The following is a 121,604-nucleotide window of genomic DNA, read 5'->3' as shown; positions in this document are numbered from 1 at the left end:
TTCGTTCACGGCCGTATCGCGTAAATGTTTGAGTTCTGGGCCTAGTTGCGCAGTCGTGCCTTACAAGTCTGAAAATGGTCTAGGACTGGTCTTAAGTATGATTAGCCGTGCATAGAACTAACGTGGTCTTTAGACTGGCCTGAGATATACGTAAGACATGGCAGAGCAACTTGACCGCTGAATCCGAAAAACGACTTACCTCATTTGTCTATAGCGACAGTTGAATATGAAAAACATTATGCAAATGAGTATTCCAACTACTGAAGCTATAGCTATAGGTATAAACGACGATGACGTCACGCGATTTACGTCCACATTTTCCATACTTGATATTTCTCTTCCGCTGGAGACTCAGATTATTCCTTAAAATATAGATATCAGATTATCACAATACGACGCTTTATAGATCCGTAGTGATTAGAATTTTCGAAAGTACGCCTACGTTTTTTTTCCACAGTTCTGTGTGAACCATTTGGAAATGAACAATTTCTAAATTCCTAATCTACAACTGTAGGGCCTGCATTACAGAACGAATTAAATTTTCATTAGTCATTACAACTGAATACTGATGAAACTTTAATTTCGTTCTGTGCACCGAGCCCATGATATTTCAAAAGAAAGCAATCCTTCACATACACGCGTTCTAACAGCTCACGAAATGAAACACTCAGTGTCGTCTGAGTTCTGAATACTGTAAGCGCATTGAATCCGTGATTAAGAATAATTAATCGTATATACGCAGTTCTACTGGTGAAGACTAACAACAGTTTCTCTTATCTCTCGCCAACCACCTGTAGATTAACCTTTTACTGATGCGTTTTACCAGCGTCAAAATCTATAACAAATTCATATCCGTGAATCGATTTGCAGTCAACCAATCTCTGCTGCGGTAAGAATACTCTACTGGTCTCTATCATTTCTAAAAACAATGTTTAAAAAACAGAGTTGAACGATCAAAGCTTCGTTTTATGTTTATATCCTTAACTGGTATCACGCTAAACCTAGTTTCTCATCATCAGAGTGTCCACGCGATTATCATGGTGTCTACTTCCATCGTTAGCTATATGCCACTGATGACCTGAACCCACCTGACGAATGTTTTTGATCGCTAAATAACTATAGCCGTTCCAGCAATCACGTGATATCATCGACTACTTTTTCAGCCAATCAGAAGAAAGACCGGTTATCGGGAGAGCTGATGATATTGTTTCAAACACTCAGCGGTAACAGAAAATGTTACAAGATGCTCTCTTTAGTCCAATTCCATTTTGAACTTGTCACTATATTCATAAATAAACATATATCCCAATAATCTCATCTCACACGCGCTCGCTTATTGACTTGATTGCAATAAGAACTTACTAATTGTCTACGTGTTCATTCGCTAATTAATCACGTCGTCAATATTTTGTAAGTAATATACGGCAAGTGATCATCGTTTGGCATGGCCGATAGCTGTGGTCTTTAAGCTTTCACGCATATATGCATGAACAAAAACATATACTCAAGCTCGAGTTTAAATTCGAGTGCAACTCTCATATTTCGCGGAACGCTTATCTAATAAATGAACTACTGAGAGTTATATTGAGTAAAGGATGGTTTACATTTTTTTAAAGTCCAACAAAATGCAAATATCACAAAGCTACTATTGGAAAGAAATAGTAAGCATTTTCAAAAAAGAAAAATAGAAATGTTTTTGTGTAAAAATAGAAATGTTTTTGTGTACATATCCGTGAAAAGGAAAATGATCGACTTGACTAATAACGTATTTAGATACAATGTATCCAAACACGTAGTTGTTATTCGCATTTGTAAACAATAAAACGTCTCGCCTGCTGGTACTGACGCAGCAATTCGATCAGCGCTGTCTTTTTAATAACCATCTAAATTACTGATGAATTAATCTCGCTATAAACTACGTAATATCATGAACGTGTAATCTAGTTTACGCGTTCAATAGTATAATATCGATGACGTCCACAGCAGCGAAACAGCTTTTATATTCGATTATGGACAAAGTTTGCATGTTTGCAATAAACAATCAATTTACCTTCGATGAAGTTGTTAATAATGTATATGATATACCGCGAATGCTACATATCCTGTCATAAATAAATTATTTTCCAAATTCGTTTTCATAAATCCTCATTTGGCGCAATCTCTTGTACAACTGTATGTGGACGCAGTCGGGTCAGTCTGCCGCGGGGCAAACTCGGACCTATATTCGAGATGCAGGACATTGCTCGACCCGTTATCATTATTATATCAAACAATGTTTGACCGGCTGTGAAATTCGGATGCCGAGATTTCTCAAAGAATTTACCATTTTGCGTGAAAAGAAACGACGCCCAACTACTCAGTATGACTATTCACCTTTAGATGTTAAACATCGACGCCGAATAACCGATAAGAATGAGTCTTTACAAATATAAACAATGCGTGAAGCGCTTAGTAAAAAAAAACTCGCGAACAAGAGGAAACAATTTGTCGAATGAGAAAGAAAAAACGTGGTAAATGCTGAATCCCTCGACTACAGAAACTACAGAACAATTGCGTGTAATGTTACAACAAAATGAGTTTTTCCTGAACAGAAGCAACGTTCAAAATAAACAAAATATTGATACACCGGTCACAATCCTCTCCTTAATCGTTGAATATAAAAACGTAAAGATCGGTCCCTGGCGAGAGAACGTGTCCGTGCACAAACCCAAATAATCAAACTAAAATGCCGAAATTCTGATTGAATATAATAATAATAATATAGATTTTATTTACCTTGATGAAAGTAATAACTCCAGATAGTACACAGTCCAATTCCTAACTCCAAATTCCTATCGTACACTACTGTTGGTAACCCGCCTTAACTCTGGTATTTCCACCCAAACCTCAAGTATCTCTAACGAGCGTCCCTGGTAAGTCTGCTTTCTCAAGACTGCGGGCCTCTTTTTATAGAAAAGATCGGCATTCCTAGAATGCCGACTCTCCCGTTCGACTTTTGGCAAGGAGCAGCAACCTAGCTGTCATGACGGTTTTGGACATGTAGAATTAGCCTTAATGATTCGCTAATCTAAAATTATTTGAGAAACTGATTTGCCAAAGTAACTTTTCTTTCCAACCCTCCTGTCATAACGCGCTTTGATTTACTCACTCCTTGCTTATCTTCGTTGAGAGAGCAGCTATTCTCTACGAGTTACCAACAGACATGTACACCAACAGAAACCTTAGAGAGCTAGTATTGATATTTGCCACAATTAAACTTCCATAAAACTTAAGCGATTATAAAGGTCTTGTCCTTAATTAACATCCAGGATACTTAATTTAGATATATTTTCAAAACTTAGTTTTCACCTAGATTATGGAACAAACTCATCGTTTCTTTTTCCAATCAACAATAGTAAACTTTTGATTCAGAAATACAATGTAATTAATTATCAAATCTAAAATCATCCTATACTTATTATACCAATTTTCATTTATAATTTAACTAACTCTATAATACTACAGGATAAAGCAAAACAACCATGTCTCCCTATACTTCCGGTTCTTCCTTTTATAGAAAGTAGTCGGGAGTATCAAGAAGTAACAGTGAGATCCCTGCACAAACCACACTATCAAAGCACCTCATCGTTCCGACCCAACCAATTACAGTTCCGTCTATCCTTAAGTTTTAAAAATAATTCTGAATGTTTGCCAGATATCGCAGCACAAGAACCGAGGAAGAATTATTTTTACCCCTGGCTGATTTATTGTCAGCGCTGGTAGATCAAAGCATCAAACAACAACTTGCACACATCGTTTGCTGTCTGATACCCATAAAGAAACCACCAACGTAAACAAAAACCATCATTACAAACATTTTTTAGTTACTACGGAATCTTGCTGCGGATCATCACTCCCTATCCAGTTTAAATTTCGTCCCGAAATTTTGAATTTAGACTGACTCATGAAAATCGCGCTGAAACTTCCCTAGACAGATCCTGAAAAAGAACATCAATCACAAAAAAAAAAACAATTCATGCAACGAGTAACTGTTTAAAAGTTCAACACAACAAACGCGTATTAAAGTTCAGGATATAGTTTATCATAAAACCGCATTTAAAGTTCTGGATACCCAATCGGAAAAAAGTTCATTCGAGACCGCTGTCCCCGCACACTAAACACTCGAAAGTTAAGCACAAAACAGTTCACAGTTTGAGTTTAGAATTTACCGCGAAGTGACGCAACAGCTACCAGACACAACAAGGTGCGTCATGGACGGACGAATGACGTCATCCACCGCAGTTCCTCGAAGCGCGTACTGCTACGTTGATAGTACGGCAAAACACATTTATGTTCAGCTGAATACTTGCTCGCTATTCATAGACGCTATAGTACTACGGTTACTATATCGGAGTCTTTTCTCCACAGTTAATATAGAAACGGAACAGTAATGTATTCGCATCTTACGGCTTGAGCGAACAACATTCCATCGAATGTTAATGTAACTACACGGGAGCCATCTTGAACACACTCGGCTTTACTCCGCTAAAATGTCTACGGAAATTATCACTCTTCTTCATTTTTCGTATCGCATTGGCCAGGTGTCTTTGTCCACCCTTCATCACTTAAGTTTGTGAGTATATAACTGGTCTTCGCGAGTGACAAACACCACTAACCATGGCCAGAATCGCATGACTAACATCGAGCATGAATCTATCCCGTTAAAACCAACGCCCAAAGTTCGCTGTTGTATGTCGTATATTCGCTCCGTTTCTTCGTTATTTGACGAATCGGTGAATTAATATCACCCATCTCGGCCAGAGCATACCAGTTGCTGGTTTTTCAAACTATCAGTTGCGTCGAATAGAGTCTCAGGATACCTCCCAACAAGTCCCCATCTCCATATGGTCACTATCAGGGGGGTACCCATCAACATCTATTGCGGTTGACAGAAGGCATTCTTCCATCTTAGTGCTATCGTATCTTCGGCGGTCTCATTCCAACACATCCGATACGGGTATCCTACAATTAATATCATAATAATACAGAGATTATTCAAACATATCATAACTCTTTCTTTTCTAACTGACAATTAATGACATCCATTCAGACTACAGATAATAAACCCTAGAGACTAGTGATATTTCAGCAAAAAAAAAAAACCAATATCACGACAATCAAGCTATTATTCACTTTTATTTATAGTTGTCTTTATCTCCTGTATTAGATTAAACCCAGATCAGGAGTTAACTCATTGGCAACAATGCGTTATATATACTTCAGTTTCACAATACTTATGTAATTATATTTCGATAACCTACTGAAGAGACGCTTACCGTATACAATTCATAATTTTCAATAGGACGTATGCATCTTGATCCAAACTCTAAATAATTCGATTATACTTACAAATTTCGTCTGACGTCTGAGGGTCTTCCACATGTGTGATAGACACCTCCGGTGGCCGAGGAAGCTGTCCTGACTTCGCCTCTGTTTTGAGTGATCGGTCAAGTGACCACCCATCTGTCCACGAATCACTACGACACGTATCTTCAAAGAGGGTGACGTGTCGTGACGTAGGGTTCGTGACTCGAAGCCTATGCCTTGATGGCATGACGCTAACAACTGACCTTGCGCTCATGAGATCACGCATTCTCAAATCATGTACAGGCTCAAAGGCTGCAATCGATGACTGAGACTTGTCAATTAACCACTTACGGTCTACGGTGACATCGCATGAAGGGGGAATAACAGTCATACGCGTGACTTTAACCGACGAAGATTTCCCCAAGATGACATCATTACTAAAGTAAATTATGTCGGCGCCTGGCAACAAGAGAGCCTTTTTAGCATAATCGATAACTGCCTGGTTTCGTTCCAGGAAATCAACTCCGAGAATGAAGTCCGAGGTGACTCCATCCACCACGTACATAGAATGTGACACGTCCAAATTTCCTAATACAAAATCTACGGAAATAACACCTTTTAAATAAAACTTAGTACCATCTACCCCACGGGCGGACTGAAATTGTCCCTCCTGCAAAGGGCCATTCGATATCTGAGGATGATTGATGAAGTAATTGTTTGACACTACAGAAATATCGGCACCCGTATCAATCAAAATGTTTAACGGTGTCCCTGAATGACTACCAGTCACTCGGTTGGCGGCAGTTGCCATGATTGACGGGGAATAAGCCTCCTGTCCAATAGTGTTGTTCTGACTGGAAAAGGACCCTATGTCGTTGGTTGACGTGTTACCTAAAGTCATCGTAACAGGTGGAAATTGTTCCTGACAGTGAACAGTTGGTTGACAATCGGAGTTCGAATCTCCTATCCCAACCTTTTCGTTGATTGGCATATTCGGTTTAGACGTGAGGACAACTTGACCTCTGTCCTGTTCATGGGACATTCCATCCCCAACTGGATGGTGAAAACTGCTGGCATTTGAGGTGACAGGAAAGTGCTGTCCTCTTTCAAACGAGTGACACAAATTCTCCGACATTGACTCCTGACTAGATATCTTTGACAAAATAGTTTCCATATTACTCTGATCATTAAGACATTCCGATCGTGAATTATTACTACTACTTGAATCTGATGACACAAGATCACATTGTATTGCTGATTCGGAGGTTGCTGGGTACCTATACTGATCAAAAGCGCCTTCGTGACAATCTAAATGAGACTTCCTATCTCTAAAAAGGTCATCTTCTGCCGAATCCGTCGGACCATTAACCCCTCTAGGGTGTGACCTATCAATACTAATATTGTCACCCGAGCACGCCATATCAGCACGTACCTCCTGCAATTTAACCGGATCGCTAAACGTAACCCTCCTGTGTCTTTTTATATGCTCGTAAGTAGCCGACAACTGGGAATTGTCCCTCCAGATGTCCTCAAAATTGGATCCCTGATCCATATAAAAATTTCCATCTAACGACAACTGAGAATTGTCCCTCCAGCTATCCCCAAAGTTACGATCTTGAATGTCATACGTCATCGGCACCCCATGAAGGAGTGTGATAATCAATAAACTTATCTAAATGTAAAGGTTCAGTGTCATCTAAGTAATCTGCATTACAGTTCCCCTCAGGTTCAAAATAATCGTCAACTGAATCAGCTAGCATGTCGCCCTGATCAAATGACATGTCAAATATATCATCCCTATCGTCCTCTAAATAATAATAATCATCATCATCATCATCATCAAAAATATAATCATCAATTACCGGACTGTCATCATCATAACTATGATAACCCGAATATGTGTCATCCCACCAATAATCACTCCTTATTAACGAGTCCGGCGAGGGCTCAGTTGACCATTCATTGCGCGACCCCACCCTTATCGGTCCATAGGATGAGGTCTCCGGTCGTTTCCCTGACCAAATGTTCGATTAACCCGTTGGGAATCATGCCCAAGATTCTGTGACCGAAAGTGACCCCTACTAGCATTTTGGGGACGGCGATTATCACGCTGAAATGCGTCCCGGTTTGGTGACCTTTGTTGGTCGTAACGCCACGTCGGGCAATTCCTGGCGTAATGACCAGGGGCGTGACATTGAAAGCACACCACCTGGCCATCCTGTGACCTTTGTAACGGGCGGCTTTCGCTATAAAATGTGGCTCTATCATTCTGCTGAGTACGGGTAGACTTCTGGATGTCCATAATTTGGCGGAACATGTCCCGTAATTCAGCCATAACGTCACCCATCGCTTTATTTGGTTCGGTCCCAATTTGCGATACCTTGGGAGACGACAGAGCTTTACGTTGTTCGATATGCTCCGCCATTCTGGCTGCCTCCCATGCATCCCTAAACGTCGTAGGACGCTGTGACAACAAATAGACAGAAATATCAGGGCGGGAGTTATTAATTAGTAACATCTTTTTCTGGTGGTCCGAAAATTTCAAACTCGAGGCCACACGATCAATCTCTTCCGCAAACCTATCGACCGGTTGTGTCTCCCCCTGTCGCATCGTCGTCAAAGCCGACTCCTTGACCAAAGCCCACGAGGTGGGGCTAAATTGCGCGCAAAACGCACGGACAATATTTTCCCAGGGAGTGACAACTTTGCCACCGGTCGCATCGGTTCCCTGATCAATTCGAAGATCATTAAATAAGATTAGGGCCGGGCCAGCCAAAAACCAATACAACTGTTTCTTTTTAGCGTCATCGTTCCAACCCCTTAGGTCGGCCAAACGGTCAAATCCTTTGAACCAATCAGTGACGCACTGGTCGTCTCGTCCCGTAAATTTAGGGAGCAAAGAGAAATTCATGAACGCCGTGGCTGTGTCCACCTGTTCGCGAAGGCCAGAGAGGGCCTGCAGAACAGTGTCGTTGCTTACAGCGGATCGTTCCCGTGAGCCACCCGCACCGTACGTCGTCTCCCCTCCAGTCGACATTGTATATCTTTAAACGAATACTAATCTAAAATAACATTTTTTTTTTTTAAATTGACAACCCAAAAGACAGATGTAGGTTCGATTCCCCATCCTGGCTGGACGGTTTTGGCAATTCACAAGGTGGAGGGTTCGAACCCCTCAATGGCTGTAGTGCAGCCCCATCGGTGTCGACCTGCATGGCGAGTGGGTTAGAATCCCACAGAGGTCCCCGACACTCCTCCGGTATTACACATGAGCGTGCAGTGGTGGGTTCGAATCCCACGACGGCTCTCGAAGTTCCTCCGGAATCTCAAATGGTCGTGCACTTCGCGGGTTCGGATCCCGCAATGTCTCAACAGGGACGACCGGAGTTGGCAGTGGGTTCGAATCCCACAATGGTTCCCGAAACTCGACCGGAATTTCAAACGGTTTGGTATTAGGTGGGTTCGACCCCCACAATTTCTTTTTGTATGCTGAGTTGGTTGTAGTGCGGCGCTTCTTAGAGAATGCGTTCCTCGCACCACAGTGGGAGCATACGAAGATATGTACCATTTGAACAAAACTAAACAATTAATGTAAAAAGTTTATCGTAAACCGAAGATTATTGATATCCCGGGTTTCGGCACCAATGATACACCGGTCACAATCCTCTCCTTAATCGTTGAATATAAAACGTAAAGATCGGTCCCTGGCGAGAGAACGTGTCCGTGCACAAACCCAAATAATCAAACTAAAATGCCGAAATTCTGATTGAATATAATAATAATAATATAGATTTTATTTACCTTGATGAAAGTAATAACTCCAGATAGTACACAGTCCAATTCCTAACTCCAAATTCCTATCGTACACTACTGTTGGTAACCCGCCTTAACTCTGGTATTTCCACCCAAACCTCAAGTATCTCTAACGAGCGTCCCTGGTAAGTCTGCTTTCTCAAGACTGCGGGCCTCTTTTTATAGAAAAGATCGGCATTCCTAGAATGCCGACTCTCCCGTTCGACTTTTGGCAAGGAGCAGCAACCTAGCTGTCATGACGGTTTTGGACATGTAGAATTAGCCTTAATGATTCGCTAATCTAAAATTATTTGAGAAACTGATTTGCCAAAGTAACTTTTCTTTCCAACCCTCCTGTCATAACGCGCTTTGATTTACTCACTCCTTGCTTATCTTCGTTGAGAGAGCAGCTATTCTCTACGAGTTACCAACAGACATGTACACCAACAGAAACCTTAGAGAGCTAGTATTGATATTTGCCACAATTAAACTTCCATAAAACTTAAGCGATTATAAAGGTCTTGTCCTTAATTAACATCCAGGATACTTAATTTAGATATATTTTCAAAACTTAGTTTTCACCTAGATTATGGAACAAACTCATCGTTTCTTTTTCCAATCAACAATAGTAAACTTTTGATTCAGAAATACAATGTAATTAATTATCAAATCTAAAATCATCCTATACTTATTATACCAATTTTCATTTATAATTTAACTAACTCTATAATACTACAGGATAAAGCAAAACAACCATGTCTCCCTATACTTCCGGTTCTTCCTTTTATAGAAAGTAGTCGGGAGTATCAAGAAGTAACAGTGAGATCCCTGCACAAACCACACTATCAAAGCACCTCATCGTTCCGACCCAACCAATTACAGTTCCGTCTATCCTTAAGTTTTAAAAATAATTCTGAATGTTTGCCAGATATCGCAGCACAAGAACCGAGGAAGAATTATTTTTACCCCTGGCTGATTTATTGTCAGCGCTGGTAGATCAAAGCATCAAACAACAACTTGCACACATCGTTTGCTGTCTGATACCCATAAAGAAACCACCAACGTAAACAAAAACCATCATTACAAACATTTTTTAGTTACTACGGAATCTTGCTGCGGATCAATATATATATGTGTAATTGCGGTACCAATGGTATGTAAGGGTTACCGAATAGACCGAGCCTGAGTAAAAGGCATTTTTGTGAAGCAGGACCATGCCGTTTCTGACTAACTACAAATATCTCTGCATTATTCCTGAAGATGACTATTAGGATATAGTCGAAACGTTGAATGAACTACTAAGCTCAAAGTAACATTTTCGGACAGTTTTTCGTTATCATTGTGGGATTCTCTCTTCATCGCTTCAACACGGATATAGTGTTTTATCAATCGTGTTCAAATATCTCTATTTATGGTCACGTGTTTGTATTTATCTTGTAATAACGAAATTCTCCTCTAATTTATTTGCTTAAAAGGTTTCGTGTGGTGGATTTTCATTTCTCATCTTATTTAAACATCGGTTCTTCGTCTATAACTCAACTCGGGTATTAATTATCATTATTAATTATTATCAATTATTGATATCAATCTTCTGCATAACGTGTCGTAACGCAACGTGTTCGATAGATACAATTGATCAATTCAATTAACAGATTAATGAAACGTGGACTAGATATGTATGATCGCAATGCTCAATGTTGAACCCCTTTCTGGACTGTACTTGGATTATACTACGTATCATTTAGATATCTAAATGTACGTGTACGTGTAATGTACATGTATAGTTGTACGGCTTAGAGGGGGAAGCTTAACACGAATGTCATAAAAATGGCTGTAATGATGTAAGAAATATGCCAAGCTTTTTACCGCCTATATTGAGCGTCAGGTGGTATAGTTTGAAGATGAAAAAAATACTAGGTCGTCCTTTTTGTAGCTCCTGCAGCCGACGAAAGCTTGGCACGCCCATGGCCTTGATAGTCTCATGGGCTTTAGGCCTGGAATGTCACATTTCTGGTTGACGGTTTTACCCTAACCTCATCTCCAGAATGTCACTAAACCTGAGTTACACCCCACATCTCCGCCTATTGAAGAAATGGCATATCGCACCGTTCAGTGCCTACAACCATGGAGTCGATGCTACAACTGTGTTTGTAAGAGAACACACGACATATAATCAAAAGGAAATAATATTTATTGCAGCATTTACGACAAAAAAGCTATTTTACATCATAATTAATTCATCTAGAAATATCACAAAGTAAAATTTGGAAAAAGATTTAGAAAACAAATTTACTACTATAGTATACTATTGGACCTATTACTTTATCTTCTTCCTTTCACCGTTTTCCACATAGCAGGAAAACAAGCAAAGTTAGAACCTGGTTGCGTAACATTTGTATTATGCATGAAAATACGCCGCTAAAAACAGCAACATTTATATAAATCTATATCAAAAATAATACATTTTAACGAAACGAGCAAAGCCCCTCCCTTTGTACTATTCCCCTTGTACGATATTTCTACTATTGAACCCTCAATCTGTGCATAAATCTTGACAATCCTCCCTCCTCCCAACTTCAAAATGGCCGTAATGACGTCCAATATGTTATATGAAGCCAGACAATATGTACTATGTAATTGAATTACCGGTACTTACTGGAGACACCACCGAAAACTACTTGAGAATAATTTCAGTAAACGGAAAAATTTAATCAACATCTACAAGAATTGATTTCAAAATACTAACATATTTCGGGTTTTCTATTCTGATACACCAACCACATATGAAATAACGTCTGTTGATATTTATCGTCGATTTCAACCTAAAAACAGGGTTCGGAGCGAACAGGAAAAAAATCTAACTGCAATGGACAGAAAGCCCTCCGACTTAAAGTGAGTGATCTTTTTTATTTTGGGACCAAAAAAGTTTTTACGAGATAGGCGAGTTTCGACTTATAAAATCCACCTTAGGAATATAGATTTCTTCGAAAAATCGAGACCATAAATTTTCAACCGATATAAGCGATTATACGACTTTCGCTGCTCCGCAAATGTTTACCTTAACATTGTTCAGAACGACGGAAAACAGGTGAGAAGAAACAAGTGGAGATCATTCCATTGCATAGATAGTAACCCCCATGAGAAAAGTAGGTAAATCGTTTATTACCCCCCCCCCCTCAACTCGTCACTCGTACTAATAAATAGCCCCATGCCATGCCAAGGGTGATTGATAGAAATGTCCATGCTACTTTTTCGGTGGGCAAGTTTTCCCGGCGAGTTTATCTTTCCATATATCCATCAGATTTTCAGGGCTTAGTCTGTGCGTCGTGATGTAATCTTTCGATTCGCACCAATTTCTCGATGAAGACAACAAATTAATGCGACGATCGTCAATATGTTTTACACCTTTCATTTTACTAACTACAACACCCGTTAACCAGACATCTTCGTTGTTCATTAGTTTTGTTTCTAGAGACGTTCTCCACAATTCGGGAATTATGTTCGCCGTAAAACCATACCCGGTACCGGAACAATAATCCGGGTAACGCGATAACGACCACATTTTCCGACTAACATAAAATTTACTTTTAGGATTTCTGTCAACGCCCGGTCGCCTCACCAAGTAACACAAGAAATATGCAGTTTGATTTGCGTGCGCATCTAACGCTGACGTATATTGCTCGGCGTCCAAATACATGTCATCGTCGACTTTGATGACGTACTTCACATTTCGGCAAAATTCATTAACCCATTTCACCATAGCTCCCGATTTCATTGTCAATTTATAATACATTTCAATCATATCTATCTCTACGATATCACCGTATGTATCCATTTCGATGGACACAAACTTTTCCCAAAGTTGATCGGGAGATAATCCCAGTAAGAAAACATACCGAATATCACTAGTCGATTTGGCCCATGTTGCACGAATCGCCAACCGTTGTTTATAGTTTTCCGAATGCGATATGATGACGACAACAGTTTTGGGGTTTCCCCGACACAATGTGGCATTGTTTCTAACGAATTTGATATCTTGCAAAGACCCGATGTAAAGTGACGGTGGTGACAGCTGCTTTTCTATTTTTCCCTTTTCTCTTTTCTTTATATCGATCATTCCGTAAATGATAAATGTGAAAACCAGACACGTGGCAAGAACAATCCATTTGAATCTAAAAATACAACAGTAAGAGTTTTTAGTGAAATAATACAAGTTTTCGAGTCGACGGAGTGACGTATAACTGAATATACTCATATTTGATATATTTCATCTGGCAGTGATGATGATGATGAAAATCTCAATACAGTCGACTCCCGGTTATCCACCACTATCAAGCGATTTTGGTGGATAATTGAGGGTGGCAGATAATGGAATTTAAGAGATTTTCATTTCTATTTTCTTCAAGACATTCGAAATTAACTCAAAACGTTTTCTATAAACACGTGAACTATTTTATTGAACTCCTCTTTTCGTAATAATTGAGACGTTTGCCCCACCATTTAAAACATTCATCAATATTGTACTCTGATTAGAGTTTAATACCAGGGACCGGTTGCATAGTCATGGCTTAGACTAAGACCAACTTAGTTCTATCACCAATCTAACAACTTAAGACCAGTCTTAAGATTTAAGACCACTTTTTGACTTAAGTCACGACTGTGCAACTGACCCCAGAAGTCTTACATAGATGTTCGCATCGGGGTTGAGTTTTGACAACATATGGTGATTTACAAACAACGGTTTCATCAGTGTTGACCAACTGTTGCCGGTGAGTGAATTCAATTTGTTCGTACTTGATTTCTACACGTGTTACATTATCGTTGACGGATTATCGAACGAAAATGAACTATTATTATCAGATTTATTCAGAAAATTGTGTGGCAGATGGACATGGAAATTGGAAGCTGAAAGGGTCGAAGAGTATCTACGTTTTTAAAAAGAATTTCAAACATCATCTGTTAATGGGTCAATAGTTATGTAATCTCTGTTAAATGTATACTGATCTGAATTTTTTGTGTCACTTGTTCACTGCCTTGTCATGATTTTCATGCTTGTGCCTGTCCAAGTGTGATAGTTTGGTGGAAGATTGTGTGCGTGTGTGATTTCCATGGGTGCCAGGGCCATGTTTTATGATTACAAGTTTTTAACTTTTCCTGGTATCCATCGACTTATATTACATAACCATATTATTATCTGTAATTTTGTAATGTAATTTAATTCGTAAATAAAGAATAAATAAATAAAAAAAGCATTGATCGATTCGGGGTTATGCTTTTACTCGGCAGATAGCCGGGAATTGTATGCATCATGAAACATCGAAAAGATTATTTTTTGAGAAAATGGAGATTGAGCTTTCTCAGCCTTCACGATAGTTAATTAATCACCAGTCTAAACTACATGTATCAACAATTACATCAAATTATTATCATATTTTGATAATATGTTCAATTCTCTCATTCTTACATTGCTGAAAATAAAAACATGCTTTCACAGAGGTGAGAGATATCCATCGTTATTTTTTCGGGGGGCAAATTTTCCCGGCGAGTTTATCTTTCCATATATCCATCAGATTTTCAGGGCTTAGTCTGTGCGTCGTAATGTAATCTTTCGATTCGCACCAATTTCTCGATGAAGACAACAAATTAATGCGACGATCGTCAATATGTTTTACACCTTTCATTTTACTAACTACAACACCCGTTAACCAGACATCTTCGTTGTTTATTAGTTTAGTTTCTAGAGCCGTTCTCCACAATTCGGGAATTATGTTCGCCGTAAAACCATACCCGGTACCGGAACAATAATCCGGGTAACGCGATAACGGCCACATTTTCCGACTTACATAAAATTTACTTTTAGGATTTCTGTCAACGCCTGGATTCCTCACTAAGTAACACAAGAAATATGTACTTTGATCTGCGTGCGCATCTAACGCTGACGTATATTGCTCGGCGTCCAAATACATGTCATCGTCGACTTTGATGACGTACTTCACATTTCGGCAAAATTCATTAACCCATTTCACCATAGCTCCCGATTTCATTGTCAATTTATAATACATTTCAATCATATTCATCTCTACGATATCACCGTATGTATCCATTTCGATGGACACAAACTTTTCCCAAAGTTGATCGGGAGATAATCCCAGCAAGAAAACATACCGAATATCACTAGTCGATTTGCCCCATGTTGCACGAATCGCCCGCCGTTGTTTATAGTTTTCTGAATGTGATATGATGACGACAACAGTTTTTGGGTTTCCCCGACATAATGTGATATTGTTTCTAACGAATTCGATACCTCGTAAAGACCCGATATGATTGGTCGAAGGTGGTTCCATCATTTTGGATACATTATTCCTTATCATCATTTTGGTTATATTCTGCAATCTCATATCTTTCTTTTCTCTTTTCTTTATATCGAATATTCCGTAAATGATAATTGTTAAAACCAGACACGTGGCAAGAAAAATCCATTTGAATCTAAAAATACAACAGTAACAGTTTTTAGTGAGATGAGTTTTCCTAGTCGACGGAGTGACGTAAAAGTGAATATTTGATTGACCTGGCAGTTAAATCTTTTACTCGTCAAACATTCATTTCTTACCCGTCAAAAATGAACTTCAAATTTATTTGTCAATTCTACCTAAGATACACTTCAAAAAATTGTATACATATGTGTGTGGGTGTTCTTGTTCAGAATACCCGACCACAATCAGACCTCTCGACGTATCACAGAGTTCACAATCCTTCCAAAAGAAAATAAGATAAAATCCCACTATTTACAGATTAAAAGAATTTATTTATTCAATCAAAAATATATAAAAGACACGACGTTTCGCTCTCACCCTAGAGATCATCGTCAGGTGTGGATTGTTCTTGCCACGTGTCTGGTTTTAACAATTATCATTTACGGAATATTCGATACGGTTGACACCTGACGATGATCTCTAGGGTGAGATCGAAACGTCGTGTCTTTTATATATTTTTGATCGAATAAATAAATTCTGGTTTTTAAATTCTTTTAATCTGTAAATAGTGGGATTTTATCTTATTATCCGTTCACCACGTTTGAGTGTGGTTATCGTTCTACTACCAAAAGAAATTCTGCCCAGACTCTTCAGTCCACTTCACTTAGTTACATGATTTGTTTTTACTCTGAACTGTTTAGAATTGCTGTGGTTTCCACGGTACCCCTTGATGTTTTATTGCTTGGTCTGTTTATCTTTAGTTTTGACACACTGCTTCTATTTTAGATCCTGTGAGTTAATATGCTTTGTAACTTGTTTTTCTGGTCATTCCACCTGATGATGGCTGTTAGTCAACAGCCGAAACGTTGTAGTTTCGTAATAATAAATTTGATAGTATAATTTCAAATTAGAAGTGTGGGATTTCTTCATTTATCTACAGTTTACTTGGATTATAGTGTTTATTCGACAACTATAATGTGTGTGGGTGTTCTTGTTCAGAATACCCGACCACAATCAGACCTCTCGACGTATCACAGAGTTCACAATCCTACCAAAAGAGATTCTGCCCAGACCGAGAAAATGCAACGTATGCAGCAACTTTTTAAAAAGTCATTAAACCAGTTTATGAAAAATAAAAATACTTCCATTCAAAGATAATTTCATATTTGACACCCGTTTAGGCTAACATACAATGATTAATTGTTTCTCCTAATCAGCCGGGACATTTTGGAAACTGCAGTAAAATTTGTAATTAGTTCATTTCTATAACTATCGGGTCGGTAATTGTTAGCTTGAAAATGTAGATAGGCGGCCGGCCGGGTCAACTTTAAAACTCATCAGAAATGAGAAACAGGTATCAGTTTTCTAGCCTTACTATTGCCAAAAACGCGTATACGTAGGCGGGATGTAAAAACAAAAGTGAAAACTGAACAAACTGCAAACTATTTATTCACCCCCCATAACTGAGGTGCAAACATACAAAATATAATAATAGTCAAAACCGGCTTGATCGTATGTAAATATAGGTTTATACATGAATAGACACAGAAACAAACTGCACTCAATTTCAGGACATGCATTTCCACAGTTATGAGTCATGACGTCCAATCGCCTCGAAGATTGTTTGAACGAACCGGAATTGAATTTCCCAACTTCGATTTAGCAAAACATTCCGTAATTTCGCCCGCCGATCACACGACTATATCTGTACTTTCGATTTCCGAATTCAAAATCAAACCCCTCATCTATTCCCGGCAGGTGTGGTGGGTTTGTTAGGGATAACAAATCAAAAATATAAGACCAAATCGACCAATCAAACGAGTCGATCTCTATTTCGATGTAAAAAAAAAGGCAGCCAACAAACAATAAGCGATTACATCCGCCTCACGCAATATATTAATATCGTATACATGCCACGCGGCAATATGTAACATTTGTCGTCAGAATAAAACATGTAAATACTAGTCTGAATACCAGTCGTTGTTACCGGTTCCCTACAACTGTTGTTTGTAGAACGACGGCTAGGTACTAGACTAATGTCAATACCAACAACAGGAATATGGATTGTACGTAACCTGCATCGACAGCTACAATACTTTCCTCTGCGATTGCATAGACGAAATATATCTAATCGCCACCTTTTACGGCCAAATTTGTATCAGAAAGAACTGTCGACTACTTTTTCAAATGATTAAGATTCAACTACTACTACTACTTTTATTTAGTCTACGATGAAACTAAAATCAGATATATATGTATATACATGTTCGTTAAAACCACAGGGAGTAGAAAACGACCAAAAAAATATAAAAATGGACAAAATGATCTTCACCCTTGTAATTAGCTATTCCCAAAATCTTGATGTATTAAATTAGGCAGCCAGGAAAATTCATCCAAATCAGTCGCTTGCCGTTTCAGACTGCTTGGAAGATTGTTTGAATGAACCGGAACCGAATTTCCAATTATGTACTTCGATTTAAAAAAGAAAATTCTGTAAATTAGACCGCCGAGCAAACAACTATATCTGTACTTCGATTTCCGATTTCCAAATCAAACCCCCTGTTTCGCTCCCGGCAGGTGTGGTGGGTCTGTAAGGGACACTCAATCAAAAAATCTAACGAAATTTACAAACCAAATAAACAACAGGGACAATCCCTATTTTAAGATCAAAAAACCACAGGGAGTCACGATTGATAATGGATGAGACCAATGATGGGGGTACCAGTATCCCTGCAACTGTATAAAAAATAACAGTTTTTTTATTATACAGGGATAGTGGACCTGGTCATTGATATTGGTTTTATTCATTCACTATCAATTGTGACAAGTCCCTGTGATTAAAACTACCTGCAAGTAATCATCTCAATCGTAGAAACTACGAACCTTGGATAATGCATGTTGCCCCAGTTCAAGAAGGCAATGTAACGGCGAAAGATTAAGCGTACGTTGATGTTCATGTTCAAGACGTTGTTCCACTATCCAATATTTTCTTGTCACAGCTTGTGTCTCGTAAACAGCTGGTATCTCATTAGTTTCCACGTGTAAGAAGTGTTCGTACGTGTATGTCTATGTGTGTAGGAACGCATTGCTCGCACAAAAAAAATTCATCGTCGGATTTTATTATCGTAGCGTCGTTCAATACAGCAACTAATCATGACACATTCCATACAGGTATACAATGTGTAGATGTTCACAAAAAAACCAGTCCTCCTTTTCGTGCATAATGGTTCTTGTTCAGGCGATTGTATACCGGGCGCTAATCGTGCACAACATGTCGTTATGAACGTTTCACACTCGCTATCGAATCCGGTTAATGCGCTGCGCTGTTACATACTGCATGTGGCAGCATCCAGTTGCGCGCACTGACTGAGATAAAGGCGGTGATGCTGTTGCATTCAGTTATCACAGTGCGCTGCATTCGCAGTCGCGCATTCGTTTAATATCGGGTTTGCACACGTCCGGTTTGTAGGAAAATCGTCTTGTATTCTTACCGGTTTATAACCCGGCGGTACTGATAAACAACATCACTGAGTCAAACCGACTTTCGACTAAGGCGGGAACTTACCGCCGGTAGGTAAGCTAACTCAGATCACCGCATTTCTTCTCACTAACCGGTTTGGGACACGATATAAACCGGTTTCTACGAACCGATTTCAAACAAATGCGCTTCTAAGACTGGTCGCCTGTCACCTGTATTCGCCAGTCAGGAATAGTGAAGAATGTAAAGACCGGCAACCAGTCTAGTGCGCCTGGAAATTAGACACCGGTAACCAGTCTACAACCAGTGCTGGCAATAAGCGGATGAGGGTACGAATCCCGCCCTGCTTACACTAGTGTGCGGGCAACATGAGAGGTTAGAAATACTACCAACGGATCCGCATGTAAAGCAAAAACGAACACACAAACAAACAAACTGCCATCGTGTCTGATAAAGACACCGATCGGACTTCTATTACAGCACTACGAACCAATCCTCGCTTGCCAGGGGTCCGGTATCACTCCCGAACTCGCTTCCACCAGCCCCCTGGCCTCACGAAGCGTGATTTCATTACTGGCGCTGTCGCGCGTGACGTCATATATCGATTTGCGAAATATTTCCTTGTTCGGTAAAACGTTCGCTGATTGGTCAATAACGGGAAAACCAACAGAAGTCTACTGACGGTTTGTTATAAGCGCTGTGATTGGTACGACCGGATTCTGGTCGGCTAGTAACGACTCCAACGACTCGTGAGGTCAAGGGGTTCGGGGAACAGCTTTAGCGTAGTGGGTTCGAATCCCTTGACGGGTGAAGATGCTACGAACCCCATGTTTTGATGAGTTCTTTGTTTTCAATATATCGGTTTCTGAAATGATTATCCGTAGGAAAACTCGAATTGCTAGACTATGATTCTACTTATTTTCTTATTCGTTGTTAGAAAAAATTAGGTAAACTGTGTTATTGCAGTTTTCCTTTTAAGAGGGAGAGGGGGATCGAAAAAAGAAGTTAGTTTAGATACATTATAATTACTGATTATTCCGTCTCAAGCCACTGAGTCAAAAATTAATTTGCGCGTCACAGGAGTAAACAAGATCGAAAGTTGACCTGATAGTAGCGAATGTAAAACTTTTCCAAACGCAATAACCTGAATGATAAGAAACGTATACAGATATGTGTAAGACTAACATAGCGAGACACGGAAATACAAAGGTAAGAATATTATTTTTCTCTGTATTCTTCACTAATTGAAATGAATCGAGTGATTGGTGCTGGTCGCGGCGGTCACGGTCTCTGAGTTGATGATTGACCAAACACGGGTAGGGAATAGATAGCTCTGAAGTGAAGTGAAGTGAAGGTCTCCAAATCTCTACTTCCCTAAACATGGAAATATGTTCAGAATATGGACTTTGGACTTAATTCGTATAGTCTGAGACAAGATTTAATTCTTGACATAATCGTTTTAGGCAACAAAATCTATTTTCCAATAACATATTTTCTTTTTCTTTTTAGAAATCAATTCAATATTTGTCGTCAGTGTTCCACATGAGGAAACCATGGACTAATAAGTGTTGATTCATATGTTTGTGTTTAGATATCAATGGAACTACCATCTCTCATGGGTGACTCCGGCATAAGTAAGTTTAAAATCAAACTGATAATGGCAGTTATCATTCAACATCGTCAAAGAAACATTGTTCAATAGTTCATATACTATGAAATCAGTCTCATTCATATGAAATATTTTTTCATTGCTTGTCTAAAACGAAATTAGTTCGGGTATTGTGATGGTCAGTAGATAAAGTGGGTTCAATGAAATACCATAGAAGATTTTTAGAACTGTTATGGGTAGAAAATTCACAAAATTGTGTGAACGGGCACTTGTATTGTGATGTTGGAGCTAAGATCAATTTCCAAAATAATGTTCTTTGATATTTTTACAATTTCAGGTGGGCCCGCTTGGTGGCAAAATGTTGTCACGTGGGTGAGCAACAATTCTGAAATCGTCGCCATCGTTTCGATAATCGCGTTAGTTTTAGTGGTGGCTTTATTCTGCATTCTCGTATTTTTAGTATGTAAAATACGCCGTATTCAGCGGGCATCCCTTTTACCGGTGACAAGCAGCGGCGGCGGCGGTACCCGTCGGGAAAAACCGTCGCCCGAATTCGTTTCGAAAAAATATCGCTCACATCGGGACAATCGGGGACTGACCACCTCGACCAGCGAGGACGAAACAACTCCGTTAGTCAGCTATCAGAATTATAACGGTTATACGGAACCGAAATATCAAACTGAAAGTTCACATTTCAACACAAACTCCGAATCCGCGGCAACAGGAAGTCGATTATCTCCGATTATAAGCGTCGTTTCGACGAGAATCAACCAACCGCCTCCGACACCACAACCGCCGCCAGTGTCGACGAAAATTGATTTATCGGATGACGAGGGTCCACCACCTATAGCGCCGGCTAGACGCAGGTCATCGGCAGCGAGAACCACGTTACCACCACCTGTAGCGCCCTCTATACCACCACCGACCGCTAAGTCGAGGGATACATCCCCTCTGCGGGAGTCGCCACCTATATCACCGACAGGAAGACCTTTAACTCCATCGGAAGCTACGCGCAGGCGCAGTTCAACGTTTAATCGCAATTCGCCGGCTGGCGTGTTCAATTCTCGAATACCGACAGCACCGGTCAGACGCAAGAGCGCGGCCACGAGACTAGCTAAAGATCTACCGCCACTCGGTTCAACGGGCGAAATGGCGGCTACTGAACAAAATTCCAGACCAAGATCGGTTTCGATAGCGGAAAATGAGCTACCGAACAATATCACGAGTATCGAACGAAATCGAACTCGTAGCGCGTCTACAACTGATATACCGCGACGGTATGAAACGACTGAAAGAGAAGAGGTTTGGTTATAACTCCGGTCACATAGTGGTTGTAACGGCCTTTCATTCACTCCCGTCCTCGCTTGCCAGGGGTCCGGTATCGCTCCCGAACTCGCTTTCACCAGCCCCCTGGCCTCACGAGACGCGATTTCATTACTGGCGCTTTTGCGTCATACATCGACACGCGACAATACTTCCGCGTTCACTACGTGTTCGCTGATTGGTCCATTTACCGGGAAATTCCATAGATGCCTAATGTCGTTTGTAACAAGCGCTGTGATTGGCCCGACCTGATTCTGGTCGGCTAGTGACGACTCCAACGACTCGTGAGGTCAAGGGGTTCGGAGAACGGCTTTAGCAGAGTGGGTTCGAATCCCTTGACGGGTGAAGATGATTCACTCCCGGTCCAAATTAGTCTGAATACCAGTCGTTGATGTTACCGGTTCCATACAACGGGTTGTTTGTGGAACGACGGCTAGGTACTAGGTCCAAATTTGACCAGTGGTCCCAGGGTAATTCCCCAGGCGTTTATCGTCGTTACGGGGGTCTTTCACAGTCAGATGGTGAGGATATTTTGACAAATTTAAAATAGAAATTTGAGATAAATGCGCAAAAAGCGATATACATTCATTTATTAGTGCAGTAGCAAGCTCATGTACTTGAACCACGACAACATGCGATAGGAAGGGAGTTATTGAAAATTAAAAACATTGCATTGTTTGGATTGTAACCTGATTTGATGACTGGCACCACTACACGAAAAAAGTAATCCTCAGAAAAAAATAGGTAATGACAGTTGCCGGAGATGCTCACGGACTCCGCTCCGCTATTTCAGAACGTGGACTGAAATTAATGAAATTGAAATTGGACTACCGTTATGGTTTGGTGGCTATCGTGCGGAGACGCCATCTATGGGCGAACTCTTTTATCAAATCGGAGAATCCGTTTGCCTCCAATCGTACTCCTTTTTTGGTCACGTGACTTTTTGGAGTCTCCGAAACCTCCTTTCTGTCGAGGTGGTGTGATTCGGATTTTGTGTGGAGCCAACCGGAGATTTCGGGCGGAGACTTCGGAGGTGATAAAAGAGTACTACGCCCTATGAGGCTTAACTCTCGCTACGGCGAACGCAAAATTAGTAGAAATGAATAGCCTAACTATCAAGTCAAATGACTTCCGACTTCAGTGACTCATTTCAATTATAATTTATTTCATTCTAGGATAAGTAACTTGTATTCAGAAATAAACAAAAATCTTTCCTAAAAGTTGGTTTGTTTTCATTTATCAGCGATAGTTTCTCACTCTTTACCCTCAGATCGACCTTACGACGCGACTCAACTGGTCGGCGACTGGTTTCCGGCGACTACTGCCGACCGTCGCTGATTCTAGTCGATCTGAGTCTATGAGCTACGACCGTTCGGCGACTCGTAGGAGTTGAACATCTTCTACTTTTATTAATGCAGTGTCAGTTCGGGAAGTGAAGAATACCGGTTCGTTTAATCCGTATCGACCATTTTCAAGGGTTTTATTGAAAATACATACTGTGAAAACCTATTTGATTGTACCTCCATTCATTAGTCTATATACTACGTCTTTCGTCGATTAATTTCGAACATTGCGTGCATTTATTTGGTCAGACATGACGCGCGCTACGGCACGTCTCATCATACATGCATTGTCGACACTCGTTCCACAGCAAGCATACAGGCATATAGCCTCAATACCGACTAGACGAGTTTCCTGACGGCGCTAATTGTCACGCATAAAACGGCTTCGATACGAGACTGAGGATGAAAAAGATATGGGGTTACATCGTGTTTAAAAGGTAAAATATATTGGATTATCAGATCAACTACGGTGCAATTCTGCTGAATAGGTTTGTTGTAACAGCGCTGATAAGTAATGATTGTAGTAAACATTCGTATGCTTAGTCTACATACAGCATGGTTCAGCTCAGCTATATGCCGTCAGCGATGACGTCAAATAGCGCCAATATAATCAATAGATAGTATTATTTGAATTTGATAAATCAGACAATTATTATCAATGGTAAATCATGAAACTAGTATCGAATAGGAATTTACTTTGACAGGCTTAATTAAGTTGTTCCCGAAACACAAGCTTCGCCATTTGTTTTAAAATCAGTTTTATAAAATCGTTGAAATGGCTTCGCGATTTGAAAACCTTGTACCTTAATCAAATAATTGTTATTTGTATGAATTGGATTTGCCGTATGTAATGTATGTTAAGCAAATAGACAGGCCTTCGCAGCTGGTGAATTTGAATACATATAAGTATAAGATTTTATTTTCGAAATGAAAAGCTTTAAAAGAGAATCTGTTCTAGCGAGTAATATGCATAGAATATGTCGGGAAAGTGGCAATCAAACTAGCGACATCTTCGAGGCACCTTTTGGCTATAGGGCAATGCCTGTCTGCTTAGGGTGCATTGAACATTCTTAGAACGTCTGTCATGTTGAAATGAAATAAGTAATGGAATGAATTCAATGAGTAGTTGGTATTATGTTTATCTTGATAAAAAAATTACTCCAATAACATGTATATCTCAATGTACTACGGTACCATATACACTGAATAACTGTGGCGATTAAAGATTTCCTTTAGGTTTTCGTGACCACCCGTTTCTTTCTAACGCCGGGGGGGGCTAAACCACGGCCATTGAGTCGTTTCATTTCGTCTATGTCCAACGCTTTGTTGAATACGAATTTGGATATAAATCGAATCTTTCAGAAACGTCTTAGATTTGACCGAATTGAGTGGTCGACTGAATAGCGAATTTAGTCCTTTCAAAATCAGCAGTGTGACGTATGACCAAAATGTTGTATCTAGTTAGCAGAAAATGGTTGAATCGAATTTAACCTTCTGATTATATTCTGATTATGTACGATTGAATTGATATATTTTTACACATGCCATTGTGATGCACGTACATTAACAGTAAAAAAATTATTTTGAATTCTGTTGTTGTTTTTTTTTTCAGGTTTAGATGGATCGTTCTAGCCGCTTGTCTGGTTTTACTATATCTTATTTATGGAATGCTCGGTGTAATACAGACTGAAGTGGAAATGACGGGGTCGCCGTCATTTCATATCGGGTCTTTGCGAGATATCAAATTCGTTAAAAACAATGCCACATTGTGTCGGGGAAACCCCAAAACTGTTGTCGTCATCATATCGCATTCGGAAAACTATAAACAACGGCGGGCGATTCGTGCAACATGGGCCAAATCGACTAGTGATATTCGGTATGTTTTCTTGCTGGGATTATCTCCCGATCAACTTTGGGAAAAGTTTGTGTCCATAGAAATGGATACATACGGTGATATCGTACAGATGAATATGATTGAAATGTATTATAAATTGACAATGAAATCGGGAGCTATGGTGAAATGGGTTTATGAATTTTGCCGAAATGTGAAGTACGTCATCAAAGTCGACGATGACATGTATTTGGACGCCGAGCAATATACGTCAGCGTTAGATGCGCACGCAGATCAAACTGCATATTTCTTGTGTTACTTGGTGAGGCGACCGGGCGTTGACAGAAATCCTAAAAGTAAATTTTATGTTAGTCGGAAAATGTGGCCGTTATCGCGTTACCCGGATTATTGTTCCGGTACCGGGTATGGTTTTACGGCGAACATAATTCCCGAATTGTGGAGAACGGCTCTAGAAACAAAACTAATGAACAACGAAGATGTCTGGTTAACGGGTGTTGTAGTTAGTAAAATGAAAGGTGTAAAACATATTGACGATCGTCGCATTAATTTGTTGTCTTCATCGAGAAATTGGTGCGAATCGAAAGATTACATCACGACGCACAGACTAAGCCCTGAAAATCTGATGGATATATGGAAAGATAAACTCTCCGGGAAAACTTGCCCCAGTTGGTTTATGCGTATTCTACAATCATGTTTTCCATTCTTGTTCTCGAATCTGTGAGATGATAGACGTAATATCATTCTGGACCAGAACCCATATCAGTTATAACTTCAAACTCTACCGGGTCCTGGTTTGATTTGTTTTATTTTTTTTGTCAGTTGTTTAACAATTCCTTTAAACGGTTCGTCTAATGGAATTTTGTATGAAGAATATATTTATTGTGAAGATGAGAAGGAGTAATTCCCGAGTTGAACGACCGTCCGCGTGTTGTTGTTTTCCCGCGATAATAAGTGTTTGTTTTAGTGAATGCGGCCAAGACATTTGATATAAACTGGTAATATTATTTCGTGGTCAGTATTGATCGATGTAATGATGGCATTTTACCTTCACAAAGAACTCTGTGATCGAATGTAAAACTTTCTATATTCGTGTGTGTCATTTTATAAGATGATGAATTTAACAACCACAATTGTTAAAACAATTTTTCTATGTATAATTACGAAGTTTATTACGGGCTTTACACGTTTTATCTTTGAGGTTTTAATGGCTAAGGAGTTTTGTTTGTGGACAGTACTAGGGGCTGCAGAATTAAAGAGATAGTCTTAACGTTCTCCGTCTCTATGAACGATCACAATATTTTCACTAATCTTTGCTCATTCATTTGGCGATTGAACTCATTTTGACCATTTTGATGCCAACATTACCTCGAAACAGCGTCTAGATTCTAGATGTGATCGGCCGGGTTGTTTTCAATGTTTTCCTGCATTCTGCGCCTCTCTTTTTTCGCTTGCTGTCGTCGCTTCTTCGCTACTTTCGAGTTGGTTAACTGCAATGGATGGCATGAGCTGACTTCAAAACACGATCTACGATAAACCAAAGATGAGGAGCTAAATATGACTTGTTTAGTTATACCTGCGTTTCAAGTTGATAAACTCGTCGTTGCAATAAATCTCTTTCTTTTTCTATAGTTGTCCGAACGTCTACAGATTGAATAAAATCATTGTATACGAATAATTCATACATCACTATTAGTAGAGCGCAGCGCATGGCCAAGTGATTTCCCCTGTTTGAAATCACCGTGTATGTGAAGCTATCATTCGTTTGACCATCGCGGCGCTGACTTGACAAACATGAACATCAAACTAGAAGAATAGCCACTCCCAAACACGGACAATATATAATAACGATTGAAAGCCATTAGACTATATACAAATATGGAAGGTTGAAATAAGAGATTATATTATTGAAATAAGAGAAGTCATGACCGTTCTAACTAGAAACCATCGTCAGGTGTGAAATGAATATCGTTTCGAATATTTGGAATGATGTGTATGTAGTGGGTCTAACTAAACATGGCGTGTATGCAAACCGTCAATTTGCGCGGCGCTGCCATGAAACAAGTTCAAATAGTTAGCCACCAGGGGCCTCACAACAGCGGAACTGTACCCAGCTTAGATTCTTTTGATTTTGAAGTGCAAAAATAAATCCATTCATTCATTCATTCATTCATTCATTCAGATGTGGACAAATCTTACTGATTCAATTCAACTTATTCAATTAAAACTTACAGCATTCATTGACGTATTCCGCATACATCGAGTTGTATTTTCTATTCAATCGGTCTTGTTCCAGTACGTATTGCTCTGTGACGTCACCTATAGCCTTTTCGACGTGCATATTCACGCAACATCTATCAGAAGATAGAACGATTATCAACGGTTTTAGATTTCAAAAATATCAACCAATTTTCTAATAGAACATTAATTCATGATATGCTGACCAATTACATTCGATTTAATTCAATTCAAAATTTATTGCATCCGTATAACGACAAAATTACATAGGACAGACACGGCAATAAAATATTAATACAAAGAGACACTGACAAATGATAACATAACATAAAAGGAGAGAGAAACATTTGAGCTATTTACAAAGAACACCACTCCCCGCCGGTCACTTTTTAAACTTGAAAATACAATCTACAATGCATATAATCTAATGTCTATTTCAACCCGACCCGAGAGCATTCCGGGCGGCCCAGCCCGCCCACCCCCGGCAGCACACACCCGATAAAGGTCCCAATGGGACCAGAAAGGACAAGCAGCCGACCCCAAACATCACCCAATCCATCCGAAACTGCACCGAGGACTATCCAAAAAGTCCTCACCGAAAGGGGTCCATGAGAGAATGGAGAATTTTGATAAAAGAGAAAAGAGAAAAAAAAAGCTGACCTGAATCTAGACGCTGGAATCACCACGTAAACAGTCTGTTCTCCGCTATCTCCCATTTCACGGATTTCTGTTCGAACTTTATAACGGTTTTCTATATCTACTGCCTCTTTAGCTAACATCAAGTCTGGGGTCATTGCTTTACAGGCCCGCTTCCGACGTTTCTTGCACTTTTTACTTTCGGGAACAGGTCGGTATTTGTCGACTGATTTGGCCGTCATTCTCGATTCACTTCCTGTGAAACATTATTCAGTTGTTGTAGAAGATTCAAAGTAAATTGAATAAGATATTTGTGAACTTCAAAAATGTTGTTGTGAGTCTGCTCCGAGATTATACTATGAACATATCAATTTTCCTACTCAGTACGTTCATACTGAGACTCTCTTTATTCGACCATATTTGTACTGTAAATATTCCCTCAACTGATTTGACCTGACACCGAGTAAAAGTATCAGAGAAATCGAAAGGATCATTGTAGGCCTAAAAGAGTCACCAACTTGTGTTTTGAGAGTCGCCAAACAATGAGGTAATCTGCTGTTTTAAAGGCACGCCTATTATGGTTTTCTAGTTTGTGGTTTTTGTTTAGTTTTAATGCAAGTATGGTGAATAACCTACCCTTGAACAAATACATCAAAGGATCTAAAGAATCTGTGCACGGAGAGTCAGGAAATGATGACGACGGACCTTCATCGCACTTTGGTTTTGATTTTTTTCGGCAGTCCGCCTGTTTCTTTCCGTCCGGATGTGCGCCGCAGGTCACGGAGCTTTCTTCATCCGAGTCTTCGCTCTTAGTCGATACCTGCTCGTGTTGGTTGTCATCGTTGAGTTGGTATGGTGGTGGTGGTGGTGGTGGTACTGGTGGTGGGGAGGAATCGAGGGTATCAAACATGCTCACTTCAACTGCTGGTAAAGTTGGTGTCGTGGACGCCGCGGCATCGGCCTTTTCGACTTCAGAATCTGCATCGGAACTACCGCAGTTTTCTAAAGCGCTCTTGTAAATGATATCATCGACGAAATCCGAAATGCGTCTATTTTCTTGCAATTCATCGATGATTTTTCTAGAATCGTCAGCGTCCGTCAAATTATTGAAATCTCCCTTTTGATTGTCGTCTACGTTTGAATGAACGTATTCGGTCGTTTCTAATCGATTACCGTTTCCTTTTCCGAGATGTTTTTCGAGAACACTCGGAGAAATATTATCACCGGTCATCATTTTCGTCTGGTTCAGAATCTCTTTCGAATTCAACGACTCTCAATAATTGGACTGTTGACATGGTGATTGCCAGACCAGCCACGGTCCATTCCTCGGTTAAACTGTGCGCATGAAAACCGGACTTCAACAATCATAAAAAGAATCTAGGCGCTATTTGTTTTTCTGAGACAGTTTTATTTACAATATATATCTTTTCTCGTAAAAATAGCAAATCTGTACAAGTAAATATAAAGTTAATGTATTTATATCCATTTTTAGAAACACTTCGTTTTTTACAATTGTATCGCAGGATTCTCAATTAACGCCAGAAATAATAGGCTCAGGACAGCTTCAAGAAATCATATCGATTTTTCAAATCTCTATTATTAAAAAGTATAGACCTTACCGAATATTATGTAACAAATTTTCTACGATTCCATATAATTAAGAATAGGGAATAGTTTAGTAACATGTATATAATACACGTTTTGCATAGCGCTGAATAGAATAGAACCATTCGTGAAAAATGTTGCACTTTTTGATTTTATCATTAAAGAAAGAATTAATACATCATAAATTCTTTTGATTAGTTATAAAAATATATAATACTGAATCCAACTCTTCAGTTAAAGTAATTGTTTTTGGTGGCAAGAGAAAATGTACGATACGCCAGCTTCGTAAAATAGGGACTCGAACCCGCAGTAGGATGTCACCACAAACGAGTGGGCGTTATTTCCGGGTGGTGCGAACTATAGTCTCCTGCAGCCAGCCGTGAAATAACGAATATATTATAATACGATCAAAACAGAATAATAACATCTAGAATTTATATAACTGAACGATAAACGAACGTAAAGAGACAATTTGTAACTAATCCATCAGACTGATTCATCCGGTAATCTGATGTCGTCAGTTATCATTTTACCGTTACGATTTTCTAGTTCCCGTCTCAATATCACTCCTTCTTCTCCACCTGCTCCTGCTCCTGCTCCTGAGCAGCCGATGTTAGAAACGTTATTGTTCGTTGTCATTCTATCTTTCGACTCAGAGGAACAAATTTCGTCGGGGTTCACGCCGCCGTCTTCGGGTTTCAAATCGTTCAGTTCGGCCGCGAAATCGCCCATTCCGTATTGCTGAGCGATTCGCAAACCTTCGTCGAATAAAGATTTTTGAATATAGTCTTTTGTTTTAGCGGGATTCCTCTTGGCAGGAGTTGGGTACATGTCGTCCCCGTGCGTACTGCGTGGTGATGACGAACCGCTCTGCGATGGCGATGCTGCAACGAAAAATATAGTTCTAAGTTACTGTTATATATGAAGAAGTCATTAAGTCAGTTAAAGATTATAGTTCCGAATTCTCATCAAATTGATAATAGAATGAACAGTCCATGCACTCAAACGTGGGGAAAAGATAAAAGAATTGCGTAAACGACTATGAATTATATTGTTCGATGTTAAATTCAGAATCTACAAGACGTAAAGTTTCACACTTTCTCTCTCTAGAGACCATTGTCAGGTGTCCCGTCTCTAGAGTCCGAAACATTTTTTATCTTTTCAATTTGTATATAGTGGTTGTTAATTCTACATCTGATTGAAATTAAGTTGAAATCATAAGTAATTTCAATATTCTATATATATGCTTACCTGTACCGTTTTCGCTACTCTCTACGCTCCTATTTTGTAAATGCAGTTGCGCCCTCTTTTGTCGATTAATCAAGGTCGTCTGTTCTGACGTCAGTTGTTTATATCGAGCCGACAAATCGTTCAATTCCGTTTGTATCGATTCGGTGAAATCAGCGTCGTCTTCGCTATCGTTCATTTTCGTTTTTAACTCTTCAATTTTTGGAATGATTTCGTTCAGTTCGTGATTAACTTCGATCAGTTGTTCCTTTAAAATTCAAATTCACATCTTTATTGTAGTTTAAACGAAGAACGCTTGAACCCGATACGAAATGTATTTAGATAACAAAATTTCCGAAGCTTTCATTTGATTTTTGAATCTGAAATGATTACCTCTGTTTTCTGAATTATTTTGCTGTTTGACAACATTTCAACATCGGTTAAATGTTTCTTATCCACGTGGTCCGACATCCTGTTAAATTGAAGAGAAAGAGTTGATTTTCATAGACAGACTTAAAATACGACCGGACGCACTACTAGAGGATTTTGAAGTTTCAACTAAAATGCTACGAGGTATTTTCAAAACAGCTGTTCACAGAATGCCTTAAAGCTCATTTGAGTCGGAACGTCAAAATCCTCAATACGTTACTTCGTAATTGTGGGTTTTTTCAGATAAAAAAAAGTTCATTATTTCAAAGCTTGGCACGGGGTAAGACACAGCTTTATAGGATATACTTATAGATATTTTCGTGTGTCATCTATCAAAAGCGATCACACCAGGCACCATGTATGTGCGTATACGTGTTATTTGTTCATTGTGGGATACTTTTACTGACATGTGAAAAATTGTGTTAAACATAAAAAGCGACGAATATCGTTAGTTATATCATTCAATGAAATAAAGTAGTTTTTTACATCTGGTGACATCGAACATCGATTATCGAACATCGATTAGCGATTTGCATCGTACAAATCGTTAAAAAAACAATTTACCTATCCAGAGAATCTAACCCTGGCCAGAAGTTTACGACAGATCCATAAAAAAAAACAGGAAGAAGAAAATGAAGTATTTGTTTGGAACCTCGGCCCAAACAGTAGTTCGATTTATTCAAATTAATTCTAAGTTTATTCGATGTACAATCGAAAATCATGACCCGCAGTTCTATGGTTAAGAGTTAGAGTAAAACTGTGAGTCATTTTCAATGTTTAAACTCTATAGAGTTAAATTCAGAACTGTGTTGGCGTTTCAACAGTTTGAAGAATGAGGCGATTTTTCAGCTCGATTGAAAACACTTACCTGGAATGACCTTTCGAATACTGGTAACCGCTCAGTTTAACGACCTGCCTGGCTAGCGGAAACAGTTCATCTCGTCGGGTCAGTAGAGCTGGGTGCCATTTACAAATCTGAGCAGCAGCTTCATTCACCGATACCTGTAAATATTTAATTCATGTTACACTTCCACAATTACGTGATAAAAGATAAAACCCACTATATACAAATCAAAGAGATTAAAACGAAATTCATCGAGAATTAAAATCAAAAGATTAACGACACTAAGTTTTGTCCTCTCTCTAGTCAAGAGACCATCATTAAGGGTGGAAGAAATATATATAGGGGAAAGCAACTTAATTGAGTGAGTGAGTCGGTAACGAGGCATTAGGTAAAATACTTTGAAAAAGAAGAAAATCACGAAGATTCTTAATCTTTCTTTTATTGGGATTGTGTCCCTGTATTGATTGATCCCATTTGTTCAGCTCATGTTCATCATTTTGGTGCTAATCACCCACCTGGGTCTAGTGGGGAGTTTTCAATTCTTTAACTCATTTCACTTCAGGACTAACCTCGTGTAAAGACATCGGTTTGTCTTTCTTTCTACTGGAATCGAAACGTCCGTAAATAGCCGAGTATTTGTATATGGCGTCCATTCTTGACGGCGCGTCAAACGACATGTCAATGACATTCTATACAATACAGAATTATTATATATTACAATACAATACCCCGTATCAATCCAGCTATTATCACAATAGTCGCACCAGGGGCCAGTTGCACAAGTCGTGACTTAAGTCAAAAAGTGGTCTTAAATCTTAAGACTGGTCTTAAGTTGTTAGATTGGCTATTGAACTAGGATGGTCTTAGACTGATCTTAAGTCTAAGTCATGACTATGCAACCGGCCCCAGGAACTATTTTCTACTTTATTCTGGTATTGAAAACCACAAAATAGGTCTTTTTCTCAATCAGCAGTGTATTCAGGAATACATGGAATACGGCCTCTAACCGCGCCGGCGTCCACTGATTGGTCAGTCATCAGACCGATATCGATTAACTTGCACGAACCGTTATTTTTGAATATATCTTACCTGTATTTCACGACTGATGTCCTTTTTCATGTTCATCGGTTTCTGTTCGACCGGAGGCAACGTTTTACAGAAAACCTCGGCCACCTGAGCTATAGAATCGATCTGATAGGAGGAGAGTTGAGCGTTAGGTACCGGTGAGCCACTATTCATATCACGATCGTGCGCATCGCTGGAAACCTTCAAAAAACAAAACGCACGAACATTTAGAAGAAAATCTTAATAAAAAGGTAGCCGATGTAGAGAGGAAATTTTTGCATTTATGAGACTGGACTGGGAATGTTTGATAGTGGGATTTATATAATAGAATCGTCCTATTGGTCAATCAAAGTATAAAGAACTGGTTTTCTTTCTAAAATCACTCGCAGCGTTTCGTGACGAGTATTTTTTTCGTTCTATTAATGGAAATGCATTCATTCACACTAAACCACGGAGATATTACCGATTGGCTTGTAAGCGTTTGTAGAAGGTACGGGTTGTTCCCTTGAACTGGTGACGTGGCGCTATGATCCGACGCGGTCGACGCGGCAGATGGGCTCCCGGCATTCAGACCAGGGGTCCATGTGTGCGCCGATATGGTGCCATGTTGTTGCGAGGATTGAGGGCTGGTCGTTCGCGGTTTACTGCTCGAATTAGGCTGGTATGTCGGTACACTGATCGGCTGTTGAAGGCTGGCAGCTAGGATGCTACTGACTGTAGGACCCCCGGGCGACGATTGAACCGGTTGCTGGAACGAGGCTGAAAATTAACCAAAATTATACATTACTATCTGCATATAAATTCCCCTTTTCTAACGGGAATTCAAACATACAGTTATATCGCAGTGAGAACTATGGACTGTAGATAAGAATTAACTGATAAATCATACCAGGATTCGCCACCCATTCCTGAAGAGATTTCTGCAGTCTTCTCACGTGAAGAGGTTTACTCGCCATTCCGACCAGAGCCATTATTTCTAAGAATTCTTCCTCCCCTGCTTCGACTAATTGTTTGACGTCATCACCTCCTAGAGAGTGAGAGAGAGAGTGTGTGTGTTAATGAAGAGATCCCACAATTTAGATTTTGTACGATAGAATTTAATAATATGAAACCACAGCATTTCGGCTGTTTACTAAACAGCCATTATCAGGTGGAGTATACGTCATGTAGTATTCAATCTGCGAATAAAATGTTTATCAAATCATTTCTGTCAATTCATTATTTCTAAGACCAACGATACGCTTTTAACCTAATCTTTTTCCATTGATTCCCTTCTTTTTACTTATTCGTTTATTTACATCAGGCCGTGGAGCTCCATGAACCTTCATGGAGTCGTAAATAGATAACTGAATAAGAGTGACATATCGGACTTAGAAAATAGAATTTTCAGAGTTTTATCGAGTTTGTTGTCAGTTCTGAAAAAGTAGATATAACCGACATTGCGAGGTTTGTGCAAAATGAATACCTTGACTAATAAAGGTGTCGTAATACTGAATAAGGTTGGCTTTCTGTAACACGCGGTAGAGTTGTAATTCAGAAGGATTCGTCGGCGTTGAACCCGATGACGGACTGCTAGCGTTATTCGCCATCGCATTCACCTGCAGAGAACAACAATATTCAAACTAATTACTAATCATCGGTTATCGTATGAAATACATCGTTATCCAAGATTAGTTTATACAATGCGTTCATGATGATGATGATGATGATGATGTATATTTCTCGGTGACAGCCTGAAAGAAACGACTATCGCACAATAGGATATCGCTTGCCGAATGCTGATTGCTGATCAAAATCCAAAATAGTTGCTTCCTAAATCACATTCTTGCTCGATTCGCCTTTAAAGACGCCGATCCAGCTATCGATTCCTTGTTGTATGCCCAGCATTCGGTTTCCTATACCAAACTCACAAGATATATATATACCATGATTTGAATACGTACCACCGAGCACAAACTTTTCATGAGCTCCATACAAAACGAATATATATACATAAAAAACAAGCAGGAACGGAACCGCGTTCAGAGTTCCAGTGTTTAGAGTCACCCTCGCTATAGATCCACTCGCGTTACACTTTGTCCGAGTTGTAGTTCGACGCTTAATAATAATAATCAAGTGGTATATTTCAAGTACTGACCCCTGGGTTACCCATCAGCACTTGGCCTTCTTTGCACGGGGTTGACACATGTTGACTACGTCTGTCCTCGCGATTAAAACGGGTTCTCGCGGGTTTAGCGCCGTTAATATTAAACTGTGCGGTGACCTTTCGTTGACTGGGTCGGAGATAGACCAACAGCCACCAGCGCACCGACATGTGTGTCACATTACATCTAAAATATCGCTGTGGCGCCGCACAGACAGATAATATCCGTTCATAGTTTCAATTCACTTTCACAATCACGTGCTGACGATACGTGCATATGAAATAACCGTAATAATTCGTGATATTATGATAAAAAAGCCGGGTCCATCTGTAAATTTCCAACATGCGTCGTGTTTGAATTATTCCTTGTATACCTGTAGTGCTTACTATCAAAAAGCATGTTCAAAATATCGGTGCTGGATAAACGAGTAAATATCAACAAACCTTACCTTTTTATTTAGATAATTAATTTGTAAAAACTTCGCTAGGATGTGTACGTATCAACTGTAGTTTCATACAGAACGTCCTCCACTCCTGTGCCGTATTAAAAGGCTTTGTGTGGTGTACGAAACCTACAAGCTCTCTCTCTGCGTATACAATATGCCCGTCCCCTACAACTATTGACAACTCGGCTAAGTGGGTGGGGGTCATGTCGTGTTGGAAACGTTCCAAACCGACACACACACACACAGCGTGACGTCAGCTTTATTGGCGATGATTGGACGGTGGGGTAACACACGTGAATTCAACTCGGTGGGTATATACGCGCCGTGGCAGCTGACGTTTAGACTAAACTTCCCCTGTAGGGTATACAGAACGAGATAGGATCGGCTTTTCCTGTTCGAGTGGGGAAAATTCTATTAATAGGTTTCCTAACACCACGCGCCGTTTTCACAAAGTGACAAGGAACAAGTGCGACGAATATACCGTATAAATGAGATGCACCTTTTCCAATATCTGTAACGTAATTAAATTGCTAATTACACGATAATTAATTTTAGATTTAACTCAAAAAGTTTATCAAACACGAATAAAACCTGGCTGTGTATGTTATATGACATTTGGCGGCAAATGCGACGTAGGCAGGAATAAGCCGAATAAGGATATTATCCTTCTGACATTTGGAAAAAAAACCTGCTGCGTTTATATATGTTTTTACGCGCATGTATTGATGACTGGTGGTGACGGCGGGAGCAGCATGTAGGGGTGTGTCCTCAAGTCGCTAGCTCCGGGAGGAAATCCGTATAGTTAAACGAGACTGAATTTAATACATACGTTAGTATGCGCGCTCTTCTTTTGTCGGCAGTAAATGGGCGTTGGCCGCGTTACGTTCTCTCGACGTGAGAGGAGTACGCCGAAAAAAAATTGAAAATGTTTCAAAAGAAAATTCAGACGCGCGTCGATCATACACGCGATAAAACCTATAGTTATTTCATATAGTTTTTATTTGAATAAGCTGATATTTCGGGGAGCTGTTATTTCTGGCACGTCTAAGCCTACATTAATGCGGGTGCATTTTGTTGTCGACTTTGTACCCGGTCGGGGTCGTGATCCTATTATTCTTGTGCAATGAATTTATGGGGTAAAAGTTTGATAACGAACATAACCGAAATATATCACCTGATATCAATCACTGATATATAGTAGATACACCACAGCATTTTTAGCATATATTGTGCGGCTCGATGGTGACTTTTAGTTCACCCTGAGTGTCGCAGTTTGCTGGGGTCGTGACACATTCAGTCTATATATACGAAGCTAATGGTTGTTGTATGTATTTGCATATATTATGAACCCCGGTCCAAAGGTAACTCGAATTACGTATAAACTGAGGCACGCGGGGGCTGTGAGTCTGTCGGTGCAGTTTTCCGGATTGTGACAGCCCGGTTAGACGCCACACTCGACGTACGAGGCTACTCCACCAATGATCCACGGGTGTCACATTGACGTCATATTGGCCGTCAATTAGCCAATTTCAATTAGCCATTTAAGCCTGTTGACGCGCTGTGACGTGCAATTTCTAATCCAGATATTCCTAACCTACGTTTTCCCACAGTCAAATGGTTACGACGGTCCCGCACCGACCCGGGGCCGATAGATCAATTATAAAATCGAATTTTATGACAACACTGATATTAAAGACGCGCAATGTCTCAGTGTGATGAAGATACATTTCTTTAAATGATTATATATCTATATTTATTTATATATATGCTAGTTTTTTTCTCAGTCACACAAACATTCCACACCCGCGCCACATAGATTCGTGGTGGTGGTTAAACCAGCATATATTTTTATGGTATCGTATTTTTTGTTAGTCACATTTTCAAGTGTCAGCAATTTCCGAGCCATTTGGGTCACAGCCACTGCGTGCGCGCAGATTGGATTGAAATAGACAAAAAGCTCCCCACCCTTGCCTATGGGGGCGAGGCTTCAGATCGATGAAGCTTTAATGTCAGGTTTGTCATGTGCGGTTTGAAGCTGTTGCATATAATGTGACAGTACAGAGAGTCAGTAGACAGGGGGATCAGCCACGTATATACTGGTGTATGAACATATATACATGTGGTGACGATGTGAAACGATTGAAATTTATTTCATCCCACATATTGCCTTGGGGATGATGGTGGTGATGAAATACATATAAACATCACCAGCCATTTTTAAATTTTAATGTCGAAATTGAAACATCTCCGATTACACCGTCTTCATTTTATTTCAAAAGAGATCACATACGTACAATACGACGCCATTTTAGTTTCTAAATACATATCTTTTTAAACATTTTATATTTGATATATTTCAAATGGCTTCATATTCTATTCTCTGAAATACGTATCCGTATTTCTAATCTAAAGATTTTAGCTTTTTATAAAGACATATTCCGTTCGAACATTCAGTCAGCTCTGACGCGTTATCTTTCGGTATAGCTTTCATTTCGTCACGTGACCCTGTCAATGCGATCCTCGAAATATTCTATACACGCACGTCTTTTTTCTAAAGTTCATATCTAACTCGTGAATTTCTCGTCCCTCTGTTCAGTTCTTTTTCCAACTTCATATTTCAGACTCTAATATGTATATATAACATCATGAAAAACCGGAGATCCAACCTCAACCTATCCCTTGGGGATGGCATCTCAAGAATGTGAAAGGTCTCGTCTCAGCTCCCAGATATCAATAAATATACGCCATTCACACGCTTATAGTGTCGTAAATTAAATGTTGCTCTCTCTCTCTCCCAACTCAAGACGCGTCGAATGGAACGGAACGAAAAACATCCTCAGTCCATTTCTATGTGCCGGTTAGTCGAACGAGTTTCTGGTGAAACCTATATCATTGATTCATGAAAATAAGTACGATACGTGAAAAAAAAAACACAGATTAACCGGCCAAGTATCGGGGCAGGCCAATATCGGGGGATAGGGTTTAGAGTGCCATTTATTAATCCTCTCATTTTGAACCCCACACTCCACTATATTGTGTAGAAGCCGGAAACATGTCAAGTATTGTAGAGGGGTCACAGAAACTATTCCTAACTGTGGCATTTCGGTTTCTCTCTCTCTCTTGCTCTTGAATACATGTGGTCTCAGCAGCACCTGTAGAGAGTGACGACACGATTACCTATCAGCGCGACGGAGTTGTGGTGAGTCTGAAGCCGAGCGTTCCGGAAGAATCGTCTGGTCATATGCCCGGGTCACTGATCGATCGGCTGCCAAGACGCGTTCTTCAATCCTTGTTATTAGAAAAAGGGTCGAAGATTGATATCGATTCTGATATTCGATCATTAGATGATCGACTTTTGCGATAAATAAACAACCAATCTCAAACTAAATCTCAGTGACACAAGTACATATATAATGTATACATAATTGAAAATCTTCAAGTTAATTTCATGACACACATTACGTCATGCGAAATTGCAAGCTTATGCGATCCTGCTGCGGGTGTCCTTCTACTGGAAACAGCCCGGAGGTTCATAAAACGCCGGGGCACATTAAGTAAATGAGTGAATAAATAATATAGCTGAAAGAAGTACCGGTACATAAAATCCTAGGCCTGATGACTATTTTTCCTTTATTTCTTCTAGAAAGGTAAAAAAGCATACGTACGTTCTTGCCAAATATAATGCGTCGGTGGGGATTGTAAAAACCCTTACGCGGCTGTTGCTCTATGTAATACTCGTGTAATATTGCTGATTATATTAGTCTGTCTGGTGAACAGCGCCCACCCCTACAACCACAAACATCAGGGTATCTTAATTGTGAACATTATCTAGAATTAGTCGCATTATGTTACAATGTTGTATGGAGGGGACGCGCACATATACAACTAGACGCGGATTTTTTCCTGTACACGTTTGTTCGGTATACTGTCACACACGTCATAAACAAACCTGTGTTTTTATATCCGGGTTGAAAACAATGTTGTCCTTTACCCGAGGATAATCATCAAAAATATCCGGGATTTTGTTTTACTATTGAGGTGTACATCTCACAGGTGGAAATTCCACATAATTACATTATATATACGCGTACCTACTATTTCTTAACAGTCTCATACGCGGTAGTAATTAATCCCCAGGTAAATATCCCTCCAGGCAAAAATGCCCCGGCCAAAAAAATCCCTTCAAGTTGACTTTCCTTCCTAGTATGAAATAGATCGAGGCTCTCATCGAGCTGAAGTCAAAATCCCTCCAAGTTGAATTCCTTTTCTATGACTTAGAGGATGATTAAGCTGAAGTCAAAAATCGGCCTAATGAAAATCTATGAATAAAAATTCAAGTTTAAAAAGATTTCTTAGCTCTAAATAGCCGTCAACAAAAAAGAACTGGATTTGGAAAGGGTTTCCCCCAGAAAGGGATATTTGGGAGATTTTACCGGTTTCCTTCGATACAGTCGTATATGTAATACTGCATCAATTTCCTTCGAATGCAGTCTTATATACAGGCCTAACAACTCAAATCATCAAATCATGGACTCTTCGTTTTGGACGACTGATCAAATGCAACAAGTGTTGTTGCATTGGTATATTTGGTTAATATCCACGTCGAGAAGGCGGGGTGCTGCCTCGCTCGTAAGAACCCGCCCGGGGAGGTCGAATATTCCGACGGCAAGTTTTTGTTCCGGGTCGGTAGTAAATAGATCTATTCGTACAGTCAAACAATACAATAGCCTTTCTTTATGTGTGACCTGAATTCTTTGAATACCCTCCAGTGGGGATTCCGGGGTCGGGGTTATATTCGCCAACGGTGTTGTGTCGTATTAGTACACACATTGGACGTCGATTCTTTACAATGGGTTACATGGACTCCGGGATCCGATTAGGTCTATAATTCGTTTATAACCGCAACATCGACATCGTTACAATGCATTGAATTCTCACGGCTCGAGTCAACCTCGCTTGCCCGCCGCGGCGGGGGGAATTCAAACTCTGGCAAGCGAGGTTGGCATGGGTCGGAGTTTTGCGCGACGTTTCCTTCGGCCGGGATTCGAACTTGATGGCTCGCGACCTTGCCGCCGTCAGTGATGACGTCATTCCTGTGCGCACGCGTCATAGTGGCCGTTATTATCGTAACCTACATTGCCAGTTGATTGCAGTGGACACTGCGAACCTGGGTGGTTATTTTAAATACAAATGAAATCCTCTTGATTCGTGTGGATCTGTGTCCATTTGTAGTAATGGAATTGATTATGATAACCAAAAAGAACCAGAGAAAAATTTTACAACATTTTATCCTTTTATTTTCCCGAATAAATAATTCACGGATTCACACGAAAACTACTGACACTAATACATTCAATAAAACCACCCCACGAATGAGTTGTTATTTTTTCTTTCCCTTTTTCTTCTTTCCACCACCTCCTATCAATTCCTGGGCGTCAATCCCTTGGGCTTGGGCTAATTTCTTTTTCAAATCTAATAATGTCATCACAGCTGAATCGACGGAACTTTTCTCGGCTTTCTCAGTCTTCAGTTGACGCACTAAATCACCCTAGAAAATACAAATACATTTTCTGTTTTGACATAAAATTGAAATAGGAAAGATCCCGATAATCAGTCCATTAAAATAGATACCGGTAGTTCGTCCCAAGTTAGTTATGTCTCGATTGCAAAATATAGCAAATGAAGTGGTTTGAAACAGTTCTTCAAATAGTACCTGTGCTGCCACCTGTTTAGTGAGATCATCAACTACAGCCTGGTCTACAGGGAGACCGTTAGCCGACGCTGGGGTCGAGTTCGGAGGAGAATTCTCATTCGCCGGTTTCGTTTTGCCGCTTTGTGTTTCTGGTGCTGATTTTTTGCTCTGATTTCCTTTCTTTTTCTTGCCGTCTGTACCTGCACTAGCGGCACCTGAACCCTGAGCTGCTGTTAGTTTTGATTTCAGATCTAACAGAATGGCGACCGCTGCAGTTATTTGACCCTTGTCAACTTTATCAGCTTTCAATTTTCGAACGACGTCGCCCTAGAAATGAATTATAATCTTTTCTAAATGATTTAGCAAAATCTTGTTTCAGACCCCACAGTTTGGCTGGGTTTTCAGCACGCATTCCCCATATGCCATTTCACTGGGCCAGTCAACAAAAATGTACACCAGGCTTTATAATAGTAATTCACTTTCGATTCAGTGCTTTTGATGCCCTTCACAATGGACCAAGCATAATCAAAATCTACTACACACCTGTGCTGCCACCTGTTCAGTTAGTTTAGTAACTAAACTCTGATCTATAACAGTACTAGAAGCCGTTGAGGTCGCCGGAGCACTGCCCGCGTATTTCAATTTCAATTCAGCAATAAACTCGGGTGAGATCTTCTGGAACAACGGGCTCGGCTGAAAATATAATAAACAATATTCACTTTAGATGCTATACTCAGTTTTATATGAAAGTGGTTAACTTTTAACTGTTGTAGATTAGAAAATATTCAGTAAATCAAAATGTCGCGAAACTAGACCATATTGAAGAGTCAAGACTTAGATGTTAGACCATCTAAGTTCATCTAGGGGCAATAGCTTATCTCGCGCGTTAAGAATTTTAAGGGCGACTACTTTTATTTGACTTCATGGTTCCCACAGTTATATGAATTCAAAATTCCCAAGTATTTCATGGGTGATTTTTCAATGTTCCCAAATGCAAATGAACAGATATCGTGGATCAACAGTCAACACTTTAGCAGTGACTGGTTAAAAAAAGGTGATTTTCAAGGGAAACTGCTGAAGAAAGTTACCCTTGGCAATTGCAATATGTGAAATGTAAAGAATTTCCCAAATATTTCCCTGATTTGAGGAAAATTTTTCAAATTCCCAAATATTTCCAAACCGGGAATTATTATTTCAAAATTCCCAAGTTTTTCCCAATTTCCCTGTTCTGTGGGAACCATGTGACTTGCTTTTTAACTGACTATTGTCCGACAACGTTGTTTTCCCTGACTCTGCTAAGAATACATTGAATTAACACAGTCAAATACATAGATCGAAACTGTTTGATTTTATGTGCAATCTCGCTACCTTAACTTTAAAGTTTCTTTTAACAAAATTCCCTGAGTTTTTCAAAGAAAAGAAAATTCCCTGTTTTCCAGTAGCACAACTACTGAGCCCTGCTGTAACAATATTCTGAAGGCGAACAAAGAATAAAATCTTACTTTTCCAATTTTATGACCTTTCTTTAAGAGACAAGTGAACTGATCGGGAATCAGTGAGTTCGGAGCGTTCAGTTGAGTCTGGATGGTTTTACTGATGGCGGGCATATACGGCTGAACTAACGTCATCAGTAGACACGTTATATTAGCACCAACACCAATTACTGTACCAGCTCTACATCTGTGAGTGTGAAAATATAATAAACAATCATTACACATCGATGTTAAAACTGCAGTTATAAGTTAAAATGAATATGACTATATTAGATATGGTTCATACTACTCGGCCATTACGGAATTGAAAAGTTTTGAGGAGTATTCAAGAATTGAAAATGTCAAAATTTGAGGTGGTTACTCCAATCATTATACTAATTAGACGACATTCTTGGACTTGAACTATGTACTTATTATTATAAGAAATCTCAATCAGCTACATGTGATTTATAATACACACTAGTTTTTTTTATTTAACCCGCTAAGCGCCACACAGGGCATAAGCAGGTTTGATGTTTCTTTTTGCCAATGGGGGAGAGACCAGAGAAGAACCTTCGACCAAGAAACTCTGTCGCCACCAGGGTTTGAACCCATAAACCCTGGATTGTCGAGAGACCGGTGACCGGCGGCTTAAACCACACGGCCACTGCGCCTCTCATAACACACACTGGTCCTCCTACAGCTCTACACTATAGTAATAGAGTTATAGTAAGATATATGTTAAGTAGTTTCAGTAATTTCAAGTGGTCAAATCTGAACTCACAACCGTAAAATTGGGTCTCGTTTCTTGAAGCTTTCTCGAGTAAAATCGAACAAATACCCGTTAAAAACTTACTTGTCAGTATCAGATCCTTTCATCAGCACCCACGGTTTATTAGCCTGTATATACTGATTCCCGTAGCGTGAAATAGTGAGCATATTTCTGATGCCGTCTCTCAATCTGAAATATTCGTTCGTACAAACATTCGTTACAAAAAAATTTAGGAAAGTTATGTTTACTCAAATCTTCAGCTCACTTCCATCTCTTACCGTACTTGTTCCATGTTAGTAATGAAAGAGTTCAGTTCTCTGTTGATAGCGGCCAACAGTTCCTTATCTTCCTGCGTCAGTACAATCTCCGGAATCACTCCTTTGAAATTGTTATCGACGAACATCAAAGACCTGAATGCAACCAGAATAATCAGATCTAATATTTCTTGAATTAACTCACAAATTCCTTGTTTCACTTATACTACGGGATAAAATATCCTCAGATATCATTTACTGGTACTTTCACCATCAAAACATGATAAACATCAAAAGTTATTGGCATCAACCTCTCAGGAACAAGTACCAGAACCAAGGATTTGGTGATGTGAAACACACTGACATTCAGGATGGCAGGAGTAGAAGAAGGGCTACCGATGATAGACAGAGAAGACAGGTAGGCATGTATAAGCTATGACCATCTAACATTCCTTGAATTTTTGCGTGTGCTCTCTAGATCTATTACTGACCTGTTGATAAAATTGCCGAGATTATTCAACAATTCGCTGTTGTTTTTCAGTAGGAAATCATCCCAGGAGAACGCGCTGTCCTGAGACTCCGGTCGCACATACAACAAATAGAACCTCCAAATATCCGCCGGTATTCCGGTGTCTTTAGCGTGACTACCGAATACACCAACTCCACGACTTTTAGAAAATTTACCATCTTCGTAATTTAAATATTCTGCAATTAATAAAACGAAATTCTACAGATTCACAACTAATTGACAGGGTTCATCAGATTTTGTTATTCCAGCATTTGAAGAGTATTCACAAGAAAAGATGTCAACGAGGTTCACTATGAGTTCACTATCAGTGCCTTGTTGATTAAGGGGCCATGAAAAATAGATATTTGACTTATTGTAGTCACTAACTAAAATACATGGACAAATTCAAAAGAGAATTTAGGTAATTTGTAAATAAATTTTTTCAATTTAGATCAGCTTTCATGAAATAAAGTACTATCAACTCAGACTGATTACATCCGTTGACTTTCAAGAGTTTCAAGGGATAATTTCTCAAATTTAGATGAGATTTGAGGTACGTATGAATATTTCTTTAATTTAGAGGAGTTTTCACGGAATCAAGGACCCTTACTGATTCAACAATACAACGTTCAATATACCTGTAGCGCATAAATGATTGACGACAGTGTAACCATCGCGAGTTCCAATCTGCGACGATGGAAATATTACGCTATGAAACGGTACGTTGTCTTTAGCCATGAATTGAAATAGTTCCACATTTTCCGGATTCTTCCACCATTCGATCCACTCTTCTCCCATATAGTTTGCAGTGATTGATAGATATCCGATTGGAGCATCGAACCACACGTAGAACACCTACAATCATCAAATTACAAATATAAATATCATTTCAAATATTATTAATATTATCATTAGCATTACTATTATTATCATTACCATTAATCTTCTTTTTTTTTTCTCTAGGGGGCCTGAACGTCCTAGTGATTGTACAGCCTTTAAGGCTCTGTTCAGGTCCCTCATCATCAATCTACTTATTTGTTATAAATCTTATTTGTAATTATAATTGATGATGAAATAAATTACATTACATTACTTTTAAGGTATAGTTCCCACAGTTATACAAATTCTTTTCCCCCCAGTTTTTCCCAAGTATTTCATCAGTGATTTTTCAATTTTCCCAAATGGAAAATGGGGTGGGGCCTTCATAAACGTGAACAGATACCACCATACTACTATACTCAACATTTTAGCAGTGACTGGATGAATGTGATTATCAAGAAAAATCGCTGAAGAAAGTTGCCCTTAGCAAATGTAATACATGAAATTTAAATGCATTATCCAAATGTTTCCCTGATTGGAGGAAAATCTCTCAAATTCTAAAACGTTTCCAAACTGGGAATATTAGTTCAAAATTCACAGTTTTTCTCAATTTCTCTGTACTGTGAGAAACCATGTTTAAGTGAACGGACAAACCTTATCAGTAAATCCTTGCAGTGGACACTGTGTTCCCCATTTCAGATCTCTAGTAATACATCGTGGCTTTAACCCGTCTCGTATCCACGACTTCGTTATCAGTTTAGCGTTCGCCGTCCACAAACCTTCGCTCCACGACTTCTCCAGATAATCAGAAAGTTCGGGTTCGAGCTGAAATAGGACAAATAACAGATAGAGAACAATCTGATTCCAGGTAAGTGGCCATCCTGAGATAACTTTGAAATCGGTAACAGGAGGAATTGAAAATGTACCTTGGGAAGATCTAGGAATAGATGCTCAGTGGATTTAGTGATTGGTTTTTCATTGCACACTTTACACCTCGGTTCACGTAGTTCAACAGCGTTTATCAGTTTCCCACATTTATCGCATTGATCTCCGCGAGCGTCTTCATACGAGCAAAACGGGCAGATTCCTTCCACAAATCGATCGGCAAGATATCTACAAAACAGTCGGTAACTACTAGTAATATACATAAGTAGTGTACTAGTATTGTATTCCTAAAATTGTATACTAGTAGTATACATAATTCAGATCAAAGATTAATGATTCTGAATGAATGAATTACCTATCACACTTTTCACATTTCAACTGCTGGATTTCATCTTTCAATATGTAACCTTTACCGTGCAATTTCCAGAAGATGTCTTGCGCAATTCTGTAACGAGAGAGCAGCAGCTCATCAATGAAATACGGCTTTCAACAACCAGCATTAATAAATATACTGGGTCCAGTTCCACAGTTCTGAGTTAAGATTTTACCCTGGGTTAAAACATTGAAAATGAACTAACTTAACCTCAGAGTTAACTCTAACTCACAACTGTGGAACTGGGTCCAGGAGACTATGGAACCAATCAATTCTCTCAAACGTGCAAAGCAAATTCAAAGGCGGTTAGAGTTAATTCAAGATGATCAACTTAAGGTTAAATGGAGTTAACTGTAACAAGAAGACAATTTGAAACATACTGGTTTGTATATCACCCCTAGGTTCTATTTGCTTAATTAGCAACTTTATCCCATAATTTTGTGTTAACTCAGTATTCCCAAAGATGACTATTAGGATAAAGTCAAAATGTTGAATAAAACATCAGCTCAATGACACATTTCAGACTCTATTTTCAATCTTTACAGTGGTAATTTACATCAAGACAATACCGAATGAACACATACTTGGTTTGCCATTCGGTCGTTGTGCGTCCGAAATGATCGAAATCACAATTAAACCAGTCGTAGATTTCCGTGTGTATTTTGTTGTATTTATCGCAAATTTGTTGCGGAGTTAAACCTTCCTCGACGGCCTTCGTTTCAGTCGCAGTTCCATATTCATCCGTACCGCTGATATACAGCGTGTTATAATTACGCATTCGACAATATCTGAAAATAGCAAATCACGGAAAATGATAATAACTCGATTTCAAATTTTAAATGTTTCTTTATATTCAAGAATAAAAGAAATTTGAAAATATATTACCTCGAAAAAACATCTCCGCTTAGAACACAACCGATTATATTACCTAAATGCGGAACATTATTTACATACGGCAGGGCACTAGTTATCAATATATTCCTCTGACCTTTCATTGGTTTCCTGAATAAGAAAAAAACATCACATCAATATTCATAGGTTTACTATATGAACCTGTTAAATACGCATAGATTCAAACTAGATCGCATCGAGACTCTGACTCGACCCATTTTTCAGGTACCAGCAGTGCACATCACTACACTGGGTAAATTAATATTTGCAGTGAAGATTAATTTTCACTGAAATTTTGATTTTCAGGCTTTCAAAATGAAATATCAGCAAACAACTCATCGAATAGTCATAAGTTCCATTTTTCTACTGAGGATGTCGTAGCGCACTAGCGAACCTGACGGATCCTCACTTGCCACAGCAGCATTGATGGTACCTCATTACAATAACTCATACTTAGGATGTTTGACTTGGATAGGAGATTTCAGCAGTTTCTCATCGAGCCAAGCTTTCTCAGCATTCTCTATCTCTTCAGCTGTAACTGTAGGTAACGCCGGAACATCCTGTTGTTGCGTCGCTGACGAGCTCGTCTTCGAATCTGATTTGTTTGATTTGTTGGAAGGTTTACTTGATGCTATCGGTATTATACCATCATTTAATACAGGCACGGGCTGGGCCAGCAAAAATTCCTGAAATTAGGCGATTTCCATTTGAGAAAAACTTCTAATCGAAAAAGGCCTTCGAGTATCTTTTTATTCAGGATTTATATCTCATAATTTTTTTGCAACTTTAGTATTCTGAAGATGACTATAAAGATTTAGTCAAATCAAATATCAGCTAAAGGAAATATTTCCGACCTGTTTTACTTATATAACCTTCATGAAATCTTACAATTGAGGCAATGTAAGGCCTCGCGTAATTACCTTGCAGGATTTAAGACCCTCTTCACCGGTCACACGTAATGCAGCGTCCTGAAATGATTTCTGGCCATGAAGACTCGAAAACCAGGCAGCGACTTTAGGAAACTCACTGGCAGCACCTGTCATTTATAAAGAGAACAGTATATGTGTAAGGCTAAGTGTAAACACCACAATATTGCTTATTATTTTCTGACAGAGTTTCAGGATTTTCCCTAACAATCTCAGATTTAGAAAAATGTGTATGGAAAAAACTTTCATCAATTGTGAGATTCTAATTTATATCTACAAATAGAAGTATTCTAGGATATAAACATTTTGTGTTTACCTTTAAAAGGTGATTTCTCACAGAATAATGGATAAACAGAACTCCACACAACTATATCAGCAGCACTTAATGTGTCCTGGAACAACAAACACATAAATCTTGTATAATTTCCTATAAAATCAGTTAGAATATACAGTACAACACGTTCAATTTATCAAAGTATTATCACACACACCTTCACCAAGCAAGTGCCTTTTAATGACTTTTCCAAGTATTTCAAACACGATTTCACTTTCGTTTCTAAAGACGAGTCGTTCTTTCCGTGACCGATCGCTTGAATCAGGTAAGCAATGACACAAGGCTGAAAATAACAAATGAATAAAAACAAACTTGACAATTGGACACTTTTATCATATTTCAATATGCGCATTATCATTTCCAGATTACAAAATCTCAACCGGCCGCTTCTATCAGTTAACAGATTATGCTAATGTGGAATAAGTAGAGCAAATTGCGGTCGAAACAAACGCGACAGAAAAAATCCCGAATCAGTAGAAACCACCAATCAAAACCAGCTTTAAAATAGTTGTAACTATTTTACCTGTAATTTTGTGGCTTGCCATTCTAACCAGGAATCAATTTGCAAATCATCGAAATCTTTATTTGCTTGTTTTAACAAGTATCTGAAATATAAATATGGGATTAAATAGAGTTCACACCCTCACTCTCTCTTATTCTGAGTCAGTCTACAGCCTCTATTTAAGCATTAGCCTAGTTAAGCTTACCTGATGGCAGCATTCACTGAAAACACATATTCATTTTGACTAATCTCTAATACTGGTAACTGGCCTTTACGCAGATACGGGACAATGTTCGCTGAAAATGAAACACGATAAACGAAGATAATTTAAACAGAATACACACAGACTAAGAGAATGGTTCCACATGTTACTCACTGTTTCGCTTTGTTTCACGAATATCGACGGCTATCTCACTGATACTGACTCCTATATATACAGGTAATGAGTAGATATTGTTTTGATCGCTGTAAATGATCATTTTGACGGCAAAATCCGCGATAAATCGACGACAACTTGACGGAAGACTTCCGCGTTGCGGCTTATTTCAGACTCGAGCGGATTGCATCGAGTATGTGTCAGACTGCAGCCGACTGCGTTTAACCTACCGAATACCTGCGCCGATGTCGTCAATCGTCATTCGCTAATCGTCAATCGTCAATCGCTTTTCATCAATCGATTCGATTGACGATGTCTGCACCGGTATTTAACCAATTCAATTCAATGAGATCCCTGGTTCTAACGGATTGCAACGAATACGGATTTCACTATTTTACTTCCGGGTTGGGTTTAATTTATCGAACTGTCAAAATAAGTATTCGTTTTGTGCGCCGTATAATATAGTTACAGTTTTTGTCTGACATTTTTGTAAGCTTTCAACAACATGTCAACAAGAGAGACAAATGCGTCGTCTTTTGAGAATGTTCATCTTCCAGCAGGTGTGAATAAAGTCATTCCATTATTATTATTAAATTAATCACTAATCAGAAAAATTACACTGTTTTGTAATCAATCATTGCACCATATACGGTACTGCATTACTGCCTATATAACATGTAGGAAATATGATGTACGGTAAAAGTGCAGATCCGCACCTCTCTTCACTACTTTAACTCAGTGTAGAGCTGTAGGAGGACCAGTGTGTGTTATGAGAGGCGCAGTGGCAGAGTGGTTTAAGCCGCCGGTCACTGGTCTCCCGACAATCCAGGGTTTATGGGTTCAAACCCGGGTGGCGACAGAGTTTCTTGGTCGGAGGTTCTTCTCTGGTCTCTCCCCCATTGGGAAAAAGAAACATCGAACCCACTTATAAGGCCCTGCGTCGCGCTTAGTGGGTTGAGGGTATTAAAAATAAGAAAAAAATTACAGTAGCATAAGGCCTTTTTACCGATCTAGACTTATGACTTATGTGGGATGTGCAGTATACAGGAGGTAGTGATGGTCACTCCGGTCTTTTTGAAGACATGTCTGACAGAATCAGCATAATCAGACAAATCTAGAAAAAAAATCAGGGAAAAATTGAAGGAATTTGATAAATTTTGCGAAACACCTGCAATTTGCACGCGTTATTGACGGCGCGTTTCTTTATCAACACTGTAGGCCTAACATTCTTATCTAGAAAATTCTTTGGGATTTAACCAGGGAATTTTCTGTGATAACATGGAAAAATCAGGGAAAACTTAGGGAATTCGTAAATCGATGGTGGATTTGACCCCTTGAATCCGCCACTGACAACTAATTTCATTGTTGCGATTATCGGTAGGAATTCATCGTGACGATTCGGGCGAGGATCAAACGAATCATTACTCGTTGATGACGACGACGACGAGTCCGACGTGTTTAAAATCACCGACGACCAGAATAAAATTCCCGAAGCGAATGATGATGGACGAGAAAGAGAGCGAAGAAATGACGGAGATTTTCCGCAAGCGTTCGTCGACTCAACAACAGAACGAGATCAGCGAACCGTATTACATGCCTCAATATCCGATCGAAGAGATCGAACATTGTCGACATCAGATTCAACGACAAATCAGCAAAAAGTAAGAACGCTACATTTATAACGAGTTTTAGAAAAGCATTTAATCCGTGAATCTTACAGATCAGGGAATTCTGGACTTTTTACGAGTCGCAAAAAAACTCTCAACGGCCCCCGCTGCAGAGATCTTATGATTTAATCAGATAATGTTTTGGTCAATGGTCAGGTGAATATCAGTGAGATGATTATTGGGGAACTTTTGTTCAGGAACCCTGATCTGTAAGAATCCTGATGAAAAATTTATACAACAATGAAAACAAATTTTCACAATTGAACGCAGGAAATTCTAAAGTTTTCTGAGACCACTATACATCGAAGCTTTTTTATATTCTAATCGTGTTGGATTCAATTTTCAACGACCAAAATTGCTTTTTACTCGACTTTAGATTTTTCTCACTGTGATAAATAAAGCGATGAAAATAATCTAGTCTCCTATTGTACCTCTGTTTAAACATCCACCCCCGGCAGGGATTCGAACCTGATGGCATCGAGATTGCCACGGTACGAAACCCTGCCACACTAGAGTGCGCAGCTACACGCGCAGCTTAGATGATGTCATTATCAGCCAATCAGATATCCCATTTTATTTGAGCACGGGTTTTACCATTTAAAGTTCTTCCGTGAAATTGATCTCAACGATTATACAACGAGCAATCTGATTGGTGCCGCAAGTTTTCGCGCGGCAAAGCTGCGCATGTACCTGCGCACCCGGTCTACTGTGGCAGGGGTTCGTGCCGTGGCTGAGTGTAGCGATGCCATCAGGTTCGAATCCCTGCCGTGGGAGGATGCTGTTTAAATAGACAATGCTAATGAATTCTCCTTGTCTAAGATATGCTAGTTCTCTCAACAAACTCATCATTTCACATGTGTTTTGATGAAAATTAACTGCTTTGTTTTTTCGATAATGATATTAATCATGATATTAATATAATAGTAATGATAATACGGCACTGATGACTTCTGTGATTTTCTTTGTTGTTTTAGCCCTATACAAACTAACTTTTATTCATCCGATGTTTCGCGAAGGTTTGGTGAAATTTTAACTTTCTTCTGAAATTATCGAATGCGGCATCTCCTATTAATTATATAATCATAAACATCATTTCTAATAGAAATAAACCCGTGGCTGTGGTGTTTCGGGTAGAAACCTTCAAAATAGACGGTAAAACTTGCACGAGTTGGAAAATTTGGTAGGCCTACTGGCAAAATACATCTGTCTTAGAAAAATTCCGACTTAATTCGGCATAATTCGGATTAAGGGATATTTACTAAAAAAAAACGACTTACAGGAAATAGAAATACAAATTGAACAAACTCTGCACCAAGAAAGTTTTAGCCATCGGATCATAGGTCTACCTATGTCATACTTGTCATAGGTCTGAGGTATTTTTCGTTTGAAACAATAGAGTTTTTAATGTAGTTTCCATTTTTTCATACTTTTAGAGATGAAGTAGTTATCCAACAAGTATCCAATTTATAAAATCAAGCTTAGAGAGAGATTTTTTATAGGAAAATGAACTGTTCCAGACCTAGAAATTACGTTTGACCAGTCCGAATTTCTGCCTAAATGCAAGTTATACTGTACAATCAATGGGTTTATAATCAAAGGTTTGCTGATAGGTCTATATGGTGTGGGGGCGTGTTTATTAATGCATGGTGTTGGAATATATCATATCACAATCTAATCTAATCATTCTAATTAATATAAACCTGTAATCCTAGTTTCATGTACCTATGTAAATTGAATTCATAGATATTGATCGAAAATTGTTTTTGGTACATGAAGCTAAGTGATCAGGTGTCTGATTTACCAAAGACCTCAACCTTTCCATGTACGCGCATGGACCTCCCATATCTTTAGAAGAGGGCCTCTAATGTCCAAACGGACTTTGGATAATGGCGCGGATTCCGTCTCGTGAAGGGCCTTTTTTGGCTTTACGGAATTTACCATTTTTTCTAATAACTGCCCTTTAAATGAAACCGTCCACCCCGTCCCTCTAGTCCCTGTTACTGTCTTAAGTAGAAGAGATGTTTTAATCTATAATTGTGTTATGAATGAATTTATTTTAGTGAATTGCTATCGAATGAATTATCCTCATCTCCGACACGTATGAGCTGCACGCTCAATTTTAATGAGTATGTACTCTATATATCTGCTGGTTGTCATCGTCTATCCATATCTATTTATCGTATATCAGTAATTTTTGTCTATTTTTTTGTTAATATCCGAGTGTTCAGTTCGACAGTTTTCCAGACTCTTGAGATGAAACTGATTAAGATTCATTCGTCTATCTAAGATTCAGGAACTGTCCACTGAAATAGACTGTTTATGTTTTATCAATCGGCTACCGAACTATTTTATACTTTTATATTTGTTTTTATTTGTTAAAGGCGTCTGCTTTATCAGAAAACTGCTGGGTCAATTACTGAATCGATGATTTGTATTTGAAATTCACGACCCTCACTTTCCCCATCCCTTCCCTTATAGTTTAATACCCCAGAGTATCATTTATAAAAAGTATGCATGATTGATGTGGATTTAGCATGTTCAATGTTCTCAAGCGGAGTCGGTTCCACAAAGTCTTGAGGTCGAATAGATTGAAAATTTATCAATTTCGGTTGAAAGACATGATATGAGGCAGGTTTCGATTGAATGCATTCCGATTCCAGATTACAAATTCACTAGCTTCTTACTATTCCAGAATAGGTAGAAATAGGTAGAGTGTTTTCTGGTTGAAACGAACACGTTCAAAACCTGCCGGACAGTGTAATGATATCTCTGATATGACACACTGGAACTGACTCCTTCCTATCGAGCTCTTATAGATACTATATATGTTATAGAATTAGCTGGAGCTTAAACTTGGAGATAATTGACTGATTGCGTTATCTTATCTCGCTTCGATATTTAAATCAGCTGCTTTTAAATTGAATATTTTATTCAATGTATAACGAATACAATCCGTGTTAGTCTTGTCTATAACTCAGTCACATCAATGCGGCTACCTCAAGTTTTTAGAAGAAAAAAACTTCTATATGAAGTAAAACTTTAAAGAAGATTTTTGAAAAATCGCTTCAATTGTTATGTGCCATTTTCAAAAACAATTTTTATTTTCTAAGATATCAATTATAACTATAAACACGAAAGTGCTTTTTTAGTTTTACTTTGGATTGTTGGTTTTTCTTCAATTTGACAGTCATGAATCTATGGCGAATAACAATATGGCGGTCGGTATTTTACGCTTTCAAGTTGAAGGTTCCTGTATTCGTTTTCAGATTGTATAATCAAATGTCGCATTCTTTTCAGAAATATTATCAATGTCAGTTTCACGTAAATGTGTAGAGTAACAACGCGTGGGATTTAGAATTATGATTTGTTTTTAGGAAGCGTACACTGTCTGGTGAGATGTTACCTCCCCACCAGGGGTCACCACTCGTAGGGTATGCACTGCAATATGTTACAAGTTTCTTCGTCTAAACGAGTTGTTTTTCATTATTTCTAGTAGAAGTAGCGTGTTTTTTGTTTATGTCGCTTTTCTAACATGCCAAATTCATAGAAATACTATTAAGCTAACAAAAATTTGGCACCATGCCTGTGCCAAATTTTAGCATGCATCACATTATTCCGTGAGGACGCTTATTGGTTGTGGAAGTGATTCACCTCACTTGCCGCAGCATCATTTTGATAGCATTTTTGTAATGAGCGAGTGATTTACATGTGAATGCGCTCTCTGATTAAACGCGGACCAAATTTGTCTCGGTCCTGATCCAGCGCTAGTTTGACTAGGGCCAGATTGCCCCCCTCCCCCAGTTTATGGCTATTGAATACGCAGACTATATCGCATGTTAAATTTAACTGCTTTTGATTTGAAAGTTGCTTATTTGGTGATTAGTTGATTATGATTATTGGTATGTTGATTAATAAGCTCATATTACGTGTATATATTTCCTGTGTTTAGTAATCAGATATGATGATACCGGTATATTACATGTATTACTCCACATTCCGTTCACACATTCTACTATCATTGACGGCTGTGGTTGAATTATGCCGCGATATTTCCACAGAGATTCCTCCTCCAGTTTACTTCTATTGCCTTTTTATTCTTGTATCAGTCCGTCGTTTACCGGTAACAAGTGAGTACTCACTCTGCATCAACTACAGTCAATCTCGGGTTTAGTCGTCATCAGTAAAGTCTTCATTATTTTCAGTCCCAATTTGGATAAGTCATTGACATAATGATCGTCCTTGCTATGACAACTTAAGCGAGTTTGACTGTAAGATGTTCCCTCTCCCTTTCCCAGGGCCACCACCTTAGAATTGGATCCAGTCTCACAGTCAGAGTTGAAATTAGTTCACTTTCAATGAATGAACTCTGAACTGTGGAACTGGGTCCGGGGGCCAGTTGCATAGTCATGGCTTAAACTTAAGACCAGTCTAAGACCAACTTAGTTCTGTAGCCAATCTAACAACTGAAGACCAGTCTTAAGATTTAAGACTACTTTTGTACTTAAGTCACAACTGTGCAACTGGGCCCTGGATTGTTAGGAAACTCTGTATCTTTATTTTGCTATTTCAGCCACATGGGTCTGACACAGCTATAAACCCCCTGCAGATCAGGTGCACATTGATGGCATTGATCGTAGTTATATAGCTTATCTAACAACTGAAGTCTAGTCTTAAGATTTAACACCAATTTTGGAGGACCAGAGGCCAGTTGCACAGTCGTGACTTAAGTCCAATAAAGTGGTCTTAAATCTTAAGACTGGTCTTAAGTTGTTATAGAACTAAGTTGGTCTTAGACTGTTAAGTCAATGCAACCGGCCCCAGTATCCTAGATACTGGTACCGTACTGTTATTATATGTCGTACCTAGGATACCACTGGGAGTAAATAAAGTTGTCAGGCCCCTGTGATTTCAGTATTTTGTATCATTTGAGTTGATGTTTGTATCTCCAGGTTGTTTTGTTGTTGCATGTTTTCTATAGAGATATTTTCCTGCTGATTGACGATTGTTAATGTGATTGTAGGTCGTTACACAATGATGAAGTGCGGGTGTCGTCCTCGATGGAATTTGATGATGAAGACGATGAATTGATACCTAATTTTCAACGTATCAGTATCAGTGGAGAACACGCCAGTGGGGTACGTGTATCTACGTGTACCAGCGACTGATCTATATGACCTCGGGGTCGGGGGTGTGCAAATCAAAGCCGGGGTCTGGAGAAAATTTTAAACAGTTTTTCGATACAAGATGATGCACAACTGTCCTGTGCACAAGTCAATAAATCGCGAAACTTTTAGAAAATAAGGGATGATTTTTTGTCAATTGAGGGACTTTATTTGAACGTTTCGACTTGTTGTCGATACCACTGAGCGAAGGTATCGGCAGCTGTTTCAATCATTGAATATAATTCAAATATAACATTAAGATGTCAAATTGCAAGATGTTACCGGTTTTCTATGAGAACCTCAAGGTTCACAGTGGACCTTCCCTATCTGTATTCATTAATGATATATTTCAAAAAGAAAACCAGGTGCAGCATCTTACCTGGAAATCAGGGAAAGTCAGGGAATTTGTGTACCCTACATTTAATGTATGAAATTAAATGATGTTATTTAATTGAAATTAAAGGTACCGCTCGAAGATCTTAAAGAAGCGTCGGAAGATTTAATCAAAGCTCTCGTAATCCGTGAGAAGTATATGACGTTAGCGTTACAGTCTTTCCCGAAAACGACGTCGAGATTTCTGCAAAGTCTCGAAAACGAAGGTTACCTCGGCGGAGCCGGTGAGAATAACGACGTCACGGCGAAGAAAAGTGTCGAGGGTGAGTGGTCCAAGAATGAAAGGGCGGCGTTTTGGTCCCTGATGTAAATTGAGGTCAAATCTGGTCAAATAGTGACACATATCGATGTTGAACAAAATCATGATCTTAGAACATAGATTTATTTCATTGTCTATTAAGCAAATTAGTTCATTAAGAAAATGGTATATAGAAAGTTATATGCGTACAGCATCTATAGTAGTGTACATCCTCCCTCGGCAGGGATTCAAACCTGATGGCATCACAAGATTCTGTCGCGGTGCAAAACCCAACCAGGCAATCTGGATTGGCGCTCCACGTCTTTGTACAACTAAGCTGCGCATGAACGTGTGCTGTGGCTGATCAGGCGGGGTTTTGTGCCGTGGCAAAGTCTCACGATGACATCAGGTTCGAATCTCTGCCAAGGGAGGATGCTGCGTCTACTAAGATTTTACTCATTAAAGGTTAACTTTGGTTTCAACAGAAAACGATATCTTCGTTTCATTAGAAAATGAAGCTGAAACCTTAATGTGCAGCTACATTCAATATGAGCGCTGTCTGTGAATAAACAGCAAACAGCTTCCTTTATTGCTTGCATCGTATATTATCTTTTTTGTGTTATTTTCTTTTTGTTGTTGTTGTTTTTTTGAAGATAAAATTCCGGACTTGGAAAAACAATCCATCAGAGGTAGATTTGATTGATGATAGGCTGATTTTAAAACACACAAAACATTACAGAGTTATTCTCCCCCGTAACACATTGTGTATACCCGACCGCGAGATGCCTCGCCGGGATTTAGATCTGATGTTGAATCGGGTTGGAATCTATTGCTGCTATTACTAGGTGACTGGACTGCTTCATTACTAGTTGTATTCCTTCCACCACGGTGTGAACTGTTTCAACAACTTGAATATCAGTTATTCAGTATTTAACTATTAAGCGAAAGGCGTGATATTTGCAATGTATTACCATCACTAATGCAGTAGTCAATCTGCTGCCTGTACCCTCCTACACTATGACTGTCGACTAACAGCCGCTTCTCTTGTTTCCATCCCACTGAAATTTCATCACCAAGCGTGGAAAATCAGATCATCTTGGGCCAGCTATATAGGCTGTCAGGGGCGGATCCAAGGGCAGGGTGCAAGGGGTACACACAATCTCCTTGTAAAAAGGTAAAAAAGGTTACCCTGAAATTTTATGGGAAAATGAAAAATTAAGATTATACCTAAAAAAGCTTGAATTCATAAGCTTCTTAGTATTTCCAAAAAATGTTCATATTGTTCATGTTTTCTGAGCTAACCTTTCGGGTGCCCTTTTAATATGCCCTATTTTGGGGGTGCACCATTCCCTAAATCAGACCCTAGATTCGCCCTCGCTGGGATTAGAAAATCATCCATCAAATACGGTTATAGTGTTGTCTGAGAGTGATGGTTACAGGCAGCGGATTGACAGCTGCGTAGCCTGTATAATGGTGACTTGTAATGTATCACAAATATTAGATGTGACACACATATTGTCTGTGACTTTAGGGTTCCAGTGCTTGAAAGTGAAAAAACACCATAGTGACAACGCTTTTCAAATTGTCACTCTGGTAATTATTGTCGCTTTAACAAACTTTTGAGCAACTGCCCCGGGATATCTTTGTTAACTTGTTTAATCATCTACCTAGCATCAGCAACTCACATTTTATTTCTAGCGATTAGCGTTTTGTTTTTAATGAACTAACAAAAAAAACGTTATTTTTCATAATGTTCTGAAACTGTTTTTTTTACGCTCTGATGAAAGCATGCGGCTGTCTAAACTAACGCTTTCGCTGATTAAGCAAAAACTTGCGCGATAAAATATTCGATTAAAAGATTTTTGTGGTAATTACGATTGAATATATTTGATTACAGATCATCCAGTACATGCTCCATCGACGAACGATCCGTTCTACTGCGATCTACCGGAATCAGCCGGCTACAAACTGAAGATTAAAGATGGAATATATCGTATTTACGAGAACGGTGCTGCCCTCTCAGCAGACGATCCGATCGATTTTCCGTACATCGATCGAAACGCATTTATTATCGATCAGAATTTGCTGCTGGCTTTCACAACGGACGGTCCTCTGTGAGTCGAATCAGAAATATTTCTCTTTCTAGACTGATGACTCGGGGTTCCTTGAAAACTTCTCTATATCCATCAGGGTGGGGGCACTAACCTGGAAATCAAGGAAAGAGTCACGGAATTTTCTTTTCTTTAGAAAAGTCAAGGAATAGTCGAGGGAAAGAGCGAGGCAAATAAAAGTGGCCGGCCTGTTGAAGACCTCATATCTCTGCTAAATTTGAGAAATTCCTGACTGAATTGTCCTTGAATATCGGGAAAATCCTACGTAGCAAAACTTCACTACATCATATTCCTTGCCTCTATAAAGCAACGTACTCATAGACTCATAGGCAATGGACCCCACATACATGATTTTCAATGTGCCTTTATATGAATTGTATCAGGAAAACTCAGAATTAGTATCTATTCTTCTCAACAGGAAATCATTCTGCTATCGGAGATTAAGTTACCTGTCAGCGAAGTTTCAGTTACATCAATTACTGAATGAGCTCCGTGAATCAGCAGCACAGAAAGAGGTTCCACACAGAGACTTCTACAATATCAGAAAGGTGAATAGTAATTGATTAGATTTAAGTACAGTAGACTCCGCCTTAATCGGTGCCGGTTAACTTGGCACACCGCTAAAGATGATGTATTTTATCGAAATCTATCACGAAAAACCTCAGTATCAGTAAGATCACAATTATCCGTGATGAAACAATGAGTATAAAATCCCACAATTATTTAATGAATTTAAAAGGTTTATTTAGAAATACTGGAAATATTTCGAAGGTGGTTTCTACCACCCTTCTTCAGTTTAAAAATGTCCTCTATTTCCCTATTTCTGAACTCAGTATCTGGTCAAATATTTACAGTAGTCCCAACACCGCCCAGTTCTCTGATTCCAAACTTAGTGAAATATCTACAGCACTCGAGCTACGACTGACTAAAGCAGAGTCTACTGCATCTAGAAAACTATCCCCAAATCTGTGAGATATATACCGGTAGTTTTAGTATCATCTTTGTCGATAGCTCAATTAGAGTTCAGTGTTGCCAGTGTTAGTTCTGTGTTACTCAAATAGAAGATTTCTGTATAGAGTAGCTATAAAACTAGAGGACCAATAGTATCTATAGCGATGTTCTTTCAGGTGGATACTCACATTCACGCGTCATCAGCGATGAATCAAAAACATTTACTACGATTCATCAAGAAGATGTTGAAAGTTCACTGCGATGATATGGCAGTGAAAGATAAACAGACCGGTAAAGAGTTATCATTGAGTCAAGTGTTTGATGAGATGAATCTTTCCGCGTATGATCTCAGCGTTGATATGTTAGACGTTCACGCCGTAAGTATCAACATATTGAAAAAATAAATTAAGCAGATACGATAAAAAGCCCACTACTTACAAATTAAAAGAAATCTATATTCGAGAATTTATTTATTGAAACAATCTTAGATGTAAAAACACGACGTTTCGATCTCGCCCTAGAGATCATCGTCAGGTTTTTAGATTTCTTTTAATTTGTAAATATTGGGGTTTTTATCGTATTATCTGTTCACCACGTTTGAGTGTGGTTATCGTACTATATTAAGCAATTTTCATTATGTACGTTAGGCAAAAATCAGAGCAAATTTAGATGATCGTTGCTCGCATCGCGTATGCTTTGCATATTGAGTCTTAATGTAAAACGAGTCCTGTATAGGCTTAACTCGATGCTATAATCAACAACAAGACCTTCAAATGTAAGATTTATATCTATTTCCATTCAGCGACATCATTAAAAATCTGTGCCGTATTAATAAGTCAGTCTTGAAGTACGCGTCCTTTATTACCTAACTATACACGCCGCTCGTACACTTTTGACTTAAGCTACATCCTGCAGCTCCCCAAGTTCACTTGAATGTATCATTATTCGTTGACATTTTACTGAATTCGTTACAGGATAGAAACACATTTCATCGGTTCGACAAGTTCAACGCTAAATACAACCCGATCGGAGAGAGCAGGCTGAGGGAAGTGTTCATGAAAACCGACAATCATGTTGGTGGCAAATATTTTGCTCAAGTAATGAAAGTAAGTACGAGTCTATTTTGTTTGATAATTCAACAGGTTGGAGCCAGTTTTGCCTGAAAATCAAACAAAAAAGTCGGGGAATTTTCTTTTCTAAAAAGAATTTTGTACAAAAGCTGAAAATCAGGGAAAAGTCTGGGTAATTTGTTCAGATTTCTAGATCGCGCGTAAAATCAATTTCTGTGTTTTACATATTTGACTGCGTTAATAGATTGGATCAAGTCAGGGAAAACAACTAGCATGTCAGGGAATAGTCAGGGCGCCACCCTGTTCGACTGTTCGATATTTGGACGTTTTCTAAAAAGATGCGCTGCTCTTTTTCAGGAAGTACTCAACGATCTCGAAGAAAGCAAATATCAAAATGCTGAACTGCGTTTGTCAATTTATGGACGATCGAAAGATGAATGGGACAAACTGGCGAAATGGGCGATAGAACATCACGTATATTCCGATAATGTCAGATGGCTTATTCAAGTACCTAGGCTTTAGTACGTAATTTCATTCGCGACCTCGATTAGAAATATGAGACTTAAAAAATGACGGCAGCGATTGATCAAAATTTTTCGTTCTCTTTCGTGTTTTCAGCGACGTTTATAAAAGCAATAAAATCGTCAAAAACTTCGAAGAATTAATCGACAATCTGTTTAAACCGTTGTTCGAGGTGACGAACGACCCGAGCAGTCATCCTGAATTACACAAATTCCTACGCCACGTAAGTTATTTACCCTTTCAGTGCGTCTACACCGCAGTGCGGTGTATAAATCAGTGATAGTGATTGCTAGTACACCGCACTGCGGTGTATTGATTTAATTAGTGATTAGTCGTTATCTCTCTGGAAAAATGGCAGCACGTGTCAAACATAGTGAAATACTAGTAACAAACGATACACCGCACCGCAGTGTAGACGCACTATAGTGGTATTCCCGTTGTTCAACACACTAGGGCGGAAATTTTTAAAATTTTCAAATCATCTCCAGCACTATAGGGTATTAATTAGTCAGCACTGAAAGGGTTAAGAGAGTTTTAGATATCGATGCCTCGAAAAGGAGGCCGTTCACAAAGTGTGTATACATTGATAATATGTAGAAAATCCCACAGTCATTTCATACAAATAAGATGACTGTTAGAAGACTATTAGAGGACTATTAGACAATGATTATTATAGTCGAAACATTGAATAAACTATCAGTTCAAGGAAACATTTTCAGACTTTATATTATTTTCCGTTATTATTCAGTCTGGGATTTTCTACATATTATCGTCACAATACGACCACAGATATACGTAGTGTACGAATTGAATATAAGGGTTGGTCAGAATTTGGCCACTCGAGCTGCACTTTAATAGCGACAACTCTATTAATATGTTAATTCTATATTTGAAGGTAAGTGGTTTGGATTCAGTGGACGACGAATCAAAACCTGAATTATCCTCGTTCGAGAAAACGAGTCCTCTGCCGCAGAATTGGACCAGCGATGAAAATCCACCGTACGCTTACTATATATTCTATATGTACGCGAATCTAACCGTATTGAATCACTTCAGAAAGTAAGTTATCTTCATATGAGCCACGTTGGAAGCAATTTTTGATTGCTGTGACCAATTCTCGATTTTTGACAGGTTTTGACTATATTGCTGCGGCGAATTTACTTCAATTTCGTCAAGAACATAGTATCGTTTAGAAGTTTTTAAAAGTGTTGTACGTCCCAACTGCAATTAGTTACAGTGTAACCCTAGTGGGTCTTAAGAGACGGCCAGGGCCTTTTTATAGGTTGTTATGGCTCACAACCTGACTAAGTTAGCAGAGCTTAGTCCATGTATGTGTCTCGACAGCCAACCCCAGAGGTGGTTTCGAACTAGGGACCTCTCAGTTCCCAGTCCTCCACTCAACCAACTGAGCTAACTGCACGGTATAGAATGAAAAAAAAACATCATTCAGGAAATTATTGCCGTGGCTTTCGACGCTGTAGTCGCTGCACTTCCAACGTCACTGCATATCAATTGAGATATTGCAGCATGTGATCGTTTGGCTTGACGATGCCATATTGGTTGTAAATCCCCTGATAATCTTATCATGTTGTTGTTATGGGTGGCAAGCGTCCAGCACTGGTTGGAGACATCACGTAAGCGACCTCTATATATTCTTGGAAGATTTTTAAAGGTTTTGTGTGTTTAATTAACAGGGAACGTGGTATGAATCTATTAAATCTACGTCCTCACTGCGGTGAGGCCGGACCAGTGCATCATCTAGTGACCGGATTTATGGTGGCTGAAAACATTTCACACGGACTTCTACTTAGAAAGGTATCCTTATCTAGTGTTCGTTACACGCTCCTTGAATCGACCGGTATGAATTTAATCGTTAAACGATGTATGTTTCAGGTGCCAGTTTTACAGTATTTATATTATCTCGCTCAAGTTGGAATGGCCATGTCGCCGCTCAGTAATAACTCATTGTTTCTCAACTATCATCGTAATCCGTTGCCGGAATATCTCGCGCGAGGGTTACTAGTATCTCTATCTACTGACGATCCGTTACAGTTTCATTTCACTAAGGTAAATATCTGTTTCTACAGGTATCAGGACAATTGCCCCCGGACAACTGCAACCCGGACAATTGCCCCCCAAATTAAATCTTTTTAATCTTAAAGTAACACAGATATTTACTTCAAATTAATTAGACAAAGTGAACTAATTCTAGCTAATTACTCTAGGACTGCTTTAAAGTTTTTGATTGCTAAAGTAACACTAAAACCAATTCCAATAAATTAGCCAACGTTAACTAATGCACTAATAAGGGGACTTATTAAGTTTCCTTTAATTTGGTAAGTGAATTAAAATTATACAAGGACTGATTTAAAGTTTTTGATCTGCACACAACATCAGTAATTCTATATCTTATAAATCTATATTCAATAATATACAAATGAATTTCTAAGTAAAGTATTTAGGTAGTACATGCATCTGTGCTACCGAGAGAAATCCCACAATAACAAAGCCAAAATTGAAAAATTCTATATCAGAATGATTGTATTTGAGGAGCGACGTTTCGGCTAACAACTGCCATCATCAGGTGTACTGCCCGATGATGGCTAACAGTTGTTAGCCGAAACGTCGCTCCTCAAATATAATCATTCTGATATAGAATTTTTCGATCTTGGTTTCGTTATTGTGGGATTTCTCTCGTTACCATCATATTGTGTATCTTCTTGTCTAATCTGTGCTACCTTCTAAATCCACCCTGATCCTGATAGCAAAACTAAATACTGATGATGAATGTATGTAATTTCAGGAACCTCTAATGGAAGAGTACAGTATAGCCGCTCAAGTATGGAAACTAACCCCGACTGATATGAGTGAACTTGCACGTAACAGTGTTTTAATGAGTGGATTTGAACACGAGGTACGACAATTTATTCTTCTTGAAGTTCAAGTTCAAATATATTTCACGGAAAGCATATGACAGGCTGTAATACAGAGATTGAAGGAGGGTAAAAAACGAACAATTAAATTTAAGATTTTTCAACAAGCGCAATTTTGAGGTCATTCATAAAGTACTAAGCATCCATGGGAGGGAACTGAAAATTTTGATGTCCTTTTAGAATTACGTGCCCGCTCCTTTCGAGAATCTTTTGAAAAATATGTTAAACATGTGTTTAATTTTGAAGGTGAAAAATGTACCGGTATGTCTCATTAATTGATAGGTAAAACAGCATTGGATCGGTCCAAATTACACGAATGAAGGTATCGCGGGTAACGACATACAGAGAACGAACGTTCCAGACGTACGAATAGCTTACAGATACGAAACATTAACCGAGGAATTAACCGCTATCGTCTCGTCTATGAAACTAAAAGAGTGAATAGAGATTCCTGTGTTTCATGAAGAATGTATTAACCGTCAGTCTTCAAATTAAAAGGAGTCTTTAATGTTAGGATTCATGTGATTCATGGTGAATACTCATCAGTTACTCGGTTCGAGGTATTATTTTAACCCTTTCAGTGCTGACTAATTAATACCCTATAGTGCTGGAGAAAATTTGAAAATTCTGAAAAATTCCACCCTAGTGTGTTGAACAATGGGAATGCCACTATAGTGCGTATACACCGCAGTGCGGTGTATCGTTAGTTACTAGTATTTCACCGTTTGACACTTTCTGCCATTTTTCAATAGAGATAATTACAAATTACTAATTACATCAATACACCGCAGTGCGGTGTACTAGCAAAATCCATCACTGATTTATACACCGCACTGCGGTGTAGACGCACTGAAAGGGTTAAGATGCATCTCACGTAAATTGTTACTGTTAATAGAATTCCTGTTGTTGAGTATTATTTATGTTTTCTATAGAGTATATTATAGTTGTATTATATATATTAAAAATACCTTACGACGAACTGTAGTATTATAGAATATCTAGAATATTGCAATAAGCCGGTGCTTTCTTTGTACAGTTTGTTGTCGTTTGCCAATATTTTATCATCATTTATTAGAATTTCTATATTACGTTTCAAAGTATAACATAATATTGAGTATCAATTCAGACAGCTCATGAACAGCTCATTTCTCTCTTAATAATCTGTCAGCATTACGGGGTAATTTATTATAAGGCCTCAATATACACACACTTAACGCTTGAAGATGAATCTTTCATTAGTAAATATGAAGAATATTTCAGTTCGAAAATGCTTTAAAATACTCAAACTACGCGATATCTCCGAGTGTATGGATACTTAAAACGGGTTAAAATTATCTGGTATTTTTAATGAATCTGAGGCGGAACTCGATAATCGTAGAATGTTCTACATATCATTCATTTATAGAAATATACAATAACGGTTTGTATCTATGTAAATGATTGTTGTGTATATTGAAAAAGATGTAAAACTTCAAATGTTGGCCATGTCTTAACGAATAAAATCTGAAATATTCAACTCCTTTCTTTAATTTTATTAGTTTTCCTTAGATTTTAGTATATCACATGAGGTATATTGTCTGTTTTCCTGATACTTCAAATGAACCCCTTATCCAATAGTCTGTCTCACCATGTCTCTGATCCCCACATTCTCTGCATTCTCTGCTTAACTATTTTGTCTTTATGTCAATAGCACAAAACACAGTAAGAATATCTGTGTTGTTTTGAACAATCTTTCAGTACCAGTTACGGTAGATTCCACATTACTATGAAGCGGTAAGACCGTGATGTTCGCTTATAGATTTTTATTCAGTAACAAAAACAGCATTCAAATATTTCCTAACAAAGTCCCTGAGTTCCTTCATACAGAATACTACATTACATTTGTATAGACTCCTTTTATCCTGAATTCGATTACCTCAGATTATCCCGAGGCCTGGACAAATTCACTATAATTCCTTGTTATAATGACCCATTCCTGCTCTGAATTTATCAGTACTGAAATTCGAGGCAAGCACATTCTATTGTATATTGAATATTGCATCACTTAGGTTTAAAAAACTGATCTAAAGACATACAACTATTCGACGATAATTTAGTTTTCTTTGATTTACGACTGGAGCTGTCGTTAGACTTTCGTTTAACAGTCGACGAGCTACTGGTGGTGGCAGACGCCGTCGTTCTAACTGTCGGCTGATTTTGAATTTCCATCGCGTAGTGATAATCCGTATGTTCGGGCATGTTCCAGATGAGAACGTTTTTTCGACACGTTTTACAAATCATATAATCGGAACTATCGAACTTTTCAGTGACAATCTCTTCAGTTGATTCGAGAGATTGTTCTCTGTTTAAAACGTCACTAGATTCATTATCCTCATGATTAATATGAAGTGGAGTTTGTTGATTTCTGATCTGGTCTTTATTTGATTGCTCCTGTTTCCTTTTCACGTTTGTCGAACTTTTCAAATCTTGTGTTTTATCAAGTTTTCCGTCATCAGTCGTTGTCGTATTCTTGGCGCCAAAAACGGAATTCGTAGATTCTACTGAATTTTCATCGTTCGAAGATTCCTGATTCGTTTTCGAAATGATTTCTCTCATTTTCATAGCGAAGAATCCCGATTCGTTGCTGCTTTCGTTGTAATTACCCGGCGCGCTGGTCACGCTCGCGTTCGAATCGCAATTTTCTCGCAAAGCTCTCATTTTCCTGCCGAAGAAACCCGTAGAATCGTTACTCAACGAATTTTCTAATCCGGAACGAGAATTTTCTGCATTCAGTCTTTGAGCTGATAAACTATGTTGTGTTTTCTCATTTTGTTGTTTATTTGCCTCCTCTAAATGAACAGTGTTTGTAGATGACCACTCATCAGGATTTAATACGTTTTGTCGTGTATCCATCCGTGAAGGCGCAGTACTAGTCGCGAATCTGATAGATTCTGATTGATTCAGTTGTTTTGATTCGTACGATTCGCTACAATCGATGAAACTAGATTCCTCTGATTCGCTGATATCGATTTCTGTTGTATTTTCTTGTTTCTGATCGATGCGCTGTTGATTGGGACTCCACATTTCTGATAAAGTTAAAGTTGAACGTTTGATCGGTTGTTGAGATGATGAAGGCTGAGTCTGAGTTGATGGAGTTGTCGGTGTCTGTGAAAGGAATTTACTGATACTGACGAGTCCCGAAGTCGAAGTTTCTACATCTTTGAATTTTCCCGCTGATAATCCGAGTAATGTTAAAGCAGGCGCCCTGAAATAGTAAAATTGATTGATTAAAATCTGCGCACTATATGATACGATTAAAAGACCCACTTCATACAACTGTAAGAGCCTAAAACAAATAAGAATTCCGAATCCAAAATTTAAAGACGACATTTCAGACTCTAAGAGACCACCACACCCGACAGATAGAGAGGTCTCAATAGAGAGGGAGAGGGATAGCAGGGAGAGAAGTAAAGGGAGAGGGATAGCAGGGAGAGAAGTAAAGGGAGAGGGATAGCTGGGATTGAGACAGGGATAGGGAGAGAGCCGAAACTGTGGGTCTTTCAATTTTGGATTGTCATTCTTGATTCTAAAATCGTGTTTAAATCTTTCGAATTTGTATATAGTGACTTCTATTTTGTTCTTCACGTCTAAAGCATACAGGCTTCTACTACATAGTATATTAAAAACAATGTTTCAGTGTATATGAATATGAATGAACCCGACACGTACCACTGTTCATCGTGACTCGTATTAAACTCTTTTAGAAGTATGAACGCTGTATCGGCGAAAACTCTTTTATCGTACGTGACGATAGAACAAGATCGCGATACAACACTTAACACTTTACTGCAATTCCGATTCCGAATCGACACAGTCATAGTTTGAGCTTTCCTTTTATTCTGAAATGTCGACAAAAAATTGTAAATGATGAAGTTACCTGCATTGAATTGAAAATATCTTGACAGTTTATCTATATCGAGTCATACCTTTTCTCTGTCTGTGATAAGCCTTTCTTCCAATTCCGTCGCTAATTCTAAAAGCCAATGTTTCACCTACAAATCAGTTACACAAACTGTATAATTCCTTTGTATTGTTATTCAAATCATTTCCAGAAATGCTTTTTCAATTCTTACCTTAGTTTTGGTGTCGAGTTGAGCTTTTCCCTGGAAGTTTTTACTGCATCCGATTGATTTCGGTAATTGTCTCGGGTTCACCGGGTCCGTATCGATTCCACGACTAACGGCGTACAACCAGCAACTTCAAATACAACAAATTCAGCAACAAGTCTAAATTTGGTATTTCTTTCTAATGTCTTATAGTACAAAGTCATCGTTACCAAGAAAATATGGCATTATTGCATATTCAGCGCAATCAAGAATGGTATTCCATTGAATTCGGTACCTTTTTACTCAGAAGAATGTGAGGACTGGCATTTTAAAGATGTTTGATTGTAATTTGAATCTTACCCAGTTTTCTCTCCGAATACACTCTCCAGATGCAGTTGTGATATTCTAGTGAGATCCGCCATTGTTTCGCAGCCTAGCTGTTCAACGATACTAAGACCCAGTTTACCACCGAGATTACGCCTGGAAATAGTAATCAAAGAACCGTGATAACTCTCAGCAACTCGCACGTTCCATTCGAGTCGGCATAAATCCTTTACTTACACTTTTCTGACTGGAGTTGAGTTGAAAAGTCCTGCGACTGATATTTGCGGAAGTACAGATTGTTTATTTGGTTTGTGTAAACCGCACACTAGTTTAGCCAGCATCTAAAACAGATTGAAATCCACAAAAAAATATGTTTGAAATATCCTTCCTCGGCAATTAAAACTCGGAAAAGGTCAGTTGCTTGAAAGATGATTTTTCATGGTATTAACAGAATTTCATCACTACATATGTAAACTATCCACCACAACTAGAACCAACTTTTGAGAAACTAGCCTGAGGGCTTTTGTACGAGGTATCTTTTTTGAGTGAAGAAAGGTGGTAGGAAATATTTCTAGTATTTTAAATTTTTTAGTGTTTCAACAATTGTGGGATTTTACATTTATGAAGTACCTTATTCGGGGCGACCCCGGCGGAACAACGAAATCCAGTTTGTTCGTAGACGGCTAGTCTCATTTCTTCCACTATCACGCCACCTGTAGTTAATAGTTTATCGTAATAACGATCTTCATTGTGCGTGTTTAATTCACTCAACCACGACTCGACGCCGAGTCGCCTCACGTCACTTTCTTCAACTGAAATTGAAAGTATGAAAGCTTCGAATTCATTTCTAACTTCACTGATAGAATTAGGGCCTACTATCAGGCTGTCAAGTGGTCCTTTTGAAAAAAGTAGGTGGAGGGGAGGGATCAAATTTTACACGCGCAGGGTAGAAATTTTAGATAGCTCATAATGCACGAAGCAAGAGAAATCTGTTTTACTTAGACTCTGGGTATGATGCTTCCAGATATCATTTTCTGGCACTTTAACCATCAAAATATATTGGACTTCATGTGAATGGTCATTTGTTAGAAAAAAACAACTTTTTCACCAAAAATTACATTAAATTTGTGGGGAAAACACAATGGCAGGAAAAAGTTGGGCACTCCACAGCCTGTTTTGATAACCTTAAAAAAGTTTTACCAGCTGAAGGGCATTTTTGCTTGTCATCATATCCGATGATGTGTGTATTTGGAAGCATATTTCCGGTGAGAGATTTGTTATTTTCGGATAAAGATTTGAGTCGTATTTCAGCCTCGTCCGTGATATCGATATAAGCTTCATCAACGCTTGCTCTTTCAACGCACGCCGAGAACTGCGATAATACAACTATCACTTCAGCTCCAGCGTTGCGATACCTAAAACACAAAACACGCAAACTATCAGTCCGAAATCTAACTGTTTTAAGCTGTAACTTCTTTATGAAACTGAACCCTAGGTTGAAATTGAATTCACGCTGATTACTTTGTAAGGTCGGCTTTACCGCGAACTTGAGGAACAGCGATGAGATTTATATCGGGACATACAGATTTAGCATCATCACCTCTCATATTGCGAGTAACACCGCACGCACGTGCTTCATAACCTACTGCTATTATACTGAAAATAACAAATAACTGATCCATCAGGAATAAATAGACAGGCCCTACAGTACTAGTTTCTCATAAATTGTAATCTGTAATCTGTAGTAATACGTCGCAGTATCCGATATTGAAGTTAAAACAACGGGTAGGGGAGAGCGCAAGGTTGGTTAATTTTTGCTGAGCCGGTTGCTCAAAGGTTGGTTAGAGTTAACCAGCGGATAGTTAATATGGTGACAATTGAATTTTCATTGTATCTATGGTATCTAACGGCCGGTTATCTTTAACCAACCTTTGAGCAACTGGTCCCTGCTGGGCGGCAAATACTTGGTTACCACATCGTTGGTGGTAGGCTTTTTATAATCGGATGAAAATATCCGATCGTGAAACTAAACCACAAACAGGTCACTGACTATAAGGCGTCAAACTGCTTACGGAGAGTAGGTGTGACAGACAGTAGTTGTACTGGAGCAATTGTGAAGTTTGAGATGGCTGTGTGTGTAGTAACTTGCATCCTCTAGTATGTCATGTAGATACTGGGATACTACACGTAGGCTCGTATCAAAGATTAGATTTTTGATATTTTAAATGACAGCTTTCCTAATATATTAATCCTTCTTATGCTCTCGAGTTTTTTAAGACTTAAAAGAGTAAGACCTTTCTTACCCTCCACCTTTCCAAGGGTTATACTGTACGACAGCGCACGGTTTACCCTTCAATTGAGGATTCAAACGTTGTTCAACTTGAACATAAAAACAGTCCATATCAACTAATGCAATTACACGATCCATACTAATTATATTATTCTATTCTATAAAAGCATTCAAAAAATTTATAAACAAATCAGCTCAACGACCTTGAAAAATCATCGGTTGCGCTAAGTACCAAAATGAACAATTCAATAAAATGTATTGTTCCCGAGGCTTTAAAAAAATTTGAAAATAACGAGGCAATGAAAAATAAAGCCAGCACAACGGTAAAAGATCGGCAGCATTTCACTGACTACCACTGACCAATTCAAACTTCTCGAATATGAGAACAATATACCGCTTTTAGTGTCAGACGATTCGTATTGCAAATTTATGTTTGACCATCGCTGACCAATTCTACTTCTTGAACAGGAGAACGATATACCGCGTTTAGTGTCAGACTAAAAAGGATTCACCATTGTAAATTCATAAATCGACCACACTGACCAATTCAAACTTCTCGAATATGAGAAAGAGTCACCACAGAAAAGATTATTTATTCGAAGAAAACTCATGGTAGAAACAACGATGAAATAAACAAACAGGGCCAAGCCCAAAGGGCTTCATTTGAATCAACCTTTGATTATTGCTAAAAACTTCATGAAACGATTGAAAGGTTTTAACGTGAATCATATTTATTTTCATACAACAATTATAGAAAATCCAGATAAGTTCCTCAACCACGATGACTGTATTTCATAATAGACCAACCATAATGGACGTATAAACTAAAAACTAGGACAATTTACTAATGTTCATCCTCATTTATCAAACTCTACTCTATTTTACGATAGGACCTTAATTAAATCGCTATCACATGAACCACTGAAATCTAACGGTGAAAAAGTTGCTATAAACTAAACTTTTAACAATTGAAGAGTTATAACATGATGATGAACATGTCGTTTTATTCCTATGACAACTATTATACGCCGCTGAATGACAGGTATTATACTCAAAGAATTTATCATATAAGTTCCTCATGAACAAACACGTGAAATGTTTAGGAAAAAACAGTTCAACATAAAAGCATCAATCTTGAGAGATAAAACTACGAATTCACTCTAAAAAGCTTAAGATTAACAAATCCATCTTCAATTTCATTTTAATTGACATTATTTTTATCAGAAAAATATAAATTTGCAAACTTTGCCTCTTCTTAACTCAAAGATTTTCAAACATAATAAATCCGCTTGAAATAAGTATTCTGACGTTTTTTCTTCCAGCTTTGAAAATAACATCAAAATAACATCATCAATAAAAAATCAACAATGATATTGATAATTTTAAGTTTATAACTGTTTTACATTCGTGTAAATTGTATCAACCAGATTTTATTCTCCAGAGTACCTCTAAAACAATTAATACAAAATGCCAGGTGAGTGCTCAAATAATTACAAGTTCTTCTAACATTTGGGTTCTATTTCAAAAACAGCCCAACCATGGGACGTATACTAGGACAGTTTACTAATTAACTCTGTTCATATATTCCTCATTTATCAAGGAACTGCTCCTCTATATTAGACAGGACCTTGATTAAATCGGTATTTTATGAACCACTGAAAACCGCAACATTGAAAAAGTTGCTATAAGCTAAACTAAACTAAACAATTGAAGAGGATATAACGTGAATGATGAACATGTGTGTCGTTATATTCTTATAGCAATTATTATACCTTGCTAAAAGCCAAATACTCAAGGAATTTAATATCATATATGAGTTCCTCATGAACAAACACATGATCTGTATTGCAAAAACAGTTCAACATAAAAGCATTAAACTAGAGATAAAACCTACAAATTCACTCAGGAAAGCCTAAGATTAACAAATCAAACTATTATTTCATTATCATTGATTATCATTATTTTTATTAGCAAGCTATAATTGTACCTAATTGCAGGCCAGCTTTAGAAAACATTAGATAATCATTCTTTCAATAAATAATCAACAATGATATCAGTGATTTAAGTTTATAGTTGTTTTAACATTCGTGTAAATTGTACGGTACCAATCACATTTTATTCACCAGAGTAAATGTTAGAAGAACTTGTAATTATTTGAGCATTCTACATTGGCGGTGAATATGTGAACTAACATATTACTCGCATGCCGCAGTAAGATTATGCCACTGATGGGTTAGTTCAAATATTCACCGTCAATGTTATTCATAGTGGCAGCACCTGATGATCTATTCTAAATTATTTAGTGTCTTTACTGTATATGGTATTTTTCTGTGTATGATGTATTTCAGACATCCTTATTCTATCAATTCTAGTCAGAACAAAGGTATATCATCTTTTCTTATCTTAAAACCCGACACCAGTCGCTTCTAGACAACAAAACTGCTACCGCGACCGTGTTAACATACAGATATTGGATAAATACAGTCTCCTTATAAATAAAACATGAATTCACCGTATTTTCTTCTAAATCAAAAATTACTCACTGGTCCGTAAATTCGATCTCCTCGTACAAGAAAAGCAAAAAACTATAAACAGAACGTTTTATTTATAAAATTTATTCATTTATTTTGGTGGTTTTTTGTTTGTGCCGAGCACAATTTATATCACAGTAAAACTAGTAATCATTTCACAGAACCGAAAGATACATTCATTTTTATAACGCGACCGATATATCTACTCCTGCTCAGATGCCACAGTATTATACACACGCACGCACACAGTGTTCAATGAAGACTGAAAATAATTACAGCAAGTTCAATCTACGAGCAATCAGGTTCAATAGATCCGCATTAAAACATTCCACGTACATCAAAATTTTGTGTCAGTCACTTTTACTTTATACTTTGCACAGCTTAACCTCGATAAATCAAACTCGAATCTATACTATAAAATAAGAACTGAATTCACAATCCCGAAAGAATCGTCCGAATCCCTGCTTAAAATAAACCATGGTTTTTCAGAAAGGACTGTATAGACATCGGGACCCACTGAAGACACCTAACTAGGGGCGGATCCAACCAACTGCCATAACTGCCTAAGAGGTACTCGTGGATGAACATAGCTCATTTTCGGAAATGTGGAAAGTTTAATTCGGCGTGCCCACAAATGCTCAGGTGCATCTAGAGGCGAAAAGGTTTTCAAAAATTGCCTGCATCGCGCTGTGCGATGCCGTGATACTGGACTTAGCAGTACTCCGAGGAACTTAAGCCGGATCCATCCCCACCTACAGGGTTTAACGACCTGGAGAAAAAGAAAACGTTACATTCCATGCATTAACATATACACGCCTCAGAAACAGGTCAAAATAGCATCATCGCCGCAAAGAGATTCAAAACAAAATCCATTAATTATCATAATTTAGAACAGTTAATCAGGAAATTGGTAATAATTCAGGTACGATATACGACTTGTGTTTGTGCTTTCTACGTTATAGTTAATTAATGAAACACCTTCTTACAACATCAGTTCTATGCATGCATTGATAACGTGAGCTAACGACGACAATACAATTTTCCGTTCTTTTTTTCTGCATTTTTTTAATACCGCCGATTGTCTATAACCTCCTTTATCTTATCGTTAATGAAACTAGCACAGGTAAAGAGTTGTTATTGAGGATGATATGAAGTTCGTTATAGCTGCCTTACAAAAAACGATTCAATTTATTACAGATACTACAATGCATGCTGAAATTCATTTTATAAAATACGTAGTCATTTGACCAAATATGTGCACAAAATTTGGCCTTATCCTAAAAGCAGGTATGAATTAACTGCCTGGACCACGCCTCAGACATTCAATGCACTTCCATTTTCTGATTGTCCACACTTCGTGTGTGTTCAGGATTTCACCAGAGGCATTTTTCATTGAAAATGAACCACAAACTCCAGACATTAGACGTTTTATCACCAAACTTTCATATGCTGATGGCCCACACTTCAGTAGAGACATTTATAATCTGAAACAATCTATAATCACGCGACATTGGACAGCTAACTTTCAAATAGCAATTACGCAGATTGCACGCTACAATAATCGTAAATGTCTCGAGTCTGAGTGGGTAGTTCCAGACTGCAGATTCAATGCTGCTCAAGATGATCATTTTTAGCATTCAATGGACAATAGTTAATAATACAATGTAATAATGCATCGATTCAGGATGTTTTTCGTGTTGTTTATATTTATCACTCATATTATTGGAAGACATTTTTTTTTTCTTTCGAATTCTGAAACGATATTAACAATTGATAGACCACGAATATACGGACCGGACCGGACCGGACTGGACCGAACTGGACCTGACCACCGCGTGTGTGTGAACCCTGAAGATGTTTGACTGATGTTATAAATATATGTATATATATATTTACTACTGGACGAATACTTAACAAAGTGATCAACGACAATGACATTATTTCAAATATATTTGACCACAATTCACACTAGTGTCAAATAGTGGAACCTTCGAACTATCAGCTTTAGCGAACCAATTATCTGGTCTGCTGGGCTAAGTTGCACAAACTCCAAAAATTGACAGAAATTTTTCGAAGCTCATCAAATCTTATATCATATCATATGAAAGCCATGACTATTCGCTACAAAATAACAAGCACTAGTAATACAAACTTGTCAAATTAACTGGAAATGAGCTGATTCTGTATTGTGATGAATGTGGAGTTTCCCTTAAATATAGTGATAGTCCTGAATGGGTTAAATCAAATCCTGATAAAATTGATCCGAATTAAGCAGGTTTTACTGTCGTATATATACGACCATAATGAGCTCAGACTGATCTTAAAGCTAAGCTTCAACTACGGATGTGATCTCTAAAGTAGTTGTAACGAAGGTTCCACTATAATGAGTTCGGGGGGGGGGGGATGTTCATATGTTGTTTACCGTATGTACATTCTAATATTTCAAATACACAATTGATACAACACACTGACATTGAATTACCGATATTAATAGTTTAAATTACAATGGGGTACACGCAAAACCAGCTAACCCGCCAGATGGCGTGACCAGCAGTAGGTCGTCCGGTGTCAAACTTGGTTAACTTACAATGAACTTTGAACTGGATTTTTAGACTCCCGAATCAATATATTATCACAGCACCCACCAAATATATAATACTTTCAATCTTCTACTCGGATATCGGTTTAATTTTCGTAAATAATTGATTCATTTAAGAGAAAAGTTCATTTAGATTTGATTGAAATATAGAAGAACGCGGACGACCGACGATCCACTAGCGACACCTGGCGGATCCTCGCCTGCCATAAGTGGAATCCTCGATTGCCACAGTAGCACTGCGAATACCCCATAATAAGTAAAGTAACCGACCAGCAGATTATGTTGATAGACGAGACACTTATTTATTTTACAAGCGCACGGTGCGTCGTATGACTGATTCACGTTTATCAACGAAATTAAGATTCGAATTTTTTTTTACACATTTATGAAAATGTTGTTTATTGAACGGTGCTGAACACCTCCAAGCGCTGATCATCAGTCAGTTCTCATCGGTAGGCTTCGTACAAATATCTGTAGAGAATCTTAAGTTCCCGGGCCACGGTTTCATAGACTGGGCATCACAAATACTTATAAATCCCCAACCAGGGCCCGGTTTCACAAAAAAAGTTTAAGCCTGAAACGGTTAAGTTTAAATTGTTGTCCTCATCGAAAACATGAAGTAACCAATGGCGATTACACCAAAAATTTGAGTTTAACTTTTTTGTGAAACTGGGCCCTGGGTATCAACCACCCATGGTAACAACAATTGACAAATTTCAAAATGTTGCCACGGATAATTTTGACAGGATTAGGATAAGAATTGCCACCCGCATCTATGAAACTCTGCCCTGTCTGTATATTACAGCGGGCCTGGATATTCCTAGCTAACGAGACCACTGCGTATATCGACTGCCTGCGTTGGTACTGACTAAATCTCTCGCGCCGCTGAGGTGTTCAATATTGCAGTACATTAAATGTAACACGAGCCCTACCTAGTATGGTACAACAATTGCCGGTATGATATAAATTAACAACAAGACCCTCGTCGTCGTAGTAGGACGACTGAATGTTTCAATACTCACTCACACACATGTACATATATAGAACTAGCTTATCTGCGAGCGCCGCCTATCAGTACCTGAGAGAACTATTTTCATTCCGCCTGTACCTCAGTAACCTGCGCGACTAGATTGTAGCGTCTGTTTCAACACCACATTCCCTACTCCATCAAACTATCCGATCAGATTTCTACTGTCCCGCAGTATATTTCCACTCTCTTGTGTTTTTATTTTTTCAGAAGTGATGACCACTAGCAGCAGCAGCAGCAGTACCTAGTGTTGATTATATTGATTATTATCCCGAGTGTATGTGCATCGTTAAGGTCGGTCACGTGACCTCCATCGGCACGGGACTGTCTTTCATGATGCTGACCATCGCGGCAGTCGACTCCAATAACGGGTCACTGAAAAATATACAATCGATTAGACAACTCTAAGTCCATTCGAGCTGAAGTACTTACTGGTTTTAACTCAAGAGTTTACTCAAACTCACAGCCATGGAAATCGATCCAGTGCTAGGTTTCATAGATGATGAAGAAAAATAGTCCCTAGGAATATTTTGAAGTCCGTCATTTATAACTATGGTTTCTCATTGTTACTATGGTGGTTGTCACCCAGATTGAGGATTTACCCCCAGGGATAACTTTGATACTCAGTCTATGAAACTAGGCCCAGGATTACTTACACATGCGTTGATGGCGTAGATACTGCTAATTTGAGTGAAGATGACGTTGATGATAACACTGATGATGATGATGACTGTTGTTGCGATGACGACGATGACGATGATGATATCAGTGTGTTGTTATTGTTGGCACCGGTGGAAGGCGGTGGATAGTTTAATTGTAGAACGGTTGCCGCCGGCGACGTAGAAAATGCACTGTTTTTATTACCTACAACAGATAAAACTCAATAAACACAAACAATATTTCAAATATCTGGTTATTTTGACGATCTTCACCCAAACTGGACAAATCCCTATATTTCATCCAAATAACAACCTAAATTTGAAATACAAATTGAGACTCAGAACTAGTTGAGTAACAATCTAAGCGAATTTGACCGTTTTTTTCAAACCAGGACACCCAAAATTCACAGATATTCCCCTGACCATTCACCCCAATTTCCCCAACTTGATTCTAAGATATCCTCAGTGAGGGCCGTTTCTAATCAAGAGGTTCCTCGTTGTGCCACTACTCGTCACCAGCAAGACAAACAAGACACCAAAAATTTTAATTCCCTGACATTTCAAGAAAAGAATTCCCTGATTTTCCCTGCAGGGAAAAAAACCCCGGATTTCAGCAAAAAACCCTGTCAAACATTCAGTACTCACAATCTAAATCCGTTCCATTCGAAAGCAGAGCTCCGCTTATGATAGTATTAGCACCGAGAGACAATGAAGGAGTCGACGACGAAGAGAACGAAGACGATAAAAGAGATGACGAAGACGCAGCTGTTGTAGTCGTAGTCGTAGTAACGGATGTCGTCTGCAGCAGTAACTGCTGATTAATAACGGCAGACGCAGCGAACTGAGCAGACGCGGAATCTAACGTGAATCTCGACGTCGGTTGAGACGAGAACGAATGTTCTAAATCGATCGACGAATCGATGTCCGACGTTTCGTAACGTAATATTTGATCCTCCTGCTCGCGTTTCATCTCGTATAGCTGTTCCTGATGCGTACGATACTGCTCGAACACGCTGTAATCCGGTGTTATAGGTGGCGATAGCGGTCGTACGGTCAGATCGTCGTCTAGGTCGTCCGGCGGTGTCCGTGGTCTATAGTGTAACCTGAATCAAACACATCATTTTTAATAAATAGCTAATCCACGGTGGCCACTATCTGGCCATTCACAAATTCGATGAGTTTCCCTAATTGATTACACCAAATCTTCTGAATGAATAAGACAGATTCCCGGGTTTAAAATTCATTCATTTTTCATTGAATCACTGAACATTGATAAAGAAACATGTGGTCGACAATTTAGCATTATCCAAAATTTCCAAGTTCTTAATGTAAAATCGGTCAAATTTCCTGTGTTGTCCCTGTTTCTTTCTGATTCCCTGAATTTTCCAGGTTTTCCAGGTCGGCGGCCACCTGGTATTCAATCTAAGGATCGAGAGCTCGTTGGGGGTTAGTTAGGGGTTTAATACGTACCATTTGTTGTCTTTGAGGTAGTTTGATAATTCAGTTGATTCACCCGTAGAATATTTACAATTATTATATAAATCGAGATCGTGTAATTCATCATCCCACGGTGTTGACTGTCGATCAATGATTATCCTACAAATACAAACACAATCAATCACACTCTCGTTTATAATCCGGCTTATTGAACTACGTGTCCGCGGTTCCCATCCGTTACTAACATAACTTCAAAATTTCCAAGAATTTCACACATCAAAATTCTTTTTATTTCATGGGTGATTTTTCAATCTTCCCAAAGACACACTCGCGTTTAATCCGGCAAATGAAACTACATGTCGAAGGTTTCCACCAGTTACATGAATTCTAAATTCTGAACTACTATTTCACATAACAAAATTCCTAACTATTTCATGGGTGTTTTCCCGAAGTCACACTCGCATTAAATCTGGCAAACGAAACCCAAACTAAGCGTCCACGGTTTCCACCATATACATGAATTCTAAATTCTGAACTACTATTTCACGTATCAAAATTCCTAACTATTTCTTGGGTGTTTTCCCTAAGTCACACTCGCGTTTAATCCGGCAAACGAAACTATATGTCGAAGGTTTCCACCATATACATGAATTCTAAATTCCTAAGTATTTCACACATAAAAATTCCCAATCATTTCATGGGTGATTTTTCAATTTTGCCAAATGGAAATTGGTCCTTCACCGACATACTCCACCGATGTCTACATTTTAGTGGCAACTGGTTGATCAAGAGATTTTCAAGAAAAAATGCCATAATAAGTTGTCCACATATGGCGTGTAAAACTAATTTCCTAAATATTGCCAAACCATCACGGATTAGTATGAAATTCTTGTTATTCCTGATTCCGCGGTACTGTGGGAACCAAAGCATGCCAGGTGGCTATGATAAACTATGGTGCGAGACACTTGTGCCAGAAAATTAGTCACTCTAATGATGATCAGTCACAGTGATTAAGAAAGAAGCTAAGAAAACTCTATTGAATAGCTCGACCAAAACCTGGCGTAAGTCTTGGGTCAGGGATCAAGCAATTTTGCTCGACCAAAACCTGGCGTAAGTCTTGGGTCAGGGATCAAGCAATTTTGCTCGACCAAAACCTGGCGTAAGTCTTGGGTCAGGGATCAAGCAATTTTGCTCGACCAAAACCTGGCGTAAGTCTTGGGTCAGGGATCAAGCAATTTTGCTCGACCAAAACCTGGCGTAAGTCTTGGGTCAGGGATCAAGCATTTTGCTCTCGAGTGAAACGACGAATGAAAGAAATGAAATTCACGATGCCTCGCTTACCTCCCACCTCGTCCGACCCTCCGTCGAGCGTAACCTATACAACGTGACCCCGGTAGAGACGCTAGTGTAAATCTATAACGTTTATCTCCTAGTCCTCCGCTGTCTCGACTATACCACGGCCAATTACCCTGTCGACCCGTTACAGGCTGAAAAATATAAACACAAATCATTACTGGATCTCATATCACAATATTATAGCAAGTTTTCATTTAATTCATTCGCGATTACAATTTCTCTACGAGTCACTTCTACCAAAGTTTATCTTAATCTGAAAGTTTCGAGATTTAACTAATTTTATTAATTAGACAGGTTCCAATTGAATATATTCTAGGAGCCGCTTCTATCGGTTCACAGATTACAATATTCCAGAATAGGTAGAGTGTATTCCGGATTATGAACTATCTACCGGTCGCTTTATTGAGTTTACATGCTATCAGTTATAGGTCGAATCACTGATTCTGAGTGTATTAAAGAGAATTCCAGAATCAGTCGAGACCAATCGAAACTTGCGCAGGTGCAGGCTACAGATCGATAGAGTTAGAATAAATTTGACTACTTACAGCAAGATAACTACATCCCTTTTTACGTTTAAATGCATAGATACCATCGGGATCATTCTCATCCTCGTGGTCTGATGGAGACATCGCCTACAAAACATATACATCAAATAAGAATTCACCTCGCCTTCATGGGTTGTGGCTAAGGGCCCTACAGATCAGACAGTCCTGCATATTAAGAGTTTTAAAGGAGAAAATTTTTCTAGGAAGCGTCTGTATCATTTGAATATCATAATTACTGCAGACTCCTCCTAAATCAGCATTGTTTATCTCGGTAAACCGGCAATTCGGTAGTTTTGAAACCAAATTTTCATTCTATCACTTCCTTAACTTGGTCTCTCATTTGGTAAGCGCCTGAACTGTACCGATTTAGACACAGTTTACTGCGCAAACTAGACAAACATTTCTAACTGCCTATTTCTCAAAATTGAAAGAGTTTTGGGCATTTTGCTCAAATCAAAGGAGTTTCAAGCAGCTTTAAAAACATTTTCTGTTTTGAAAGAGTTTTTTAAGATTAGCAATCAAGAAGTCTTAGGGACCCTGTGGCTATCGCGAAGTGTAACGAATGGTAACTCATTCAAATCCCTAATTTTTCTCTAGATTCCCTTAAGTGTTCCAGGAGAGTGACCAGTCTGAGCTGAGGGCTGCAGCTTTCACTGGAGATAACGAATGGTATCTTATTCAAATGCCAGATTTTTTTCTAGATTTTTCGGATTCCCGCAAGTGATCCAGGAGAGTGGCCTCTCTTGAGCACTCGCTGAGGGTTGCAGCTTTCCCTGGAGATAACGAATGGTATCTTATTCAAATGCCTGATTTTTTTTATCGATTTTTCTGATTCCCCGCGAGTTCCAGGAGTGACCGCTGAGGGCTGCAGCTTTCCCTGGAGATAACGAATGGTATCTTATTCAAATGCCTGATTTTTTTATCGATTTTTCTGATTCCCCGAGAGTTCCAGGAGTGACCGCTGAGGGTTGCAGCTTTCACGAGGTATAACGAATAGTAACTTACAGGTGATAACGGTTCATCATCTGAACTATAGACGTCAGTATGAAGCACATCGACCTCCTGATACTGAGGTAATTGAGTTGTCGATGAAACCGATTGCGTCGTGTGTTTATGTTTACGTTTTTTGTATTCACGTTTTTTCCTATGCGTATAACTGGTCGTATCTTCCTGCAAAAATCAATACACGAAAAAAATTTCATTTGTAATTCTATATCGCGACCGGAATTCTGTGGACCCGCTAATTCTACTTTCCTCCATCAACAGGGATTCAAATCCGATTAGTTTGCTCCGTATAAATAATCTTAAAGAGGCTGCATCCATTGTAAAGTGTATATGACATCGTTTCTGTTTAAGTAGCAAGGTTTTTAAGCCACGTCCAAAAATGCAGAAACTTTAGCTTAATTTTGGTGTGATCTATATCTGGTAGTGGCAGCAGATATTAATTTTATTAGGGGTGGCTAATTTTGAGAGGGATGGATGTAAAAACGAAAAGGAGTGGCCGCCCCTCTAAACCATGTCGTGAACACTGCTGATGGCATCTAGAGACTCCGCCAGTCACTAACCCATGATTGATTAGCCACACCCCTTTTTGAAGGAGCCGAACTAGGCACTGCACTTATGCATGTTATCAGGGCTCATCAGGCGATGTTCATACCATCAACAGGTTCGAATCCCTGCCAATGGAAGATGCAATTATACGACTGATGAATTGATAACGTACCCTGCTGGTCCATTCTCGACTGAGCGCGTATTGAGTTTGAATCGCTTGTAGAAATGAAGGCATTTTATCACGTTTTGCCAACGCTTCTTGTAACAATTTTCCATCCCAATCTTTCTGTTGATACCTGTGAATATGATTAACATAATACATGGGCGCATTTCATAACATTCATGCATGAAATTACAGAAGGTTTAAGACCAAGAATCCTCAGATTTCCTGGTATTTCCTGATTTGCAGGAACCCTGTTAAGAGCTTCCAAGATTAGGTTGCTTCAAAGTTAACCACCAAATAAATAATATGCTGTGCTTAGGCTAAAAAAAATTGATACCTTGTTTCTCCGCTCTGCTCAGCTTAAATGTTGACCCGGCCGGCCGCCTATCTACCCCATACATTACTTTTTTTAAAATCGTGATCAATTTTACCACAACAGACCCGGCCGCTATAGAAATGAACTGTTTATAAATTTTATCATATTTTACTAAAATGACCCGGCCGCTGCGGAGAAACAAGGTATCATTTTTGTTTAGCCTTACGACAGAGGTTTTCAATGTTACTTAGTCAACTACTATTCACTGGTTAACTCGAATCAACTTTTGAACAATTTTGCCTAGAGTCTGTATTTTAGGGGCTGCATTTATTTGCGTACCTGGTATCAAACACCTCTATTGTTAATTGTAACAATTCTTTCTTTGATTTTTCTCTGCGTTTGATCATTTCCAGTAACGTGCTGTAAATTAAAACGAAATCTGTTTAAAAACGGCGCATTATAAGAATCGTACACATAAGATACAGCACTCAGTGACCCAGCGGAAAATCTATGGATCAAATTCAACATCAACCCTCGGAGTTTATACCGACCCGACAGTTTCTTAACCTCAAACCAGAGAAGGGAACGAAAGTCTTGTCCCGACATAAAATTAGGCTTTTCTTTCATTTTGTATCAATTTCGAGCTAACAACGGTTTAAGCTAAAACGAGGACGCGCGATGGTCGGGATGAGTGAGAGGTTTTAGATACGTACACAGCGCGACTCAGATCTCGACGTAATTTGAGCATTTTCTCGTACGACACTTCATCGTTTTTACGATTCTGAAATAAATATTCAAGCAACAAACTGAGAACAGTTCAACCAACTCGTCATTAATGAATCCTTGTTTTCATTCATCGCTTAACATATCTTTTAATTCATCACAGTTTGACAGTTTTAGAGAGTTATCTTCAGTCATTAATGAATCCTCATTCGTTTAAGAGTCGTTCTTTGCTAATCAAATCTTTTAATTCATCATAGTTTGACAGTTTTAGAGAGTTAACTTCAGAGAAACTACAAGTAACAATTCATGAGGCCCGGAATATGGGATCTAGATAAATCTTCGAACTGTCAGATATCATCGTAGGGGGATTATTCAATATCTTCACTTCAAACTGAGAATACATCCGTTAATCTGTCACACCTGATAATTCACCTCAGGATTGATTTAAACAGGGTCCCCATATATCTGTAGTTCCCGGATTAGGAATTTTCAGTGAATTTCAAAGTAAGAAAATTTCATTATTCAAGAAAGTGTCTTCATCACTTTTATATCCCAATTGCTGTCCACTCCTCCTGAATCAGTACTATTTATCTGAGTAAACCGTATGAGCAAATATCTAAAGGGGTCATTCATTTATTACGTACGCATTAGGGGAGGGGTCAGTGTAATTGTGTACTGTAATGCTTAATGTATATGAAAAAATGGCCAATTTTGCGTACAGAGGGGGATTGAAAAATTCAAATTTTATGCTTACGTAATAAATGATTGATCCCGTACTATTTATCTGAGTAAACCGTATGAGCAAATATCTATCATTGACAAAAGCTAAATTCTGTTTCTAATTCCGTAACAGCGTAAGAGGAGTTACAAGCACTTTCAAAAGCATTTTTAGTTTTGAAGGAGTTTTCAAGGGATCGAGGAATTGTCAGGACCCTGTTTGTTATCGAGACGACGATCGGTTTAAAACCTACCTTTCTAGTCTGCATTTTCTCCGTTCGTCGTCGGAAAGCGACGTACGGATTATTCGTCGTCGAACCGTCGCGTTTTTCAGTTTTAACCGATGGAATCAGAGGTTGTTGCGTACGCAGACGTTTGTTTAACCAGTAATCGTAGACGGCGATTATCAAATCATCGTCTTGTTTGAGTAAGAGTTTCGCCTCCTGTAGCGTAACGACCTGCTGACCGCTACCCTTCTCTAAACGGTCCATCATCTCTTCGAACTGCAGCGCTTTGATTTCCATCTTTTTCGATTGTTTGCCGACCCAAACTTCGTCCTCGCTGTCCATGTCGTAATCGGGAATTTCCTGTTCCATTCCGAACGCTGAAATACGTTTAGAATAATCGAATTAACATTTTTTTTAGAATCTTCTGGAACACTCCACCAGGTGACGTGACAAGTCTCAATTTAAGAAGGTCCGGTGCCATTGGAATTTGACCGTTTACCTGATTTACTACCTATACATTCCAGAGCGATAGTCAGGGCCCAGTTGCACAGTTGTGACTTAAGTCTTAAATCTTAAGACTGATCTTAAGTTGTTAGATCGAGTCTAGAACTTAGTTGGTCTTAGACCAGTCTTAAATCTAAGCCATGACTATGCAACTGGCCCAGGACTAAAGCCCCAAAGAGGTTTTAAATCTTAGAACTGGTCTTAAGTTGTTAGATTGACTATACGATTAAGTTGGTCTTAGTCTGGTCATGACTATAGAACTGGCCCTTTAGAGAGATCTGACCTTATCCACTTTCGATGATTTTAATAATATCTGATCCTGGATCTAAGGACCCAGAAGCGCAATATCATTTTTAAGTCTCCAAAAAGACCAAAGATTGATCGTTCAACAATTCTTTTATTGAGATTTCCGGAAATGGATAATTACCCTGGACATGTATGAATTGTTTAGGCTGTTTGAAATCATCGGCATACAGATCAGAGGAGACTCGCGACGTTTCAGCTATTTCGGGTATCGGTATAACCAATGCCTCAGCAGTTCCATATACCTGCTGCGCTGATAACGCTCGCTGAAGATGATGTTCCTGAAAAAAGATTTAAATAATCATTAATGAGGGTTTTTCGAATATGTTCCAGTAGCGGCAGTCGATGATTGCGATCTACCAGGTGGCGCCAGTGCGCGTTTGGTCAACAATTTTTTCACAGATTCCATAATTTTCTCAAATTTTAAGCATGATGAATAATACTTGTGCTTTATTCAGACTACTTTCATCTGTGTCGACCGAGGATTGCATTTTTCAATAATAATCTTTCCATAATTTTTCAGATTCTATGAATGATGAATACGTTACGATGATGAACCTTGAAACATCAATCAGAGTTTATTGAGGCGTGCGATTTGCCTAATTTCTGATGCGGGAAGCTATAAGGCTAAACAAAAATGATACCTTGTTTCTCCGCAGCGGCCGGGTCATTTTTGTAAAATATGATAAAATTTATAAACAGTTCATTTCTATAGCGGCCGGGTCTGTTATGGTGAAATTGATCACGATTTAAAAAAAAGTAATGTATAGGGTAGATAGGCAGGCGGCCGGGTCAACATTTAGGCTCAGCAGAGCGGAGAAACAAGGTATCAATTTTTTTTGGCCTAAATCCTAGTTAAAATTTAATCGTTAACCAACGTAATTTTGCCATGCACGCGAACTATCTAGCAGGAAGATTGGTGGTGTATTCAATAATGGCATATTAATTACTAATTGAGGTTAAACTTGAATTGATTACACAGTAAAACAGTGTCACAGTCAAACTGTGACATAGCTGTCATAGTTCAGTTAGGACGATCATTGTGTTTTACAGCTTCTCCGAAAAGAAACGAATCGGAGAACGCCAAAATCATGACTGACAACACCGAGTTGACAATCAACTACTGTTGATGGGTAAAGGTCAGGGGCCGGTTGCTGAAAAGTTGGTTAGAGTTAACCAGTGGATAGTTGATATGGTGACAATTGAAATTTCATTGTTACTATGATATTTAACGGCTGGTTATCTTTAACCAACTTTTGAGCAACTGGCCCCAGTCTTTCAGATATCTTTTATTGAATATTAGGACCCTGTCTATCGCTGGATGTTTAGCTGAGGTACAGTGAACTGTTGTTGTACTGAGCCACGTGCTAATGTTTTTGTTTTCGCGCTGGTATTTTTTAGGTCAAAGGTTGCTGGAATGACGTCATCGGTGTGGACTTTACGATGACGTCACCGGGACACTAGTCACGTGACGCGATGGTTTTTACCGCCACGCACAATTAAAGGGGGTTCATTTTCGGCTCCACGCGAATATAATTAAAAATCTATTCGAAAAATACCCCGGGAAGCCGAAACAACGGACTGAAATCGGTGCATTAGGCCCGCAATCGATCGCTCAGAAAATGGCGTCGCGGCGATCAAAGATGGCGGCGACGCGCACCTGCCAATTCAACACAAAGAAAACCCACCGTTTCTTCCTCTTTCTCCATCCCGGTAGGCATTTGAGGTACTGCACGATTTATGGCTGCAAAATCGGGCAGGTCCGGGATCTCTGCCGACTTGTAAATCGGCATCGGTTTATTGCTATCGAGGGCTCGCGCCCTGAAAGATAGCTTGCTCATCTTCTCGGCGAGCTCGTGTGACCTCCAAATATGCTAATGAGGAGACAACGCCTCTCAATACGCCACGTAACTAATAAACACGCGCCAATCTAAGCGCTTTATAGCGGCTACTTCTAGCCGTAAACCAGTCAGTAATACGTAGTTTGATTCCGATTTCGATAAATCGTCGCCAACATCGTAAAATCCCCGCTACATTTCGAGTAATACGTCGGCAAATGCGAGATTTTTTCTACGGAATTTCGCATCCATCATGGCGGCCGCTGATCGTCGCCAAATAGCCTTGCCCCACAATGCATAGCGCGCAACACCGCCCCATAATCCCCAGCGCGAGAAACATAAACGTTTACATTGCGCGCGCATCTTAATTAGTCACGTGATATTTTGATTAGCTGTGTAGAACATGTGGCATTATTTACAAAAATTAAAAAATATATTTCATTGTTATTCCATGACCTTGTTTGTTTTGTTTGTTTGCTTGTTTAACTGAACGTTGAATTTCCACACTTCATTTTATTAAGTGGGCACCATTTTAACTAGGAAAATTTAAATTTGATACGTCGAGTTATCCATTAAATTAATTAAATACCTCGATACATTTATCTTTGTTTTGATCGATTTCCCCCTTTTTTTATAACTCAACATAAGAAATCCGAAAAATTTTTCTATTTAACTAAGTAAGGATCAAAATCTAGTCGAGCGGACATTCTTTCACTAATTTTCTCTCGAGGTTCAGCCCGCCCAAGCAAGGTGAGGTTTATTCGGTAAATGGTTTGTTGTCAGTTTCTTTTGTGTTCTTTTATTGCTGTCTGTCCCATGTAATCTCTGTAATTGAGCGGACTCAATAAATTTTGAATTTAATTGAATCGTACAAAACTCTGGCATGCGAGGAATAATTTGGTTCTCGTTCCGCTACTGAATAAATTCTCGGAGCCACCCTTTGGCGTGACAGGTTCACGGGCTCCACGTCCTTCCTTGACAAGCCTACCCAAAAAATTTTGATATTCCCGAACGAAAAGTCCGAATTTGTAATAGAATACATTTGCTATCAGGCGATAACTGTTATTAGCAAGGTAAAATAGATATCAGTGACTTTGATATTGTTATATTATTAGCATGACAATAATCAGTGAAATAAGTATAGGCCAAGTTTCTGGTACCTTGTAGTAGCTAGAAGCTACCGCCGGTGTACCGGTAACAACAATCTCAAAGACCAATAGAATGTCTGTCTTGTGAAATCGCTAGACTTATCAATTCTTTTTGCTTTTAGTTCATGCTTGTTTACTCTCTGGCCAGTCACATTCTCAAGCCAGTGACGTATATTAAATCATCGTCGAGATGTCAAAAAGAAAGGTTGTAATAGTACCCGGTAATGGATGTGGTGATGTTGAAGATTGTAACTGGTGAGTTTTTAATTTCGGATATCATCAACTGTTATGTTGAATTTATTATGTCTAATGCAAGAAGTTTACTACCAGAGGCTCTATTAGCCTCTTTAGGATGTTATCATTGGGGAGTACCCCGCAAATAGGGGATCCTGCCATATGAGTCAGTTGTTTTACTCTTATTTCCACTTCAGGAACAACTGAAGGTGTACCTTGGTGTCCCTAATGATTTTGTCCCTAATTAATTTTGGGTTATCAAGTGAAAAACTCGGGGAATTTGTAAATGGGTTGAAAGTGGCGACCTTGCAGCCTATGTATCAATTTGCATAAAAAGTTGATAAACTGTTTGTGTTTTTAGGTATGGATGGCTTAAGCAGAAATTATCAGCGATTGAAGTGGAATGTCTACTTCACAACATGCCGGATCCAGTAACCGCTCGTGAGAGTATCTGGATACCGTACATGCGCGATACATTGAAATGCGACAAGGATACTATAATTATCGGTCATAGCTCCGGAGCGGTCGCCGCGATGAGATACATCGAGAAATATAAAGTGTATGGCGTAATTCTTGTGTCTGCGTATCTAACCGATCTAGGCGACCCGACGGAACGCGAGAGTGGATACTTCACGCGACCGTGGCTGTGGGACCAGATGCGGGAAAACTGCCGTGACATCGCTCAGTTCGGATCGACTGACGATCATTTTTTGCCGTGGTCCGAGCAGGAAGAGGCGTCGATTAATTTGAAAGCGGATTTGCATAAATTCGACAACAGAGGGCATTTTATGAACTCTCGATTTCCTGAACTTTTGAAATTAGTTAAGAAGTATCTTCAGTAGGTAAGAGCGTTTAAAATACAACAGGGTTTGAATTGAGTCCAGCAAATTCTGAAAAGTGCGTACCTTTTGGTAAAATTTTACACAATTTTCAGGTTAAATGCTGAAAGTGCTGATGAATATTTACTTTTTGGGCTCAAAGTTATCGCATGACATTCTGAAATTTCTGTCTATTGTGTCTTTCCAGTTAAAACTTCATCATCCATTTCGAAAATTATGAACTTGTCTTTCAGGAAAAAATACTGACTTTGGATTAATGAAAATCCTGAAAGTATTATCATTAGCTTCAGTGGGACTGTTACAAACCCTGATGTGTATGTGATATTTGATGTATTTTATTTAGTGTTGAATAAATGGGAGTTAAGTGTAAGAATAGACTTGATAATTTGTCATGTGCGTTTATAGAGCTGGTCTGTGAATGTACAGTGCTGCGCCAAACATTGAACTAAAATCTGAAGTTGTAATGGAGGGAGAATTGAACTAGGGTTTGTTCAACACACGCAATGTCAATACTTTATACAGCAGGTTATTCAATATTGAATGATACATGCACCAGAATATCTTTTAAGGAGGAGCCTACAGATAAGGAGGCAGGTTTCCATTAAACATTCCGGTTTAGGAATAGCAATTCCAGATTACATTACTCTTCTGACCTATCTAGGTTTATTATAGATTATGCTATTGCAGAATAGGTAGACAGTATTCTGAGAGAGAATTCTAGAATTGGTAAAGACCAATCAAAACCTGCCTTAGATAAACCTGCAAAAAGGATTGAATGATGATGCCCTGTGTATGTATTTCTACCCTTTTTCCTCCAAATACTCTGATGGGAATCCGAACAGTCCCCCTTGCTCAAGAGCTAAAGAGTTAGGTTTTCTGGGTAAACCCAAATATTGAGGAGATTACGGAAGGAAATTGTGTATGTAATGAATAATGATTACAGGTCATGTGAATTATGTTTTATATGAGTGGCATTCTCAGATAATGGGATTCGTTCCATTAGTGAATGAACTAATTGAATCTTCATGTTCTCATGTATTTAATGCTGTCGTCTGCTCTCAAGCAGTTAACACACTATTGCACCAGTGCATTCCCCTCCTCGCAAGATGTTTTTAAAAATGCATTCCTTTTCAACAGAAATACACTGACAAACTATGAGATACCTGTTTAGATTGAATGTTCTTTTTCAGCAATTATTTTCTGATTTTTTTGTGTGAAATTATTTGCTTTTTTGACATTCTCTGATATTGTTGGTAATAGCTTGACATATCCTATTATCTTTTCATAAAAGACGTCGTTTAACTAGTTCGACTAATATTTCTCTATTTAGGAATCGTATTTTCTACCTACAGGTATCAATCTGGCTCGTGGGTGCTACCCCCCCCCTCAGATATTCCATATTATCTTCTATTTTCAATTGAAAAATAAATAAACTACGAAGACCAGACTTTATGTATATTCTATCAATGAACTAAAAAAAAAACCGATCATCTCACCTTCACTCTACAACGATGAATAGGCCTATCTGAAGGGAAGGTTTAGGGCTGAAGATTGATGCCTGTTTGACTTCTGAAATATGAATTCAGATATCGAAGAGTTAAGCGAGGTTAACAGTACGGTTATACCGGGTAACCATTCGCTTATTATTTATGGTTTGGTATGGAATTGTTATCGGTCATAGATATGACTGCTTCGGCTGGAATTAAAATCATAAATATTGATATATAAAACAATATGGTATGACTGTTGGTGTGTGTGTGTGTGTCGACTGCAGCACAGTCTATCTCCTCATTGGTGGTTATGAACAGTGTGTCTCTGCTGTGCTCTTTACAGTTATTAGTTTGTCCCGTTGTAGGAGCTCGACGACGACACGCTGCACGCACCGCGCCGTGCTACAGCTTTCATCGAGACAAATTCTCAAATCTAACCTAAGGATATTTTGATTATTTATATACGGGGTAAGTAAAACAAGGGCATGAAATTAAATCAAGACCCAGGTTTATCGATTAGGGTTCTTCTTACTGATCAGGGAATTTTGGATTAAATTTTCCCTGCAGGGAAAATCAGGGAATTCTGACTCCTTTCTTAAATAAGCAGAGAAAAGTTTGGAAATTTGAATTTTCGATGTCTTGTTGTCCTTGCTGATGAAGAGTGGCACGAGGAACCTCTTTCGAAGAAACAGTCCCTACTGAGAATTTGATATAATTCAATCTGGGAATTTTTGGTCGATGGTCAGGTGGAAATATCAGGGAATCTTGTATTAATCCTTGAAACTAATTTTACCGCGACCAATTTTCAGATTTATAACTATTCATTCTGAATAATTGAACAATATACGATCAATTTTGTAGTTACCATGTTTTGATACCGTATTTGGGTTAACTTTCAAAAAACGGTCGATAAAGTTGGTCTTGAGAATGTAAAAACATTTGATTGAAAATATTATACGTTCACTCGTCATATTGTAATGTTTTCATTCATTGTAAAGGGAATATTTTTTGTTATCTATAGATCTTTTATGCCGCATTTATTTTCTGTGTCAATTCTCCTTATGAATTTTTTTACAATACAAAAATTATGTGTATTGCTGAGTGGAACCTCGTTTCAACAAACTTCAGGGTCCAGTTCTGCAGTTCTGAGTTAAGATTTGACTCTGAGTTAACTCATTGAAAATGAACTAACTTTAACTCAGAGTTAACTCTAACTCACACAACTGTGGAACTGGGTCCTGGGCATCAGAAATTCCGATATCAAAACCGGTATAGTTTATTATATCTCGATTGATAAATTACTTTGCTCTGTTTATTATGACAAGGTTTCACTCTCATTTCGTTTGTTTGATACAGTATTGTTTTAATTCTTTTACCCTTGTGCATTTTTGCTGTTGAATTTTTGTTCGCATGTTCGTGCTTTTATATTATAGATCTTCGTTATTTTATGTTCGCATGTTTTTCCTTGTTTTTGCATGATTGAAATAAACGAATATGAATTGACAATGAAACTTAATAATTTTAGCGCGTTTTATCGGTTTTATAAAACGCTCATTTACGCGGAAAAAATGTGTATCGGTTTTATGTACGTGTGGAATATCGGCTATAGAGGTTTAATACATTTCTAAAAATATCTACCGTAAAGATACCATACGGCTTCACAGCTCGGACATTGACCTGGAAAATTCGGTGAATCAAAAAAAAAGAAAATCTAGAAAATTAGTCATGGAATTTGGCAAAAACTTGGAGACTTGAGAAATTTAGATACGCTGTTGACCACCCATTACTTCATCAGTCTGTTATTCATGAATTATGAAATGATTGTAAGATTCAAAACCATGGAATTTCTCTTGTCATCTGCAAATTTGCTTTGACAATCGGCTTAAACTCGGAGGATTTGACAAATTTCGGCGAATCCTGGAAAATTCCGGAACACAACACGAGTCTCGTCGTCACAATTTCACTCAGGGAGTAGATAGCGTTATAGCGCGGTAAACTGGGAACAATTGTAAACTGTGTAAATTGTGTGCCTCCTGCAAACGAGTTAACGACTTATAAACCAGACTTCGTAGCAAGAAAAACAGGACCCAACATTTTCCTTCACCGAGAACCTTAGTGTCTGTGATGTACCTCAGATGGGTACATAGTAAACATCATGTTATACAGTGTGTCCTGAACAATTATTGTTCAACTGAAGATCCCGGCTCTTGTCAAGGAAATGAGGTCCTCCATCAATCGATCAAAAGTTGAGCTCAGATCGCTATTCCAAAATCTTCTATATCCTATAATATAGTAAAAATAAGGAATTCGAGAGTTTAGTTCTATAGTGTCTGACGTACCTCAGATCATTGATGTACACCGGATCGTAGAGGGACGTAGTCTTGGGTGAACATTTTCCCCGACTCGAGAGTTTTTTTCCGACCTATACATGTTCTATTCGCATGTTTCTGCGTAAAACAGAACTGCCGCCGGAAATTGTAACGATGTCACAGTGTAACTGACTGATTTAAATAATGGATGTTGAAGTAAAGAGAGTGGAGTTTCCGGTGTGATGGATACTGCGCGTGTATCGTAGTTAGTTAAAATACGGAAATCATTGAGATTCGGGTTTTTTTTCCACCGCAGATAAAAACACTAGTATTAAAGTACAGCTTGCCTATACTGCACGTATTCCTACTGATATATCTATAAATGAAGACTGTAGGGTCGTATATAACTAGTGACCCCCCCCCCCACGGAAGTTTTAAAAAAATGCCCTTTTTGTGAATTATTGTTAGATCCAATAAAACTGCCCTCGACGAATAAAAACCCATAGTAGATTTGTAGAAACAGTTTATTTCCTGAAGAAAAAGAATTCAAATGCTAGGCTGCTGTATGAATGTTTTGGTGCACCTCGTACTTGATTCTGATGCTTGAAATTCGTCCAGTCCTGGAAGTGGCTGGTTTGCGGTGCGGTATAACACTGACACTCGGTAAATGTTTCGATGTCATCAGGTTGTTCGAATCCCTCCCATCACTGGTGAATTTCTCTGTTGGTCGCGATGGCCATCAGGCTTCCAACCGTAGTCAATCCTTTCCGATTCGCGCGGGGTCCGGATGCGGTCCGGATGCAATCGGTTTTCTCGCTTCACTCGAGGAAATCCCGATGACATCGGGTTCGACAAGGTCCAATGAATATTCTCCTAGTTCGTTCTTATTCTCTGTGGCCAATCTTGCTGTTTGTCGCGATGTCAATCGGGCTTCATCTCTCTCAGAGGGTGCAAGTCTCTATCTCAAACACTTTCGAGCGTGCCCACGCATCAAACCTCACTATACGACCACGACTACGACTATATCGATTTATATTTTACTACATTTTAAAGATCTAAAATGTTTTTCTAAATCAGAATAATTTCTCGTTCACCAAACTATATCGGTATATACTATTTTTAATGTAAAATAACTCTCATTTCATGCGTAAACTACTAGAATTAAAGAGTTACCGGACAGTCTGGTGTGCTTTGGTTATCTCTGTTTGACTGGTACTGTGGTCAGTTTGAAATCCCCTGTAGATTCTCACGTACACCGTAGTCTATCCCCGGAGAGAGGAATGGTCACGACAAGCGGATTAAACGACTGTACGGTAACACATTCTTACGCTGTTCGTTCTAATCATGGTAAGAAGGTGATAAGAGGATACAGTTTTGGTCACATCTGAAATGCGATGGATTATTAAGCCGTTTGTCAATATACAGTTTACCGTATATAGTCGAATCTATAGACATCGATCGTTCTTATATATAATAATCAATTCTTTACTATTCAGGAATAGTTTATATGTAAAAAGACATCGATGTAATCAATGCTGATGCGTGAATGATAATAGTTAAAGTTGTTTCAAATTGAACTTTGCATTTTCCCGGAATGAATGTACAAGTCAAAAGCTCGTACTTTTTTCTAATGAAATCAAGTTAAACTACCCATCTTCACGTGTGCTGATTCAAAACCAGGTGAACATGATAATAATGATAATGTTTATAATTTACCTGACCATTATGATTATAACTAACACGACTCCAACACAACTCTCCTGATGAAGCTCACTGCACTAGAAGCGAAAGCTTGTGGCTTTTTTATATATATTTTTATATATGCTACGTAATACATATATTGATGATGGTGATTTTTTATTGCGCACCATCCGATGATTTGGTGATGAAATAGATAGGTTTACATCTCTACATTTAGCTACTGATAATTTCCGGAGTATCTGGTTCTATCGTACCCGAGATTAGTTTTGACTGGTGTCGTCTGGTAAATTGATTGCCGGTGAGAGTTGTGTTTGTCCCCCTCTCACTCTCTCTCTATCTATTCCCCTCTGGCTCTGTCTCGTTTGATAATTAACCGCTATGTATCGCGCTTATGTGTGATGATTCAGTCACCTGTCAACGTCTCGGCTTTTACGAACTTTGTAACTTTCCCATCAAAATTTAATGTTGGAATTTCAAAACCCGTCATCGCCTGGGCTTTCTGCAATTAACTGATATCTATCTCAGTGTAGAGTTAACAAATAAAAATCCACAGTTAGGTTTGTAAAACAGTATATTTTCTTCATAGTTTCGAAGTTTTAACTAAGCCCCAGCCCATCGTCATCAGAATTCATTATTGTGTTTTTGTTGGGCTTAGTTAAAGCTTCGAATCTGTCAAGAAACTATACTGTTTTACAGACCTAACTCTGGGTTTTTATTTGTTAGCCTCGGCTTTCGTGAATTAGCTTTACAATCAAGATATAAAACTGGAATTTCACATATTCCAAAACTCACAGGCTATTTCACTTTATTTAGTATTCCATTTTAACAAAATATAGCAAGAATCCGAGATTCGAGACTCGATCCAGGAACCTCTGGCGTCGAAGCCAGCGCTCTAACCACTACGCCAACGAATTGTAGCTTCTACCATGTTCGAAAATTTGCGTTATATTGTACGGGACTAGTGGTCGATGTGTTGCCCGTGACTCGTTGAAGGGTTGGTGATATCTCCAGGGACGAAAAGTTACCAACATTATAGCCTACTCTAACACTAAACCATCATCTTATTCGAGTCATTGAGGTAACTTGTCCTTGAAAGAAGCTTAGTGACTGGTCGCATCTTCCCAACCCCCAATCATTCACTGATTACGCGAAATTCTTCTTGATGATGAAAAATCCATCCTGTACCTGTGCAGAATACAGTTCGAGGCATTGAAATAGTCGGGGTTATTCCGGTAACCTCGAATCAATTATTAGTTGATATCAGATATCATTGACATTCTCATATTTCATTATCATCTACAGATACTAATTAATACGACGACACAAAACTTAATAATATCTTAATTACCAATCTTCACCCTATATATTAATTATCAATCATTATGAAGGGAATTCCACGTGTGTCGGTAATCGATATTACCTTATTACGATATTGTTTATTCGACGACTGCGCGTACATTTTTAAAACGCCAATCATTACCGGAATATTTTTTTATTTACGAATGGGGAAAGAGAGAGCGAGCGAGGAGAAAGATTTACGATATGGTACGTGATTGCATGAGAAAATCGAATCGAGTCTGACTGTTTAATGACTGATTGATGACTAGTACTATATACTAGTCTCTCTCTCTATCGGTCGATTACTCTGGGTCTCTCTCTCTCAATCGACACTGATTGAACGAAATGATTGGTCAAATTTATTAAACATTGATGAATTCGATCCCGATATACCTGACCAGAATCAGTTCCATATGTCGTCATCGACTGCCTGCTCAATATGACTCTTATCAGCGGGCTGCTCCATAGCTCTTGGTCACTCATCAGCGGGCTGCTCCATAGCTCTTGGTCGCTCGTCTTATCGGTGGGCTGCTCCATAGCTCTTGGTCACTCATCAGTGGGCTGCTCCATAGCTCTTGGTCGCTCATCTTATCGGTGGGCTGCTCCATGGCTCTTGGTCACTCATCAGCGGGCTGCTCCATAGCTCTTGGTCGCTCATCTTATCGGTGGGCTGCTCCATAGCTCTTGGTCACTCATCAGCGGGCTGCTCCACAGCTCTTGGTCGCTCATCTTATCGGTGGGCTGCTCCATGGCTCTTGGTCACTCATCTTATCGGCGAACTGCTTCATGGCTCTCTGCCATCTTATCGGCGGGCTGCACCACGGCTCTCATCAGCCGCCGGCCTGCCACATCTCGGCCGGTCTCATCATCTCTGTTGAAATCCTTTTCGCAATTTTCTCAATTACTTAACGGATTAATTTTGATCCGCTGTGATAAATGCTTCGGGTTCTGATTAACTACTATTGCATTGCGCAAATTTTGTAGTTGACGAGAGATCAAATTTCGTGATTATCTTAATTAATCGCGTTCGATATATAAAAGACACGCGGTACTTTGTCGGGTCGTTATTCTAATGAAATTTCCCGATGAATACGAGCTTTATTTAAGTTTATTTCTATCAGAATTATTGTATTTTGCAAATGGATTTTTTTTGTTCGGTCTCGACTTACAAAAACTCGAAACTGTACAGCGGAAATAACTGTTATTTTCGTTGGGATTGAGGAAGTGAACAAGACGTGCCTCGCCCACCACTTAATTAGATCTTATTTCTCTCCCTCTCCCCAACTCCCTCCCCTCTCCCCAACTCCCGCTCCCTCTTCCTTTCCCGACTCCCTCTCCCCAACTCCCTCCCCTCTCCCCAACTCCCTCCCCTCTCCTCAACTCCCTCCCCTCTCCCCAACTCCCGCTCCCTCTTCCTTTCCCCAACTTCCTCTCCCCAACTCCCTCCCCTCTCCCCAACTCCCGCGCCCTCTTCCTTTCCCCAACTTCCTCTCCCCAACTCCCTCCCCTCTCCCCAACTCCCTCCCCTCTCTCTCTACGTCTCCCCGACTCCCTCTCCCCAACTCCCTCCCCTCTCTCTCTACGTCTCCCCGACTCTCTCTCCCCAACTCCCTCCCCTCTCCCCAACTCCCTCCCCTCTCTCTCTACGTCTCCCCAACTCCCTCCCCTCTCCCCAACTCCCTCCCCTCTCTCTCTACGTCTCCCCGACTCCATCTCCCCAACTCCCTCCCCTCTCCCCAACTTCCTCTCCTCTCCCAACTCCCGCTCCCTCTCTCTCTACGTCTCCCCGACTACCTCTCCCCAACTCCCTCCCCTCTCTCTCTACCTCTCCCCTCTCTCCCCAACTCCCTCCCCTCTCCCCAACTCCCTCCCCTCTCTCCAACTCCCTCCCCTCTCCCCAACTCCCTCCCCTCTCTCTCTACCTCCCCTTCTGATTTCTAAGATCAGTGAATATTTATTTAGTTACTCGAGTTTTTTTTACCCGCAATCCATCACTTTTCATGTCACATTCGGATGCAATATTTATTTGTAATCTTGATTCTCGGCGCATTCTTCGATCGTGCGCATGGTGTGTGCGGTAAGCTGTTCCGTACCTTGTATCCGGTACTGCTGGGGATGGGGGGGGGGGTTAACAGCAGTAGAATTTACCCCGTCTCTTTGCTAATTGTTTTCATTCGCCGTCGTCGCGTAGTATATCGCAAACTATCCCCGAAACTCCTTACGCGAAATGAAATCGAATCCGGCGCCCGCGGATTTCGTGATAAATTCACAAATCACTTTTCGACTCAATTTCCGATATTAAATTCGATATTTCTGTCGTAAAGGATTCAACCGAATTCCATTGAACTCGTCAACAATGCGCGCAGAATTCCTCTTAATGCCACCATAATAAACAGAACATTTTCTCCATTTTCGTTCGCCGTTTACCAGGAATTCAATTGCGGGGATTTGTTTCCTCTTAGTTGCTTTAAGCTTTGTTGAATTCGCAGCGCGCCGTCGGAAAAGATTCCACGGGAATGAAATTCCCTTCCTCTAAAAGCTTTAATCAGCATTCCGAACGAAAAACATACGGCTTTTCGGGCAAATCGCTTACTGCTACACGTCGCGTGTATCGACGAATCGGGCTATTTTACTCCTGTTCATTATTGTCTTTTTCTTTAATGCGAGACAAAACGGAAAATTGTCGTATTTCAATCTAAACGATCCGGAGATACAAGAAAATAGTGCGACTTTTATTTATATCCGAATCGCAACTGTCGCAATACAGTAATACAAGAACATATTATTACAACATGTAATATGAAAATGAAAAGTTTTTTGTTTCTTCGAAAGGGCAGAAAATATAGATCATTTCGAACTATGTTCGCTTGATGTGAAATTGATTACATGTATTTCACTTTCAAGATGCTGCTGTGCGTATGCGAAAGAAAAAAAGGGAGATGAAAACCGCTGGCGCGATATTGGATTGCCGATATTATTTTACGTACAGATATTGACGATTAATTTGCTTGGTGTTTCGTTTATTGAAGTTTTCATATAAACGATTTATTTCCATAATAAATATATCTGAACACTTGTCCGAGTGTGCTGTCTAGGGTCTGAACAGTCTCCGGGGTGTGGTCTTTGTCGTAGAATCGATACCACAGATGTAGACAATAATTTCGACTCCAGTCGAATCGCGAACCGATATCGTAAATCAGTCCGGTCGACCAGCAGTTCGGCTGGTTGATCGAGGTCGGTTCGACGTGCACGAGTTCCGGGTAGAATGTCGCTAGGCGGTACGGTAGTCGTACGGAATGCCACGACCAATCGCTACCGTTAAAATCTCTGTACGACTCGTACATGATTCTCACGAACGTCGCGTTCGGTTTAGCGACGATCACTCCGTTACCGAGTCCGTCTTCGTATTCCATTCCCATACTGGTGTCGTAACGTCTTAACGGATCGAACGATTTTAAAACGATCACGTCCAAATCCGTGTAAATGCCGCCGTATTCTAGAACGGCTTCTAGGCGTACGACGTCCGAGCCGTGTTCCGGTGCCGTAATTTCTCGTCCGAATATCTGCGATGGCGCGTCGCGGTACATCGTTTTGATTACGGGAATATCCTTGATCGTGCGTTTCCACCACAAACCTTCCGGTAGTTTATGATACCAGAAATAAATCGTGTCCGGTTTATTGATTCTGTAAGCGCTCAACACGCTCATGTAATGATGAAATCTGAAGTATAATTTAGTCGGGTGAAACCACGCGTAGTGCATCACGTTGGGCACTACGAAATCTTCGGAAGGTTCTGGTCCTAATTCCGGACGAAATTGGGGTTTGAACGACTCGGGTTTATCGTACCGCTGTGCGAAATAATTGTAAGTTAAAGATGACGGTTCTCGTACGGCCGCGAACTGGTCGTTCAGTCGGCGGTATAATACCCGTCTATCGACCGCTGGACCTGCAGGTGATCGGGCGTTCAGTAAAAAGTCGAACCTCCACGAAATGATCGAAATAGCGATGAAAACTAAAACGTTTAAAACTATGAGAAACCTGACGAGTTTCATACCTCGAAGTCGAAACATTAGGAAAATAATTTGAAAACTATTTGAAACGCTCGTATTTAGTGTTGTCGAAGTGAAAAGGTTAATATATACCACGCCAGGTCTCCAGCACCCCTATCTCTTTAAGGGTACATAGAGGTTCCCTGTTGACGGGATTGAGACCGATCTGCACTGTCACAGTCAGTACGTTCTTCATTAAGTACTCGGTTGTGTTATTCAGTCCCATCCTGAAACACCGCTCGCTTCATGCGTGACTTTTTATTTGGCGTGTTATGGAATTTCCGTATTTCGTCGTAATAATCGATGACTCAGTAATTAATCTTTTCTCGACAAAACGAATTCCTAGTTGAAATGCCATCGTTATTAGACAAATAAAACTCGATATACCCAACGCGTCCAATCCCTACACGCGCGCCACTCGCTGAATAGTTCATCCTTCGTTGTCGAATTTCTTTGTTTCTAAGCTACGAAAAAATGTCCATGTTTACCTTCACTTACTTCAGCAAACATAAAGTCAATAGTTGTTCGGCATTGAAGAAAAGTTCGCGGTAAAATGTGAGTCCAACCGTTTCCAATTTCTCATCTTTTACGAATTATGCTTTCTTCGTAATTTTCCTAACAACTGATTCCATGGCGATACCCGCCATTTCATTCAAAGACACCCGTTTATCACAGTTACTGTGAATGATAAAATAGTCTTTACTTCATCCAGTCCTTGAAGTGGCTCTATATACGTCGCTCTACGATCCTAGTCTACCCGACCAACAACCAGACACTTCATTCGAATGTGCGTGACTATTGCCGGTGACATCCGACACGAAGGTTCTTGTTGATGTATCTATATGTTCTACTGTTTCAGTTATACCGTTTTTTTTCCCAAGATGTCGTCGCTATGAACAGATGTATATAGACGGCTTTATGGACGACAACGAGACAATTCTATATATATATAAGTTCATTCCAGACACAGCTGTCGCAATATAGAAAATCATCACCCGAAGAAATTTCCTTTAGTCGACTTTTCGAGTTTATCCTAGTAGTCATCTTCTTAAGGAATATTGCAGATAAGCCCAAACTCTTAGACGTGGACAATTTAGATAATAACATTTAAAACTACTGGATGCGAATCTAAAACATAAAGAACAGAATGTATTTGTTAAGCATCAAAAAGACGCGATATTTCGGCTTCTCTTTGGACCATCGCCTGGTAATATATTCATAGACTTTCATGAATTTGTATATTGTGGGTTTTTTCTATTTCCCAAGTCTGAGTGAACGATATTCTATACTGAAATGTATATGTCAAGAATGCTTTCAAAAACCGATATATCAGAAAATGTTCGAAAGTTAAGAAATGAGGAAAGAAACCCGGACTAATTAGTGAGGAACAAAAATATTGCGACGAAATGTGATTAGTTAGTAATTAGTACTTAGAGCAGCTGTGCGGGGTGAGAGTAATCAGCACCGGTAGCGAACCCTACGGAGTTAACGAAACTCGACGCAATCGTTCAGTGATTACTACCGAGACCGTAGCAGGTATTTAAAGTCAATTATAATTGATCCAGTGATGAGTGTATGTGACAGGTCGTGGTGCTCTTGTCTGCGTTATTTATCACCTAGAATCTTCTATAAACGCTTCTATATTTTAGTCGATGAACATCGTGTACTATCTAAACGGCCGCTAGACGCCACCTTATACCCAAACGTTTTTTTTTTTTCATTTATAGTACCAACTAGGAAGAAAATCCCATTTAGCAGTGAACGAAATAGATTGTTATTTTATCTGTGCCCGTATGGATAACGCGCGGGTCCTACCGCAAAATCTGGATCATACTACACGTGATCACGATTGGTAGAACACTATATCTGTGTTGACGCGATGAGGAGAGAATCCCACAATGATAATAAAAAGTCCGAAAATGAAACTTCGAATAATCATTATTCCTGAAGATGACTATTAGGATATAGTCGAAACGTTGAAATAAACTACTATCTCGAAGTTTCATTTTCGGACTTTTTATTATCATTGTGGGATTCTCTCCTCATACTACACGTGGTCTCCAACCTGGGGGAACTCGGGTCTGGTTGTTAACGCTGTAAGAAGTAAAAAGAAAATGAATTTTTTTTTAGTAAAGAACGCTAAGAGCAGTAGAAGTTGTTGTCGTCTATCTGACTGTCAATCGAATACTCCACCACCTGAGACACAGCGACTGCACGCAATTTTCTGTAAATGTATAAAGCACTATATTGCGGCGTTACGTATCTACTGATGAATGTTTTCGGGATTTATTGAAGGCTACGTTTTTTTTTTTGTTCAACTGACGCCGATGCACCAGTTCACGCAGATACCTATAAAGATATCCTACAGCGACCACTGAGTTAAATTATTGTCTTGTCACCATTATTAATGATATACGTAGATACTGACAATTTGGGTTACTGAAAGCAAAGTTAATATCTTTACAGATCAATAAATCTAGATTAAATCTGAATGCGAATTCCTGTCTGGGTTCTGAATCCTAACGAAAATACAGCTGCATTCTGTTTATGTGTAGACGACGAACTTTTTTCGTGATCGATCGCGATCGAGTTGCGCCATCGAGAGAGACCTTTTTGGAACGCGTCGAAAGAACGCGTTCCACCAAAAAATAAAGAGGCTCCGAGGAGAAAATGCCAGAACGTCGCCGGATGAAACTGATCTAACGTTTCAGTCGCGTGTCGACATTCTCGTTGATAACAACAAAAAAAAATGGGAAACTAATCGGATCGTCGTAACATCAGTCGTCAGTATGGAATCCGCGATTCACTAAAAGGCTAAAAACATAAATGAAAAAGGAATACGAGATCCGCGCAAAACAGCATCAGTCGTCCGTTAGTTGAAACGAGCATTATGTTGATAAAACTTAACCAAACGATGACCTAGGCCATCGACTTTAACATCGTGATTACACTGAGTAAATTGAATGTGGGACATAAATTGGCAAAAATAGAACTGGAACAAAAATACGAATCGGGACCCAAAAATATATAAAGACAACTTCAATAATGAGACTTAATTGAATCGACTGTATTCACTGTCCGGGTTCACCATGAACCCTTAGTGTCTGCTGGGTAGGCCTACACTAGGATCGTAGAACGACAGAGATCACTGTGGAAACAACCACTGCCAGGACTGGGTGAATATTATCCGGAGGAATAAAATATACGCAAAAAGTACGGCTACGATTAATATCCATGTTTTATAGTGGCCCTCTCGATGACTAGCACCACCGCCGCGCATCCAACCTTCCTATATACTAGGGCATGTAATTGGTTTGTGTGTTATTCGATTAGCTGGTGCATAAAGCGACTCTTTCATACGGGCATATGAGCCAATTTAGATATTCTTTTGTGTTGAATATATCCCCGGAGAGAAATTACTCGCTACTGATTACCAGTTACTCATCTTCGACTCTTTCATGAAAGCCGCGCCTCGGCGCTGAAATATAATGTGTTTAAAGGTACATATATAGGAGGCTCATATGAGGAAAGGGATGCAGAATGATGTAAAACCTTCCGCTTGTATTCACCAGGAAACATATTTTCGATTATCGCTATCACTTCCCCTGGATGACTGACTGGCGTTGCGTACTACGCGTCTCATACTACCGCGAGATGGAACGGGTTTCCCCGGACGAGCGCTACTGTGGCAGCTGAAGATCCGCCAGGGTCGCTGCACTAATAGTGAGTGATGGACAGCTCTGTCGTTCATAACACTGTTTAACGATACACAGTTGTTAAATCAAAGTTAGTAAAGTCCGTGGCATTCAACGATGCAGTTTCATCCGTATTCAAATTCAAATCCAACCAACTCTCCTCGGAAATAAATATGTCAGCAAAATCCATTTTAAACACCTCCAGTTAAACGTTGATTATGAACTACCAGTTATCAATGTTTTGGACAGCTTGGTTAAAGAGAGGTCTGTCGATTTGGAGCCGTCCGTCCAAAAGCATGTTTTTTAGTTCTTTTTTCACAGAAATCCGATTTTTCCTGTCAGTATTCAGTTTTAGCAGTGGCATCGTGTAGAGCATCTTTTTTGTTAGGAAGGAAAATAATATTTTAGTTTCTGAAAATGGTACCTGAAGCGCCCAGATATTGCACCAACCCAAGTGACTCAAAAACGTTGAAATTCGCCTTCAACAAGACATATTTTGATAATTTCAGTCTTTCGAGTTACGTATTTGCCACTTTCATCTTTGAAATATTGTTCAACGTTAAACAGCAACTACAAACACGGAACTGGCACCTGATATCGGTATTACCCCGAGGACCTTTAAGTAAATCCAATCTACACGAATATAAGTTTTACAGGTTGACGTTTATAGTTGAATATCAATAATGACATTTCAAAGCTCAACTAGAAATGTGCGTTGTGTTGGATACAAGAAATAAACCAGACTCCAGACTCTTTTCTTATTACTGTGTACACAGTCACTGCCCCTGAGGGTCCCAATTAGTGTAATTGACTGGTAACTGGGAGTTTCTAGGCTATTTTTTTTTACCTCTTCATAGCGAATCATATGTATATAAAAGATCTAATGTGAAAGATATATGGATCATATTTCTCTAATATCAAAATGTAACGATTATTATTATTAGCGCGCAATATTCTCAAATGGCTGTAAAAACTGCAATTATACTTTAGACTCTTCGGGGAATTCTTGATTCAAAGATCGTATTTAGAATTTGTTTACGCATTTCTCTCAACGGTTTAAAAGCGAAATATTTCATGTAACGCATTTAGAGATGGGTGGTTTCAAAATGAAACTATCGTCGACAAGTTGAATTGTTTCCGTTTAGCTGATATTTCGCATTTACCAAATGTCTAGAATATTGTACAGGTTTATTTCATAAGAACAAGACATGGAATCATCATTTTATACATAGTGAATGTGTGTGCAGAAATATAAAAGAGAAAGTACACAGTCACGGTGACTAATGTCTATTTATTAATTGATGAGACCTGTTTTTCTGGGATATTTTGCTTACTTTTTGGGGTACATACCTCATTTATGTCTTAACAGAATGCCAAAAATCGCGGACAACAACTGAATATCCGATATATTTCCAGTTCTGTACCAATTAGATGGATTGGCAAAAAGACTCCTTAAGTCCAGTTGAATGAGAGAGAAAATCCTCCATTTTGCCAAATTTGTTGGATTTGAACATTGTTACCATGCCTACGCCACCCTGATTTAGTTGTTGAGACCCCACAAGAAAAATAACTTCATTTCGTAGGCATGGTGACAATGTAAAAATTCAAGAAATTTCACAAAATGGAGGATTTTCTCTCTCATTCAACTGGACTTAAGGAGTCTTTTTGCCAATCCATCTAATTGGTACAGAACTGGAAATATATCGGATATTCAGTTGATGTCCGCGATTTTTGGCATTCTGTTAAGACATAAATGAGGTATGTATCCCAAAAAGTAAGCAAAATATCCAAGAAAAAAAACAGGTCTCATCCATTAATAAATCGACATTAACTCAAAGTGAGCGTGTATTTCTCGGTACAAACATGGTGCAGGCCAAAGGGGGTACAGTAAAAGGGGTCTGAAAATCTGATGACATTTTCGGGGTAGACGCTCCCAAAACGTAAAGATCAAGCCGAGTAACAGAATGGCCTTCAACTCTCCCGGTATTATCAAACTGACACATGAGAAATATCTCTGAACTAATCCTGATGGGGAGGGAGGGAGGGAGGGGGAGGGGAGGGCCGCCATTGTCTCTTAAACCGTCATCAAGCGTTGATGGAACCTGTTGTATTGTCATCAGTCTGTCTCTGTTCGTTCATTCTCTTCGCATCAATAAAATTCGTGATTGCTACCTGTGGGAAACATGTCCGCATTTATTCCAGGTTGATTGGTATAAATCAGTTAATCCAAATAATAGATTACTCACCACACATACGAGTAATAGCTACTTACTTCTATTATCAACGTGTATACTACAAGACCACTAGACTGACTTCACCAGCAATAGCCTTAAACATTTCCACAAAATATTTATCAGGGGCCAAATATTTTATAAACATCTTCAAATCGACAGTCACTTTAAGTTTCATCCCTGCTCAGCATGTGTCCGATTATTCATTTGCCTCAACTTAACGTGTGGTATTGTTGTGAATATTTCTAGAACTAAATGGAAGAAACAAGCGACTGCTCGACTAAAGATGGCACAACGGCAGGGATTATGGGGTCATCCGTACTGGGGTATGAATGCTTTCCCAGGCTTACTATCGCCCCCTACGGGCACTACGTGTAATTCACCATTCGGTATCAATTTACAAACATAGACGGACTAAGAGCACCGGGCCGTGGTGATTTGGAAAGAGACCGCAGCAACATCGAATGCGTTAAAAAAGCGGTGACATTTCTTCGGTCCAGGTGTGGACCTAACTGTGGAGCTACAGAGTGTGTTTTGGGCGAGGGGGGTTAACTTAAGTCATATTCAGGAGAAAGGGGAAGTGGTAATTTGAGTAGACACTCAGTCCCCAGATACACAGTTTGAATTCGACTCTAAGCGGGGAGGTGTAAGGGGGTGAGGCGCTGGGGTGTAAAATCTATTAGTCATTGCGGAGATGCAATTGAATCATTTAAATATATTGTAAAACATTTTTACAACTTTGAACTTTGTGGTTGTACAGTGGGCTGTAATTAAACTCGAGTCTAAAACTACTGCGAATTTTCATATGGAAACTTAGATTATTTCAGATGGATTTTTAGTAAACTCTCAGATCGCGAATCGTGTGAGTAGTTATTTCAACAGAGCGTATGAAATGTTCAAATGATTATAGTGTGTTCTGTAGCAGGAGTTTGATGGAAGTATTTTGAAATCGTGGTACCGCGGCTGTAACCCACAATGTGAGAGAAGGAGTTTCTACACAGATTGTCGCGTCAAACTGTTCTGTTCTTGTCATGGACAATTTTACCGCTATCGTCAACACAACTCGTAGAATATACTGGACTACTGTGAAGACACCGGATTATATCATAGCTTTCAAGAGATTTACTGACTTCATAGTCAGATATAACACCATATTCAAATGTATCATCCTGCTTCCGCCGGGAAGTGTGTTTAACTTTCTGACAATAATTTTACTGATAAAATGTCGCAGATATCAGTCAGTTCGTTACACGTTCCCCTATCTCGTAACTCTCGCGTTTTCAGATCAACTTGTCGTCTTGTTTGAGTTACGGCGATTCCCTATCAATTTGAAAATCTTTGTAGTTTATCTAAGATTTTATAGTGAGTGTCGCAGTGGTTATCTGACATTCGCTAAACACAGTAAACTATGTCCATCACTTTACTATTTCTATTACTATTTCTATTATCTGCCCAGACGAGTGTTTCCTGCGTGTATATTTTCAAACCTATTTTATAACCAGGCAATATCTGTATCAAACTACATAGTTATAGTGATCGCTATCGAGAGATTTGTTTCTATTCGTTTTCCTTTCTTTCACATGAAACATTTCACCGCCACTCGGCGTAAAGCTGCTGTAGGTTCCGTCATCTTTTGGGCGTATCTTATGAACTTGGATTCAGCGATCTTGCACAGTCGTGTTAATTTCGTTAAAATTCGTCGTAAATACATGTACAACGAAACATACGACCTTTTTCGGTGTGATCCGTTAATCGCTACAAGCATGACCCAGACGCGAGCAATGACAGCTGGGAAAACAATTTTACAAGATATATTTCCTTCTGTAATGATTGTAATATTATCAGTGTTAACTGCTGCATTACGCAATAAGAGATCTGAGATGAGAGTGAAGAGAACAGATCGTCATCAATCTTCAGCCAGTAAAACTCTTCTCATTGTAGTTATTGTGTATATTTTACTAGTTTTACCGCAAGCTGTAGTTAAAAGCATTCACTATGTAATGACCGCCTTACGCGAAGAGCTTAAGAGAAATTATGGTATAAACATCTATGACCGATCAAGACCTCATTTACGATTCTTTCTCACTTATATATGGCTCTACTTAGCATTGTTCCTGGAAACATTTCGACACTTAGTTTTCTGCGTGAATTTCTTTATCTACATCGGAACATTGAAAGTTTTCCGGAAAGAATTTATTAAACTATTCACTGATTGTTTTCGTCGTAAAATAAAATCTGTAAGAAATTAAAAAAATCTGACGGATAAACGTCTCTTTTAAAGAACCCGGATTAAATTGTGGTCCGTAGATTTTTAATCTATTCCTCGAGGGGTTCCGAATTAAGGGCGCGATATTGCGGGTCTAATATCGGTCATATCGGTATTCATATCGTTAGTGGTTTACGTGTGAACGCGCTCTCTAAATTCGGCACGGGCCAAATTTGGTTCGTGTCTGATCCGCGCCAATTTGGCCCGGGCCAAATCGTGTCCGTTTGATCTTCGTTCATGATGACCGTAGATTTATTTGTAATATTTATATCACCATGACTGTATATATGCAGTATGAATGATATATAATTACAACATAAGTTACAAACATAAGCGTCTGAATGCTTGTAAAGCGGTGTCCCGTACGGATTCGAGCACCCAGAATCTGACTACGTTAATGAAAACTAGATAAACTAATGTCTATTTCAGAAGTCATATTAGGACCAAAAATGACTCTTTGACCAAAATCATTGATTTTTAATCCATTCTTCACTTTATTGAAGGATATCCAATAAGTCTTCATTGAAAGGGGTTCATGAGGGGAAGAAACTCCATGATTTGAAAGTGTAACAATATGTTTACATGCCTACATACCTAATTTCAGTTGGTGTTCTACAGCATAGCAAATCTTGTGAGTAGTAATTTCAACAAAGCGTGTGAAATCTTCAGATGATTATAGTGTGTTCTGTAGCAGGAGTTTGATGGAAGTATTTTGAAATCGTGGTACCGCGGCTGTAACCCACAATGTGAGAGAAGCAGTTACTACACTGATTGTCGCGTCAAACTGTTCTGTTCTTGTCATGGACAATTTTACCGCTATCGTCAACACAACTCGTAGAATATACTGGACTACTGTGAAGACACCGGATTATATCATAGCTTTCAAGAGATTTACTGACTTCATAGTCAGATATAACTGGTTATTCAAATGTATCTTCCTGCTTCCACCAGGTAGTGTGTTTAACTTTCTGACAATAATTTTACTGATAAAATGTCGCAGATATCAGTCAGTTCGTCACACGTTCCCCTATCTCATAACTCTCGCGTTTTCAGATCAACTTGTCGTCTTGTTTCGGTTACGGCAATTCCCTATCAATTTGAAAATCTTTGTAGTTTATCTAAGATTTTATAGAGAATGTCGCAGTGGTTATGTGACATTTGCTAAACACAGTAAACTATGTCCATCACTTTACTATTTCTATTACTATTTCTATTATCTGCCCAGACGAGTGTTTCCTGCGTGTATATTTTCAAACCTATTTTATAACCAGGCAATATCTGTATCAAACTACACGGTTATAGTGATCGCTATCGAGAGATTTGTTTCTATTCGTTTTCCTTTCTTTCACATGAAACATTTCACCGTCACTCGGCGTAAAATTACAGTAGGTTTCGTCATCTTCTGGGCGTATCTTATGAACTTGGATTCAGCGATCATGCACAGTCGTGTTTATCTCAGTAAATTTCGCAGATACAACGAAACATTTACCAATTTTAAGTGTGAACAGTCAATCTCTTATTCGCATCTGTCCCAGGCACAAGCAATAGCTGCTGGAAAAACAATTTTACAAGATATATTTCCTTCTGTAATGATTGTAATATTATCAGTGTTAACTGCTTCATTACGCAATAAGAGATCTGAGATGAGAGCGAAGAGAACAGATCGTCATCAATCTTCAGCCAGTAAAACTCTTCTAGTTACAGTTATTGTGTATAGTTTATTTGTTTTCCCGTATGCTGTAGTTCATTGCATCTACAACTTTACGTACGTCATTGGACCATTGCTTTATAGAAATTATCATATGTGGCTCCTATCCACTTTAACATACACTTTAACAGATCATCATAATCGATTCTTTCTCAAAACTTTATGGTTTGGTTTAGACCAATTTCTGCAAACATTACGACATTTCGTTTTCTGCGTGAATTTCTTTATTTACATCGGAACATTGAAAGTTTTCAGGAAAGAATTCATTAAATTATTTACGAATTGTTAAATAGAATCTGTAAGAAACAAAATCTAACGGATAAATGTTCCTTCAAGAACCGGGATTAGATTGTGAAATCCTTTTTTCATATTTTCAAATAGGGATTGTCCCTGTTATTCATTTTGTTGGAAGATTTTTGTCTGAAAAAAATCAGACAAAATCTTCCAACAAAATGAATAACAGGGACAATCCCTATTTGAAAATATGAAAAAAGGATTTCATTGATAAAAATGGGGATGAGGAGGTGTAGCATGCAGTACAGTTTGCAGGGATGCTTTCTTTAATTTGATGGACATTATTTTGTTACGGCGACAGGGAAAAATGTGTTATCATCCTCAGATGGAAGAATGGAGGAGATCTGTAAAACAGTGTTATAGTCAACAACGACTCAATGACCTCGACTGCACTGCTCGATTCATCTAATCGGGTTTTAAGCGGACTTTCGATCGTGACAAATATCAACCGTCAACCTTTCTAATTGATTAATTGCTGCGACCTGTCTGTTTTTTTCTATCTGAGCATTTAGTGAGGATTTACCGTCACACTGTTTTATACTGAGAGAGATCGAGGGAGGATGAGATGACGCTATCAGTCTATATTAGTCACTACAGTAGTTACTACTATACCGCGCACTCACTACCCGCTGATTTGTACTATCTATCCTGTTGACAATTCGGCCTCATTCATTTTCATTAGCCATAAACAACACGATGTACGAGCATCTCGTATTGCAGCAGCTCTCTGCTCGCTCTACAAGTTTTCAAGATCTCAGATATTAACAAGAAAGCTTACAAGAAGAGTGACGCAGTGGCCGAGAGGGTCTGGTTTCGCCAATCCAGGGTTCGAATCCCGGTGGCGACATTGTTCGTCTGCTATCTCCCTAGATTATTGACGCCTTCTAGCTCAAACCGCATCATGACATTCAGATCTCATTTTTTTTGTAGCAAGAATATCGACAGTACTCCTTAAGATAACAATTCAGATTATAAGCCGAAACGTCGAATAAGATATGAACTGAAAGAAACTTTGCGACTCTTTTTTTCTTTCTTTGAGTGGGATTTTATTTTATCGTTACAACACGCGAGTGTTTCTTCAAAGGTTACTGACATACAGCGTCTCGGCGCTTGATTTGCCGATTTATGGAGGTCATTAAACTGATCCCTCTTGCGACGAGTTAAATTCAACTAAAACATTTAGTCGCATTTGTTTTTCGAGAATGTCTGGCGTCGTGTTAAAACTCGTAAAACTAAAAATCAACGCTTCAGAACTAATCGTTTCCCGAGAGAGATTTCTATAACTGCGGTTTTGTATGAATGATACGAAGAATGGGAAATATGGGATTAAATCAAAGGAAATGTTGAGTTAAAAACAACCGGATTTATTACATCAACTTTCGATAAATCTTACACATTCTACTCCACCGATCGCGGGTCTCTTTCAGTCAAGTTTAAGATATTGCAGGTCTCTTTCGGCTGTCTTGTCGAGCTCTAGATATCGTCTGGCAAAAATATAGCTGGAGAATAGATATTTTGGAGAAACTATCAGAAATATCAGCGACGCTTTGAACTCGACCGGTTACACAATATTGACGCACGATTTTTTCCATCATTCCGCTTGCTACGTTAACCAGATGGACTGCGCGTGCATACCACATTCCCATAGGTTGTTTATATCAGTAATACCAGCTGACATTTATTGGCTATTTGTTCACAGTTTCGATAGTATATTTGGAATATTTTTATCGCGGAGACGCCGTCAGTGACGGTGTCCAGTAAATGATATCAGGTATTTCTACCAATCTCATCGAATTGATTCAGCACCAGATTGGTTTTGTCGTCGAGGAAATTGATTCAATTTTTGTCCTCTTTCTCCAGCCGGGGCTCCACGTTTCTTCGAAGCCGCCCCGGATACAGCGCGGTTGCGCTGTACTATTGGATTTGTAAATTCTGTTCAGATTGTTGTTGTCATCCAATCTGTTCATGATAATCACTCCTATTGGCCTCTTCCATACATGATAAGGTCCGTGGAAACTAAAAGTACCATTATAAATGCTTTTTACGTCAACTATAGAAAAGTTTAATGACATCCTCACGAAGAACCAGAAATGGGTATACACTATAGGGTCGTAGAACGTTGCAGATCTCTGTGTGGAAAAATCACTTTCTGGGCTTTGTGAAAATCGTATCCCAAGATAAATCGTTGTTTAATGAATAAGGTGATTTTTGTTGAATCTGACGGCTGTGTTCGACACGACGACGCCTTCTAGCAGTATTTAACAGACCCACCACCACCACCGCTCACCACCACCGCCATCACCACCGCCGCCACCACCGCTCACCCCTACCACCACTGCCATCACCACCACCACCACCGCTCACCACCACCACCGCCATCACCGCCACCACCACCGCTCACCGCCACCCCCGCCACCACTACCGCTCACCACCACCGCGCTCTTTCTCGATCGAATCCGATCATTTCGTCTTGAAACGAACATCAAACGACTCGTCTGTCTCAGTTCGTGCATTGAAAGCTAAACTGGAAAAAAAAGACTTGTTGAGTTAATTACAAATCGTTGTCAGCGTGGATGTCATCGAAGGCTGCCTGGCGACCGCATTGACTCCTTCAATTATTGATAAATTACGAGAAATAGTAAATCTCTATCTCGTGCTGTTGCACCGTGGATATTTTTTCCGCCAACTAATCTACCTGTGAAGGGGGGGGGGGGTAAGGAAAAATTAATTTCACCTTTGACATTATCGTTTTACGGAGAATGTTGTCCTCTTGATGTTCGTCGATTAGAGATTTTGGGTTAACATATTCTCGATTTCCCCCACTGAGAGGAGATCAATATTGTCAAAAAATCATTAAAACTATATATTCATGAATTTTCGATATTATAGATTATGGAGCAAATACCCTGATTCACGCCACCTATAAGGCCGTGGGTAAACTATGTGTATGTGTTTAAATCCTTACAACCTGCGCTGGACTCTGGACGTTTCGTTTTAGAGTCCTGTGGTTCATCCAAAGGTGAAACCTCTGATTTGTTGTTTATCAGGGGCCGGTTGCTCAAAAGTTGGTTAAAGATAACCAGCAGATAAATACCATAGTAACAATGAAGTTTTAATTGTCACTATGCAACTATCCACTGGTTAACTCTAACCAACTTTTGAGCAACTGGCCCCAAAGTTTTAACCGAAACCAACTATACACATTTACCCGGCTAATTATGGTTAAAGCGTATGGCAGGTTTTTATACCCGAGCACGCGATGGGAAGTTTATATACGTTACATGTCTGTTTTTATATTCAAACTGGATGGTAGTTTTTATGCGTCGGGATTTCACGATGCGATCAAGTGTGATGTTAATTCATTTTACTAATGATGACACATGAGAGCTGTGAAGTCGGTCTGGCTATACACACATACTCCGCCGCCGCCGCCGCCGCTGTTGGTGTTGATGATGATACATTTTTTTATTGCGTGAAGCGCGATAGAAATCGAGTAGTCAATTTAATTCGTTTTACGAATGTCAAGTAACGCGAACAATTTTGTTTATGTAAAAACTGCGTTAACGACGTGTAATCGAACCAATACGTGATGAACGACGACTGCGAATCGTGAATGGGCATCATTGCAGTTTGCGTCGTTAAATCGGCTCCAATTAGAAAAAACAGCAGCAGCAATTTACGGGGTATTTACAAAGTTTTTTCTCGGAGTTTTGGCAGTAGTTCTAACTCTGATAGATACTGGTTCGATGAGAATTCTGCCTCAGATCCAGTTCCACAGTTATGATGAGTTAGAGTTAACTCTTGAGTTGGAATTAGTTAAGTCTCGATGAATTGATAATCTAATGAGTTAAATTCTAACTCACAACTGCAGAACTTGGTCCTGATTTCTTTCTAATCCCTTCGAAGATGTTTCGAGTTTCGGGTCCAAACCGAATTGCGAACACGGTACAAAACCAAAGCGTCCTTCCCGCTCGGCCGGGATTCGAACCTGATGGCATCTAGAGACCCTGCCTCGCTATGCGATCCCCGATGCCCTGTTGACTTTTTTATTCACAGACGCCATCACAAACCTTTTTATTCACACCGTTCACACCGTCAACGGTGACTTTCAGTTAGAGACTTTCACTTGACGGCCATTATGACGCGCTGTAACGTCACAGACTTGTAGTACACCGGTATAGAAGTTGTGTTGGGTTTCAATCAGGCGTCAGTGCCGTGATTTATCAGTGTTTTTATAGTTCATGGTTCACTCCACTCTCTATTGCGCAGCGGTTATGAACGAATTCCCAGTTTTCCGAGTTAAACTTCCATTTTTACATTAGAAATTTACGCTACGCTCGTTTGAGCACTATCAAATCTATTCATCACAAACTCACACGAGGGGCAGACGGCATAGTTACCGCGGGGATCGAGGATATCAGTTTGGAGCTTTTATTATGTTATGATAGGACTTTCGACATACAGAATATTGACGCATTTACGAAGATGTAGGCAACATTTGATGACGTAGTGCACAATCAATCAAACAATCTCCTTAGAATTCATTATCAAAAGACATGGAAATATTTTTGATAGAAAATAAGACTCATGATACTAAATAAACACTAATATTCACAATTGTTAATTTGAAACTCCGATATTGATGACGTTGAGCGCAGTGACTCACACAGAACCCGTTAAATAACGCATAGTTAGATAGCGATGCATAAAAACATTTTTGTAACGGTTTTTATTACGGCGTCAAAAAATGATCAATTTCTTAATCTTGAGATATCCCTTTTCATTCATACGAAATTGATTAAACCGACAAACAGACCGGTAATAAATACCGGTCGTCCTGTCGACAACTCGTATACACATTAAGCTATAGTGATAGATTTTGTGTAAGGGTTTTTTCGCTCTTAGAGTTAATAATAATCATAACAGAACATCGTTTTCCGATGTGTGTTACGCTGATAGGTTTCCGATACGATGTAAAACTCCTGCCGCTTATCGAGTTTCGAATATATACTCCCGATACGCATTTCGGCGCGTAAACGGCTCACTCGTCGCTGACAATTAAGTTTTCTGAGGTACCAATTATGAAACTGCTTCAGATGATAAGTACTCATTGCCGAGTGTGATTTGAGTATCTGTGATATATCAATTATTGTCTGGTGATCGATATATCTTCCGTCATATTCTATCATATTCTCTTCGATAATTCTAAACCGTCGGCGGAGATATTTTTGTTTCGGTATATTTACATACACGGGTTCGAACGAATCCTGGAAAATGCTGGAAAAGTTATGGAAATAGTAATTAGCCTTTTCCAAGGCTTTGAATAGTTAAGTAAGATCTTAAGGCTATGTAACTTCAGAATTCGGCGTCTTTGATGTTTTTCTTGTGACTCGATGCAAAATTCACTATAAAAAAAACAAAAATTCCTTCCGTAGAAAATAAAAGCATAATTGATTTTGATATGAAGTAAAGTAAACGTCAACATTATTTTTTTTTGGAGCCGATATCGATGACGTATACAGCACATCGACTCATAGAAGTTAGCGATGTATAAAAACGGTTTTTGTAACCACGGCGTTAAAAAACGAAAACGTTGCGAGAGAGCATTTTGTTAGCGTTAATCAGGGTACGTGTTTTGGAACGATGAGAATTTCTGCGACAAAAGGATAGTTCTTCGGACGTGATTGTCCGCCGTGTCGGAAAAAATGTAATCTTTAGACATCGAGCTTGTCTCGTGATGTTAAGAGGAATTGGGATAAGCGTATACGATGATAAGCCCATAATCCCGCAAGCCGTCTGTGAAATGGAAGCGTACACGCAAAGTCAATTACTCGGTATGAACTAAATTTCCTCACGGGTAAAGCTCTACCTGACCCTTTTTGAATAAAGGGATGGTCCTGTCTCCGTGAGTCTATACCGCAGGCAGTTGATTAGTATAGCGAGTTAACTTCATCAGAAAAACCGCCGATGAAATATCACCAAACAAGCGACTAGCTATATCAAATCATTCCGACTGGCGAGACGCACAAAGATCCTTCAGAAATTGTCGGCAAGAAAAACAGACTGAACCAGAACCAGCGGCGGTCGAGAGAGAAGAAACTTATACATCCAGTCAATCAGTAGGTAACACCTGCTCGTGAAGGCGTCTCTCCTCGCGCGCCGAACTAACGGACGTTACACTGAATCGATGATATCATCGCCATTAAGATGACAGGTCCAGAAAAAAAACCTGAATATTAACGGAAAATGAAGACGACGCCGGCGACGACGACGAGTTATAGTAGGAAGGAAGTGATTGATTAAGATGCAGAGAATGAACGCGTGGACGATGTCCTGTATCACGAGGTTCGGATATAAAAAATTCGAGCTGACACGATCGGTGGCGCGGGAGATCACTTTTCGATTAATGCGTTTGACAACCGATGGCCAGCAGATCTTGTCGTTTTTACAACAACAATAAAAAAAATCAACAAACACGAAGTTTTTGCCGCGTCGAAAGAAACTGCGTATAAAAACCGCTAGGCTGGTTCTTCAAAATCGATTAGCACCGAATCTGACAACAGCGATTCTTATCAGAATACGAAATAAGCGATTTTTTCAGTCGGTGAATCATTGGGTCCAGTTAAGATCGATTTACTATTTTTATTTATTGATTTTGAGGTCATGATATGATTGTCGAGCCCAGGTCCCGGATATGACAAGTTACATAAATGTCCAAATAGGAGAATGGCGACACATACCCAGTTTGGATAGTGAGAAGGGTACAAAATCTGAATGAAACGATCATAAACATTCAATATAGTCATAGCTTGTATTGATTTGAAATCTGAGATTAGCTCGCAGTTATAATCTAGTCATTATAGATGATATTCGACGATATCGAATAGTTGTTTTATCAACTAGCGTATCATCTCTCTCAGATCTCTGATCGACAGCGCGACTTATCCTTAAAATAATCGAGTTGTTTAATGCGAAGCTTCTTCTAATCACGCGTTTCATTCTCGTATTTTTGTACACGTTTCAAGGTGATTTGAATATGCATATTTTAGCGAATAATTACCCAATCAGACTTGGTATCTCTTCTAATAGGTTCAGAAATGCAATAGAGGACTTGTACCCTTCTTGGAGTAATCATTGATATTCAGAGGGAGAAAGAGGGAAAGAGAGGGAGAGAGAGGGAGAGAGAGGGAGAGAGAGGGAGAGGGAGGGAGGGAGGGAGAGAGGGAGAGAGAGGGAGAGGGAGGGAGGGAGGGAGAGAGAGAGGGAGAGAGAGGGAGAGAGAGGGAGAGAGAGGGAGAGAGAGGGAGAGAGAGGGAGAGAGAGGGAGAGAGAGGGAGAGAGGGAGAGAGGGAGAGAGGGAGAGAGGGAGAGAGAGGGAGAGAGAGGGAGAGGGAGGGAGAGGGAGGGAGAGGGAGGGAGAGGGAGGGAGAGGGAGGGAGAGGGAGGGAGAGGGAGGGAGAGGGAGGGAGAGGGAGGGAGAGGGAGGGAGAGGGAGGGAGAGGGAGGGAGAGAGAGGGAGAGAGAGGGAGAGAGAGGGAGAGAGAGAGAGAGAGAGAGAGAGAGAGAGAGAGAGAGAGAGAGAGAGAGAGAGAGAGAGAGAGAGAGAGAGAGAGAGAGAGAGAGAGAGAGAGAGAGAGAGAGAGAGAGAGAGAGAGAGAGAGAGAGAGAGAAAATGATAAAATGATGTCGACCTTGATCCTGACAGTAACGGTAACGTCATCTCCTGTTTTCTCGTACAGTCTCGCGTTGACTGACGTGAATACGTCTCTCAAGGGTCCGAATCTAGATTATTGTCAGTGACACGGATTAGATTAGCCACAACTTCTTTCAGTTGATCAGGTGAGACGTCACTGACGAAAAACTAATAAGCTCTCGTGTCCATCGGGTCGGCTGAAGGTTCTACTGTCCAGACATCGCAATTGCGGCTTCGCGAAAACGATTCCCCCTCAGGAATGATCAGTTATTATTGTAACTCCGCCAAAACCGCTAACACGATACATAAAACAAAACCATCATCAAACGGTTCGGGATTTCACACCGAAAAAGGTACTTTGCGAATAGATATTGGCGTCTGATACAACTAGACTGCGCTAAATGAGATTTGTGACGTTCCATCTTACACTCTTAGAACAAAGAGATTTCTTACCCAATTTACATTCTATATCACGGAGTAACCTAAAAGCTGCATGCAGATGCCTTCTCTGCAAGTCCATTGGAGTCAAGTTTGAATATCTATAGAGTTTTGCTATTGTTATCCTTACAGTGATGATTGATATTATGTCAATTACTGAATTAAGTGTTTTAGTAGGTGTTGCTAAACCGTCGAAGTTTGACCACTTACTTCCTTGTCGTTTTTGAATAGAGATGTCTGAGGCGGCGGCGGCGGTGCAGGGTGGTTACTTCTTCTGATGGGTTATTGATGTTTTTTTCACCGGCTTAAGCCGCAATTTTACGTTGAAACGAATGGCTTGCGACAGCGCGGTTAATTTCAGGTGATTTTGACTCTAATCACACATGATGTAGTAATGGGCTTTATCGCGGACTCGACGGTCCATTTCTAGAGGCTGCGGCACCCGAGTCTAAAAGGCTCAGCACAATTTCCAACATTGTTCGTTGAATATAGATTGGCTTTTTAAGACATTCCGCGAGAAACTCTCCACATTTTCTCTCGGCCAAAATTCAATTTGAAAAATGCAAAGTAGTCGTGAAACCTTTTCAACGATTGAAATAAATTTGCGGTGAATTTCTGAAAACGCGTCGTTTGAATCAGACTTACGTCTAGACGCCCATACGATTATGTTTTTCTTCGTACAAATTCCCAGATTTCTGGCACCATAGATATTCAAATTCAATTTACTAATATTCCTGAAAGGTTATGGTTTTGTGGTTTGTGGCCTGTATTAGACAGGTTTCATCGTCAGACTCGTCCGTGGAACGGTATTTCAGTGAAAATTTCAATCTATATTGTTAAAAGTTGTTTTATTCTAAACCTGAGAATTGTCAGGTGTTCCTGATGTTCTTTTCTCCGCGTGACGTTGCTAAGCTCTCTCTCTCTATCTCTCCCAGGCTTCACTGTGTCTCGATCTAGAGTTTCTTGTATCGTCAATAGTTGTGTTCTTGATATTCAGACACGGAATTGAATTCAGTTTCATCTATTATCCCCTCATACGCGTGTGTCTTCAGGTAGAATCGCAATTGTAATTTAATTGTATACATTTCCAATAATTCAGTTTTTCCACCTTTTTAAACAGATTCCGTCGCGAATCTGATTATTCAATCCCACATGTATTCTATAGAGAATCCCATGATAAAAAACGAAACAATATGAAGTCCTTGATCGCAGCTGGTAGTTTATTTGTTTCGAATAGTCTGCAGTCTACGTAACCATGGACGTATAAACTATTCTATACGTCCATGACGTAACCTAGTATTCCTGAAAATTACTATAGTCGAAAGTCAAATAAACTACTAGCTCAAGGAAACATTTTCATTGTATTTCGTTATTGTTGTGGAATTTTCGCCATAACACGCGGGTATAGTGTTTTATCAATGGTTATTAATCCCGTATATGTTACGGATGAGGATCGTATTCATGCAATTCTACTCCGAAGTTTGTTGAGGTTTTACATCAAGACATTAATTTTATACGTGTATCACCTGTAAAATGTGGGGCAGCCTGCTCTGTGAAAGTTTAAATGCCGAAAGCTCACATGATATCCCCTCATTCACATTTAACATTCGTTTGAACTATGAGTCTAGAAATAGCTGGTTAAGATATTGAATTTGAATTGGATCTTTCTCTTAAAGCTCTGAGGCTGTTCGGTGATTTCCGCCTGAACGACAAAATGCTAAGACAAATCGTTGATCATTAACCAAACGACAAACGACATACGACAATTCTGATCGATCAAAACTTTGTTTTCTTTGTGTATAAAATATCGTGTTTTCTCCCATTCTGCCTAAGTACGTTTGGCGTATCGATTCTAGACTGTCCTCACTTGCCAAGGTTTTATTACGGCCACCAGTCTATAGAGAATCTAGCCAATTAGATACGTTGTAGCTATAAAGCAAATCTTCCAGTGAAAAACGCTGCTGATTGGCTTAATACATAGACTGGTGGCCGCTGAAGGCAACCTGTCTGTCCAAGAAACTCTGGCAAGCGAGGATTGTTCTAGGCCTGATTTTCCCGACAAATAGCCATAAATCGCGTTTATCTGTTGCACGCGATGCGCTATTCAGACGGCGAGCGAGTATCATAAAAACAATTTAATGCAATTATCATCATAAATCAATTGGACCGGCGAACCACAAACGAGTGAAATAATCATCGCTGAGACTCGGTATAACCTACCTCCCGTGGAGGGGTAATTCTCATTCGACGCCGCTTGGAGGAAATTATCTATCCATTGT

The 121,604-nt window shown here is 39.2% G+C and overlaps 10 protein-coding genes across 20 annotated transcripts; 4 read left to right on the top strand and 6 right to left on the bottom strand.

Moving 5' to 3' along the window:
* Window positions 1-12,312: 12,312 nt before the first annotated feature.
* LOC141906904 (beta-1,3-galactosyltransferase 1-like) lies at window positions 12,313-18,696 on the bottom strand. Of its 3 annotated transcripts, XM_074796375.1 has the most exons (3): window positions 18,495-18,696; window positions 14,603-15,624; window positions 13,184-13,310 (listed from the first exon to the last, which is right to left on the bottom strand). In XM_074796375.1, the coding sequence occupies exons 1-2, from the start codon at window positions 18,566-18,568 to the stop codon at window positions 14,652-14,654; spliced, it is 1,047 nt and encodes a 348-aa protein (XP_074652476.1). In that variant the 5' UTR covers window positions 18,569-18,696; the 3' UTR covers window positions 13,184-13,310; window positions 14,603-14,651. The 3 variants fall into 3 exon arrangements, with proteins under 3 accessions (XP_074652477.1, XP_074652478.1, XP_074652476.1); XM_074796376.1 differs by lacking the exon at window positions 14,603-15,624 and having other exon boundaries at window positions 12,313-13,310; XM_074796377.1 differs by lacking the exon at window positions 18,495-18,696 and having other exon boundaries at window positions 12,313-13,310; window positions 15,443-15,518.
* Window positions 18,697-20,251: 1,555 nt separating this feature from the next.
* LOC141906905 (uncharacterized) lies at window positions 20,252-23,214 on the top strand. 2 transcript variants are annotated; one of them, XM_074796378.1, is made up of 3 exons: window positions 20,252-20,298; window positions 20,599-20,723; window positions 21,036-23,214. In XM_074796378.1, exons 2-3 carry the CDS (start codon window positions 20,687-20,689, stop codon window positions 22,010-22,012), a joined length of 1,014 nt encoding a protein of 337 aa, XP_074652479.1. In that variant the 5' UTR covers window positions 20,252-20,298; window positions 20,599-20,686; the 3' UTR covers window positions 22,013-23,214. The 2 variants fall into 2 exon arrangements, with proteins under 2 accessions (XP_074652479.1, XP_074652480.1); XM_074796379.1 differs by lacking the exon at window positions 20,252-20,298 and adding an exon at window positions 20,323-20,405.
* Window positions 23,215-23,589: 375 nt separating this feature from the next.
* On the top strand, window positions 23,590-26,379 carry LOC141907334 (beta-1,3-galactosyltransferase 5-like). The gene is made up of 2 exons (XM_074796944.1): window positions 23,590-23,801; window positions 24,977-26,379. The coding sequence occupies exons 1-2, from the start codon at window positions 23,767-23,769 to the stop codon at window positions 25,935-25,937; spliced, it is 996 nt and encodes a 331-aa protein (XP_074653045.1). The 5' UTR covers window positions 23,590-23,766; the 3' UTR covers window positions 25,938-26,379.
* Window positions 26,380-29,491: 3,112 nt separating this feature from the next.
* On the bottom strand, window positions 29,492-39,699 carry LOC141907590 (NGFI-A-binding protein 1-like). Of its 4 annotated transcripts, none has more exons than XM_074797280.1 (10): window positions 39,512-39,699; window positions 34,723-34,855; window positions 34,147-34,284; window positions 33,721-34,016; window positions 33,282-33,458; window positions 32,762-32,881; window positions 32,217-32,350; window positions 31,313-31,391; window positions 30,944-31,187; window positions 29,492-30,576 (listed from the first exon to the last, which is right to left on the bottom strand). In XM_074797280.1, the coding sequence occupies exons 2-10, from the start codon at window positions 34,844-34,846 to the stop codon at window positions 30,179-30,181; spliced, it is 1,710 nt and encodes a 569-aa protein (XP_074653381.1). In that variant the 5' UTR covers window positions 34,847-34,855; window positions 39,512-39,699; the 3' UTR covers window positions 29,492-30,178. The 4 variants fall into 4 exon arrangements, with proteins under 4 accessions (XP_074653381.1, XP_074653382.1, XP_074653379.1 ...); XM_074797281.1 differs by lacking the exon at window positions 39,512-39,699 and adding an exon at window positions 35,850-36,132; XM_074797278.1 differs by lacking the exon at window positions 39,512-39,699 and adding an exon at window positions 35,395-35,644.
* Window positions 39,700-41,138: 1,439 nt separating this feature from the next.
* On the bottom strand, window positions 41,139-49,895 carry LOC141906961 (methionine--tRNA ligase, cytoplasmic-like). Its single transcript, XM_074796462.1, has 20 exons — window positions 49,651-49,895; window positions 49,480-49,570; window positions 49,296-49,377; window positions 48,930-49,055; window positions 48,755-48,830; window positions 48,433-48,548; window positions 47,966-48,198; window positions 47,507-47,623; window positions 47,206-47,409; window positions 46,604-46,693; window positions 46,290-46,476; window positions 46,018-46,188; window positions 45,183-45,399; window positions 44,528-44,741; window positions 44,061-44,192; window positions 43,867-43,971; window positions 43,041-43,218; window positions 42,082-42,231; window positions 41,560-41,865; window positions 41,139-41,394 (listed from the first exon to the last, which is right to left on the bottom strand). Exons 1-20 carry the CDS (start codon window positions 49,751-49,753, stop codon window positions 41,227-41,229), a joined length of 3,066 nt encoding a protein of 1,021 aa, XP_074652563.1. The 5' UTR covers window positions 49,754-49,895; the 3' UTR covers window positions 41,139-41,226.
* Window positions 49,896-50,065: 170 nt separating this feature from the next.
* On the top strand, window positions 50,066-65,151 carry LOC141906699 (AMP deaminase 2-like). Of its 5 annotated transcripts, XM_074795990.1 has the most exons (18): window positions 50,066-50,210; window positions 51,032-51,311; window positions 52,292-52,333; window positions 54,692-54,748; window positions 56,338-56,452; window positions 56,943-57,135; window positions 57,764-57,799; window positions 59,008-59,224; window positions 59,640-59,769; window positions 60,349-60,549; window positions 61,147-61,278; window positions 61,600-61,763; window positions 61,861-61,987; window positions 62,660-62,823; window positions 63,459-63,579; window positions 63,658-63,831; window positions 64,568-64,678; window positions 64,980-65,151. In XM_074795990.1, the coding sequence occupies exons 1-18, from the start codon at window positions 50,156-50,158 to the stop codon at window positions 65,136-65,138; spliced, it is 2,478 nt and encodes an 825-aa protein (XP_074652091.1). In that variant the 5' UTR covers window positions 50,066-50,155; the 3' UTR covers window positions 65,139-65,151. The 5 variants fall into 5 exon arrangements, with proteins under 5 accessions (XP_074652091.1, XP_074652093.1, XP_074652094.1 ...); XM_074795992.1 differs by lacking the exon at window positions 52,292-52,333; XM_074795993.1 differs by lacking the exon at window positions 54,692-54,748.
* Window positions 65,152-66,669: 1,518 nt separating this feature from the next.
* Window positions 66,670-71,534, bottom strand: LOC141907167 (DNA polymerase eta-like). The gene is made up of 10 exons (XM_074796739.1): window positions 71,410-71,534; window positions 70,628-70,762; window positions 70,307-70,521; window positions 69,737-69,918; window positions 69,344-69,447; window positions 69,143-69,262; window positions 68,810-68,933; window positions 68,663-68,728; window positions 68,406-68,575; window positions 66,670-67,941 (listed from the first exon to the last, which is right to left on the bottom strand). Exons 1-10 carry the CDS (start codon window positions 71,532-71,534, stop codon window positions 66,738-66,740), a joined length of 2,445 nt encoding a protein of 814 aa, XP_074652840.1. The 3' UTR covers window positions 66,670-66,737.
* Window positions 71,535-76,307: 4,773 nt separating this feature from the next.
* Window positions 76,308-87,951, bottom strand: LOC141907089 (enhancer of polycomb homolog 1-like). Its single transcript, XM_074796660.1, has 13 exons — window positions 87,743-87,951; window positions 86,179-86,335; window positions 85,275-85,624; window positions 84,294-84,361; window positions 83,920-84,000; window positions 83,274-83,397; window positions 82,556-82,720; window positions 81,551-81,637; window positions 80,991-81,136; window positions 79,683-79,808; window positions 78,858-79,315; window positions 78,210-78,417; window positions 76,308-77,928 (listed from the first exon to the last, which is right to left on the bottom strand). Exons 1-13 carry the CDS (start codon window positions 87,893-87,895, stop codon window positions 77,853-77,855), a joined length of 2,199 nt encoding a protein of 732 aa, XP_074652761.1. The 5' UTR covers window positions 87,896-87,951; the 3' UTR covers window positions 76,308-77,852.
* An 872-nt stretch (window positions 87,952-88,823) lies between these two features.
* Window positions 88,824-93,017, top strand: LOC141906823 (serine hydrolase RBBP9-like). The gene is made up of 4 exons (XM_074796227.1): window positions 88,824-88,965; window positions 89,163-89,295; window positions 89,636-90,116; window positions 91,969-93,017. Exons 2-3 carry the CDS (start codon window positions 89,231-89,233, stop codon window positions 90,114-90,116), a joined length of 546 nt encoding a protein of 181 aa, XP_074652328.1. The 5' UTR covers window positions 88,824-88,965; window positions 89,163-89,230; the 3' UTR covers window positions 91,969-93,017.
* Window positions 93,018-99,983: 6,966 nt separating this feature from the next.
* On the bottom strand, window positions 99,984-101,021 carry LOC141907165 (uncharacterized). The gene has a single exon (XM_074796738.1). It carries the CDS (start codon window positions 101,019-101,021, stop codon window positions 99,984-99,986), a length of 1,038 nt encoding a protein of 345 aa, XP_074652839.1.
* Between the last annotated feature and the right edge of the window lie 20,583 nt (window positions 101,022-121,604).

Source organism: Tubulanus polymorphus, chromosome 6, assembly GCF_964204645.1.
Source record: "Tubulanus polymorphus chromosome 6, tnTubPoly1.2, whole genome shotgun sequence".
Classification (NCBI taxonomy): Eukaryota; Metazoa; Nemertea; class Palaeonemertea; order Tubulaniformes; family Tubulanidae; genus Tubulanus; species Tubulanus polymorphus.
Note: the sequence above shows the minus strand (reverse complement) of the source record. Positions and strands in the feature narration are given on the sequence as shown.

Coding starts and splice junctions, on each gene's coding strand:
- LOC141906904 (XM_074796375.1), bottom strand. CDS start 18,568: ATGAACATCAACGTACGCTTAATCTTTCGCCGTTACATTGCCTTCTTG. Junction 15,625..18,494: donor GGCAACATGCATTATCCAAG/GTTCGTAGTTTC, acceptor TTGTATTTTTAG/ATTCAAATGGATTTTTCTTG.
- LOC141906905 (XM_074796378.1), top strand. CDS start 20,687: ATGGAACTACCATCTCTCATGGGTGACTCCGGCATAA. Junction 20,724..21,035: donor CATGGGTGACTCCGGCATAA/GTAAGTTTAAAA, acceptor TTACAATTTCAG/GTGGGCCCGCTTGGTGGCAA.
- LOC141907334 (XM_074796944.1), top strand. CDS start 23,767: ATGAAAAAGATATGGGGTTACATCGTGTTTAAAAG. Junction 23,802..24,976: donor GGTTACATCGTGTTTAAAAG/GTAAAATATATT, acceptor TTTTTTTTTCAG/GTTTAGATGGATCGTTCTAG.
- LOC141907590 (XM_074797278.1), bottom strand. CDS start 35,571: ATGTCGGTGCGCTGGTGGCTGTTGGTCTATCTCCGACCCAGTCAACGA. Junction 33,459..33,720: donor AAACGCTTACAAGCCAATCG/GTAATATCTCCG, acceptor TGTTTTTTGAAG/GTTTCCAGCGATGCGCACGA. Junction 30,577..30,943: donor GAGTAGCGAAAACGGTACAG/GTAAGCATATAT, acceptor TTTTCGTTGCAG/CATCGCCATCGCAGAGCGGT.
- LOC141906961 (XM_074796462.1), bottom strand. CDS start 49,753: ATGATCATTTACAGCGATCAAAACAATATCTACTCATTACCTGTATAT. Junction 45,400..46,017: donor TGCAAGGATTTACTGATAAG/GTTTGTCCGTTC, acceptor TGATGATTGTAG/GTGTTCTACGTGTGGTTCGA. Junction 42,232..43,040: donor AAGGTCATAAAATTGGAAAA/GTAAGATTTTAT, acceptor TTATATTTTCAG/CCGAGCCCGTTGTTCCAGAA.
- LOC141906699 (XM_074795990.1), top strand. CDS start 50,156: ATGTCAACAAGAGAGACAAATGCGTCGTCTTTTGAGAATGTTCATCTT. Junction 52,334..54,691: donor TCATCCGATGTTTCGCGAAG/GTTTGGTGAAAT, acceptor ATTTGTTTTTAG/GAAGCGTACACTGTCTGGTG. Junction 61,764..61,860: donor ATTCAAGTACCTAGGCTTTA/GTACGTAATTTC, acceptor TCGTGTTTTCAG/CGACGTTTATAAAAGCAATA.
- LOC141907167 (XM_074796739.1), bottom strand. CDS start 71,534: ATGGATCGTGTAATTGCATTAGTTGATATGGACTGTTTTTATGTTCAA. Junction 70,522..70,627: donor GGTAAAGCCGACCTTACAAA/GTAATCAGCGTG, acceptor TTTGTGTTTTAG/GTATCGCAACGCTGGAGCTG. Junction 68,576..68,662: donor TTATCACAGACAGAGAAAAG/GTATGACTCGAT, acceptor TCGACATTTCAG/AATAAAAGGAAAGCTCAAAC.
- LOC141907089 (XM_074796660.1), bottom strand. CDS start 87,895: ATGAGCAAGCTATCTTTCAGGGCGCGAGCCCTCGATAGCAATAAACCG. Junction 83,398..83,919: donor ATAGAGGTGTTTGATACCAG/GTACGCAAATAA, acceptor TCATATTCACAG/GTATCAACAGAAAGATTGGG. Junction 79,809..80,990: donor AGGGTCGGACGAGGTGGGAG/GTAAGCGAGGCA, acceptor TTGTATTTGTAG/GATAATCATTGATCGACAGT.
- LOC141906823 (XM_074796227.1), top strand. CDS start 89,231: ATGTCAAAAAGAAAGGTTGTAATAGTACCCGGTAATGGATGTGGTGAT. Junction 89,296..89,635: donor GATGTTGAAGATTGTAACTG/GTGAGTTTTTAA, acceptor TTGTGTTTTTAG/GTATGGATGGCTTAAGCAGA.
- LOC141907165 (XM_074796738.1), bottom strand. CDS start 101,021: ATGTTTCGACTTCGAGGTATGAAACTCGTCAGGTTTCTCATAGTTTTA.